At 47.6% G+C, this 134,877-nt stretch overlaps 1 protein-coding gene across 1 annotated transcript; it reads right to left on the bottom strand.

Annotated features, from left to right (window-relative positions):
- Nucleotides 1-30,664: 30,664 nt before the first annotated feature.
- Nucleotides 30,665-116,015, bottom strand: DMBT1 (deleted in malignant brain tumors 1). The gene is made up of 39 exons (XM_073019534.1): nucleotides 115,955-116,015; nucleotides 99,424-99,453; nucleotides 95,109-95,156; nucleotides 93,653-93,700; nucleotides 92,532-92,618; nucleotides 89,530-89,853; nucleotides 88,406-88,435; nucleotides 87,412-87,450; nucleotides 85,980-86,303; nucleotides 82,582-82,925; nucleotides 82,287-82,296; nucleotides 80,850-80,888; nucleotides 79,765-80,088; nucleotides 77,544-77,582; nucleotides 76,462-76,785; nucleotides 75,458-75,487; nucleotides 74,528-74,560; nucleotides 73,520-73,843; nucleotides 73,104-73,221; nucleotides 72,899-73,003; nucleotides 72,532-72,561; nucleotides 70,481-70,843; nucleotides 69,474-69,503; nucleotides 67,429-67,784; nucleotides 66,416-66,445; nucleotides 65,461-65,499; nucleotides 64,358-64,681; nucleotides 57,384-57,410; nucleotides 56,723-56,755; nucleotides 52,695-52,848; nucleotides 52,197-52,399; nucleotides 51,391-51,711; nucleotides 50,800-50,820; nucleotides 49,275-49,304; nucleotides 47,275-47,425; nucleotides 44,618-44,826; nucleotides 43,505-43,689; nucleotides 33,888-34,285; nucleotides 30,665-31,228 (listed from the first exon to the last, which is right to left on the bottom strand). Exons 1-39 carry the CDS (start codon nucleotides 116,013-116,015, stop codon nucleotides 30,952-30,954), a joined length of 5,862 nt encoding a protein of 1,953 aa, XP_072875635.1. The 3' UTR covers nucleotides 30,665-30,951.
- Between the last annotated feature and the right edge of the window lie 18,862 nt (nucleotides 116,016-134,877).

Genomic DNA, 134,877 nt, shown 5'->3' with positions numbered 1-134,877 from the left:
AGCATCCCCGCATGGCTGTGGCTGCCTGAAGGAACAAAGACCTAGTATCTTTTCTGGAGGACCCTGGAAACAAAAGTCTTGGGTACCGCAAGTCATGATGTCCACTTGGAGGAAAGATTTGGGTTAGCACCAGCTCCTCAGGATTTGCATCCCTCAGATCTTTATCCTCCCAGGTCGTCCCTTGCTCCTATGTAGCCCTAAGTGGATTTGTTTATTTCCCTTTGTATGTTCTTCTCTCATAGCCTGCTGCACTCAGACCTGTCCTCTGCTTCTCCAGGAGAGGTTAGTAATTCTCTGCACCTTGTTCAAAGACCCCTGTGACTGACTGCCATCCACAGTGTCAGAACTGTCCAACTGGTCTTCTCTGTTCTAGGTCTGCCATTATCTGCCTCCCCATCACCCTTACTTTTACTTTACCAGGAAGAGTTTTAGGGTCTGATGAGCATTTTGTGTGTTGTCTCCCTAGCATGATTTTCCAGTTGGAAACAAAAAAAAACCCAACTTTTTTCCAGGTTATCTATTTTCACCCAGCATACCCAATGTGTCTTGGGAGCAACCGACCCCAAGCCCAGCTCCAAAAGCTGGCCTGAGTAGAGTAGGAAGGTGGCATGGATGGTGACAAGAAGACTCACCCTCTGTATCAATGATGGATGCAGACTCGAATATGTGACCCAAATTGGTCCAATGGCGTCAAAGGAAGGTGTGACTCAGAGGGAGGCAGACATGGCTGCTCCCCTCTTGCTGCCAGGATGAGGATGAAGCCAACTGGCAGAGCTGCAGAGCAAGGCAATGGTGGGAAGGCCACGTCAGAGCTGCTGGTGACGTCAGTCCCAAAGCCTCTGCATTGTCCAGACACAGGCGTCAATCCCTGTCCTTGTTGTTTAAGCCAATTTGAGGTGGGGTTTCTGTGCATGTAGCTGAAAACATCCTAAGCTCTACAAGGCCCCCTGAACACCAGAAATTAAAGTGCTTGCTCTTTAGAGAGTCTTAGAAGAATGAGAACCATCCATCACCTGCTAAAGTCCCCCAGACTGAGCAGACCTGCCACGGCACCTCATTTTGGAGATTCCAAACGGCTTGGGCAGGTGGTGCCACAGAAACCTCCAAGGTCCCTTTGACAAAATGCTGAATATGTCAACTTCTCAGAGGCCCTGAGGCTCATGTGCATGTGTGTGCTTCTGTTTACTGCCTCACCAAACTCCGGACACCAGCCACAGCCATCAGAAAATACAGCCATCTAAATTACAAGAATAAGCAGAGGGAAATATGCAAAACATTATGCTTGGGAAACACTCATCCTGAAGAGTTACATAAAATGATAGTTACTGAGTAAAGTAACCGTAATCTATTGACTGGGCTTCTGAAAATCAATCATGGAAAACCAGGCTATGGCTAACCTCCAAGCCCTTATGCCGGTAACTACAGGAAAAATTCCATCTTCATTTGGCAGTACCTTTTCCTATGCTTATTTGTTATCTGTCTATCTTCTGTGAAAGAAAAATAAAAACTCCAAACTCCAATTTACTATGTCAAAAGGAAAAATGAAACTAAGCTGAAAGCTGAGGCATGCAAGAAGCTGCCTTTCCTTTTGTTCTTAAGCAGAGAGCTACAGATAAAAGGTTAACTATCTACACAGGTAGTTACTCTATGTTCATCTTATCTTACGTAAAATGCTTATTTACTGAGTGTGAGAAAAACTCATGATTGACTATCTCCTACCTGCTCCTTTTCTTAAGACTTTAAAAATGTTTTGAAAGTAATTGAGTTAAGATTATTGATCGAGAAGGAAACAAAATCAACACAATGAAATGTAGGAACAGAGATGCAAGAGAAGCTGCTTAATCCTATGCCTTCCAGCCCGAGCGACACAGCATAGACATGTGGATGACCATACCCTCCCTCTTTCCCTTCCAGCCATCTTTTCCCCTTTAAGTACTGAAGCCCACAAAATCATCTTGGGACCACAAGCTTTTTCTGTGATTGTGTGTGTGTGCGCGCGCGTGTATGTGTTTGTTTTTTCAATTTCTGGTCATGTTCTTAACCTCGGCAAAATAAACTTTTAAATCAGTTGAGACCTGTCTCAGACACCTTTTGGTTTACAAATTGGTGACCAACTAAAGAGACTCTGAGTGGAGGTGCCCCTGACCTTTGTTGAATCTCCTGTGGGTGCTTGGTCTGGCTTGGGCTATCTTTATTTCTCAAACCAATGGGACAATTTGCTGAGTCTTGGGAGCTTCCCCACTCCAGAGAATCCCTGATCTCCCCCAAAACTGGGTGAGATCTAAGGTTTATTTTGCCATACAACTCCTTTTCTGGAGTTTTACTCGCTTCCAACAAGGAAGGTAAGTTTGTTTTCCTGCTTTCGATGACATTGGAAACAGGAAAGTAAGTCCTTCCTGGAATTTCCACTTACTTGCAACAAGGAAGTTGAGTTTGAGGTTTTTTTCCTGCTTCTAAGATGGTAGAGAGCAATCTTCAGCCTGGGACCCATTCCTAGGTAAGTAGCTGAGTTGGGATACTGTGTTGAAAATTCTCCTTACTGACTAAAAGTTAAGACTGATAACCAGCTGGTCTTAATTTCTCCTTACCATTAGAGCGTTCAGTGGGGCAGGTGGTGACACAGAAACCTTCAAGGTCCCTTTGACTAAATGCAGACTATGTCAACTTCTCAGAGGCCCTGAGGAACACGTACATATTGGCTCCTTCAGTTTACTGCTTCACCAAAATCTCCAAATAGCCATCCTCAGTCATCCAAAAAATACAGCTATATGAATAAGAAGAATAATCATATTGTTTGTTTTTTTGGAGTTTTGTTTTTTTGTTTTTTTGTTTTTGTCTTTCTCCCATTGGATTTGACCAACTGTACTGGGCTTGGTCAAATCTGGATAATAATTCCAAATTACGGAGAATGAGGCCTCTGAATTGGCTAAAATCCCCCACAGCTGCAAAAAGAAAAACAAAAAAAATAGGCTCTTGGTTTCTCTGTTCACTTCCTTTCTTAAAAATTGTCATTTCACTTGCTTTTCTTCCGTCCTGTTGCCATCTTCAGTACCAAGTGAAAGAAAGATCTAGAAAAGGCTTCTAATAATTGGGATCCCTTAAAGAGCTCAGGATAAAGGCACCACTCACTCCTTTTAGGGCTGTTCTTCTTTCTTGTTGGAGTTTCAACAGTCATGGGCAGATTCTTCTCATGTCTAAAGCTCTTCTGTCTTGTATTGCATTACCTGGTTTCTTTGGCTTTGGGGGGTACCAGAGATTACCTTGTACTGTAAGAGGATCAGACTTTTGTGTATGTAATGGCAGACAACAGCTACAATTTTAGGGGTGGCTGAGGATAGTTGACAGGAAATGGTCATTACTACAGGGAGATACTCCTTTCTTCACACATTTGGATAAGAACATTGTGGTTTAGTCCTTAAAAAATGCATGCTTTCTTGGCCTCATTCCCCAAAGAGCTCTACCCTAAAGCCAGTCATCTAATCAAGCTAAGTTAAAAGACCACCTATCATTAGCCGGGCATGGTGTCGGGCCCCTGTAGTCCCAGCTACTCAGGAGGCTGAGGCAGGAGAATGGCGTGAACCTGGGAGGCAGAGGTTGTGATGAGCTGATATCGCGCGACGGCACTCCAGCCTGGGCGACACAGTGAGACTCCGTCTCAAAAAAAACCCCCCAAAAAACCAAAAACAAACAAACAGAAAAACACCTCTCAAATTAAGTCACTTTAATAAAAACATTTTGTAAGGAAAATTTACATCATTAAAGGAAATCTCTGTTTTGTAAGGAATCTCCATCTCTGCATCTGTACTGCTAGGAACCTTAACTGGGGGAAGACAATGGCTTAAAGTTTACATAACAGACCTTGACTTTGTTTAGGTCTAAGTCTGTGCCTTTGAGATGCACATTTTCTACCCTGTTTCACCGAAGCCGTGTCTTTGGAGTTGTACATTTAGAGTTGCTTAGTTAACAATTATTTTGGACGTGGAACAGATCATCAGGAGATTAATAATCTAAAGTAGGGAACAGAAAAATTTTGAAAACACACCAATATCTTCCTCTGTCTGTGTCCATCTATAGAATTATATGTGTCATGTGGAAGTGATATTTCACAACCAAGTTATATGAAAGAGCTCTAATTAATTGTCTTAAAGAAAAGTCTAAAGAACTCTAATTAATTGTCTTAAAGAAAAGTCTAAGTGTTTATTGGACTAACAGAAACTAGTTCAGAGGCTTTTCAGTTCACATGACTCTGGTAATCTTTGGTAAGATTAATTTGGTAAATTTAATTTTCTCTGTTGATTTGAAATCTTAAAGTCATGTTATGTTAAATTAAGTATTCCCAGAATTTTCACCGGGAATTAGAGTTACTAAGAATTAGAGAACTAGGAGAATAAGATGTGGTTTTGGTGAAACAAAAACATAAGGATATGGTTTTTGCTTAAGAAAATGTATTTTTTTTTTTTTGTAGTTTAGAGGACCATTCTACTGGTGTTAAGATAAAAACTACTGCTTGCATCCAACCATTTTTTAATAAACTGGTGAGTTTGTGTTGATATCTCTTGGTTAGAGTTCCAAAGTAAAAGCTATAGGATCTTTGTATGAGTGTGTATGTGTGCTTAGATGTATTTACGTGTGCATACATCTGTTTTATTATGTGTTGTGGCCAGAAGGTACTAAATTGGCTTAGAAATAAAGGAGTACTCATAAATTAAGGAAATATGCCCAAATGTGTGAGATGGCCCCATGCACTGGAGCCCTTTCAGCACTTTCTTGAAGAAAACTACAAAACAAAATAGAGGACCAGTGACTTAGAAGCCCGCCTGAGCAGATGACATCAGCCCCTCACCCATGGCCACAGTTACAGGAGAGCAGGTTGCTGTGGGGGCAGCTCCACAGGAGCAGCCCTGTGCTGAGCAGAGTGTGTCCTCCAGGATGATAGGCCTGTAGCCCTGGCCAGACAAGGCACTTTCCAGGGCCAACATTTCAGCCTGATCTTGCACCCCTCATCTTCACTTAGCCCCCAGTGTATCTCCTGCTCCCAGGAGGGAGCTCAGAGGCTCTGTAGGATAAGAATATAAGAGGGGCACATCCCAGAACAGCAGAAATATGGGAACCTTCTGTACTGGTTTTCCTATTGGCTGAACCTTGAGCCTCTTGGTGACAGGGACAGTCAGAACCAAAAAAACCTCTGAAAAAGGAAAAGGTCAATAGGAAAATGTTCCAAACATCTCACTCCTCTGACCCCTGGAGAAATAGCGACACAAGAAATGCCTGGCTCATTCAGCCCTGTCCTCCCCTCAAGCTCCTTCTCTCTGTTCCCTGAATCACGGCCTTCATGAACATACCATTATTTTCTGTCTTATGAAAACAAAGTTTGTGTAGAGGGTTGTAGCACTGCTTGTGTAAGAGCTGTTTCCCAGGTGTCCTTCATTCTAGAAAGCCTCGAGTAACTTAGTGGGGGTCCTGGCACCACCCCATGTCTGGAGAGGGAGGAGCCCTTAGCCTCTCAGATTTCATCACCTGTCTCATCCACCACTGTGGCCTGTGCTTGGCTTTGTCTGGAGTTGATGGAAATGTGACTCCCACGTTAAAATCCATGATGATGGCCCTGGGATAGCAGGGCAGTAACTTATTGCTATGTTGCTAATGCCTTCCGTGATCTTATCATACTAGTCACAAATTCATTCATTTGGGAAAAATGGCTTGAACCCACAGTTAAGAGTTTCCATAGTGGCAGACAAAAATAAAAATGCAAATAACATTTTATGCTAAAATTCACTATAGATTTTCATGGAGTGACTGATGGGGCAAAAGGAGAGAGAGACACAGTCACCTGAGGAGTTAAAAAAAGTGGCATGGAAGAGGTAGCCTTCAAGATACACCAGGAAACACGAATAGAGGACCCTCAGAGGAGGGCAGATGAGTCAGATGGGGAAGAAAGATGTGTTCCAGGCAGAGGGGATGGCGTGAGCAAAAACATGACTCTGCCAAACAGTTGATGTTTCCAGAAGTCTCCATGCTTCATGCCCAGCACAGAGAGAGGCTTCCAGAGGGGGAGAAAAATGAGAATGGAGAACAGGTGTAGAAGCCAGGCTGGGCAGGACTTTAAGAAGCCATGCTAGGATGAGAAGCTTACCTAGAAGACAGGAAACAAGTAGGGAGTTATTAACAGGGTCTGAAAGTGGATTCAGTTTTATTTTACAGGTCTGCTACTTTACATGAGTGGAAGATGAAGTAGAAGAGGTCAAGGTTGACTCCATCCTAGAAAACTTACAGCGCATTCAGCAAAGACAACTCACATCCTGAGCACTCCCTTGGGTGCAGGAAATGCCAGCAAGGCTTGCTCAGTTGGCTTCACTAGGATGGTCCAGATACAAAGAAAGTTGTTCCAGAGGGAGTTGATGAACCAGCCCTGAAGCTTGCATGAAGAGGCCCCCACATTCCCCAGGCTCTAAAACCAGAAGGAAAGGACGTCAGGGCACCTCAAGGCTGCCCCAGGACATGAGGGGCTATGCCATTCCCAGGGCCCATATCCTTGTTCATCCTCCCGACTTCCCAGCCCTCGGGAACAGCACACAGCAAAGATGCCCGGTGTGTGAGGCTCCCACCAACAGCGTGGGCTTTTCTGTTTTACTCCGAGTTGTTAAAGGGACCCATACCCAGATTCGAAGGGCTGTTTCTTATCAGTCAGTAGGAAACAGAAGAAATGTAACATGAATCCCTAAAACATGCTTTATTTTCACCACATTTGGCAGATGTTTGAGCAGAAAACCAAGGCCAACACCTCATTTATGTTCCCTGGAGTTCTTTTACTACTGCAGGCCAAAGAGACAGCAAATCATCAGTTCTGCTTCAAGACAGACGGCATTAGTCAGAGTTCTCCAGAGAGAGAGAGAACCAATGTGATAGACGATTGATAAAGAGAGATGATAGATAGATGATAGATGATAGATAGATAGATAGATAGATAGATAGATAGATAGATAATAGGTAGATAGATGATAGATAGATAATGGTAGAGAGATGATACATAGATAGATAAAAATAGATAGATAGATCATAGATAGATGATAGGTAGGTAGGTAGGTAGATAGACAGATAGATAGATAGATAGATAGATAGATAGATAGATAGATAGATAGATAGATAATAGATAGGAGGCAATTTATTTATTGGGGGGAATTGGCTCATGCTATTATGGAGGCAGGGAAGTCTCATGAGAGTCCATCTGCAAGCTGGAGCCCCAGGGATGCCAGTTGTGTGGTGCAGTAAAGTCTGAAGGCCTCACCATGGGAGATGATGATGGTGTCACTCTCAATCTGAAGATGAAGCCTGAGAACCTATTAGTGCACTGCTGCAAGTCCTAAAGTGCAAAGACCAGAGAACCAGGAGTTCTGATGTCCAGGGCAGGAGACGAAGGATGTCCCAGCACCAGGAGACAGAGAGCACAACTGCATGGTTCCCTGGTGTTTTTGTTCTCTCTGGGCTCCAATGAATTGAATGGTGACCACTCACAGTGATGGTGAATCTTTCAATTCAGTTCACTGATTCACACCCATCTCCTCCAGAAACACCCTCAGAGACACACCCAGAAATACTGCTTTCCCAGTTATCTGGATCCCTCTTAATCCAGTCAGGTTGACACTTGTAATTAACCATCACAGAGGCTGAACCATTCAGAAAATGAGAATCCACCTGCTTTAAAAAGTGCATCTGAATGGGCTCCCACCACTCTCAGTAATGAGGGTTCAGTTTCCACACTGTCGAACGAGGACAATTATAGCCATTTCCTTGAGGGCGTTCTAGGATCCAATATGTTCCTATTTTAAAAGGTTTGTTCTGTACCTGGCAAGTCCTCTGTACTTGATAAAAAATAAATTAATAAGCTGCCTGAATCACAAGGAAACTGCTCCCGCCTCCAACCCGCATCCTCCGTGCTGAGGTTCTTCCCTCTTCCTTCACAGCTCTCACTTTTGACTCTGAAGATGGAGCAGTCCGTCCGCTCTCCAGACTCTGGGCACTTAGAGGAGGCTCCTGTCCCCCTGAGACACAGGTTCTGTGGAGAGGCAGCTCCTTTCCCTGCCCAGTGAGGCTTCCCAGATGGGAAGGCAGAGGGGACCCTCATGCTGGAAAGGAGTTGACAGAGCTGGGGGGATGTTCCAGGAAGGAGACCCCTGAGAGGTCCAGTCTCATGTCTGAGCCTCTCAAATGCTCCACCCAGCTGTCCTGCCCCAACCCACCCCAGTGCACACATCTCTGGACCAGCAATGCCCACAGGGACCATGAGGAAGTGTCTCTCTCTCTCCTTGTCCTTCAGTTCACTCCACTCAGGTGACTCCACTCCTGGTCATGGCACCTGCCCAGCACATCCTATTGCAGTCTTCCCAGTCCTCCCTATCCTGAAGGCCAGGCCTGAGCTCCACCTCACTGGGAAGCCTAGTGTGATCAGTGCAGGTGGGGCCGACCTCAGACTTCACAGTGTCTGCAGCTTCCACCCATTGCCCGGTGGAGGTGTTGGGGGCCATTGCTTCTTGTGCTGCCACTTGACTCTGTGTGAGCTGGTTTCAGTCCTCAACTGAATACAAGCCTCTGGGGATACAGACTGGGCATTGGTCCACTCGTGTGTCAACATGAGTTGCTCCAGGCTATAACTGTATGTCCCGATGCATTTTTTGTACTACTTGTACTCAATACTGGGCCACTGGAAGGTGGTCTCACCTTTTTTTCTGGCAGTCACAGAAACATCTGTAAATGCAATATGTCACTCTGCTGGCTTCCACAGAGAAGGGGAGAATCAGCACATTCCCCCCTTCCCCACCTACCTTCTGAGTCACTATGGTAATATGCATCGAAGAATGTGGATGGTTGGCTGAAAGTTCTGTTATATATGATGGTCATAATATTGGAAGAGGATTGGTAGGTCAGAGACATGTCTTTACACATTTTGCTCAGGGATCTGGACCGCAGAGATCGATCCAAGACTTCTACCTGTTCACTCCCACAGGTGAGGCTGTGGGCAGAGAACTGACAGGTGTCAGCATTTGGAATCACCCTCCCTCCAGCAGGCAGCCTCCTGTCCAGCAACTGGCACCAGCTTTCATCAGCTCCGCTTCTCAGAAGTGCAAGGCCTGGGGCGAGCAAGGAATGGAAAGTCTAACAGTTCTTCTGTACACAGATTAGTCTCTTTCCATAACCCCTGAATAAAATAAATGTTTTGTTCACCAGGGCTGCAGGCATCTTCCAAGTCCCCTTGAGAGCCCTGCCTGTGGATGGGAATACCACTCAGAAATTTTAATTCCAGGCACCAGCTGTGTTTCAGGCCCCACAAGCTACAAAACCTGCATCTCAGGGACATGGGTTTTCAGTCACAGCCTCTGTGTCAGGATGAGATACTCCAGACATGAGTGTGTGGATGCCACTCCGTGATTCCTGTTTCTCCTTCCCTTGGCAAATAGAGGGGCAACGAGGGTCCCCAGCCCAAGCTTGGCTTCCTTGACTCAAGGCAGGGAGGGGCCTCCATTTCTTACCTACAGTGAGATATTGTGGACGTGGATTGTCACTCTCCTGAGAGGTCTCCCCACTCCTCTCACCCCCTTCCTCTTCAAACCTGACCTCTCATCCTCAATTAGCCCCCAGCAAGCTTTATGTGCCTGGGAGAGTGTTTACAGCTTCTCTGAAGTATGAGAAGACCGTTAAGAGATATCCCATTAGGAAACACACAGGGTTGACTTTATACTAGTTTTGTTCTTGGCCCAGCCTGAGTTCTTCCTTGATGCCAAGGACAGTGAGATCTAAAACCAATCTTTGAAAAGGGCAAAGGAACAATACAGGAAAATGTTCAGAGCTGCCAATCCTTCTGAGCCCAGAAAAATGGTGGCACAGGGAATTCCCAACTCCTTTATCCCAGGTCCTTCTCCAACCTCCTTCTCTCCTTGTTTCCCCATCTTGGTCTCCTGGGGTGCACATCCTTTTTCAGAATCACTGGAGCCCGTGTTGGGCAAATGGCCTAAGTTCTATATCTGAGGCAGCCATCTGAAAGATGTCCTTCATCACACAGAGCACCTGCATAACCTGGAGGTCCAAGCCCAAAAGCCAGTATGGAGGGGAAGGAGGACCTTAGTCACACAGATTCCATCATCTTTCTCATCCGCATCCTGGGTTGTGTTCGGCTTGGTCTGGAATTGATGGAAATGTGGCTGCCATGCTCAATCAGAACAGACTGTCTTGGGTATAAATGCTACAGGGTTTTTTGCCTTCTGGGATCTTATCACTGCTTTCGTTCATTCAATCATTCATTCATGTATTCATTCATTATCAATTTTGCCTTGAACCCCAAAAGAGAGCTTCCGTTGCAGTGGCGTCAAAGAATGAAACAAGTGTCAGTGTCCATTGAAAAGACACCTCGGCCTTTTCTGAAGGTATCTAGTAGGGTGCAAAAGAGAGAGCTCTGCCCATCTGGGAAGGAGTCATGCAGACACTATGGAAGAGCTGGGCCTCCAGCTGAATCATGAAATCCTCGTGGAGGACCCTAAGGAGAGGGCAGATGAGTCTGACAGAGGTAGAAGGAGGCGTTCTCATCAGAGCCCAGTGTGAGCAACGGCAATGAGTTGCTTCACAGATGGTGCCAGGAACCCCAGTGTGGAGGGGGCCGAAGGCACAAGTGGGTGGAGATGAGGAGAGGTCCAGGAGCCATAATGGGAAGTACTTTGCAATGCAGGCTAAGGAGAGAGAACCTGACCTGGAAGACAGGGAGGCACTAAATGCATTTGCAGTGGGAAAGGAAGGCTCCAATTCTATTTAGAGGACTCTGGGTTGGGTAGGGGTAAACTGGCAAGATGACAGGTGGATTTCATCCCAGAAAACTGTACCATCAACAAAGAAAATCGCATCCTGAGCACTCACTTGAGGAGAGGAAATGACAGATGGATTTTCTTTTGGTTTCACCCGGATGACCCAGACACATTCTGTTTTGTTCCTGACTGAGTTGAAAACCTTCCCAGAGAATATGTCAGGACACCCCCCACACTGAGGACACCCCTACACCGAAGACACCTCCACACTGAGGACACACCCACACTGAGGACGCCCCCACCCTTAGGACACCCCCACCCTTAGGACACCCCCACACTGAGGACACCCCCACACTGAGGATGCCCCCACACCAAAGACATCCCCGACACCAAGGATGCCCCCACACTGAGGGCACCCCCACACTAAGAATGCCCCCACATTGAGGAAACCCCCACACTGAGGACACCCCACAGTGAGTGGGTCCTACAACCACAGAATCAGGAACCAGCATGGCTCCAGGGCATCTCCTGAGCTGAGGGACTTTGCTATTTCTGGGGCAAATGGTTGTTGATACTCACCACTTTCAGGAGTTCTCAGAAAAATTGCTGATCAGGCCAGGTGCGGTGGCTCACGCATGTAATCCCAGAACTTTGGGAGGCCGAGGCGGGCAGATCACTTGAGATCAGAAGTTTGAGACCAGTCTAGCCAACAGGGTGAAATGCCGTCTGTACTAAAAAATACAAAAATTAGCTGGGTGTGGTTGTGCATGCCTGTAATCCCATCTACTCAAGAGGCTGAGGCACAAGAATCACTTGAACTCAGCAGGTGGAGGTTGTAGTGAGCCAAGATAGCGCCACTGCCCTCCAGCCTGGGTGACAGAGCCAGACTCGGTCTCAAAAAAACAAAAACAAAAACAAAACAAAACAAAACAAAACAAAAAGAAAAAAGAAAGTTAGTGACCAGATAGCCATTCCGCCAAAACTAATGTGGTTTCTGTTTCATACACTCAGAGATTTTGAGTTCTCACACCCATTTGTAGTATAATTTCTTTTAGATCACTGGGAAATAGAGGAAATTTAGCACTCCTCACCAAATATTCCTTATCCTCTACCCCACTGCCACAATGAAAAACAGAAAGTCAGCACAAATACCTCCTTTCTACCTCTCCGACTGTTCTTTCCTAAGGAGGCCAGGAAAAATAGCAAATAGGCAGTGTTCCTGCCCCCAGAGAGGCATAACCCCTCATATATGAGAATCCATGTCACTGTAAGACCCGAGGGTGCGGCTCCAGAACGCTGTTCAGTGAGATGAAAGTAGCACCTAGCATAAGAGGGCAAACATGTTCGGATGTGTAAAGTGCCCAGCAGGTACCCAGCAACCGGCTAAGCACTAAGTAAATAAATCCATCCATCAACAAGCTGCCTGCAGCAGGAGGAAACCTCTCCTCTCTTCCCTCTGACCCACACTCTCCACGCTGCAGTTCTTCCGTCTTCCTTCAAGGCTTTCATCTCTGACTCTGAGGATACAGCAGCCCCTCAGCTCTCTGGAACTCCAGGTGTTTAGAAGAGGCTCCATTCTCCTGGGACACAGCTGGGTGGAGAGGCGGCTCCTTTCTCTGCACAGTGAGGCTGCAGAGAAGGCAGGAGAAGAGAGGGGGCTCCATGGGGCTTGAAGGAGTTGGGGGGCACACAGAGGAAGACCATATGTGGAGACAGAAGTTTCAGGATTGAGCTGAAGTTGTATCAGTGCTAAAGCTGATATTCAGATACGTGTACCACATTCTTTTGGCCCAGAAAAAGGCTCAGGTCCCACACTTCCTGTTGAGACATATGGTGTCCAACTCAGAAATATATAGTCCTTGTGTCAGGAGAGGGAAAAGGTGAATATATATTGCTCATGTTTACTTCTTGTCATTGTTGGTGAATGGATTATTCCTGAATAACCATGAAAACAGAAAAGTGAAACGAAAAGCCGAAGTTACCAATGAGTCAAGGGAGGAGAATGGAAAATGACCACACTATGAAGAGGAGCTTGAAAGCAAAGGGACAGAGCTGGGCAGGGAGAGGAGGGGACATTGCTGTCCCCATCCCTGGAGCAGCCCTGGGTCACAAGGAAAGAAGGAAGGAATGGCTGTCAGCACTCACGGACCAGCCGACTCACTGCTTTCTCCTTGTTTGGTTCGACTCAAAATGCAATGTCCACATTCTGACACCACAGTCTGAAAAACTGTTCTGATCAAGAGGACTGTCTTGTCCTAGCTTCTGATGATTTTTGTTGCTTTAGCATGGAAGATCACTTGTCCATGAAACCTTTCATCCTGGGCAAAACTGGAGAGTTTTCCACACTAAACCCTTTCTAAACATTTCTTGTTGTAAATTTCATAATAAAATCAATAATCAACTTGAATAAATTTTTAAGTGAAGGGAAATGACACGTTTATTTACGGAAGGCTCACCATTTCAGGGACATGTCACGGACTTGGATAAAGGAGCTCTGGGTGCAGTGGCAGGGCCTCCCTCAGGCAACGTGTTTCTGTGGCCCACACTCAAGACAGACATGGTGGCAGGAGCCCAGCCTCTGCATCACACGGCCCTCATCACAGTCCTAGCTGGCATGAGAGCATGTGCCTCTAGGGAAGCAGTTTTCAACTTATTTACTTTCTCAAACCCTAAAAATTTTGGGAAAACGATTACTATTCAAAAAGTTCTAATCATGATGAAATTAGACAACCTGTGTGAAATCATTAATGTAGTACCTAGAGAATGTTGAGAGCTGAATAAGTGTTTAATGGTCTTCACCATTATTATTTCTTTGTTACCTGTGTCTATCTCCAATTCATAAATGAGAAAATTGTGGTTGACAGAGGTGAAAGGTCTGACCTGGAGCAGCATGTCAGTCAGCAGGAGAATGGACACAGGCACCTTGTTATTTTTATTTCTTTGACTTTTTTGGCCAGAGTTTCCCTGGACCCTTTCCAGTCAAAGACATCAGTGTGCTAAGCAGAAGCTAGAACTCAGTTGGTCCTATTGTATTATTCTATTCCAGGGTGCTCTAGGAACATCGAAGACCTAGATCTGCTCACACTAAATCCCAGGGTATCGTGTGCTATGTGCCAGAGCTAGAGGACAATGCCTGCCTGCAGCGCCTCTGTATCTGTTAATTTAGAAAAAACAGAAAGAGCAAATAAAAGTAGGATTTGCTTTTCTTCTCCACACGTGTCAGTGAGTTTCAGGTGATCCTTCAAGCTCCAAGACAAACATTCAGAACAACTTAGATGACATGACAGAGATGCTCGCTTCATGTGAGGTTTACAGGACCCGCACGCTCCTTCCAGCTTCATGGGTGGAGGGAAACTCTGCAAGGGTAGCTCTGGAAGGTCCCTGACCCTGTATCCTCCTCCCCCGTAATCACATTCATGGAGGACTGTGGGCCTCTCCAAATCCCACCAAATATCTTGGAAAAAACCCAGACCCATCTAGAACCAAGACCAGGAGCCAAGCCCTCTTCTGTCCCCAGAGAGACCTCACACATGGTGAAGCAAGAAGCAGCCACTTCAGCAATGTGCCTGAAATGCACTCACATGTGCTCAAATGTGCCTAACCCAGGCCCCAGTGTGAGTTTTGCCCTTCCTGAAACACTCAGAATATGGAGAGAGCACCTTTCTCTGTGTTCTCTTTGATCCTAAATTCACCCCACTCAGGTGACTCCACCTCTGCTCACGGCACCTGCTCAGCACGTCCTACTCTGGTCTCATCAGACCTCCCCATGCTGGAGGCCAGGCCTGAGCTCCACCTCACTGGGAAGCCTGGCTTGATCAGCATAGCTGGGCAAACCCCAGACCTCACAGGGTCTGCAGCTGCCACCCACTGCTTGGTGGGGGTGTTGGGGGCCATTGCTTCTTGTGCTGCTGTTTGACTGTGTGAGCTGGTTTCAGTCCTCAATTGAATACAAGCCTCTTAGGGATGGGGAATGTGTGCTGTGTGTTTCAGTAGTGATTCACAGGGCACCAGCTGTCATCATGTTCCATGAGTTATGAGTTTCTTTATTTTATATATTTTTTTCTAGGATTATATATCTTATATAGACATTGGGTATTATATATCCTTGATATTATAAAGTTCACATGCTACTTATTTTGCATAAATACATTAGGAAATGCATAGGGCTTATAATAACATCAACGAAGAGGAAGAAGATAGAGTCTAAGAGACACATGCTCCAATATCAAGAGGACAGGAACGATAGAATAGTTTTCACATCTGATCTACTGACCCCAAAGAAGTAGGTGTACAGAAGTGCTGGAACAGAATCCATGTATGTTTCTGGAAGGCTCAGTGGGTCGTACTCCTTCTCTCTCATCCAAGGCTGATCCAGGAAAACTGTGGCTCAACCTTATTTCTGCAGTCACAGGTGCAGCTTCTGCCCAACATGTGCGGAGCCAGGCTCGCCTGGGCCAGGGGAGCATCAGCAGATGCTCACATCACCTGGAACGCCTCCAAAGCAAGACCGTGTCTCATTCTCTCAGCCACTTCTGGGTGAGTCCAGGCTGGCCCACTGAAGAATCTCAGTATAAGTTGCTTAAGGCAAGGAAGAGGCCCATAGATCCAAGAGCTGAGAAATGTTAAAAATCGTGCTGACATCAGCCCAATGACCAGAACAATCCCTGTCTGTCCCTTCCTCCTCCAGTACTAAGGGGAAAGTGACACATTTTGTATGGAGGAGAGTATCTCACAGCCAATCAGCCATGAGCTTCTTCCTATGCAAAAAGCAAGCTACAACACTCTCAGAATGGAACAGGAAAGCAAAGAGAAGCCCAGGACAAAGGGCTTAGGGGCCACACATTACCTGTACTGCACAGCAGTGCCCAAGCGAAGGCTCTGAACAGCCTCATCCTGAGTAAAGCCTGGCACCAGCCTTAGGAGTGAGCACAGCTCTGGTGGCTTGGGGCTATATAGAGCCACTCATGAAATCTGATTTCCTCCCTCCCACCTGGAGCCAGGGCTGTCCAAGCTGCAGGATCTGAGGGTGCTGCAGGATCACCTGCAGCACTGGGTGGTCTAGACAGGGAGGTGTGAGATGTGGCTAGATGCTAATGAACACTGATCTTTCTCAGTCTGGTTCAGAGTCCTCTGTCACCTAGAATGAGATATAATGATCAGATTCTCCTTCTCATTTCCTCTCTGGGTGGTCTCAGAGGAAGAATCACAAGTTGATCACAGACCATCATGACCTCCTAATTGGGCAGCCCGCCTGCCTTAGGTTAGCTCATAGCATTTTCACCTGTGTTACACTGCAAACGCCTCATAACACCTGAGAGTTGAGGCAGGGCAGGAGTCCTTGGACAGGCAAGGAACCAAGAGCCACAAAGACCAGGAGACTTGCCCAAAGTCACAGAGCATGGTGGGTGGAACCAGGGTGAGGTCCCGACCTCCTGACTGCCTGTGGCTCCCACGGCCCTCTCTGTGTCCGTGGAGGACAAAGGCACAGAATCAGGCCCCCAAGTCGCTCAAGGTGTGAGTGGGTCATGGTGGGGCCACTGCAGAGGCAGGTCCACCTGTGTGGGAATGTCCAGGTGGATGGCGTGAGTACCTGCGTCTGTATTTATTACACGTGGGTCATGCTCAGACCCACACAACTCAGTCCCAGGGCAGGGTTGTGGTTAAAATAATGCAGCACAGGCCGGGCGCGGTGGCTCAAGCCTGTAATCCCAGCACTTTTGGTAGGCCGAGACGGGCGGATCACGAGGTCAGGAGATCGAGACCATCCTGGTTAACACGGTGAAACCCCGTCTCTACTAAAAACACAAAAAATTAGCCGGGCGCAGGGGCGGGTGCCTCTAGTCCCAGCTACTCGGGAGGCTGAGGCAGGAGAATGGCGTGAACCCGGGAGGCGGAGCTTGCAGTGAGCCGAGATAGTGCCACTGCACTCCAGCCTGGGCAACAGAGTGAGACTCTGTCTCAAAAAAAAAAAAAACAAAAAAACAAAAAAACAAAAAAACAAAAAAAAACGCAGCACAAGCCTCTGTGGAAACAGCTTGGCAGTTTTCCTTAAGGTTACATAGAGAGTTCCCTTATGGTCCACAAATTTCATCAGCTATATACTTAAGAGAAATGAAAACATAAGCCCACACAAAAATTGGTACATGAATTTCCATAGCAGCATTGCTCATAATAGCTATCTTGTGGAAGCGACCCAAGTGTCCACCAGCTGATGAATAAGTAAGTAAAACGTGGTATGGACTTACGATGGACTGGTCCTCTACCATAAATACGAATGAGAGCTGCAATACCTACCAAGGACTGTTGCCAATTTATACAACAACCAGGACAACAGAAGTATCCACCTTTCTGAACTATTTACCAAATATTTTCATGTGTCTTGCTGATCAATTATGCTAGAAACAATACCTAGCTTTATTAAATATGTGTTTTCCCGAATTCCAGTGGGACTGGCATCTTTTCAATGAGCCCCAGCTGAGGCTCTTTTGGAAATGCCTGTCCATGCCTTCAGAACAGTTTTCTCTTGCATTGCTCTTCTTCTTATGAATTATAGAGGCCACACTTGTCATTTCCTTCCCGTAACTTTGTTTGCACAGGCCCTGATGGGTTCACAGTGTGAAGGAGCTTTCCAACTCAAGTAGAACAGGCCGACCCTGCTGGGCTAGGAGCCCTCTAGACATTCATAGCATCCCGACTGAGGAAGGGAGGCAGAAGCGAAGTTGGTAAGTTTCCTGTCTGCTCAGAATTCAGTGCTAAGGCTGTTTTAGTGTTAAGCTCCCAGGTATTACCAAAGTAAACTGCAACGCTTCCTCACAACTCTCCTTCCTTCTCTTACTCCAGATACCCCGTCCCATTACCCCTCATTCATCTTTCTTCTGGCCCTGGGCTGGGGGAGGACAAAGCTCCCCACCATTGGATGCGAATGCCCAGATGGAGCAAATGCGGGAGCCCATGGAGAGGATATGTCCTTCCTCTGGTAGTCCATGCTGAGGATGCTACCATGGGCTCAGTGTGTCAGGGCAGCTGTGCTCCCCACCCAGCAGCATCCCAGCATGGCTGCAGCTGCCTGGGAAGAAGAAGCAGTTAATCTCTTACTACCTAACTTCTTTTCTGGGGGACCCCAGAAATCAAAGTCTTAGGTACTCCAAACAGTGTCCTCTTGGAGGAAAGACCTGGGTTCACATCAGCTTTTGAGGATTTGTGTCCCTTGGATCTTTGTTCCTTCAGGTCATTCCTAGTTTCCAAATGGTCCTAGGCATACCAGCGTTTCTCCCATTTGTATGTTCCTTCCTCATAGCCTTCTGCACTGCAGTTTTTCTCTCTGCTTCTCCAGGAGAGTTTAGTAATTCTCCGCATCTTGTTCAAAGACCCCCTCTGACTGTCTGCCCCCCACAGATTCAGAACTGTCGCACTGGTCTTCTCACCACTGCCCCAGGGTCTGTCATCATCCACCTCTCCAGCACCCTTGCTTTCATATTACCGGGAAGAGTTTAACGATCTTGTGGGCATTTCATAACTTGCTTCTCCAGCATAGTTTCCCTCCTTTTTTATAGAACCCCAATTTTGTCCATGTATCTATTCTCACCCCATGTGCCCAATGTGCCCATGGGGCAACTGACTTCATACTTAGGTCTGAGAACTGGCCTGAGTTACCACTTCCCACCTGCCCATTATTCACTTAGGAGCCATCTGGGTTACAAGATTGAGTGTGTTGTATAGCCATGCTTGCATCCAAATAACCTTTATTTTATTTAAAAATGGCCTTAAGGTGCAGGACTTGGAATCACGGCAATCCGGATATGGCATAGAGAAGTAATGAAGTGCTTTCTTTAAGTGAAAATGTGAATATTCTCGGCTTAATAAGGAAAAAAGATGTGTATGCTGAAGTTGCTAAGATCTACAGTACAATAAGATGTTTTGAGAGACAAAAGCAGACCACATTTACATAACTTTTATTATAGTGTATTTTTATAACTGTTCTATTTTATTATCATTGTTGTTAATCTCTTACTGTCTAATTTATGAAATAAACTTTGTCATAGGTATGTATGAATACGAAAAAACATAGTATATATAGGGTTCAGTACTACCTGAAATTTCAGGTATTCATTAGGGTCTTGAAATGTATACTTTGTGGATAACTGGGACTACTGTATTTGTCCTTGGTGTTTAAGCCAACTCAAGTGAGCTTCTGTTACATGAAGCTAAAAATATCCTAACCCCTACAATGTCCCATGAATACCAGAAAATAAAACGCCCCTTAAGAGAGTCAACACAAGAACAACACTCCATCACCTGTTAGTCACACCCCTTCCAGAACTAACCAGACATGCTCTGCCTGCTCACATTTAGAGATACCAAACTCCCTGGACAGTTGGTTACAAAGAAATCTTCCAGGTCCCTCTAACAATTGTTAACTTCATCTTCTTAGAGGCATATGTGCATATCTGCGACTTTGGTTCAGTACTTCACCCCAGTCTCCAAAAGCCTGTCAAAGCTGTTCTAGGATACAACCAAATAAAAATCAAAAATCATCAGAAATATGAAAAATACTGTGCTTGGAAAACACCGATCCTGACAGTTTACACAGAATGATTCTTAATGACTTTCCTAATCTTAAACTGTATTGAGAGGGCTTGCAAAAATTAAACCACAGAAAGCCAGGACATAGCTAGAATCAATGGACTATATATTGCTAACTACCGCTATAATTCTGTATTCACAATGCAACAAATAACCCCAGCACCATTGTGAGCAATTATTGCTCATCTTTGGTACAGACTCAGAATGTTTTAAATTAAACAGACCCAGAAAGTTCAAAAGACTTCATTTTCAATGAAAATATAAAAATTCCTATATAGATTAATTGATGCTTTCCTTTAACCTCTCTCTGTTTTTTTTTTTTAATTCTGTGGTAATAGCCATCAGAGAGATGAAGCACTTCAGACTTAAAGTCTACAAAAATACCAAATGCATCACTGAATTTCACTCCATTCCAAATTGGCCCATCACTTGTCATTTGGTAACTGCTCTACTTAAAGAGTTGTATAGCTTTTAGGTCAGCCATTATCTTGAAATCCTTTTCATTCACTGCTTTTGACCATCCAATTCTTCTCACATATCAGAGGCTGTTTCAGCCATTTTTGACATGGAGAGCATAAAATATTCTTTCCTGCTTAGAGGGGAGTTTTTTTATTTAAACATGAAATCCTTTCAAAGAGAAATACCATGGATTTTAAAGAGTTAAAAAGCATTCCTGTTTTTAAAATCACAGTGGTATTTATTGTTTATAATGTGGGGGTTAAATGTTAGCTAATTATATTTACATCCTAATGAGTAACTGGTTCATAGCTACCAAAAGATAAACATTATGACCTTAGTAACTATGTCCCCAATAGAAAAAAGAAAGAAAGAAGAAAGAAAAAGAAGGAAAGAAAGAAAGAAGAAAGAGAAGGAAGAAAAGAAAGAAAGAAAGAAAGAAAGAAAGAAAGAAAGAAAGAAAGAAAGAAAGAAAGAAAGAAAGAAAGAAAGAAGAAAGAAAGAAGGAAGGAAAGAAAGAAAAGAAAAGAAAAAAGAAAAGAAAAGAAAGAAAGGAGGGAAGGAAGGAAGGAAGAGAGGAAGGGAAGGAAAGAAGGAAGGTCAACATCAACCTACTTTCACATTGCTCCTTATATCGAAGGTGATTGTGGACACCCACAAATGTAGGCCTAAGAAACTTTTATTACAGTTATCCAGGCTTATACAGTTCAAGGCTATATGCCAACTGATGAATTTATTTGTTTAAAGTAAAAATGTCCAAGGCAGAGGGGAAGGGTGATGTGAGCAAGATGGCGGAATAGGAATCCCCAGCTCTCACTTCTCCACAGAACAACAATTGGGCAACCATCCACAGACACATATACCTGTATGGAAGCTTCAGGACCCAGGTAGGAGGTTGTGACACACCATTGGAACCTAAGAGCATGGAAATCTGCTTCTAGAAGGTATGCCTGTGTCCCAGGAACAGGTCAGCTACCATAGACTCAGCCCCAGACTCAAAACCAGCCTGCATAGTCAACTCTAGCCCTACTATCCATAGTGTTAAAAGCAGTCTCTTTTCTCTGGGGACCCCACAGAAACTATACTCACCCACACCCAGGATAATAGGACTGCCAACGATGGACCCAGCTGAAGACATGAAAGAAGCCCCATGACCAAGTGTCATCCCACCTTGACTGCAGTCCCAAAGGCAGCATATCTGTCTTGAGACCCAGTAGATCATTTCCTACAAAATCCAGTCTTTAAAGATCAGAAGAGGCGACTGCTCCTTTAGATGCACAGACACCAATGCGAGATTACAAGGACCATTAAGAATCAGGCAAACATGATTCCATCAAAGGAAACTAACAAGCCTCCAGTAACCAACTCTAAAAAAGTGGAAATCCATTAACTACTTGACAAATAATTCAAATAATTGTCTTGAAGTTCATGGAAAAGAACAGACTTAGTACTACATGAAATCTATGAAACAACAATGACCAAAATTATAAGTTCATTTAAAAAATAGAAACCATAAAAAGAAACAAGCAGAAATCCTATCACTGAATAATACAATGACTGAGCTGAAAAACTCAAGAGATCTTCGATAGTAAGCACAATTGGCAGAAGAAAGAATCAGTGAACTCAAACACTGGTTATTTGAAATTATTTGGTTAGATAAACAAAAAGAAGAAAGACGAAAAAGAGAGGGAAAAGACTGGGATTTATGTGACACTGTCAAGTAAACCAATGTAAATATTCTGAGAATTCCAGATGCAGAAAAGAGAGAGAAAAGGGAGAAAAACATATTTAAGAAAATCATAATTGAGAATTTCTGATATCTAGGCAAAGAAATGGACATCCAGATTCATGAAGATCAAAGGTTCCCAATAGGTTGAATCCTAAAAGGTTTACACTGAGACACAATATAATTAAATTTTCAGTAGTCAAAGAGAGAATTTTGAGAGCAACAAGAGAAAAGCAATTTATCATATACAAAGACGTTCCCCTTAAGACTGAATTAATTTCTCAGTGGAAACTTTGCAGGCCAGGAGAGAGTGGGATAATGATATATTCAAAATACTGAAAGAAAAGAGTCATCCAACCAAGAATACTTTAGACGGGAAAACTGTCCTTTTTAAACAAAGGAAATATAAAGATTTTCCCAGAGTACCTATAACCAAGGGAGTTCATTAGTTTATCACCACTAGACCTTCCCTACAAGAAATGCTAAAAGGAATTATTCAAATTGGGTTGAAAAGAGACTAAAAAAGTAAAAGTCTAAATTTCATTGCTAAAGGTTTTCCAGTCTTCTGTGTTTGGTGATTGTTATAGCATCTGGACCTCCTCTTCCCTATAGCCTTGTCCAGAGGCTCTAGAGTGACCAGTTATTCTGGTTTCTCTGGGATTGAAGGGTTCCAGAACTTGAGCTTTTCAGTGCTAAAACTGGAAAAGTCCCAGGGAAATAGTACTGAATTGGTTCCCCTACCAAAGTTCTGGGTGTAATTTAAAGGACAATCCAGTGATCAGAGGAAGGGAGAAGAGACAGAGATTTTATTAACAAAAGTCCCAGGAAAATAGTACTGAATTGCTTCCCCTACCAGAATTCTGGGTGTAATTTAAAGGAAAATCCGGTGATCAGAGGAAGGGAGAAGAGACAGAGATTTTATTAACAAAAGTCCCAGGAAAATAGTACTGAATTGGTTCCCCTACCAGAATTCTGGATGTAATTTAAAGGAAAATCCGGTGATCAGAGAAAGGGAGAAGAGACAACAATTTTATTAACCAGGCAGCCATCCTGACACAATGGGAGCCAACCAGATCCTGGCCAAACCTAACCAGAGAGGCTTCCACAAAGATTTAAGAGTTCCAGCAGTTTCCTGATACCCCCTCACCAACTCCACTCCTCTCCTCATAGCACACAGAAGACAGCCCTCTGGGAGAAGGTGACAAGCTGGGACAGTCACTGTGGGTTTCTATTCTGAGAAGTTCCTGATCCTGTGTCCCCTGTGAGTTTCTTCATCATCTTCCACCCCCACCCACCCCTCCAATACAAAAGTCTGAGTTTGGCACTATCCCTAGGCTCCCCAGGCCAACACTCAGCCCTCCAGTATTTACATACTTGGGAGAAGACAGGTATCAAGAAGCAAAGACTCTCCATCTTTGCCACCTGTAGCCCCCTATATAGAAAGCTGCAGTGGTGAATGGGGTGGAGGTGGGTTGAGGAGAGAGTCTAACTCATCAGAACACAGGAAAGCCAGGGTGGCTGTGCACACATTCCAAGCCTCCGTGACCATGGAGAGCTCCCCAGTAGGCTGTGAATGAGAATGGAGCAGTTCACCCCTCTATGTCCCCTGCCAGCTCTGTACAAATCCTAGATCTCAGTCAGATGAGTCATAACCCAGCATGGTGGCCTCACTCTGCCTTGGCCTCTCCTTTGTCCTGAGCAGCTGTCCCAGACCAAGCCCTTTGGGCCATCAGTGCCCCCACATGACTCCATCACTTAATCTTGGAGCTTAAGCCTCTTGGAAGATGCTGTTGCAGAAACAAATGTTTGTCTCTGATTCAGCAGGGATGCTATTCCTCATTTCAAAGCTTGGACAAACCATATGGGCTCCCAGGCACTTACAGGTACGGAGTTCCAGGGAAAACAGAACTGTCACCTGAAGGTTGGCTCAGGCCAGAGATCCACAGCTGGGGCTGAGGGGTATCAGACTTCCTCATGGCTAAGAGGAACAGGAGAGGGAATTTGGTGCTGGACTCAGGCAGAGGGAGATGAGGCAGTACTCTGACATGTGCCATCCCGTGGCCTCTACCACCTGGCTCCCCATCTTTGGCCTGCCCCTAACCTGCACCTGGACAGCTTTCCCTTTCCCAGGGGCCCACAGTAGGCCAAGCGCCACAATCACTGCTTTCATCAGAGCCTGTGGGAGCTTCCCAAGGTATCTCCTTGCCCAGGTAGCTTTGGATTCCACACTTGCTAATACAGATGCTTTCCAAAAATATGTAATGCCAATGGAGGGAACTTGAACATGGTGGCAGGCCAATGAAGTCTTTTTCCAAGCTTTCCTAGTGTAATTGCCTATTTCTGGGTGAGCTGTAGGCAGTGGGGTGTTGTGAAATCTCTACCAACAGGCTCTGGGAAGGGGGAAGCTTCCTTTGTAGCATGATTTCCACGGTGTGAATCTTCCCCCCATGGCCATTTTATGCCAGCAATAAGATACCAGTGCATGTGGAGCTGGGAGAACTGGGCAGTCACTCCGCAGGAGACAGTATTTCCAGCAGACAGACACGATGTGATGTACATATCCTTGGGCACAGATAATAGTAAAATGGAGTCAAATAACCAGAAAGTGCTGAGTTTTGGTATTTAATACTTTTATTTTTAATATAATTTACTTAATTGTAAGACTCTACAATTTAATTTTTTTAAATGGCCATATAACATCCAGCTTGTATGATTTCTGAAAATGTAGCATTTCACAGACACAGGTTTCCCGAGAGGACTCCTCCCTCCAGTCAGTGCACACTTGAGTGGCCTCGCTAAGCACTTGGAACACTAAAAGTACTCCAGCCAACACAGGCAATGGGGAGAGACGCTGAGGTCAAAAGTTTCATCCCCTACAGGAAACGACCATTGGCTGGGACTGTCCCTGATTCCCACACACCAGAAGCCATTCAGGTGCCATCAAACCTGCAGAGGATAGAGCCCCTGCCCAGGGAAGAACCCCTTACTGGCCACTGCAGGGATCCGGATGCCGGGAACAGGGCTGGAAGGGACAGGATCTCGAGGGGCTGCTGGATGCCACCTTCAGCCTGTGGTAGGGACCAGGCAGAAAGGGGAGCTACCATCCACTCTGCTGTCAGAGAATAGATTGGATTCTGTCCTCTTAAAGTAAGGGAAAGGAGCCAGGACAGGCTTTCACAAGAGTCCTTTATTAGAGCTGAAAACTGTGGAACCCCTTCCTATAATGGACAACCACTGGCACTCACAGTAAACACAGTAACAAGTTCCTCAGAAATAAAATAGTTCCAATGTTACTCTGCAGCACCCTCTGGCACTGGCAGGTGGGCTAACAGGAGGGTGGTGAGAGATGCTGCTGTGGTTCGAAGCAGCTGGAGGGCAGCTTCTGTCCCTACAAGGTCACAGGAGACAGCTCAAAACAGGTGCCATGTGGCCCAGCCTTGTGTTCTCCCAGCGCCTGGTTGTCAGTCACTCTGCTGGGGGTGGAGCCTGGGGCAGGATCACTGGGCTATGAGCAGGTCCTGGAGGTGCAGAGAACTTGGAGGAGCCACCACAGGTCAAGTGAGTAGTCCCGTGGGGCCAGCTGGGGTGTGGCTGTGGTGTAGACATCACAACCCTCCTGTAACCCCTCCTTTTGAACCTGGTACTACATCCCACACAGGAGCTGCAGACAGGAGGGTGTCTGATGCAGTTCTCTGTGCAAACTCAATGTGAGGCCAGGCCTCCTGGGCTCCTGGGCCCCTGGGCCCCTGGTGCCTTGAGGATGATGGAACAGGGAGGAGGGAACCTAGGACCAGGAGTCAGTGACCCTGATTCAGACCCCAGCTCTGCCACTCGCTGCCCAAATCCTGTGCAGTTCTGTGCTGACTCACCTCTCTCAGCCTCAGTTTCCATCCCTGACAGGTGAGAATAATACCTGGTCACACAGAGGATTAGAGGATTATGTCCAACATGCCAGGCTGGCAGAAGATGCTTAATCAGTGTTTCCTCTACAGCATATTCTTATGGATGGCAGAGGCTGGGGCAAATGTGAATCAGCAGAAATGAAGCACTTTAGGTCAGTGGTATTTTGATATGGTCTTTTGGGACTTGGAAAGTAGATCTTTCAGGAACACTCAGGGCAAGCCTGCTGAGACCCCGGCCCCCATGGTTTCCCTCATCCTCACAGCAGGGACCCATAGTCTCCACTGCTCCTTCTTCAGCTCAGGGCACAACCTGGACTCTTTCAGAGGGATTTAAGGAGCCCTAAACCAGCAGCTCTCAATATTGGAACAACCTGAGTCTGGTGGGTCACCAATGTCCAGGCCTACCCTCTGGTTAGATTCTGATCTAACTGGCCTGGGTGCAGCCTGGCAGCAGCAGATTCAAAAGCCCCTGGGCCATTCTCATGTGCAGTAGAGTTGAGCACCCTTGCCTCAAACCACAGTCTCAGTTGCTGGGAATCACAGCCACTTGGTGTGAGCCCAATCCTCCCTGAGTGTGGTGTGGATGCGGGGGACGAGTCCCGGCTCTCAAGCAAGCCTGCTTCTCTGTGTCCCCTGTGACTGGTCCCTCAGTCACACTCTGACAGCTTTAGTCCAGAGCCCCTGTCACCAGTGGCCCTGTCTTCTGCTCCACCTGTCACCTGGATGTTACTGTCTCTTGCTACCAAACTCATCTGTCCCTAATAGCCACTCACCTGGCTGGGCCCTGCTGATAACGGGGCCCTTACCTCCTTCCTTGAGAGGCTGCCAAGTGGCTAAGACTGTGGTGGTTATCTGTGAAGCAGCACTGGCTACTGGGGTTCTTTTTAAGGAGAGAGGACACTTCAGGAGGTGGAAATGTTTCCGGCAGAAATAAATTTCCCCTTTATAATGGTGACCCTTGCATGACCCCTCTTTGTATCCACAGGTTCAAGCACAGAGCCTGGCTTGGGGTTAGAACCCATGGGGACCACTCAGGGCAAGCCTGCTGAGCCCCCAGCCCCAGGGTCCCCCTCATCCTCACAGTGGAGACCCGCAGCCTCCACTGCTCCTTCTCAAGCACAGGGTACAACCTGGACATTCATGAATGAGTGAATGAATGAATGAATGGGGAGTTGGGATTCCATGTTGGGTTCCCAGCCTCTGAACTTTTTTGAATTCTTGGATGTATGACTTGCCACTTCATTACTGTGGTTGATGTGTATCTCAAACCCGCACACCACTCCAGGTTCCTACTTCTTCTGCAACTGCTCAGATCCAGTCCTGGGCTGGTGCCTGCATTCCACTGTATTGACATTGCTTTTCAGGGCAGACTCATGGTCACAGGGTGACCTTCAAGGCTTTCCTTAACTGCCCCAGCCTGGGAGGGTAAGGGTGAGTGTGGGGGGTGATGGCAAGGAGAATGGAAACCAATAAGAGACAGTCCCTGGGGCCCCCTAGCTCCTCAGGACTTACCCTGCATCCCACGGAGGCTCACGGCCTCTCACCACAGCTGTTGGTGGTGGGCAGCTCTTGGGCAGCCCTAGTCAGAGCTGGCAGCTGTGGCCAAGTCTTTGTTGGAATTCTCTGTGCCCTCGTCCTGGGGTTTCCCCTGTAGCCGTTGCCCTGCTGGGATCTCATGCAGCTCAACTCACACATCCAGAGTTAGGTTGTCTGAGCTGTCCCCTCTTGGGACAGGGGTCCTGAGATTTGGCTTCATGGGGCAAACACTGGCACTGCCAGGGCAGTAAACAAAAGCTCCCATTCCTGCCAAGCCTAACCTAGGAGTTCTGAGCCTGATTTCTCTCTGATTTTCTAGGCAAATTCACTGCTTCCTTGGAACTCAGCTCATCCCTTTGTTTCTTCTGAGCTCCTTGGGTCGCCTGTCGATCTCCTTCTCTCTGGAGACCTCATGCAAACAGGACTCTCTTCCTAAGGGCCCTAAGGAGTTTGCTCCTTTCCCTGAACCGCCCCAGTCCACAGTTCTGGAGATGATGTGTCAAAAACTAACAGGCAGATCCCTGGAGAAATGGAGGCAATCATCTTTAATTTTCAATCACAGCCACTGAAACTTATGATGCAGTTAGCATTCTTGTCTTTCTCCAGGCTGCATCCTGCATATCCTGCTTTGGGAAGAACAAAATCACTCCAAGGACACTGGGAAGACACACGAGCTGCCCCTTCTCATTCTGTATGACAACCACTCCACCTGTCTGCTTAATTTGAAGGGATTTAGTTCTTAGGGGAAATAAAGTAAACAGTATCCAAACTGACACTTACTCTGAAAAAGATTCTTCGTTCAGCTGGCTCCACCCTAAGGAAAGGCTGAGACTTATGCTACAAGCCTAAGAAGCAAGCTTATAAAAGGTCAGAAAAGAGGCCAGGTGCAGTGGCTCATGCCTGTAATCCTGGCACTTTGGGAGGCCAAGGCGGGCAGATCACTCGAAGTCAGGAGTTTGAGACCAGCCTGGCCAACATGATGAAACCCTGTCTCTACTAAAAATACAAAACTTAGCTGGGCGTGGTCTATCGTGTCTGTAATCCAAGCTACTAGGGAAGCTGGGCAGAAGAATTGCTTGAACCCGGGAGACGGAGGTTGCAGCCAGTTGAGATTGTGCCACCGCACTCAAGCCTGGGCAACAGAGCAAGAGTCTGTCTCAAAAAAAAAAAAAAAGTGAGACTTTAGACGTTAGCACCTGTTTACCTTTGACATTTTGCCCCAGAACTGAACCTTTGGATCTGGGGAAAACCTGGGTCCCACCTTTCTTCACCCCACCTCCACCCATGCCACCATACACCTGTGCCAAGGTAAATGGAGTTCAGGTGCTGCCGGGCCCCAAGCTCTGCACCCTTGTTTCTTCCATCCTCTCTCGGGTGCCTGGGCTGGCAGAGCCAATATCTAAACACCTTCTCTGCGCTTCACATCTTGGAGCTCAGAGGCCGGCCACTGGTGCTGTGTGTCTTCCTCCCCAGGGTGAAGGCCACCACAGCCAGGACCACAGCCAGGACCACAGCCAGGACCACAGCCAGGAAGACCCCAGCAGAGATGGCAGTGCTGTGATAGTTCCCCTGGGAGCTGGCTGTCTCAGTTTGTGTCAGCCACCAACACGTCTGGGAAGGATAGGAGACCACAATAATAGAGTGGGGACCAGGAGAGAGCCCGGCAGAGGAGGAGAGGAAGACAAGTAAAGGCCGTGGCCCCCTGGACGTGGTAAAGACAATCAGAACTGTTTGGTGGGAAGGGATAAAATACTTGGAGAAGGATGTGCTGAATGGGAAACTGAGGCCACACCCCAATGGGCAGCTGACTGTCAGACTAGAGAGATTTCACGTTTGTCAGCCAAGGAGAGTCAGGGAAGGTTTTCTTAGCAGGAACTGGGAACTGGGCTTCGGCAGAACAAATCTGGCCTGAGGCTCCAGATGGATGGGAGGGGAGAGAATTGGGCATTTTAGACCAGCTGGGAAATGATTACAAGAGTCCCAGGTAACAGGCCTCCAGGACGTGAGCTACTACAGCAGCTGCAGGGAACAGGAGGAAGAGGAGGGAAGTGAGTCTGTGCCCGCAGGTGCCTATCGCCCTACCCTGATGTCCTTTGCTCCTCACTGCAACCCCATTGCATGCACCATTCATGAGACTTATTCTGAATTGTATCTTTTCCTGCAAGACTTTATCTGCCTCCTGGTGCATAACATTCCTTCATTAAACATTTATCAAATGAATGAACAAGTGAGGAAAGAGTCTGGAATCAGCTGGACATAAAGACAGCCTGAATAGGAATAAAGAAGAGAGAGAGCTGTCAAAGATGCCCCATGGACAGCGCCCTGAACAAGGAGAGGGTTTGTGACAACTACTGCTGCCCTACCCATCCCCAATACTACGGCCACCACATCCATTGACCTGGCCCCAGACTGGGCCAGAAATCCTGGGCATCACTCTGCGAACATTCATTCCCTCATCCATGTCCACAACACGGCAACACAACAGCACAGCAACACAGCAACAGAACAACACAACAGCACAGCAACACAGCAGCACAGCAACAGAACAACACAACAGCACAGCAGCTCAGGCAACACAGCAGCACAGCAGCACAGCAACACAGCAACAGAACAACACAGCAGCACAGCAACACAGCAACACAGCAACAGAACAACACAGCAGCACAGCAGCTCAGGCAACACAGCAACATAGCAGCACAGCAGCACAGCAACAGAACAACACAGCAGCACAGCAGCTCAGGCAACACAGCAACACAGCAGCACAGCAGCACAGCAACAGAACAACACAGCAGCACAGCAGCTCAGGCAACACAGCAGCACAGCAGCACAGCAACACAGCAACAGAACAACACAGCAGCACAGCAACAGAACAACACAGCAGCACAGCAGCAGAGCAGCACAGCAACAGAACAACATAGCAGCACAGCAGCACAGCAGCACAGCAGGAGGGTAACACAGCAGCATAGCAGCACAGCAGGAGAGCAACACAGCAGCACAGCAGCACAGCAGGAGAGCAACACAGCAGCACAGCAGCACAGCAGGAGAGCAACACAGCAGCACAGCAGCACAGCAGGAGAGCAACACAGCAGCACAGCAGCACAGCAGGAGGGCAACACAGCAGCACAGCAGCACAGCAGGAGGGCAACACAGCAGCACAGCAGCACAGCAGGAGGGCAACACAGCAGCACAGCAGCACAGCAGGAGGGCAACACAGCAGCACAGCAGCACAGCAGGAGGGCAACACAGCAGCACAGCAGCACAGCAGCACAGCAGGAGAGCAGCACAGCAACAGCGCAGCACAGCAACACAGCAGCACACAATACAGCAACACAACAACAGAGCAACACAGCAGCACAGCAACACAGCAGCGGGTGCACTCCCTGTTCCAGAGGAGAAAAGTGACATGGCTTGTGCTGAGCAGAGCCTGCCAGTGGTCAGGACAAATCGATGCAGCTGGTATCCCCATGGCCCTGTCTAGACCCTGATGTCAACATGTCTGCTGTTATAGTTACTATCATTGTGAGGAATACTGTCATCATTAGTGTTGTTAACATGGGTGACAACAGGAGTAACAAAAACTACCATTTACCAAGCACTCAGTGACTTGCACCAGGAACAGGCTGAGGCAGTTTCACCAAAATTCTTTTATGTAACCCTCTCAACAGTGCTAAGAAGTAAGTATTGACATTTTCATTTCACAGGTGAGAAGCATGGATTCTGGGACGTCAGGTCTATGGGCCATCCAGGTCAGAACTCTCTTGACCTCGCCCTGCAATGGGTCCTCTAAGGACCATGAGCCTTGGGGAAGGCAGGAACCAGGTCTGATTCAACTCTGTATGACCAGGTGCAGCACAGTGTAGAGCTCAATTTGAGTTGGAGTATGACACCAAGAGAAACATCCCAAGTCCCCGAGAGTCAGGGGTCTGTGCCCTGGTGGGCAGTGGGGTCTGAGAGCGACCACCTACTGAGGCTCCTCTTCTAGGCGTGGGGGGGTCTGCAGCTGGATGGGACCCAGGACGACGTCCACCTTTTCCTGGTAGGAGCCCACATCCCTCTTGGACCTCATCACACAGCCTCGGTTGCAGCGGGAAGAGGGGTCATATGCCCTGCACACCACCATTTTACAACGCAGGTACACGGAGGGGAAGCGGTTCAGGAAGTGGAAGGCCCTGAACCGGAAGCGGGCAATGCGAGGAGACGGCTGGGAGTAGGATCCGTAGGTGTCATCCCTCACGCATCTGGAAGAGAACAGTAGCCCTTTAGCTCTCACCAAGGCCCAATTCTTTCTTCATGACTCAGTTATGCCAGGTGAGGAACTCCACAGCCTGTCTTCACTGCCCTTGCCTCCTGCACACCTGACTTTCCTTCTGTCAGAACGTGTGGATCAGACACTCACTGTGGGGCCTGCAGACAAATCCTGGCAGCTCTGGTACCTCACCGCCATCTTTAGGTAGCAAAGCCTGTGGGGGTTTTCCCAATAGACAAGCAGGCCCCATACTGCATAGTGGGTTGCAGCCTAATTCCACAATGACCACACACTCCATGTACCCAGGTAAGCCTGGTGAGTCAGGGAAGTAGCTGGAGTTTGGCGCCCAGGAGCGGGACCCAGAGACAGAGCAGAAAAGGAAATGACCTTCCCTTCTCTCTCCTGGTGTCAGGGCCAGGCAAGGTCTCGTTGGGCTGCACTCTGAGTACAGTGCCCTGGTCCTCCCTCTCCCAGGGCCTCTCTCTCCTGACCCTGGTCAGCCTGCCCTGAGCCCTATGCAACTGTACTTTCCACACTGGCCTGCGAACCCTCTGGTAGCCCCTACCCCAATATCAACCCCTTCCTCATTCCCTTGGGCACCTCCTCTCAGCCACTGTCAGAAGGAAAATAACCTAAGGATATGCTTACAGGAATTTTCCTAAGATATGGAAGAAGCAGCTCACACTAATCCAGTTATTATAGATTGGTGGGATTTTGAAGGGTGCAGCAAACAGAAGAGCTAGGAAAGTTGGCCCACGGGCCTAGGATGGGCATTTCTCATGGGTGGTGGGTGTGGTCTCTAGGGCAGTCTGGCTCAGCCTGGGAACCTGGCCAGGATCTGCTCCCCTCCTTCTGTCTTCTAGAGCCTCCTTCCTTCCTCCATAGGCAACCCAGATTCTCTCAAATACCAAGATTTTTTTTTTTTCCACAGTAGCTCCCTTAGTGGCAAAGGAGGAATCAAAAATAGCTGGAGGCTTGTTCAGAGGTGGGACACTGGGGAAAAAGGTCAGGGTCACTCAGAAGCCCCCGGGCAGTCATTGTATTTGCCATCAAACCCTGCCATTCAGGGCTTCAGGCAGACCAGAATGCCACAGCAAAGCCACAGCCAAGAGTCCACCTCAGAATCACTCAAGATTTTTTAAATGTAACCCAGGCCCCACCAGGCCAAATACAGAGAATATATGGGTGGGGCCTGGGCAGGGTGTGTTTGGAGCCCCGGTCATTCTAATGTACATCCAGGTGCATGATCTTGTTGATGGCCAGGGATAGCCAATAAGTCCCTGTGCTCCAGGTATAGCCAGGGTGCATCTACCCCTGCACACACATCCCCATCTTCCCAGCAAATTGCATTGTCATATATAAATGGCAGGATTTGACCAGAAAGGATCCTTTGGCAGGGAAGAGCTAAGTCGCCCACTCGTTTTCATTAATGTCAATCAATTCACACAAATTTAAATGTCACCTGATGACTCTTCGTACAAAGGGAATCTGGTTAAGCTTTCTCCCCTCCTCTCAGCCACCAAGGGGGCTGCTGTGAATTGAACAAAGTACATAGACTGTGAACAAGATGAGCCTCAACACCTGCTTACTGAACTGACCTATGTTCACACTGTGCCTGGAAAGAGGTGCTATGCTTAGCATATCAAGGGGGTGTTGAATTGAATCCACCCACCTCTAATTCCTAGCAGAACCCTTTACCCTATTGGTATAAATTCTCTTGGAAGGCAATGGCTACTAAAGTGTCCAGGTCTATATTGTAAGCCAAGAACCATGGTACACACCCATCAACAGAGACTTCAGAGGGGGCTGGAGTTGCACATCATGGTGTTGTCGTGAGTGCAGAAGAGTCAAACCCCACCTCATCCACGAGCAGTCATCCCAGGAAGCTGGGCTGGACACCCTGTGAGCAGCCCAGCCTGGATACCCTGTGGCCCCAGCCTGACATTCCTGGCCTGACCTCTGCACCTCCTGAGCTTGACTAGAACCACGGACTCCCAGAGCTTCTATTCCCAGACTGAAGGAGGACAGCAGGGCTCCTGCCATCTTCAGTGCACATTCCTGGTGCACCACCTGCCGCACACCGTCTGTGCTCAGTGCCCCATCCACTCTCTCTCATCTCATCCTCCCAACAGCCTTACGATGTGTGTGTCAGTATCCCTACCTGACAGGCGAGCAGCTGGGCCATAGAGTTGCTTTCACTGGCCCAGAATCATGCAACTGGCACATGGCAGAGCTGACATTTCAACTTGGTCTGCTGCAAATCAATGCTTTTCCCACTATACGTAGGTCTTTTTAACCATATGGCTGGAGTTCAGTCACCTGGAATCTAATCCCAGTTTACAGCTAACCTGCTGAGTGAACACTGCTGAGCTGTTCTATTCTCCAGACACCCACCTCCCCAGACATTAACTGGAGATGATACATGGTCATCCTACCTGATGAGAAATCAGGGATGTGATACAGAACACAGAGTAAAATCACCTTAAGGGTAAAAACTACAGGATGTTACTACATGTAGAAAGGGATCTAGTTAAGCTTGAAGTACTGGGAACTGCAGTCCATCAAAATTTGCATTCTTCAAGCCTTTAGGGCTACTCATGTTTGAGTTATCAAGTAAAGATTTAAGGCCATTGCATAAAGACACTCCTTACCCACTCCGGATTAGATCATAATTCAAAGACGTGAAGTCATTGGAGTATGGTGATGCCACGCAGGTGTCCACAAACAAGGTCAGTGCAGCATCAGAATGGAGGATTTCAGCCTGAACGTACAAGTCCTGGTTCAGCTTCACATAGTAAGGGTGGCTGGTCACAGGATACAAGAAAGAGGAGGAAGTATAAAAGGAAATGTTCACGTCAAAATTGCCATACTGGACTTCCTCGACCTGGATGGTGTCATTAGCAATGTACATGGTGTTGACCCAGGTGTTCTGAAGCATCCTGCAGCTGACGTGAATACGGAAGTTCTTCCTCCTCGTGATGATGCCACGTGATGATGCCACATGAGCTGCTGTGAGGAAGTTGGAATAGTCGATGGTGTCATTGTCTACCTAGGAGAGGCAGGCAAGAGAGCAGAGTCAGGCACATGTCACCTGCTAAGGGAATCCCACAGCTGATTTGGGTGTGAATGAGAGGGACATGATTCAGCAAGACTTCCACCCCTCCCAGAGCCACTCAGAGATGGCGATGGCACATGCCTGTCCTTTAGCTATGAGGCAGCAGAGGATGCCAGAGCCCACGCTCTGGTTCCAGGTCTGGGGAAGACCCACAGGAAGGGGTTCTACGTTACCCACCTGCTCTTAGCTACATTTTCTGACTCTAAACTGTCTTACAAATTTTTTTTTTTGCTTTATATTTCAGTACCAACAGTTGTCACAATAAATCATATGACTTAAACCATATGACCACAATAAACCGTATTGTCAGGCCTCTGAGCCTAAGCCAGCACATAAACATCCAGATGGCCTGAAGTAACTGAAGAATCACAAAAGAAGTGAAAATGGCCAGTTCCTGCCTTAACTGATGACATTACCTTGTGAAATTCCTTCTGGTTCAGAAGCTCCCCCACTGAGCACCTTGTGACTCCTACCCCTGCCCACCAGAGAACAACCCGCTTTGACTGTAATTTTCCACTACCTACCCAAATCCTATAAAATGGCCCCAACCCTATCTCCCTTCACTGACGCTCTTTTGGACTCAGCCCGCCTGCACCCAGGTGATTAAAAAGTTTTATTGTTCACACAAAGCCTGTTTGGTGGTCTTTTCACATGGATACGTGTGACATTTGGTGCCGTGACTCGGATTGGGAGACCTTCCTTGGGAGATCAATCCCCTGTCCTCCTGTTCTTTGTTCCATGAGAAAGATCCACCTATGACCTCTGGTCCTCAGACCGACCAGCCCAATGAACATCTCACCAATTTTAAATCAGGTAAGTGGCCACTTTTTACTCTCTTCCCCAACCTCTCTCACTGTCCCTCAGCCTCTTTCTCCTCTCAATCTTGGCGCCTTCCTTCAATCTCTGCCTTCTCTTAATTTCAGTTCCTTTCCTTTCCTGGTAGAGACAGAGAAGACACGTTTTATCCGTGAACCCAAAACTCCGGCGCCAGTCACAGACTCAGGAAGACAGTCTCCCCTTGGTGTTTAATCACTGTGGGGATGCCTGCTTGATTATTCCACGTTTCAGAGGTGTCTGATCACTGCAGGGATGCCTGCCTTGATCCTTCACCCTTAGTGGCAAGCACCGCTTTTCTGGGGGGCAAGCACCCCCAACCCCTTCTCTCGTGTCTCTATCCTTTCTTTTCTCTGGCCTTGCCTCCTTCACTATGGGCAACTTTCCACCCTCCATTCCTCCTTTTCCTCCCTTAGCCTGTGTTCTCAAGAACTTAAAACCTCTTCAACTCACACCTGACCTAAAACCTAAATGCCTTATTTTCTTCTGCAATGCCATTTAACCCCACTACAAACTCCACAGTGGTTCCAAATAGCCTGAAAATGGCACTTTTGATTTTTCCATCCTACATGATCTAGATAATTCTTGTCGTAAAATGGGCAAATGGTCTGAGGTGCCTGACGTCCAGGCATTCTTTTACACACCATCCGTCACTCCCTAGTCTCTGTTCGCAGTGCGACTCATCCCAAATCCTCCTCCTTTCCCTCCCGCCTGTCCCCTCAGTCCCAACCCCAAGGGTCGCTGAGTCTTTTCAATCTTCCTTTTCTACCTACCCATCTGACCTCTCCCCTCCTACCCAGACTGCTACTTCTCAGGTCACTCCCCACCTGACTAAATCAGGATCCAATTCTTCCTCAGCCTCCACTCCCCCACCCTATAATCCTTCTATCACCTCCCCTCCTCACACCTGGTCCGGTTTACAGTTTCGTTCAGCAACTAGCCCTCCCCCACCCGCCCAACAATTTCCTCTTAAAGAGGAAGCTAAAGGCATAGTCAAGGTTAATGCTCCTTTATCTGACCTCTCCCAAATCAGTTAGCGTTTAGGCTCTTTTTCATCAAATATAAAAACCCAGCCCAGTTCATGGCTTGTTTGGCAGCAACCCTGAGATGCTTTACAGCCCTAGACCCTGAAGGATCAGAAGGCTGTCTTATTCTCAATATGCATTTTATTACCCAATCTGATCCCGACATTAAATAAAGCTCCAAAAATTAGATTCTGGCCCTCAAACCTCACAACAGGACTTAATTAACCTCGCCTTCAAGGTGTACAATAATAGAGGCAACTAAGTAGCAACACATTTTTGAGTTACAATTCCTTGCCTCCACTGTGAGAAAAACCCCAGCCACATCTCCAGCACATAAGAACTTCAAAATGCCTAAGCCGCAGTGGTCAAACATTCCTACAGGACCTCCTCCATCAGGATCTTGCTTCAAGTGCCAGAAATCTGGCTACTGGGCCAAGGAATGCCCGCAGCCTGGGATTCCACCCAAGCTGTGTCCCATGTGTGCAGGACCCCACTGGAAATCGGACTCTCCAGCTCACCTGGCCACCACTCCCAGAGTCCCTGGAACTCTGGCCCAAGGCTGGCTGACTGACTCCTTCCCAGATCTTCTCGGCTTAGTGGCTGAAGACTGACGCTGCCCCATTGCCTCAGAAGCCTCCTGGACCATCATGGACGCTTTAGGTAACTCTCACAGTGGAGGGTAACTCCATCCCCTTCTTAATCAATATGGAGGCTACCTACTCCACATTACCTTCTTTTCAAGGGCCTGTTTCCCTTGCCTCCATATCTGTTGTGGCTATTGATGGCCAGGCTTCTAAACCTCTTAAAGCTCCCCATCTCTGATGTCAACTTGGACAACATTCTCTTATGCACTCCTTTTTAGTTATCCTCACCTGCCCAGCTCCCTTATTAGGTGGAGACATTTTAACTAAATTATCTGCTTCCCTCACTATTCCTAGGTGATAGCCACGCCCGATTGCTGCCCTCTTCCCCAGTTCAAAGCCTTCTTCGCATCCTCCCCTTGTATCTCCCCACCTTAATCCACAGGTATGGGACTCCTCTACTCCCTCCTTGGTGACTGATCATGCATCCTTACCATCCCATTAAAACCTAATCACACTTACCCAGCTCAACGCCAACATCCCATCCCACAGCACGCTTTAAAAGGATTAAAGCCCATTATCACTCGCCTATTACAGCATGGCCTTTTAAAGCCTATAAACGCTCCTTAAAATTCCCCCTTTTACCTGTCCAAAAACTGGACAATTCTTACAGGTTAGTTCAGGATCTGCGCCTTATCAGCCAAATCGTTCTGCCTGTCCACCCTGTGGTGCCCGACCCATATACTCTTTTGTCCTCAATACCTTCCTCCACAACTCACTATTGCATTCTTGATCTTAAAGATGTTTTTTTCACTATTCCCCTGCACCCCTCGTCCCAGCCTCTCTTTGCTTTTACCTGGACTGGCCCTGACGCCCATCAGTCCCAGCAGCTTAACTGGGCTGTACTGCCACAAGGCTTCAGGGACAGCCCTCATTACTTCAGTAAAGCCTTTTCTCATGATTTACTTTCTTTCCATCCATCTGCTTCTCACCGTATTAAATATTTTGACAATCTTCTACTTTATAGCCCCTCCTACAGATCTTCCCAACAGGACACCCTTCTGCTCCTCCAACATCTATTCTCAAAAGAATATCACGTATCCCCCTCCAAAGCCCAAATTTCTTCCTCATTCATTACCTATCTCGGCATAATTCTTCATAAAAACACATGTGCTCTCCCTGCTAATCGTGTCTGGCTAATCTCCAAAACCCCAACCACTTCTACAAAACAACAATTCCTTTCCTTCCTGGGCATGGTTGGATACTTCTGCCTTTAAATACCTAGTTTTACCATCCTGGCTAAACCATTATATAAACTCATAAAAGAAATGCTAGTTGACCCCATAAATCCTAAATCCTTTCCTCACTCCCCTTTCCATCCATAAAAAACAGCCCTAAAAGCTGCTCCCACATGAGCTCTCCCTAACTCATCCCAATGCTTTTCATTACACACAGCCAAAGTACAGGGCTATGCAGTCAGAATTCTTATACAAGAGCTGGGACTGTGCCCGGTAGCCTTTCTTTCCAAACAACTTGACCTTACTGTTTTAGCCTAGCCCTCATGTCTGCGTGTGGCAGCTGCCACTGCCCTAATACTTTTAGAGACCCTCAAAATTACAAACTATGCTCAACTCACTCTCTACAGTTCTCATGACCTCCAAAATCTATTTTCTTCCTCACACCTGATGCATATACTTTCTGCTCCCTGGCTCCTTCAACTATATTCACTCTTTTTTGAGTCTCCCACAATTACCATTGTTCCTGGCCTGGACTTCAATCCAGCCTCCCAAATTATTCCTGATACCACACCTGACCCCATGACTGTATCTCTCTAATCCACCTGGCATTCACGATTTCCCCATGTTTCCTCCTTTCCTGTTCCTCACCCTGATCACACTTGGTTTATTGATGACAGTTCAACCAGGCCTAATCACTACTCACCAGCAAAGGCAGGCTATGCTATAGTATCTTCCACATTTATCCTTGAGGCTACTGCTCTGCCCCCATCCACTACCTCTCAGCAAGCCGATCTCATTGCCTTAACTCAGGCCCTCACTCTTGCAAAAGGACTATACATCAATATTTATACTGACTCTAAATATGCCTTCCATATCCTGCACCACCATGCTGTTATATGGGCAGAAAGAGGTTTCCTCACTACGCAAGGGTCCTCCATCATCCATGCCTCTTTAATCAAAACTCTTCTCAAGGCTGCTTTACTTTGAAAGGAAGCTGGAGTCACTCACTGCAAGGGCTATCAAAAGGAGTCAGATCCCATTGCTCAGGGCAATGCTTATGCTGATAAGGTAGCTAAAGGAGCAGCTAGCGTTCCAACTTCTGTCTCTTATGGCCAGTTTTTCTCCTCATCACTCACTCTCACCTACTCCCCCACTGAAACTGCCACCTATCAATCTCTTCCCACACAAGGTAAATAGTTCTTGGACCAAGGAAAATATCTCCTTCCAGCCTCACAGGCCCATTCTATTCTGTTGTCGTTTCATAACCTCTTCCATGTAAGTTATAAGCTGCTAGCCTGCCTCTTAGAACCTCTCATTTCCTTTCCATCATAAAAATCTATCCTCAAAAAATCACTTCTCAGTGTTCCATCTGCTATTTTACTACTCCTTAGGAATTTCTCAGGCCCCCTCCCTTCCCTACACATCAAGCTTGGGGATTTACCCCCACCCAGAACTGGCAAATTAACTTTACTCACATGCCTGGAGTCAGGAAACTAAAATACCTCTTGGTCTGGGTAGACACTTTCACTGGATGGGTAGAGACCTTTCCTACAGGGTCTGAGAAGGCCACCATGGTCATTTCTTCCCTTCTGTCAGACATAATTTGTCAGTGTGGCCTTCCCACCTCTATACAGTCTGATAACGGACCAGCCTTTACTAGTCAAATCACCCAAGCAGTTTCTCAGGCTCTTGGTATTCAGTGGAACTTTCATACCCCTTACTGTCCTCAATCTTCAGGAAAGGTAAAATGGACTAATAGTCTTTTAAAGACACACCTTGCCAAGTTCAGCCTCCAACTTAAAAAGGACTGGACAGTACTTTTACCTCTTGCCCTTCTCAGAATTAGAGACTGTCCCCGGGATGCTACAAGGTACAGCCCATTTGAGCTCCTGTATGGATGCTCCTTTTTATTAGGCCTCAGTCTCATTCCAGACACCAGACCAACTTGAACTGCACCCCAAAAACTTGTCATCCCTACTGTCTTCTGTCTAGTCATACTCCTATTCACCATTCTCAACTACCCATAAATGCCCTGCGTTTGTTTACACTGCCGGTTTACACTTTTCCTTCAAACCATCATAACTGATATGTCCTGGTTTTATCTCAAACCACCACCCTTAAGTCTCTTTTAAAGTGGATAGATAATCTTTGCTGACAGGAAGTTCGCTCCAATACTTCCACCCTGAAGTCCTATTCTTTACTTTTATACTCAAAATCTTATTCTCGTTCCTATTCTTAAGCCACCCTCTACCTCTCCCCAGCTATCTCCACCACACTATCAATCTCACTCACTCTGTCCTAGCCATTGCTAATCCTTCTTTAACAAACAGTTGCTGGCTTTGCATTTCTCTTTCTTCCAAAATCACTGAAGCCCCGACTTACTCACTACTGAAAAAAGGGGACTCTGTATATTTTTTAATGAAAACTGTTGTTTTTACCTAAATGAATCTGGCCTGGTGTACGACAACATAAAAAAACTCAAGAATAGAGCCCAAAAACTCACCAACCAAGCAAATAATTATGCTGAATCCCCTTGGGCACTCTCTAATGGGATGTCCTGGGTCCTCCCAATTCTTGGTCCTTTAATACCTGTTTTTCTCCCTCTCTTATTCAGATCTTGTGTCTTCCGTTTCATTTCTCGATTCATACAAAACCGCATCCGGGCCATCACCAATCATTCTGTATGACAAATGCCTCCTTCTAACGACCCCACAATGTCGCCCCTGACCCCAAAACCTTCCTTCAGCTTCATCCTTCCCACTCTAGGTTCCCACGCCGCCCCTAATCCTGCTCGAAGCAGCCCTGAGAAACATCGCCCGTTATCTCTCCATACCATCCCCCAAAAAATTTTCGCTGCCCCAACACTTCAATGCTATTTTATGTTATTTTTCTTATAAATATAAGAAGACAGGAATGTCAGGCCTCTGAGCCCAAGCCTGCATGTATACATCCACATGGTCTGAAGTAACTGAAACATCACAAAAAAGTGAAGATGGCCAGTTCCTGCCTTAACTGTCAACATTACCTTGTGAAATTCCTTCTCCTGCCTCAGAAGCTCCCCCACTGAGCACCTTGTGACCCTCACCCCTGCCCGCCGGAGAACAACCCCCTTTGACTGTAATTTTCCACTACCTACTCAAATCCCATAAAATGGCCCCACCCCTATCTCCCTTCGCTGACTCTCTTTTCGGACTCAGCTCGCCTGCCCCCAGGTAATTAAAATGCTTTATTGCTCACACAAAGCTTGTTTGGTGGTCTTTTCACACACATGCACGTGACAGTATGACCTTTCTTAGTCTTTCAAAGATACACTCAGGTGCTTTCCATTGAACCCTGTACATTAACATGATCATTTGCATGGATGTCACCTTTGCCTATGGTGCCTACAATGGAGGTAAATTCTGAATCCACTCCAAACAATGAACGGGGAGTGCAGATTTATTTCTTGGTCAGAAGAAGCAGTTTTAATTTTAGATTAAGATTCATCATCACAGGCCAGCCTGGTGGAGCTGTGGGAAGCTCCAGCCATGGATGGCACAGCCCTACCTCTGTGTCCTAGACACGCAGCTCATGGCCATATGGTCCTGGGCAAGTGGCTTACCTTCTGCAAGCCTCCGTTGCCTCATAATTAAGTGGGAATAAAGTTGTCCTGAGAATTTTAAAAGTTATATAGTACACTTAGTTCAGTGTCTGATACCTGTATGAGCTATTAATAACACTATATCAACTCTCAGGCTCAGGACCAGGGGCACTGGGGGTTTCAAAGAGGAACAAAACATTGGCCCTGCCCCTGAGGCACTCAGTGTGATAGGAAATATGGTTATTTAAAGAAATAGAGGGCCGGGCGCGGTGGCTCACGCCTGTAATCCCAGCACTTTGGGAGGCCGAGACGGGCGGATCACGAGGTCAGAAGATCAAGACCATCCTGGCTAACACGGTGAAACCCCGTCTCTACTAAAAAATAGAAAAACTAGCCGGGAGAGGTGGTGAGCGTCTGTAGTCCCAGCTACTCGGGAGGCTGAGGCAGGAGAATGACGTGAACCCGGGAGGTGGAGCTTGCAGTGAGCTGAGATCCGGCCACTGCACTCCAGCCTGGGCCACAGAGCAAGACTCCGTCTCAAAAAAAAAAAAAAAAAAAAAAAAAAAGAAATAGAGGAGGCCAGGAGCAGTGATTCATGCCCATAATCCCAGCATTTGGGAGACCAAGGCAGGAGGATCACTTGAGCTCAGGAGTTCGAGACCAGCCTGGACACATAGCAAGATCCCACCTCTACAAAAAAAATTTTTTTAATTAGCCGGGTGTGGTGGTGCATGCCTGTAGTCCCAGCTACTCTGAAGGCTGAGGCTGGAAGATCGCTTAAGCCCAGGAGTTCAGGTCTGCTGTGAGCTACGATGCAACCATGCCTGGGCATCCAGCCTGGGCAACAGAATGAGAACCTGTCATTAAAAAATAAAAATAAAAATAAATAAATAAGTGGAGGAATAAGAATGTGGAATGTGCTGTGCATAATCAGCCAAGTTAGAAGAAACAGGGCTGAGAGAATTGTCTGGCTGCTCCAAATGGGTGTGAATGGGTGTGAACAGGTGTGAACAGGTGTGAAGGGCTCTCAGCAGGGCTGCTCAGGTGGCAGTCTCCAGGCTACACACTTGGCACAGGAACAATGGTCACCTTCAGTGAACTGACTTCCACTGACCAAACTCACGACAAGCCAGAACCCAACACGATTAAGGCCGAGCCTTCACTGGGGGAGTATGACAAGGACTAATCACAGCATCTGCCACTTGTAGGGTGACTAACTGTCCTCGTTTGCCTGGGAGTGAGGGGTTTCCTGGAATGTGGGACTTTCTATGCTAAAATCTGCAGAGTCCCAGGCCAATCACAGAAATCTGTCGTAGAGGCTGTTGAAAACTTCAGTATAACCATAGCTGCGGTCACCTTCAAGCCTATAGAGAAGGGACACACCATTTTGGCTTCACTTTCACCCATAATTGGATGCAGGGGGCCATCTTAGATGGTGATAGCTCAACAAATGGCAGCTGCAGAGGCCAACTGACTGTGGAACTAATGAAGCTGAAGCTTTCAGGCCCCTCTTCCCTGCCTGGTGCAATGTGCGGGCCTCGTCCGAGGCCTAGCAATGTGTTTGCACAGCCATACGTTGTCACAAAGTTTATAAAAGTTCATAGATATTGCACTCTTTGACTTAATGAGGCCCCTGCCCCTCTCAACACCTGCCCCTCACCCCCGACCCTAACTGTATAAGCTTCGGGCCCTGCGAAATCTGGAGCTGCTCCAGAAGCTGCTGTTGTTATTGCTGATGGAAAAAAACCAAAAGGTTTTTATCTTCCTTTATTCCAATTATGTCCTGATTATGCCAAAATCATAATTTCTGCATCCCCAGAATTCAAGAAGCACAGCACATACCACTATAAGAAAGCTTGTGCACTGGGAAATGGAATGGGAAGCCCCAGGCTTACCTGCTTGAAGGTGCCGCAGCCTGAGTAGGGAATTGTGAATATCACCAGGTTCGGTGTTATCTGGGGCCGACACTCGTAGTACCCGTTCCAGGTGGAAATGACAAGGTCACTGGCAGAAAAGCCCAAGGATTGGAGGTAGCTCCTGCTCACGCTGGCTTGCATGTGATTTGGCAGACAGAGCAGGTCTGATAGACAAGGACAGATAAGGCACTCAGTCACTGCCCCGGACTCCACAAGTCCTACGGAGTCAGATGCCCTTTCCACTTAAAAAGTGCACAGACCAGGGTGGCTGACAGGGAGGGTGGGCACTTAGGGTGTGGGCACAGACTTCACTGCAATCCCCCAAGGACCCTAGGGTCAAGTCAGCCCCATTCTTATGAAAGCCCAGGGAGAGCACGTGGACTCAGGATTTCTCTGATGGAGAATTGGAGGCAGCATTTTTAAATAAGTGGAATGTTTGGCCAAGTTACCATTTATCTATAAAGGAAAGTAACTGCATGGTCAAATTATGGGAATGTCATAAAACAAAGTCTTTTAGCCTTGAAGCAAGTCAGTCTTTAATCCTGACTGCATAAGAGACCCTAGAGGTCACCTTGCCTGGCCCTTGGCCAATCTATACATCAGTCCATACAGCAACTCAAATCATAGCCATACAGGCTCTGCTGGAAGTGGCTGAGTGACCTTATCTCAGCCACTTCCAGCCACCCAGCTCAGTCTATCTTCAGACAGAAGCCAAATGTGTTAGGTCTCAGGCCATGAACACAGTGTCCCACACTCTGAGAAGGTCACAAGGTTTCAAGCCAAGAGGTCACCTCTGCCTCTGGCACTGACTCATCACTCTCCGCTAAGAGCATCATCTGGGACCCTCTACTCAGTCTCTGCTGACCACAGAAAGGCCAGTCATCACCTGTCAGCCAGTTCTAGTCCTGACTTCATTTCTGGGCAGCCAGAGTCCTGAGGCCCACTACTCCTGGCCCCTTTCAGCTGAAAATCAAGCCCTGGTGACCTGAAAGGGTTCCTTCATTTCTTATTTCACAACCATGGGACAGTTGAGCCACAGATGCTCTCAGGATGTCCCCAGTCCCAACACATCATTCCCACAAGGGGACTTACTGGTGCTGTCATTGGAGGGACTGGAGTAGTACTCAGCCCGGAACCCTTTCCTCGTGATGCTGTGGTCACTGACGAAGCGAATGGACATGAAGTTGGAGGAGGAAGTGAAGGAGCCTCTGGCCCCATCACAAACTCGAGCAATGAGACGGGAACTGTGGTAGGGGCCATCGAAAACTTCAACATAATCATAGTTGCAGCCACCTTCAAGCCTGCAGAGAGAGGAAACACCATTTGGCTTCATTTCCTCCCAGAATTTGACACAGGGGTCAGATCTCAGGGTGGGGTCGCACCTCTGTGCCAGAAACTCTGACAAAGTTCATCAATGAAAGTCATAGGTCTCCTTGGCTGGGCATGGTAGCTCACGCTTATAATCCCACCACTTTGGGAGGCTGAGGTGGGTGGATCATCTGAGGTCATAAGTTCGAGACCAGCCTGGCCAATGTGGTGAAACCCTGTCTCCACTAAAAATACAAAAATTAGCTGGGCTTGGTGGCACAAGCCTGTAGTGTGAGGGAGGCTATTCAGGAGGCTGAGGTAGGAGAATCACTTGAATCCGGGAGGCAGAGGTTGCAGTGAGCCGAGATCGTGCCACTGCACTCCAGTTTGGGTGACAGAGTGAGGCCCTGTCTCAAAAAATAAAAATAAAAATAAAAATTGAAAAAAAAGAAAGTCATAGGTCTCCTTAAATCAAGAGAGTCTCATCTTCCCTTAACCTCCATGCCTGGGTCTTAGTCCTGCCCTTTGTGGTCACAAATATGAAATCTATAGCCCCTCACGTGTCAGCCCTTTACATCAGGAAAGGAAGGGCTCGCATCCTGATCTAGACCATTTTTCTTCTATCGAAAAGTCCCTGGTGCCCCCACAGAATAAAATCAATATGCATGAGTTCGTAGTGAGAGAAATAAATAACTGAATAAATATTGGGCAAGTCAAATAATCTCTCTAAAGCTTTTCCTGTTTACAAAGGCAAAATAATCTGATCCATGCACGCTGAAGAGGGCTATGGTGAAGCTCAAATAAAACAACATACAGAAAAGGGCTTTGTAAAATGTCACAAATGGTGATGGTCATTGCTATCAAGATGCTGGTTAAAGAACCACTCATGGTCAACCTTTTCCCATAGGACTGCATAAATTTTAAGTGCAATCTTTGTATTGTAATGACAAAGAGAATAAAATGATGTATCTTTTGCAAAATCCCATATGAATTACTAAAGGAGAGACTCCAAAATCCACTGCAAACAGAAATCAACAGGGAAAACTATTTTGTTCAATAGTGGTTGTTAGAGAAGAAATTAGTGTAGCCCCTTGTTCAGGACACTAGAAAATACTGGTGCCTCTTCGCGGTCAGCTGGGCCACCCACCTCCTTGGATAAATCATATATTAATGTACTTTTGATGTCAGCCATGGTGGCTCACACCTGTAATCCCAGCACTTTGGGAGGCCGAGGTGGGAGGGTCACCTGAGGTCAGGAGTTGAAGACCAGCCTGGCCAACATGGTGAAACCCCATCTCTAATAAAAATACAAAAATTAGCCAGGCATTGTGGTGTGCGCCTGTAATCTCAGCTACTTGAGAGGCTGAGGCAGGAGAATCGCTTGAACCCAGGAGGCAGAGGTTAGAGTGAGCCAAGACCGTGCCTCTACACTCCAGCCTGGGTGACAGAGTGAGACTCCGTGTCAAAAAAAGAAAAAAAAGAAAGAAAAGAAAAGTGCTTTTAGTAATGTCCCCTCTGCTTAAAACGATGATTTCTACTTGTGATTGGATGCAGAGCAGATACCCTACCCTCTGCAGCAGCAATTCCTCCATCTCTCCCTGATCCCTGGGGAACTCACATGAAGAAAGGAGAGGGTGGAGAAAAAGGGTTCCACAAAACCGATACAATTGTTCTTTTTGTTTTGTTTTGTTTTGTTTTCCTGAGACAGGGTCTCGCTTTGTTCCACCAGTTGGAGTGCACTGGCGCTATCATAGTTCACCACAACTTTGAACTTCCAGGGCTCTGGCGATTCTCCCACTTCAGCCTCCTGGGTAGCTGGGACTACAGGTGCAGGCCACCATGCCCAGCTAATTTTTGTATATATATTTTTTTTCATAGAGATGGGGGTCTCCCTATGTTGCTCAGGTTGGTCTTGAACTCCTGGGCTCAGGTGATCCTCCCGCCTCAGCCTCCCAAACTGTTGGGATTACAAGCCTGAGGCACCATACCTGGCCAGTGTGGTTGCTAATAGGATTATTTGTGCTATTATTGCCCCTAAGTCTATCATTACTACTTAACAACCATCTTTTCCATTGGACAACATTTTGTAAATATTTTCACATCTCTCTCTCTCTCTCTCTCTCTCTGCTTTCGTGTGACCTTCCCAGTAACCAATGAGGTGAGGAGAGCAGGTATTTTATTCCCCTCTTTTGACTGAGGCTCAGGAAAGTTGAGTGACTTCCTGTGGTCACACAGCAAATTGGTGGCAGACCTAGGACTTGAAACCAGAGCTTTTGTCCAGTCCAAGGCTCTTGTGCCCCCTCCCCAGCTCTCCCCAGGATGCCTCTGGGCTAGGTCAAAAATGTATCCCAGTGAACATCTCTCCTGATGTTCTAAGTACCATTTATTCCCTCTTGAAAGGTCTGTGAGGCCCCAAGGCATTCTTCTTGGTGCACACTTACTGGACATCTCTGAAGACCACCGTCACACGGTGGTTGTTTCGCACCTCAATGTCCCACACACACTTGGCATTGTTCGGATAGTTCCTGGGATAGAATGGGCTGGAAAAGTCCCCTGATGGCTGGGACAGGAAGCCTCCACAGGAATAATTTGCTGTCAGGACAAAAAACGGGAATGTCGGGGACCCCCAGAGCACACTGCACAGTCACCTGGGGACTATTTTAAATTTAAATTACTTTAAAAATTTAAAAAATAATTCCCAAGACAGAAACCAAATAAAAGCAAGAGGTGGCCTAGATCTGGACCATCCACTGAGGGCTGGCGGGGCACTCTTGCAGGAGATCACCTTTGGGGAAGCCGTCTCCTCCCCAGCCCCGTTGTCACTGAGGAAATGGGAAGGGGGATTTCCAGGCCACTCTGCCACAGACTCATCAGGGAGCTCAGAACTTACTGTTTGGACGGGTGACGTTGAGAAAAGGAACTGTTGACAAAAAGAAAAGATCAAGATCAGTTTTCCGGCATCCCTGGCACAGCTGTCGACTGCTTGTGAGCTGTGCAGATGCTGTGCCAAGCCTGAGTCCACAGGGAGGAGCTGGACACAGGCCTTGCCCTTGGGGAGCTCACTTGCCCTTGGGGAGGTCTGGAGGAGAGCGAATCCCAGCAGAGTGGGAAGAGGCTGAGATTGACCAAAGCCTGGGGAAGGAGAGGAGCTTGGAAGTCTGGCCCCTGCCCCAGATGGAATGGGGAAAAAAGGGCAGTAATTAGAGGGCAGGCAAAGAGGTAGAAACCAAATAAAAGCAAGAGGTGGCCTAGATCTGGACCATCCACTGAGGGCTGGCGGGGCACTCTTGCAGGGAGATCACCTTTGGGGAAGCCATCTCCTCCCCAGCCCCATTGTCACTGAGGAAATGGGAAGGGGGATTTCCAGGCCACTCTGCCACAGACTCATCAGGGAGCTCAGAACTTACTGTTTGGACGGGTGACGTTGAGAAAAGGAACTGTTGACAAAAAGAAAAGATCAAGATCAGTTTTCCAGCATCCCTGGCACAGCTGTCGACTGCTTGTGAGCTGTGCAGATGCTGTGCCAAGCCTGAGTCCACAGGGAGGAGCTGGACACAGGCCTTGCCCTTGGGGAGCTCACTTGCCCTTGGGGAGGTCTGGAGGAGAGTGAATCCCAGCAGAGTGGGAAGAGGCTGAGATTGACCAAAGCCTGGGGAAAGAGAGGAGCTTGGAAGTCTGGCCCCTGCCCCAGATGGAATGGGGAAAAAAGGGCAGTAATTAGAGGGCAGGCAAAGAGGTAGAAACCAAATAAAAGCAAGAGGTGGCCTAGATCTGGACCATCCACTGAGGGCTGGCGGGGCACTCTTGCAGGGAGATCACCTTTGGGGAAGCCATCTCCTCCCCAGCCCCATTGTCACTGAGGAAATGGGAAGGGGGATTTCCAGGCCACTCTGCCACAGACTCATCAGGGAGCTCAGAACTTACTGTTTGGACGGGTGACGTTGAGAAAAGGAACTGTTGACAAAAAGAAAAGATCAAGATCAGTTTTCCAGCATCCCTGGCACAGCTGTCGACTGCTTGTGAGCTGTGCAGATGCTGTGCCAAGCCTGAGTCCACAGGGAGGAGCTGGACACAGGCCTTGCCCTTGGGGAGCTCACTTGCCCTTGGGGAGGTCTGGAGGAGAGTGAATCCCAGCAGAGTGGGAAGAGGCTGAGATTGACCAAAGCCTGGGGAAAGAGAGGAGCTTGGAAGTCTGGCCCCTGCCCCAGATGGAATGGGGAAAAAAGGGCGGTAATTAGAGGGCAGGCAAAGAGGTAGAAACCAAATAAAAGCAAGAGGTGGCCTAGATCTGGACCATCCACTGAGGGCTGGCGGGGCACTCTTGCAGGGAGATCACCTTTGGGGAAGCCATCTCCTCCCCAGCCCCATTGTCACTGAGGAAATGGGAAGGGGGATTTCCAGGCCACTCTGCCACAGACTCATCAGGGAGCTCAAAACTTACTGTTTGGACGGGTGACGTTGAGAAAAGGAACTGTTGACAAAAAGAAAAGATCAGGATCAGTTTTCCGGCATCCCTGGCACAGCTGTCGACTGCTTGTGAGCTGTGCAGATGCTGTGCCAAGCCTGAGTCCACAGGGAGGAGCTGGACACAGGCCTTACCCTTGGGGAGCTCACTTGCCCTTGGGGAGGTCTGGAGGAGAGCGAATCCCAGCAGAGTGGGAAGAGGCTGAGATTGACCAAAGCCTGGGGAAGGAGAGGAGCCTGGAAGTCTGGCCCCTGCCCCAGATGGAATGGGGAAAAAAGGGCAGTAATTAGAGGGCAGGCAAAGAGGTAGAAACCAAATAAAAGCAAGAGGTGGCCTAGATCTTGACCATCCACTGAGGGCTGGCGGGGCACTCTTGCAGGGAGATCTTCCCCTTTGGGGAAGCCGTCTCCTCCCCAGCCCCATTGTCACTGAGGAAATGGGAAGGGGGATTTCCAGGCCACTCTGCCACAGACTCATCAGGGAGCTCAGAACTTACTGTTTGTACGGGTGACGTTGAGAAAAGGAGCTGTTGACAAAAAGAAAAGATCAAGATCAGTTTTCCGGCATCCCTGGCACAGCTGTCGACTGCTTGTGAGCTATGCAGATGCTGTGCCAAGCCTGAGTCCACAGGGAGGAGCTGGACACAGGCCTTGCCCTTGGGGAGCTCACTTGCCCTTGGGGAGGTCTGGAGGAGAGTGAATCCCAGCAGAGTGGGAAGAGGCTGAGACTGACCAAAGCCTGGGGAAGGAGAGGAGCCTGGAAGTCTGGCCCCTGCTCCAGATGGAATGGGGAAAAAAGGGCAGTAATTAGAGGGCAGGCAAAGAGGTAGAAACAGGGTGTCCCAGGCAGAGGAACAGCAGGTGCAACTGCACCCAGGTGGAAGAGATTTGGGAACCTCCATGTGGATGGAGCAGGCAGCGGAGGGGGAGAGGGCACCAAGCATAGGGAGCCCTGGCAGTCATGCTGTGCTGAGGAGGGGGTCACCACCAGAAGACCCTGAGGAATCACTTGAAGGGGCTGCACAGTGGAGAATGGATGAGAGGGGCAGGCCTGAAGCTGCTGCTGTGGGAGGCCAGAAGGAAATGACAAGGCAAGCAGGGGTGGGAGGTGGTATTGGAAAGGAAAGACCTGAGGTGCCAGGGCCATGCTGGGAACACTCAGAGCAGCTCGGGAGCAGGCAGGGAGAAGCTTAGCGATGCAGTGGGCCCCATTTGGCCAACACTGGTCAGGGTCTGGTGTCTGCGAGGACAGGCAAATCTGACAGATGGCAGGCCTCACCTCGGGACTGACTGGAGATCCTACTCTTAGGTGGGCCAAGCCACTGAAGCACAGAGAGGAGCACACCGTCCTGGTGGCTGGCAGGGGAGGGGACAGGGACTGTAGAGGAGGGCACCACAGATGAACTCCTTGGAGAGTGAGCAACACGCCCTGCACAGTCTAGGCAGCAGCAATGGAGAGACCTGGAGACCAGGGAAGTGGAATGGAAATCGGGGGGACTTACCAGGTGTCGATGGTGGGTTTCCTGAAAAGGAATAGAAGAAAAGCATAGGTCAGAGACGTGTGGCTTTGAGGAGGGGCCAGAATGAGGCAGAGATACACGTACATGGCTCATACCCTGACCCCCTTGTCGAGGACCCCCAGGTCCACCGAGCAATTGCTGTTGAGAAGCCTTCACAGCTTCCCCAGATGCTCCCTAAATCCCGTCATACTTGTGGTCAACAGGATTACAGCTGAGGTCATAACACCCATCACTCTCTCCTTGACCATGACTGTTCTAAAATCATCCCAATTGTCTCTGGTAGCAAGTACTATCATAGCCACCCCGACTCAACAGTCAAGGAAACTGAAGCATAAAGAAGTTGAATCATTGCTAGAGGTCCTTTGGTCAGATGAGTGTTCAGCATAATGGCCCTGGGTCCAGAAACTGGCCAAAGATAAAGCAGCCCCCTGCATGCTCTTCTGGAGTGCACAGGCCACGAGCACCCATGACCAGCTCCTGCCTGGGCCACAGACACCATCAGCCACTGGCCTTAAGCTCTCCCTTTATAGCAGGTTACAGGTGAAATGGGCCTTCCATGGCATTGGGCCATACCTGAGCAGATGACACCAGCATCTTCGTTGTGATGACAGTTGTGGGAGAACCAGCCTCGGTTCCGGCACTGCCAGAGAGTGGATTCTGTCCCTGAGCACTCTACATCATCCAGGGTGATGGGGCCAGAGCCAGCGCCAAAATAGGCGTTTCCAAGGGCCGAAACTGCACGTCCACACCCCAGCTGTCTGCAGACCACCTCAGCTTCGTGAATGGTCCAGGAGTCATCACAAACTGTCCCCCAGGTGCCACCATGGTAAATTTCAACACGCCCGGCACATAGACCGTAGGATGAGTTTAAATTGACCAACCTCAAGGTGGCATCTGAAAGACACATTAACTGGGAAATCATGGCCATTTCCCACAACAAATGTCCCACAACAAACCTCAAAGGCCAAGCATCCCACAGGCCTTTCCCCACCTCCAAAGTCATCAAATAGAAATGTGGAAAAGCTGGAGTGGAGGTACTGGACCACTCCATGCAGAGCTGAAAGGGGCTCCAGACATTGCCAAGCTCAGATCCCCTCACCTCCAGACAGAGAGGGGTGGCTCTGCAAGGAGAGTCACCAGGTCCCCCAGAAAATTGGTGGCAGACCCAAGGCCAGGTGTGACACCCCAGTCTGCACCCTTTGCTGCCTTCACAAGGGCCTGCCCCTCCTTGAGGCTCACACAGTCAGTGCTAACAGAAGGAGAATGGGCAATGCATTGCTGAGGCCTTTCTTTGATTTCCTTGGGGAACCATGATGCCCCCAAAGAGGCAGCTGGGTAAATCCACCAAGCCTCGTAGGCATGGTCTAGTGTGCACTTACCGCTTGGGAAGGAGTTATACCAAGCCAAAAAGCCGGTGTTTTGGAAACTGATGTCACTTCGAAAGTGAATGGTCATTCGGTTGTAAGAAGATGTAAATATTTGCCTGGTATCATTACAGATTTTCCCCAGCAGGTGACTGCTATTTAATGATCCGTCAAAGATTTCAACATAATCAAAACTGCAGTTATAGTGCGCCTCCAATCTGTATGGAGAAAATGTATTCAAGTCAACATCGAAATTCCTATTGGCCCTCCATTTTTTAAATAGTTTGGACTTTACGAGTGATGCCATTGAATACAGGTTTTTCTTCTAGCTCTTCCTCAATTAAGTCAAAGGACATCAGTATTCCCTGATGCTTTAATGATAAGAACCAAAGCCACCAAAAGCTTGTCCACAGCACACGAGAGTGAAAAGCATCCCAGCCCAGGACACAGTCTAAACCACTGGGTGTGCTGCAGAGGGACTCCCCCCTCACCAGATGGCCAGGCATTACTTACTGCAGATTACTGAAGCCCAGGTTTATGCGATAACCAGAATTCACTTCTATTTCCCAAACACACTTAGCATTGTTGGGGTAGTATGCGGGGTAGGATGGGCTGGAGAATGTCCCACTGGCACTGAATAAGAAGCCACCACAATTTGAAGAGGGTCCTAGAGAGGAGAGAGGGGACATCTCCATTGTACCGGGTCTTCAGGTATTTTGTGACAAGCAATCATCCGTGTAAGTCTCATCCAGTTTCATCTTCCACACTTTATAACATGACTTAACTTTCCCTGTAAACAAGTCCCCTCTCTTGGGCTTGGTTCGAGGTGGCCCAGCATTAGGAGCTTTGATTCGAGTCTGCTTTCCCTGTTGGGCCTGGACAGCAATCCTCTGGGAGGAGGTGACCTAAGCTTCAGAGGGAGCATGAGTCACCTCTAGCAAAAATGCCAAGAAAGCAACAAAGTGACTGCTATCATTGTTCAATCAGCTACAGACAGGGACGTGGGATAGTCCCGGCCGAGCACAGCACTGACCCGTGGAGAGCACTCCATAATACAGGGTGTTCCCTAGCGTCTTCCATGAGCACAGGACTCTATCAATTCACAAGTAGCACAACGTTGGGTTAGGAGCAGGGTTTCTGCAACAAGAAGCCTGGGTTTGCATCTTGGCTCTGCCTCTATCAGTTCCATGATCCGGAGCCAGTTACTTAACCTCTCTGCCTCAGTTTCCTCATCAGAAAAATGAGAGTGGTAATGGCATCTGCCTCATCAGACTCTTACGGGGATTAAATAAGATATGTATATATGAACATTTACACATAAACATGAGATATGTTTCTATGTCTATATAAACTCTTAGAGAGTGCCAGGCACATAAGCACCCAGCAATATTAGCTATTGCTATTTATCAGAAAGGGATAAATACTAAATAGTCAAACATTTTGTGGGTGGTTTATAGTAATAAAAATTTTTTCAAAATGTGCACACTCAGTGATATAAATTAAAACGTTTTCTTTTTCTTTTCTTTTTCATAACTCTTTGTTTAGTTTTTCTAAGGAGACAAGTCCCTGGTTTTTAGCATACTCAGAGCTCTGAAATCACCACAGTTTTAGATTATTTTCATCACCCTAAAGAGAAACCTTGTTTAGGAGTGATTAGCAATCACTCCCCATTTCTTCTCAACATCCTCCATTCCTGGCAACCACTGATCTACTTTTCTGTCTCTATAGATTTGACTATTCTGGACATTTCATATAAAACAAATTGTACAATATGATAGTCTTTTTTGACTTACTTCTCAACATGTTTTCAAAGTTCATCATGTTGTAGCATAAATCAGTATTAAATTCTTTTTATTTATTTATTTTTTTTGAGACCGAGTTTCACTCTTGTAGCCCAGGCTGGAGTACAATGGCACGATCTCAGCTCACTGCAACCTCCGCTTCCCAGATTCAAGCGATTCTCCTGCCCCAGCCTCCCAAGTAGCTGGGATTACAGCCGCCCACCATCACGCCCAGCTAATTTTTGTATTTTTAGTAGAGACAGGGTTTCACCATGTTGGCCAGGCTGGTCTCAAAGTCCTGACCTCAGCCAATCCACCCATCTCAGCCTCCCAAAGTGCTGGGATTACAGGTGTGGGCCACCGCGTCCGGCCACTATTAAATTCATTTTTATTGCCAAATAATACTCCACTGCAGGGACGTATCATATTTGTTTCTCGATTCACCATGAGGAACATATGCATTGTGTTCACATTTGGCTACTATGAACGAAGCTGTCCTGAACATTCACATACAAGTTTCTGTGTGGACGTACGTTTTCATGTCTCCTGGGTATATGCCTAGGAGTTCAAGTGGTGGGTCATATGGTGACTCCAGGTCTAACCTTTTGGGGAGCCACCAAACTGCTTCTCAAAGTGGCTGTACCATTTCACATTCCCTGAAGCCATGCATAAGGTTTCCAATTTCTCCACATCCTCATCACTACTTGCTATGATCTGGCTTTTTGACTACGACCCACCTACTGGGTGTTTCATTTGCATGTCCTTGACGGCTAATGACATTGAGCATCTTTCCAATGCCTTCTCTGCCATCTGTGAATCTTCTGTAGAGAAATACCTTTTAGGTCTTTTGCTTATTGTTCAGTTGGGTTATTTGACTTTTTATCATTGACTACAAGAGTCACTTATATATCATAGGTACAAGTCCCTTATGAGATAGAAATGTGTTCTCCCATTTGGTGGGAATACAGTGTTTCTTGAAGATCGTGTGGCCTGCCCACCCATTCTATTTCTACACTGGGAAATAATTAAGGATAAAGTCAAACTTTCAGAGACAAGGATACGAATTACTTATTTCTAAACATTAAATAGAAATGGTTATAAAATATGCTATTATATGTAGTTACTTAACATTATAAAATATAATTGGAAACAATGTTTTTGTCCCACAATTAGTAACTATTTAACTAAATGATGGTATATCTATACAGTGGAAAATTGTGTAGTCATTAAACCTTCTTCTATACAAATAATTTCAATGTTATAAAAATGCTAATTTTAAGGTCATGAAAAAAGTATTATATCCACTTAAATGAAAATGATGGGTTATACAATGGGATATAAAGCATGCCATACCGTGTGTGTGTGTGTGTGTGTGTGTGTGTGTGTGTGTGTAGTGTATGGAATGTATGCCAAAATGCCAACAGTAATTATGTATGTATTCATTAATTTATCCATTCATTCATTTATTCTTTCAATAAATAGTTCTTGAAAGGCAGACACAATGCTGCATAATAAGGATACATTATGGAAAAGGCAGACATGGCCCCTGTCTCCAGGAAATGCAGTTTGGCAGAAAAGATAAACATGATCTTTTGCAAATATATTTCCAATTAGCTAATTCTCCAGATTAAAATCTTTCCACAGCCTCCCTACCTTTAGGATAAAGATGGAAGTCTTAACCCACCCACAAGGCCCTGAATGATCTGGCCTCACCCAACAGATTTCCTGCAGTCCCTCCTTGCCCCCACCCCACTCTCCTTCAAAGAGCCAAGCTCCTTCCCAGCCTAGGGCCTTCAAAGCATTCCTTCTAGTTAGAAGACACTTCAGCAAATGAAGCTGCTCCTCTATTAACTCCCAGCTTAAATGTCACTTCCATAAGGAACTTCCCCTAAGCCCCCAGTCAAGGAAGATCTCTACTAATCCTTCCTCTTTGCACACTGAACTTTTCCTTGGAAACACTTGTCACAGCTGTAATTTTCTAGTTGGTTGTGTATTAAATAATACTGTGAGCTCTGAGGAAGAAGATCACTTTGTCTGTTACATCATTCCATAATTTTACAACCATTCTTGATGGTAGTTGGACCATACACACAGCAAGATCTTAAAATACCTAACACAGTAAAAGTTAGTATGTATGGAGTACATTCTATGTACCAGGCACTATGTTGATGTTGACTTTAGTCCAGTATACCCATTTATATCCTAAAGGAAAAATTAGTGAGGTATGCAAAAAAAATTGTCTATAAAAATATTCTTCACCACAAAATCATTTACAGTAATGAAGAAATACAAACAAATATCTAGTATCTGAGGATTTGTCAAAGAATTCATGGCGTATCTCTATAGTAGAATACAATACAGGCACTTAAAATAATTGTGAGAAAAGATTTAATAACACAGAAAAGTAGTCCTACTATTTTTTAAAAGCAATGAAAATCTATTGAAACATATCCATATAGTGAAATAAAAATGACGTGGAAAAGCATAATTTGTAGTAAAATTATCCATTTACTATTTGTCTCCCTTCTTCTTCCCAAAGCTTTGGAGATACCCCCCAAAATAAAAGCCTTTAAGTCGATTATTTTAAGAATACTTATCTCATTGATTCAAATGAAGAGGTGAAGGGTGTAGTTGGACAGGCCAGGGCTATGTGCAGATTGAGGAAGGCTGGGGTGGGTCCAGAGCATTCACTCATGGATAGCCCAGCTTGAGGATAAGAAATGCATGACCTATGGTTCAGGTGGAAAACGTGATACTTACTTGTAGTGATTGTAGTTGTTGGATGCCACCAATCTAGAAAAAAAAAATGAAGCTGTTTAGGAATTTACTAGATAATTTTTCCATTCCATAGTCATTTGTATGACTGACAAAGTTAAATCCTTTTCCTTAGTATAGGACTTCTCAGAGCCTTGACCATTCCAGTTTACACTGTTCATGGCCAGTAAGGTCTAGAGTATATAGCACCTCCCAACATATTTGGCCCAGGATATTTCCACTGTGGCACAAAAACATGTTGGGGATGGCTCCCTCAAAGTGAAAGAATTCTTCATTTGACAAATACATGCAGAAGTCTCGCTTGGCTATGTTTCTAAAATGAAGGTCCTAATTTTCCATGGGTTAATTTAGACAGTTATTTTCATCTGAAACAATGGGAGGACCAAAGCCTCCTTCTGCAGCAGCATCTCTGCCAGCACTTAGCACTATCAGCAGGCAATAGCAGGAGGCCACAGGGGCCCTCTGCAGTGAGCCAGACATGAGAGTGATGGCAGTGGGAACTCAGCTCCTCACCCTAACAAAGGTCTGAGCCCTCAGAGAGAAATTACCCCTCAGGGGGAACTTACCCTACTCCTCCTACTTCTGGAAACAAGAGAGAGTGGAATTTCCAAGAGAATATTGCTAGGCTGGGGTGGAGCAGACTCACCTGACACAGTAGAATTTATCTGGGTGGCTGCAAGGAAAAGAAGAAAACGTGAGTCAGTCCCAGTGCCCAGGATGATGAGTGAGATAAATGTTGAGTGTCTGTCCCCACCTTGTCACTTAGAAATGCTCCCCCAGAGTCATCCAGGAGAGTGGAACAGTAGACATAAACATTAAGGGTTAGTCTCAAAAAAGGTGTTTGAAGAATTCACTCTTACAGCTGAAAGTGGACTGAACCCTTGTTTGCTATAGGAACCTATGTAAGGAAGAAGCTAGTGCCTACCCATAAAAGTCAAAGACATCGACAACATTTGCTGATGTTCTTGCCCTGTTGAGGTATCAGAGAAACTGGCCATCTAGAAGAGAAGCTCAGGCTGGGAGGAGGCTAGTGCAAAGAGAAGCCTTGTCATGGAGAAAACCATGCACTAAAATAGAGGCCCAAGTCTTGGAGGCCCATCTGAACAGATGACAGTGGCTTCACTATGCTGACAGCTGTGGGAGAGCCAGTCATTGTGGGGGCAGCTCCACAGGTAGGACTCGTTCCCTGAGCAGCGCACATCATCCAGGACAATGGGTCCTGAGCCCTGACCAAACTGGGCATTTCCAGGGGCTGACATGGCCCAGCCACAGCCCAGCTGCCTGCAGACCACATTGGCATCATTGGTGTCCCAGCTGTCATCACACATGGTGCCCCAGGAGCCTTGGTATAGGACCTCCACTCCTGACACCTGTCACCTCCATTCACCAGCCTCAGGGACACACCAGAATTGGATTCTAGAAGAGACAGGAAAATTCACTCTCTCCTGTATCTGCTAAAGGGAGAGGATGTGAGGTCAGAGTGAAGTTCTGAATTCTTCCAGAAGGCCAAGGTTTCTGGGTCTCCAGTCAATGTTCTCCAGCAGCATAGACATTGACAGAAGCCTGTTCTTCAACATGTTATCCTTAAGGGCTGTCTTCTAGAACCTTTGGGCACGGACTGAGCTGTGCATGTTCTCCAATGGAGTTATCTCAGTGCCCAGAAATTCAAGTGCTGAGCCAGGCCTTCAGATTCAGAGGTTAAAGTGCAGAAGCCATCAGCCTGGATCTGCAGGGACCACTGGGCTCAAGCGCCCCTGCAGCAGGATGCAACCGAGACCAGCTCCCACTTGCCTGGCAAAGTGCAGCCCTAGGACCTGGTTCTTGGGAGATTCCACTTCTCCACCTCTGGCTGACTCACTCTGCTCACAGGGACCACCCCATCAGGCCTGAGGCTTGTTCCTGAGTCACTTTCAAACCCACAGCTTGCCTTCAATCTGAAACGAAACCTGGACCCACTGAATACCATGAGCTACAGGGACAGTGGGCAGAAGTGACTATGATAACACTTAGTTGTGCATACCTAGAGGTGCCTATGCCTGAGAGTGGAGGAAAATGGCAGAGTTAGGCCTCCATGAAGGAATGTCACATGCTAGACACAACACTGGGCCAAGTATCCTGATCCCTCTGTGTAACTGAACCCTGTCCGGTGAGCTCAGGAGCTGGGCTAAGATACTGATATTAGTCTAGTTCTTCTGGTCTTCAGCTTAGTATCTATAAAACGAAGCCACTCTTCTCCCAAGAATATATACAAAGGGCCCACCAACACATGAAAAGATGCTCAGCATGATTAGTCATCAGGGCAATGCAAATCAAAACACCATGAAATACCACCTTACACCCACTAGGATGGCCATGATGAAAAAGACATCATAACAAGTGTTGGTGAAGATATAGAGGAATCAGAATTCTCAGGCATTGCTGGGGGGAAAGCAAATTGGTACAGCAGCTATGGCAACTGTTCAGCGTTTCCACAATAAATTAAACATAATTACCCTATTACCCAGCAATCCCACTCCTAGGTATATATCTCCCAAAATTGGAAACACAAGTGCAAACAAAAAATCATACACTAATGTTCATAGCAGCCTTATTCACAACAGCCAAAAGATGGAAGCAATCCAAATGTCCATAAGCTGATAAATGGATAGACAAAAGATGGCATGGCCATACAATGGAATATTAGTTGGCAATTAAAAGTAATGAAGTTCTGACACATGCTAAAACATGAATGAACCTTGGAAACATTATGTTAAGTGAATGAATCCAGACAGAAAAGGCTATGATTCCATTCACAGAAAATGATCAGGGTTCTTAGTAAAATCTGTATACAGAGACAGAAAGCAGATTAGTGGTTGCCAGGAGCTGAGGGAAAGAGGAATGGATTATGAATGGTTAAGGGGTAAGAGCTTTCAGTTGGGGATAATGAAAAAGTCCTGGAACTAGATAGAGATTATGGTAATGAACATGGACAACAGTCAGGGAGAGGGAAGGTTCCATCTTGGGATAGAGGGGTAACGTCAGCCAACAAAGAGCAGAGAGTATCAAAGGAAAGGAAGGGTCCAACTAAGGGACTGTTGACTCTGTCTCAAACATCCTGCCTGTTTTTTATTCTAATAGAAACAGTCATTCCTATTTTAAAAAGTAGCATCCTACAAGGTTCAAGTACAGCCTAGTGCCCCCATCCTTCCCATCGCTCCAAGGGAACACAAAGATGGGTATAGAACTCTGGCTGAGCCATCAGAGCTAATAGAGATGGTTTGGAAGAAAGAACCTGTTGACAAGCAGGTCAATCAGAGTCCTCTCAGGCCTTGTCAGCCAGAGGTACTGGGACAGACTGACTCCTTCTCCTGGTGGGATATAGACTTGGGGCTGCCCTCTGCTGTCTTTCAGCCATATGCAAAAAGCAAGTTAATAGTGACGCCCACACAGATAAAAGAGTAGATGTAAGCAAAGCATAGGGAAAAAAGACTTGGAACTTCCGGAACCAGCTGTACCTGAAGCTCCAGATCCACCACTAAACATTCTGGATACCGGAGCCAATGAATTCCTTTCTAGCTAAAGAGAGTTTGAGTTCAGTTCCTGCCATGTACAAACAAAAGCATCCCTAATAATAAATCCTCTTTAAAGATCAATTGACAACTGGTAAATAAAGGAACCTTCCACATTGAATGAGGTAAGGAGTGGCCAGAGGCTTCAAGCAAGACCCAGGAGTTTCACCCAGACCTGCTGAATGCCAGTGCTTTGGCTGGACTCGAAGAGGCTCCTTAGAAGGGGTCCAAGCAGATTCTGCCCACCATTTCCAGCTCCAAGGCGATTAACTCTGTGTCTGGATGTGATGTCCAAGTTGAACCAAAACCAACCCTTTCCCTTGCAGGTTTTAGCAATTCACCAAGTCATCAAGTCTCAGGATACCACTCCAGCAAAAATCTCTTGTGTGATCTTCCATCCCAAACCACAGGTAATAACAAGGGTTTGCCTGGCAGATCTCATGGGGGCTGCCCTCCCAACACCAGGCTTGCTAGACAGACAATGCACTTCAGTTCTTTGGAAGGAGCTGAAACTGACCAAGAACCAGGTCACACATGCAGGGCTACACATTTACACTCCTAGCCCATATGTCTCCAATCCAAATCCTCCTTACTGGGGCCTTAAGTGAGAATTCCCTACCCCAAAATATATCCTTTCCTTACCATGAGCCTCTCCCAAGGAGAGGATCCCTCCTCTGCCCCACTGTCTGTGCAGTGGCTACCATACCCTCATCCACTGTTACTCAGCAGGGGAGGAATGGAACCCTGGGGAGCCAGTAGTTTTCTCTTCTGCCTCTTCCTTGCACTGCCTCAGGAAGGGGATAAAGTCGGGATTGTTGTCTGAGTTTGGCCCCTTCTCCTAAGTGACCATAGGAACACCAGGCAGTGAATTCATATGGATTCTTAGCAGAGAGCTAACAAGTCTTCAGAAACATAGAAAACATAGAAGAACCTTCGAGTGAGATCAGAATGTATTTACGATTTTCCTCTGGAGCAAACTCCACCCCAAGAGAGGGAGCCCACCCTTGGGTCTGGAAAATCTAGAAGGCCCACCTGAGCAGATGACACCAGCATCTTCATGATGGCCACAGTTGTGGGAGAGCCAGCCTCTGTGGGGACAGTTCCACAGGTAGGACTCGTGTCCTGAGCAGCGCACGTCATCCAGAACTATGGGTCCTGAGCCCTGGCCAAACCAGGCATTTCCTGGGGCTGACGTGGCCCAGCCACAGCCCAGCTGCCTGCAGACCACATTGGCATCATTGGTGTCCCAGTAGTCATCACACACGGTGCCCCAGGAGCCTTGGTATAGGACCTCCACTCGGCCCTGACACCGGTTACCTCCATTCACCAGCCTCAGGGCCAAACTGGATTCAGATCCTACAGGGGAACACAAACACCCTTCATCCATACTGATTATGAGGTCAAGGATTTAAGGAACGTTCTACACTCAGGGCACTTCCTCATGGCCAAAGTCACGTGGGCAGGTAATCACCTTCGAATATGAATACAAACAGAGGTTCAGCTTCATCATAGTGGAAGAAGCAGTGAGGTCCTACTCTGCCCAACACTATGAAAGCTCAAATAATTGGGAAAGCACCTGTGACTCCACTGGAAGTGACAGGAATGGAGGCCTCACTCCTCATTCTGAGCTCCATTCTCACACAGGATGAAGCCCCACAGCTCCAGATAGGAGGCCGAGACCTGCCTCATGTTCAGGAGTTTGGTGGCACCCATAGGGACCTCTCTGGCTTCTAACAAAATGCCAGGAATGGCAGGACTTTGACCAGACGGCGGCAGGGACAGGCGCTTTCCCCTCTCTTCTCAGGTCTGCAGCCTGTGGCGTGAGGGCCAGGAATAAGGTCCCAGTAGGATTAGGGAGCCCTCCAGAGCTTGTCCTGAGCACCTGGATGAGGATCTTTCCTGACTACATAAAACAAAATCCCAGGGGAGACAGGTCACTAGCACCCTCCAGCCTCCAACATTAGACCCAGAACTAGATTCCCAGAGAGTCCACCTTTCTCCCCAGGCAACTTGCAGAAACATGAAAAACAGAGTCACCCACTTGAACCTCATTCTATCATTTTCAAAAGAAACATTTGTCCAGAGGTAGAGAGTGAGCCTCTGGGAGGAGTGAGAGGATGATTTACCTATTGGCGGTGTCAGTAAGTTGGTGGTCAGCCAAGTATCTGTAAATTCCAACAAAGAGAAAGGACAAAATTAGACTTGAAGGTGAAAAGCTACAAAAAGAAAAAAAAGTCTCTGGATCAGGCAAGCATCATGAAAACTATTCAATTTCTGGTTCCTGCCACTTGCTCCAAGTGCTGCCCAAGTCTTCAGCTCAGTGAGCTCAGCCAGGAACAAAAGCCTTGCTGGAGACCAGTCTCACCCCTCCTACCTCTGAAGTGTGAGATGTCCTTTTCTCGGCTACAAAGGGTTAGCCTGCCCCATCCAGTGACACATGGACTGATGGGCATATCTGACACCATTACTGAGACTCTGACAGTTGGAGCTAAAATGTTAGGAAACCAAGGAGCCATCCAAAGGGGTATCAAGTTTCTTGGTAAGTGGAGGCATCAGAAATATTTATTATCCCTCTCCCTGACCAAGCATGGCCTCTGCCTTTTCTGGATGCAGATGTGGCCCTGCAAAATCTGGGCTGTTTGAAGGAGGGAGGGATGGAGGTATCAGGCCTGCACTGACATTGCTTGCCCATGGCAGAAGTCATGTTTAAGGCTCGAACTGACATTGCCTTCCCGGGTCACTGTGGCAATCACTCTCAATTCTCAGAAAGGTTATATCAGCTCTGAATATGAAAGAGCCAAAACTCATTAAACATTAGGCCACTTCCTGAACCTGTAAAGGTTGTCCATTGTACAGTATGAAACTGCTTCATGAAAGCTGAGATAAATTGAACAGAAAACAGAAGCCTCCTGAACCCTAGGTCTGTTGAAGCACTGTGGTGTAGTCTCAGCTACAGAGTGGTGGGGGTGAAAATAACATGCCCCACAGTATCTGCACAGAGAAGCAGGAGAGCTCTGTGGAGTGGGGAAGAGGTAACTGGGCAGAAAGAGAAGGGACATCCTGAGGAAGGATGTTGGGGACTCACCTGGCCTGGTCGTTGACTGGGACTGAGCAGCTGTGGAAAGAGAAGGTCGGATCAGATGCACTATACACAAAATGGCAAAACCGGAACAAAGGTAGAAGGAACTGGACAAGCCTGACACTCAGTCCATCCTAGTCCCTGTCACAGAGGGAGAGGCATTGTCGTGGACATCCCCACAGAGATGCACCATATAAGGGGTCTGGGCAGATCCCAGCCACTATTGTCAGCTCTGAGGTGAGTGACTGTGTCTGCCCAGGGTGACCAGATTGACCCAAAACCAACCCTCTCCCTTGCATTGTTTGGCAGTTCCTGAGTCAGCAAGGCTGAGGAGGCCACTCCAGCCTAAATGCCCTGTGTGATCTTCCAGACCCGACCACCGGCAATAACAAGCCATGCCTGGCTGGCTTCATGGGGGCTGCTCACCGCACTCCAGACCTGGAGCTCAGGCAGTGCTCTGCAACCTTCTGAGAGGACCTGAGGTCAATGACTCCAACCCCATGTGACCCAGGCCTGACACAAACAGACATGCATTTGCACCCCTAACCCTTGAGCCTCTATTTCCAGATGTCCTCGCTAGATCTCAGCTAAGAACCATTTCCAGACAAGCATCTTTAGTTCAGACTTCCTCACAGTGAGAGGATCCCTCCCTGCCCCTGCTGCCTGTGCTGTGTCCACAATACCCTCACCCAGCGCTACTCAGCAGGGGAGAAATGGAGACCTGGGGAGCCAGCACGTTTCTCTTCTGCCTCTTTCTTGCACTACCTCAGGAAGCGGATAAAGTCTGGGTGGTTGTCTCAGTTTGGAGCCCTGGCCTAAGGGACCAGGTACTGCAGCAAAATTCATACAGATTCTTAGCAGAGAGCTAACGAGACTACAGAAATATAGAAAACATAGAAGAAGCTTTGAGTGAGGAGATCACAATGTAATTAGGATTTTCTTCAGGGGCAAACGTCAATCTAAGAGAGGCAGCCCAAGGTCTTGAAGGCCCACCTGAGCAAATGACACCAGCGTCTTCATGATGGCCACAGTTGTGGGAGAGCCAGCCTCTGTGGGGACAGTTCCACAGGTAGGACTCCTGTCCTGAGCAGCGCACGTCATCCAGGACAATGGGTCCTGAGCCCTGGCCAAACCGGGCATTTCCTGGGGCTGACGTGGCCCAGCCACAGCCCAGCTGCCTGCAGACCACATTGGCATCATTGGTGTCCCAGCTGTCATCACACACGGTGCCCCAGGAGCCTCGGTATAGGACCTCCACTCGGCCCTGACACCTGTCACCTCCATTCACCAGCCTCAGGGCCAAACTGGATTCAGATCCTACAGGGGAACACAAGAACCCTTCATCCATACTGATTATGAGTTCAAGGATTTAAGGATTTAAGGAATGTTCTACACTCAGGGCAGTTCCTCATGGCCAAAGTCACGTGGGCAGGTAATCACCTTCGAATATGAATACAAACAGAGGCTCAACTTCATCATAGTGGAAGAAGCAGTGAGGTCCTACTCTGCCCAAGTCTATGGAATCTCAAATAATTGGGAAAGCACCTGTGACTCCACTGGAGGTGACAGGAATGGAGGCCTCACTCCTCATTCTGAGCTCCATTCTCACACAGGATGAAGCCCCACAGCTCCAGATAGGAGGCCGAGACCTGCCTCATGTTCAGGAGTTTGATGGCACCCATAAGGACCTCTCTGGCTTCTAACAAAGTGCCAGGAATGGCAGGACTTTGGCCAGACGGCGGCGGGGACAGGCGCTTTCCCCTCTCTTCTCAGGTCTGCAGCCTGTGGCCTGAGGGCCAGGAACAAGGTCCCAGTAGGATTAGGGAGCCCTCCAGGGCTTGTCCTGAGCACCTGGATGAGGATCTTTCCTGACTACATAACACAGAATCCCGGGGGAGACAGGTCACTAGCACGCTCCACCCACCAATATCAGACCCAGAACTAGATTCCCAGGGAGTCCACCTTTCTCCCCAGGCCATTCGCAGAAACATGAAAAACAGAGGCTCCCACCTTGAGCCTCATTCTATCATTTTCAAAAGAAACACTTGTCCAGAGGTAGAGAGTGAGCCTCTGGGTGGAGTGAGAGGATGATTTACCTATTGGTGGTGTCTGTAAGTCTGTGGTCAGCCAAGTATCTGTAAATTGCAACAAAGAGAAAGGACAAAATTAGACTTGAAGATGAAAAGCTACCAAAAACAAAGTCTCTGGACCAGGCAAGCATCATGAAAACTATTCAATTTCTGGATCCTGCCACTTGCTCCAAGTGCTGCCCAAGTCTTCAGCTCAGTGAGCTCAGCCAGGAACAAAAGCCTTGCTGGAGACCAGTCTCACCCCTCCTACCTCTGAAGTGTGAGATGTCCTTTTCTCGGCTACAAAGGGTTAGCCTGCCCCATCCAGTGACACATGGACTGATGGGCACATCTGACACCATTGCTGAGACTCTGACAGTTGGAGCTAAAATGTTAGGAAACCAAGGAGCCGTCCAAACGGGTATCAAGTTTCTTGGTAAGTGGAGGCATCAGAAATATTTATTATCCCTCTCCCTGACCAAGCATGGCCTCTGCCTTTTCTGGATGCAGATGTGGCCCTGCAAAATCTGGGCTGTTTGAAGGAGAGAGGGGTGGAGGTATCAGGCCTGCACTGACATTGCTTGCCCATGGCAGAAGTCATGTTTAAGGCTCGAACTGACATTGTCCTCCCAGGTGACTGTGGCAATCGCTCTCAATTCTCAGAAAGGTTATATCAGCTCTGAATATGAAAGAGCCAAAACTCATTAAACATGAGGCCACTTTCTGAACCTGTAAGGGTTGTCCATTGTACAGTATGAAACTGCTTCATGAAAGCTGAGATAAATTGAACAGTAAACAGAAGCTTCCTGAACCCTAGGTCTGTTGAAGAACCGTGCTGGGGTCTCAGTTACAGAGTGGTCAGGGTGAAAATAACATGCCCCACAGTATCTACACAGAGAAGCAGGAGAGCTCTGTGGAGTGGGGAAGATGTAACTGGGCAGAAAGAGAAGGGACATCCTGAGAAAGGATGCTGGGGACTCACCTGGCCTGCGCGTTGACTGGGACTGAGCAGCTGTGAGAAAAAGAAGGTCGGATCAGATGTACTATACACAAAATGGCAAAACCCGAACAAAGGTAGAAGGAACTGGGCAAGCCTGACACTCAGTCCATCCTAGTCCCTGTCACAGAGGGAGAGGCATTGCCGTGGACATCCCCACAGAGATGCACCATATAAGGGGTCTGGGCAGATCCCAGCCACTATTGTCAGCTCCGAGGTGAGTAACTGTGTCTGCCCAGAGTGACCAGATTGACCCAAAACCAACCCTTTCCCTTGCATGTTCTGGCAGTTCCTGAGTCAGCAAGGCTGAGGAGGCCACTCCAGCCCAAATGCCTTGTGTGATCTTCTAGACCCGACAATAGGCAATAACAAGCCATGCCTGGAAGGCTTCATGGGGGCTGCCCTCTGCACACTGGACCTGGGGCACAGGCAGTGCTCTGCAGCCTTCTGAGAGGACCTGAGGTCAAGGACTCCAACCCCATGTGACCTAGGCCTGACACAAACGGACATGCATTTGCACCCCTAACCCTTGAGCCGCTATTTCCAGACGTCCTCACTGGGTCTCAGCTGAGAACCCATTTCCAGACAAGCATCTTTAGTTCAGAGTTCCTCGCAGTCAGAGGATCCCTCCCTGCCCCTGCTGTCTGTGCTGTGTCCACGATACCCTCACCCAGCGCTACTCAGCAGGTGAGAAATGGAGCCCTGGGGAGCCAGCTCGTTTCTCTTCTGCCTCTTCCTTGCACTACCTCAGGAAGCAGATAAAGATGGGTGGTTGTTTCAGTTTGGAGCCCAGGCCTAAGTGACCACAGCTACACCAAGTTCTGTAGCAAGATTCATACAGATTCTTAGCAGAGAGCTAACGAGACTACAGAAATATAGAAAACATAGAAGAAGCTTCCAGTGAGGAGATCAGAATGTAATTAGGACTTTCTTCCGGAAAAAATGCTACCCCAAGAGATGGAGCCCACTCTTGGGTCTGGAAGGTCTTTAATGCCCACCTGAGCAGATGACACCAGCGTCTTCATGATGGCCACAGTTGTGGGAGAGCCAGCCTCTGTGGGGACAGTTCCACAGGTAGGACTCCTGTCCTGAGCAGCGCACGTCATCCAGGACAATGGGTCCTGAGCCCTGGCCAAACCGGGCATTTCCTGGGGCTGACGTGGCCCAGCCACAGCCCAGCTGCCTGCAGACCACATTGGCATCATTGGTGTCCCAGCTGTCATCACACACGGTGCCCCAGGAGCCTCGGTATAGGACCTCCACTCGGCCCTGACACCGGTTACCTCCATTCACCAGCCTCAGGGCCAAACTGGATTCAGATCCTACAGAGGAACACAAGAACCCTTCATCCATACTGATTATGAGTTCAAGGATTTAAGGAATGTTCTACACTCAGGGCACTTCCTCATGGCCAAAGTCACGTGGGCAGGTAATCACCTTCGAATATGAATACAAACAGAGGTTCAGCTTCATCATAGTGGAAGAAGCAGTGAGGTCCTACTCTGCCCAAGTCTATGAAAGCTCAAATAATTGGGAAAGCACCTGTGACTCCACTGGAGGTGACAGGAATGGAGGCCTCACTCCTCATTCTGAGCTCCATTCTCACACAGGATGAAGCCCCACAGCTCCAGATAGGATGCTGAGACCTGCCTCATGTTCAGGAGTTTGGTGGCACCCATAAGGACCTCTCTGGCTTCTAGCAAAGTGCCAGGAATGGTAGGACTTTGGCCAGACGGCGGCCGGGACAGGCACTTTCCCCACTCTTCTCAGGTCTGCAGCCTGTGGCCTGAGGGCTAGGAACAAGGTCCCAGTAGGATTAGGGAGCCCTCCCGGGCTTGTCGTGAGCACCTGGATGAGGATCTTTCCTGACTACATAAAACAGAATCCCGGGGGAGACAGGTCAATAGCACCCTCCAACCTCCAACATCAGACCCAGGACTAGGTTCCCAGGATGTCCACCTTTCTCCCCAGGCCATTCGCAGAAACATGAAAAACAGAGGCTCCCACCTTGAGCCTCATTCTATCATTTTCAAAAGAAACACTTGTCCAGAGGTAGAGAGTGAGCCTCTGGGTGGAGTGAGAGGATGATTTACCTATTGGTGGTGTCTGTAAGTCTGTGGTCAGCCAAGTATCTGTAAATTGCAACAAAGAGAAAGGACAAAATTAGACTTGAAGATGAAAAGCTACCAAAAACAAAGTCTCTGGACCAGGCAAGCATCATGAAAACTATTCAATTTCTGGATCCTGCCACTTGCTCCAAGTGCTGCCCAAGTCTTCAGCTCAGTGAGCTCAGCCAGGAACAAAAGCCTTGCTGGAGACCAGTCTCACCCCTCCTACCTCTGAAGTGTGAGATGTCCTTTTCTCGGCTACAAAGGGTTAGCCTGCCCCATCCAGTGACACATGGACTGATGGGCACATCTGACACCATTGCTGAGACTCTGACAGTTGGAGCTAAAATGTTAGGAAACCAAGGAGCCGTCCAAACGGGTATCAAGTTTCTTGGTAAGTGGAGGCATCAGAAATATTTATTATCCCTCTCCCTGCCCAAGCATGGCCTCTGCCTTTTCTGGATGCAGATGTGGCCCTGCAAAATCTGGGCTGTTTGAAGGAGAGAGGGGTGGAGGTATCAGGCCTGCACTGACATTGCTTGCCCATGGCAGAAGTTTAAGGCTCGAACTGACATTGTCCTCCCAGGTGACTGTGGCAATCGCTCTCAATTCTCAGAAAGGTTATATCAGCTCTGAATATGAAAGAGCCAAAACTCATTAAACATGAGGCCACTTTCTGAACCTGTAAGGGTTGTCCATTGTACAGTATGAAACTGCTTCATGAAAGCTGAGATAAATTGAACAGTAAACAGAAGCTTCCTGAACCCTAGGTCTGTTGAAGAACCGTGCTGGGGTCTCAGTTACAGAGTGGTCAGGGTGAAAATAACATGCCCCACAGTATCTACACAGAGAAGCAGGAGAGCTCTGTGGAGTGGGGAAGATGTAACTGGGCAGAAAGAGAAGGGACATCCTGAGAAAGGATGCTGGGGACTCACCTGGCCTGCGCGTTGACTGGGACTGAGCAGCTGTGAGAAAAAGAAGGTCGGATCAGATGTACTATACACAAAATGGCAAAACCCGAACAAAGGTAGAAGGAACTGGGCAAGCCTGACACTCAGTCCATCCTAGTCCCTGTCACAGAGGGAGAGGCATTGCCGTGGACATCCCCACAGAGATGCACCATATAAGGGGTCTGGGCAGATCCCAGCCACTATTGTCAGCTCCGAGGTGAGTAACTGTGTCTGCCCAGAGTGACCAGATTGACCCAAAACCAACCCTTTCCCTTGCATGTTCTGGCAGTTCCTGAGTCAGCAAGGCTGAGGAGGCCACTCCAGCCCAAATGCCTTGTGTGATCTTCTAGACCCGACAATAGGCAATAACAAGCCATGCCTGGAAGGCTTCATGGGGGCTGCCCTCTGCACACTGGACCTGGGGCACAGGCAGTGCTCTGCAGCCTTCTGAGAGGACCTGAGGTCAAGGACTCCAACCCCATGTGACCTAGGCCTGACACAAACGGACATGCATTTGCACCCCTAACCCTTGAGCCGCTATTTCCAGACGTCCTCACTGGGTCTCAGCTGAGAACCCATTTCCAGACAAGCATCTTTAGTTCAGAGTTCCTCGCAGTCAGAGGATCCCTCCCTGCCCCCTGCTGTCTGTGCTGTGTCCACGATACCCTCACCCAGCGCTACTCAGCAGGTGAGAAATGGAGCCCTGGGGAGCCAGCTCGTTTCTCTTCTGCCTCTTCCTTGCACTACCTCAGGAAGCAGATAAAGATGGGTGGTTGTTTCAGTTTGGAGCCCAGGCCTAAGTGACCACAGCTACACCAAGTTCTGTAGCAAGATTCATACAGATTCTTAGCAGAGAGCTAACGAGACTACAGAAATATAGAAAACATAGAAGAAGCTTCCAGTGAGGAGATCAGAATGTAATTAGGACTTTCTTCCAGAAAAAATGCTACCCCAAGAGATGGAGCCCACTCTTGGGTCTGGAAGGTCTTTAATGCCCACCTGAGCAGATGACACCAGCGTCTTCATGATGGCCACAGTTGTGGGAGAGCCAGCCTCTGTGGGGACAGTTCCACAGGTAGGACTCCTGTCCTGAGCAGCGCACGTCATCCAGGACAATGGGTCCTGAGCCCTGGCCAAACCGGGCATTTCCTGGGGCTGACGTGGCCCAGCCACAGCCCAGCTGCCTGCAGACCACATTGGCATCATTGGTGTCCCAGCTGTCATCACACACGGTGCCCCAGGAGCCTCGGTATAGGACCTCCACTCGGCCCTGACACCGGTTACCTCCATTCACCAGCCTCAGGGCCAAACTGGATTCAGATCCTACAGAGGAACACAAGAACCCTTCATCCATACTGATTATGAGTTCAAGGATTTAAGGAATGTTCTACACTCAGGGCACTTCCTCATGGCCAAAGTCACGTGGGCAGGTAATCACCTTCGAATATGAATACAAACAGAGGTTCAGCTTCATCATAGTGGAAGAAGCAGTGAGGTCCTACTCTGCCCAAGTCTATGAAAGCTCAAATAATTGGGAAAGCACCTGTGACTCCACTGGAGGTGACAGGAATGGAGGCCTCACTCCTCATTCTGAGCTCCATTCTCACACAGGATGAAGCCCCACAGCTCCAGATAGGATGCTGAGACCTGCCTCATGTTCAGGAGTTTGATGGCACCCATAAGGACCTCTCTGGCTTCTAGCAAAGTGCCAGGAATGGTAGGACTTTGGCCAGACGGCGGCCGGGACAGGCACTTTCCCCACTCTTCTCAGGTCTGCAGCCTGTGGCCTGAGGGCTAGGAACAAGGTCCCAGTAGGATTAGGGAGCCCTCCCGGGCTTGTCGTGAGCACCTGGATGAGGATCTTTCCTGACTACATAAAACAGAATCCCGGGGGAGACAGGTCAATAGCACCCTCCAACCTCCAACATCAGACCCAGGACTAGGTTCCCAGGATGTCCACCTTTCTCCCCAGGCCATTCGCAGAAACATGAAAAACAGAGGCTCCCACCTTGAGCCTCATTCTATCATTTTCAAAAGAAACACTTGTCCAGAGGTAGAGAGTGAGCCTCTGGGAGGAGTGAGAGGATGATTTACCTATTGGTGGTGTCTGTAAGTCTGTGGTCAGCCAAGTATCTGTAAATTGCAACAAAGAGAAAGGACAAAATTAGACTTGAAGATGAAAAGCTACCAAAAAAAAAGTCTCTGGACCAGGCAAGCATCATGAAAACTATTCAATTTCTGGTTCCTGCCACTTGCTCCAAGTGCTGCCCAAGTCTTCAGCTCAGTGAGCTCAGCCAGGAACAAAAGCCTTGCTGGAGACCAGTCTCATCCCTCCTACCTCTGAAGTGTGAGATGCCCTTTTCTCGGCTACAAAGGGTTAGCCTGCCCCATCCAGTGACACATGGACTGATGGGCACATCTGACACCATTGCTGAGACTCTGACAGTTGGAGCTAAAATGTTAGGAAACCAAGGAGCCGTCCAAACGAGTATCAAGTTTCCTGGTAAGTGGAGGCATCAGAAATATTTATTATCCCTCTCCCTGCCCAAGCATGGCCTCTGCCTTTTCTGGATGCAGATGTGGCCCTGCAAAATCTGGGCTGTTTGAAGGAGAGAGGGATGGAGGTATCAGGCCTGCACTGACATTGCTTGCCCATGGCAGAAGTCATGTTTAAGGCTTGAACTGACATTGTCTTCCCAGGTGACTTTGGCAATCACTCTCAATTCTCAGAAAGGTTATATCAGCTCTGAATATGAAGGAGCCAGAACTCATTAAACACGAGGCCACTTCATGAACCTGTTGTCCATTGTACAATATGAAACTGCTTCATGAAAGCTGAGAGAAATTGAACAGAAAACAGAAGCTTCCTGAACCCTAGGTCTGTTGAAGAACCGTGCTGGGGTCTCAGTTACAGAGTGGTCAGGGTGAAAATAACATGCCCCACAGTATCTGCACAGAGAAGCAGGAGAGCTCTGTGGAGTGGGGAAGAGGTAACTGGGCAGAAAGAGAAGGGACATCCTGAGGAAGGATGCTGGGGACTCACCTGGCCTGCGCGTTGACTGGGACTGAGCAGCTGTGAGAAAGAGAAGGTCGGATCAGATGCACTATACACAAAATGGCGAAACCCGAACAAAGGTAGAAGGAACTGGGCAAGCCTGACACTCAGTCCATTCTAGTCCCTGTCACAGAGGGAGAGGCATTGCCGTGGACATCCCCACAGAGATGCACCATATAAGGGGTCTGGGCAGATCCCAGCCACTATTGTCAGCTCCGAGGTGAGTAACTGTGTCTGCCCAGGGTGACCAGATTGACCCAAAACCAACCCTTTCCCCTGCATGTTTTGGCAGTTCCTGAGTCAGCAAGGCTGAGGAGGCCACTCCAGCCCAAATGCTTTGTGTGATCTTCCAGACCCGACCACCGGCAATAACAAGCCATGCCTGGCTGGCTTCATGGGGGCTGCCCTCCGCACAGCAGACCTGCGGCACAGGTAGTGCTCTGTCGTGTTCTCCAAGGACCTGAGGTCAAGGACTCCAACCCCATGTGACCCGGGCATGACACAAACAGGCATTCATTTGCACTCCTAACCCTTGAGCCAGTATTTCCAGATGTCCTCACTGGGTCTCAGCTGAGAACCATTTCCAGACAAGCATCTTTAGTTCAGAGTTCCTCGCAGTCAGAGGATCCCTCCCTGCCCCTGCTGTCTGTGCTGTGTCCACGATACCCTCACCCAGCGCTACTCAGCAGGGGAGAAATGGAGACCTGGGGAGCCAGCATGTTTCTCTTCTGCCTCTTCCTTACACTACCTCAGGAAGGAGATAAAGTCTGGGTGGTTGTCTCAGTTTGGAGCCCTGGCCTAAGGGACCAGGTACTGTAGCAAAATTCATACAGATTCTTAGCAGAGAGCTAACGAGACTACAGAAATATAGAAAACATAGAAGAAGCTTCGAGTGAGGAGATCACAATGTAATTAGGATTTTCTTCCCGAGCAAACTTGAACTTAAGAGTGGGAGCCCAAGGTCTTGAAGGCCCACCTGAGCAAGTGACACCGGCGTCTTCATGATGGCCACAGTTGTGGGAGAGCCAGCCTCTGTGGGGACAGTTCCACAGGTAGGACTCATGCCCTGAGCAACGCACATCATCCAGGACAATGGGTCCTGAGCCCTGGCCAAACCGGGCATTTCCTGGGGCTGATGTGGCCCAGCCACAGCCCAGCTGCCTGCAGACCACATTGGCATCATTGGTGTCCCAGCTGTCATCACACACGGTGCCCCAGGAGCCTCGGTATAGGACCTCCACTCGGCCCTGACACCTGTCACCTCCATTCACCAGCCTCAGGGCCAAACTGGATTCAGATCCTACAGGGGAACACAAGAACCCTTCATCCATCCCTATCAAGGATTGTATATTACTGCTACCAGACGTTCAGCTTTATCACAGGGGAAGAAGAGGTTATGTACTATGCTGCCCGGGTTTATGGAGGCTCAGAGTTTGGGGAATCATCTGTGACCCCAGTGTAGGTGACAGGAATGGTATCCCCACTCCCTACTCTGGGCACATACAGGATGGAGCTCTACAGCTCCAGAGGGCAGGCCCATGCTGGCCCCATGTTCAAGAGTTTGGTGGTACCCATGCTGTCCTCTCTGGTTTCTGGCAAATTGCCAGGGATAGCGGGGCCATGGCCAGAGGGCTGCACGGATAGAAATTTTCGCCCACTCTTGCAGGTCTGCAGTGCATGGTCAGAAGGCCAGGAATGAGGTCCCTACAAGTATTAGGGAGCCCTCCAGTGCTTGTCCTGAGCACCTGGATGAGGATCATTCCCGAACACTTGGAACAGGGTCCCATGAGAGACAGATCACCAGCAGCCTCCACCCTCCAACATCAGACTCAGGACTGGCTCACCAGAGACTCCACCTTCCTCCCACACAACCCACAGGGACATGAAAAGAGAGGGGCCCACCTTGAGCCGCATCCTATCAGTTTGAAACACAAAATATGTCCAGAGATAGTGACCCCTAGGGAGGGGTGAGAGGATTATTTACCCGCTGTTGATGCACGTGAGGTCGGCCAAGTGTCTGTAAATTGCCACAAAGAAAAAAGACAGAATTAGACTTGAGGAGAAAAGGCCCAGAACAAAAGGTTCCCTGGGAGGGGGAATCAAACTGGAAACAATTCCACTTCCTGTTCCTGCCACTTGCTTCCCATGTGTCTGCCCAGGTCTCCTCTGCTGTGAACTCATCCAGGGACAAAGGTCCTGCTGGAGACCAGACTGAGCCCTCCATTTCTCTAATCTTGGGGTATCTTTCTATGTGTTAGGGGATGCTCCCCACCATGCCATCCCACATCTGCTGATGCATGGACTGACTAGGATATCAGACGCCATTGCTGAGGCTCGGACACTGGAAGCTAAAATGTTAGGGGAACCAGGGGCTTCCCAGGGGACAATCAGGAATCAGGTTTCTGGCTAAGCAGAGACACCACAAACCTTTATTATCCCTTTCCCTGCCCAAGCACAAACCCTGCATCTTCTGGATACAAATGTGGCCCATCAGAATCTTGGAATTTTCCAGCAGCGATGGATGGGGGTATTGAGCCTGCCCTGACGATGCCTTGAACAGTTCAGTAGGTGACACCCTCAATTTTCAGAAACTATATGTGAGTCCTGAATATAAAAGGACCAAAGCTGATTAAACATGGGCCAGTTCCTGAAGCTGTAAGGGTTGTCCACTGGGACAGTTTGAAACTGTTTCATGAAAGCTGAGAGGGGTTGAAAAGAAGACAGAAGCCTCCTGAATCCTATGTGTGTTTAAAAAGCATTGTGCTGGGGTCTCAGTTACACAGCCGGTGTTGGGGGTAGAAATAATACACTCCATAGTATCCACAGACAGAAACAGGAGAGCTCTGTGGAGTGGGGAAGGGGTGATTGGGCAGAAAGAGAAGGGACGTTTTGAGGAAGGACACTGGAAACTTACCTGGACTAGGTGTCGACTGGGAGTGGAAAACTGTGAGAAAGAGAAGAGAAGGTCAGATCAGGCACGTTACACAGAAGTCTGCAAAACTGGAACGAGGAGGGAAAGAAATGGGCAAGTGTGACACTCAGTCCATCCTAGTTCCTATCACACAGGCAGGGACATTGCCATGCCGTCCCCACAGAGATGCACGGTGTAAGGGGTCGAGGCAGATCCTGTCCACTATTGCCAGCTCTGAGGTGATTAACTTTGTGTCTGCCCAGGGTAACCAGGATGACCCCAAACCAACCCTCTCCCTTGCACGTCTTAGGCGTTTCTGAGTCAACAAGGCTGAGGAAGCCACTCCAGCCAAAATCCCTTGTGTGATCTTCCAGCCCGGACCAGAGGCAATAACAAGGCCATGCCTGGCCAGCCTCATGTGGGCTGCCCTCCCCACACCAGACCTGGGACACAGGCAATGCTCAGCAGCGTTCTAAGAGGAGCTGAGGTCAAGAACTTCAACCCCATGCAACCCAGGCCTGACATGAAGAGACACACATTTACATTTCTAACCCTTGAGCCTCTATTTGCAGACGTCCTCACTGGATCTCAGCTGAGAACCCACTTCCAGACAAGCGTTTTTAGTTCAGAATTCCTCGCAGCGAGAGGAATCCTCCCCTGCCTTGCTGTCTGTCCTGCGTCCATGATACCCTCACCCAGTGCTACTCAGCAGGGGAGAAATGGAACCCTGGGGAGCCAGCACTTTTCTCTTCTGCCTCTTCCTTGCACTGCCTCAAGAAAGGGAGAAAGTCTGGGTTGTTTGAGTTTGGTCCCCTGTCCTAAGTGACCACAGGAACACCAGGCCCTATAGCGAAATTCATACAGATTCTTAGCAGAGAGCTAACAAGACTGCATAAATACGGGAAACATAGAAGAAGCTTTGAGTGAGGAGATCAGAATGTAATTAGGATTTTCTTCCTAAGCAAACTCCAGTCTAGGAGAGGGAACCCAAGGTCTTGGAGGCCCACCTGAGCAGATGACACCAGCGTCTTCATGATGGCCACAGTTGTGGGAGAGCCAGCCATTGTGGGGGCAGCTCCACAGGTAGGACTCGTGTCCTGAGCAGCGCACATCATCCAGGACAATGGGTCCTGAGCCCTGGCCAAACCGGGCATTTCCTGGGGCTGATGTGGCCCAGCCACAGCCCAGCTGCCTGCAGACCACATTGGCATCACTGGTGTCCCAGCTGTCATCACACACAGTGCCCCAGGAGCCTCGGTATAGGACCTCTACTCGGCCCTGACACCTGTCACTTCCATTCACCAGCCTCAGGGCCAAACTGGATTCAGGTCCTACAGGGGAACACAAGAACTGTTCATCCATCCCTACCATGAGGTCAAGGATCTAAGGCACATTCCACACTCAGGGCACTTCCTAATGGCCAAGGTCACCTGGACAAGCAGTCATGATTGAGTATGACTGCAACCAGAGGTTCAGCTTCATCACAGTGGAAGGAGAGGTGATACCCTATTCTGCCTGGGTTTGTGGAGTCTCAGGTTTTGGGGAAGCACCTGTGACCCCAGTGGAGGTGACAGGAATGGACGCCCCACTCCCTACTCTGAGCACACACAGGATGGAGCGCCACAGCTCCAGAGTCCAGGCCCGTGCTGTCCCCATGTTGAAGACTTTGGTGGCACCCACGTGGTCCTCTCTGACTTCTGGAAAATTACCAGGGATGGCAAGGCCTTGGCCAGTCAGCTGCAGGGACAGAAATTTTCACCCATCCTTGCAGGTCTGCAATGCATGGCCAGAGGGCCAGGAATGAGGTCCCAGGAGTAGGGAGCCCTCCAGGGCTTGTCCTCAGCACCTGAATGAGGATATTTCCTGATACTTGGAACAGGGTCCCACAGGAGACAGGTCACCAACACCATCCACCCTCCAACACCTGACCCAGGACTGGCTCCCCAGAGACTCCAGCTTCCTCTCACTCAATGCACAGGGACATGAAACAGAGAAGGGCCCACCTTGACCCTCATCCTATCATTTTCATTCAAAACATTTGTCCAGAGGTAGAGAGTGAGCCCTAGGGAGGGGTGAGAGGATTATTTACCTACTGTCGATGCAGGTAAGGTGCTGGTCGACAACGTGTCTGTAAATTGCAACAAAGACAAAGGCTAGAGTTAAACCTGAGGGTGAAAAACTCCAAAATGAAAGGTCTCTGGACAAGGCAAGCATTATGGAAACTACTCGATTTCTGGTTCCTGCCACTTGCTCCCCATGTGTCTGCCCAAGTCTGTAGCTCAGGGAGCACAGCCAGGGACCTAGGCCTCACTGGAGACCAGTCCGATCCCTCCTACCTCTGAAGTGTGGAATATCCTCTTCTCAGCTACAAAGGGTTTACCTGCCCCATCCACAGACAATGGACTGACGGGCACATTGGACACCATTGCTGAGACTCTCACACTTGAAACTAAAATGTTAGAAGGATCGGGGAGCTGCCCAAAGGAGTATAAAGTCTCCTGGCAAGTGGAGGCACCAGAAATATCTAATATATCTCTCCCTGCCCGAGCACGGCCTCTGCCTTTTTTGGAGGTAGACGGGGCCCTGCCGCCTCTGGGGGTGTTTGAAGGAGTGAGGAATGGAGGTATCAGGCCTGCACTGACATTGCTTGCCCACGGACAGTCATGTTTAAGGCTATAGCTGACATTGCCTTCCCAGGAGACTTTGGCAATCACTCTCAATTCTTAGAAAGATCATACCTTCTTAACCATGTCTGGTTAAGAAGCTTCATGCTAGGGTCTCAGTTACAGAGCAGGGAAAATAGTATGACCCACAGTATCCACACGGATAAGGAGGGCTCTGCAGAGTGGGAAAAAGGACAATTGTGCAGAAAGAAAAGGGACATTCCAAGGAAGGACACTGGGGAATCACCTGGCCTGGGCATCAACTGGGACTGGGCGGCTGTGAGAAAGAGGAGGTCAGATTAGATGCACTACACAGAAGCTGGCAAAACTGGAACAAAGGTGGAAGGAACTAAACAGGTCATGCGTTCAGTCTATGCTAGGTCCCCATCAAGAGGGAGGGGCATTGCCATGCATGTCCCCACAAGGATGCTCCTTGGAAGATGTCTGGGCAGATCCTGCCACTACTGCCAGCTCCAAAGTGATTAAGTTTGTGTCTGTCCATAGTAATCAGGTTGACACAAAACCAACCCTCTCCCTTGCATGTCTTAGCAGTCCCTGAGTCAGCAAGCATGAAGAGGCCACTCTAGCAAAAATCCAGCCTGTGGTCTTCCAGCGCAGTCCACAGTCATTCAGAACAAGGCTTTGCTCAGCAGGCCTCATGGGCACTGCCCACCCCACACCTGACCAGTGCACAGGCAGGACACTGCAGTTCTCTGGAGGGAATTGCAGTCAAGCACTCACACTCCCAAAAAACATGGACAGACACAGATCTGCATTCCAAGCCTTGTGTTTCCAGTCTAAGGCCTCCTTACTGGGCCTCACCAGAACACCCTCCCTTCCCAGCATGAGCCTTTGCTTCTGGGCTCCTCCCAGTGAGATTGACCCTCCCCCAATGCCTATATGTGCTGCATCCACCTCACTGTCACCTAAACCTTTCAGTAGGGGAAAGGCAGAACTTTGGAGAGACAGTGTGCTATAGATTGGATGTTTGTCCCATCCAAGACTCATTCTGGGATTGGAAACCCCAAGTATAGAGGTGAGGCCTGATGTCCCATGTCTGGGTCATGGAGGCCAACCCTTTATGAATCACTTAGTGCCTTCTCTGGTCAAGGGTGAGTTCTTCTCTTAGCTCCTAGCAAGAGCTGGTGGTTGAAGAGTCTGGGCCCTCCCTCTTGCCCTCTCTTGCTTCCTTCGCTTGCCATGTGACCTCTGACCAGGACAGCTCCCCATCTCCTTCTGCCAGGAGCTAAAGCAGCCTGAGGCCATCAACAGAAGCCAAGCAGATATCATGCTCCTATGCAGCCTGCAAAGCCACGACCCAAATCAACCTCTATCTTCATGAACAACCTGGCCCCAGCTATTCCTTTCCTGCCACACTAAAAGGCAAACTCCCTCTGCTTGCGCTGCCTCAGTAGATGAATGAAGACGTGACCCTTATTACACTTCGGCCCATTTTTCTCCCTGAACTCCTCAAAACCTGGTAATGTGGCAAAGACTCATGCAGTTTCCTAGGAGAGAGCTAAGGAGATATCAGAAATACAGGAAAGGTTGAAAAAGCTCTGAGTGAGGAGATTAGAACATATTAAGACCTCACTTCCTGAGCAAAATCTACCCCAAGAGAGGAGACCCAAAGTCTTAGAGACTCACCTGAGCAGATGACACCAGCGTCTTCACTATGGCCACAGTTGTGGGAGAGCCAGCCATTGTGGGGGCAGTTCCACAGGTAGGACTCGTAGCCTGAGCAGTGCACGTCATCCAGGACAATGGGTCCTGAGCCCTGGCCAAACTGGGCATTTCCTGGGGCTGATGTGGCCCAGCCACAGCCCAGCTGCCTACAGACCACATTGGCATCATTGGTGTCCCAGTAGTCATCACACACAGTGCCCCAGGAGCCTCGGAATAGGACCTCCACTCGGCCCCGACACCTGTCACCTCCATTCACCAGCCTCAGGGCCAAACTGGATTCAGGTCCTACAAGGGAACACAAGAACCCTTCATCCATCTCTATCAGGAGGTCAAGGATCTAAGGCACATTCCACACTCAGGGCACTTCCTAATGCCAAAGTCACCTGGGCAGGCAGTCACAATTGAGTATGACTGCAACCAGAGGTTCAGCTTCATCATAGTAGAAGGAGAGGTGATACACTATCCTGCCCGGGTTTATGGAGGATCAAGTTTTGGGGAAGCATCTGTGACCCCAGTGGAGGTGACAGGAGTAGGTGCCCTACTCCCTACTCTGGGCACACACAGGATGGAGTGTCACAGCTCCAGAGGGCAGGCCCATGCTGTCCCCATGTTCAAGAGTTAGGTGGCACCCACGTGGTCCTCCCTGGTTTCTGGCAAATTGCCAAGAATGGCAAGGCCTTGGCCAGACAGCTGCAGGGACAGGAACTGTCACCCACCCTTGCAGGTCTGCAATGCATGGCCGGAGGGCCACGAACGAGGTCCCATTAGGATGTAGGGAGACCTCCAGGACTTGTCCTCAGCACGTGGATGAGGATCTTTCCTGATACTTGGAAGAGGATCCCGTGGGAGACAGGTCACCAGCACCCTCTAGCCTCTAACACCAGAACCAGGACTGGCTCCCCAGAGACTCCAACTTCCCCCCACTAATACACAAGGACATGAAAAAGACAGGGGCCCACCTTGACCCTCATCCTATCCTTTCCAGAAAAAAACATTTGTCCAGAGGTAGAGAGTGAGCCCTAGGAAGGGTTGAGAGGATTATTTACCTACTGTCGATGCAGGTAAGGTGGTGATCGGCAACGTGTCTTTAATTGCAACAAAGACAAAGGCTAGAATTAAACTTGAGGGTGAAAAGCTCCAAAAGGAAAAGTCTCCGGACATGGCAAGCATCACGAAAACTACTCAATTTCTGGTTCCTGTCACTTGCTCCCCATGTGTCTGCCCAAGTCTTCAGCCCAGTGAGCTCAGCAAGGGACACAGGCCTCACTGGAGACCAGTCTGATCCCTCCAACCTCTGAGGTGTGGGATATCCTCTTCTCAGATACAAAGGGTTTGCCTGCCCCATCCATTGACACATGGACTAATGGGCATATCTGACACCATTGCTGAGCCTCTGACCTTTGGAGCTAAAGTGTTAGAAGGATCAGGGAGCTGCCCAAAGGAGTATAAAGTCTCCCAGCAAGTGGAGGCACCAGAAATATGTAATATCTCTCTCCCTGCCCGAGCATGGCCTCTGCCTTTCTGGATGTAGATGGGGCCCTGATGCATCTGGGGGGTGTTTGAAGGACTTTGTGTCTGCCCATAGCAATCAGGTTGACATAAAACCAACCCTCACCCTTGCAGGTGTTAGTAGTCCCTGCATCAGCAAGTATGAAGCGGCCACTCCAGCAAAAATCCAGCCTGTCATCTCCTAGCCCAGCCCACAGGCATTCATAACAAGGCTTTGCTCAGCAGGCCTCATGGGCACTGTCTGACCTACACCTGACTGGTACACAGGCAGGACATTGCAGTGCTCTGGAGGGAATTGCAGTCAAGCACTCACACCCCCAAAACCCAGGCCAGACATGGACAGTCACAAAACTGCACTCCCAGCCTTGTGTTTCCAGTCTGATGCCTCCTTATTGGTCCTCAGCAGAAGACCCTCCCTTCCCAGCATGAGCCTTTGCTTCTGGGCTCCTCCCAGTGAGACTGTCCCTCCTCCAATGCCTATATGTGCTGTATCCACCTCACCCTCACCTAAACCTTTCAGTAGGGGAAAGGCAGAACCCTGGAGAGCCAGTGTGCTATAGTTTGGATACTTGTCCCATCCAAGACTCATGTTGGGATTGGATCCCCAAGTATACAGGTGGGTCGTGGAGGCCAACCCTTCATGAATCACTTAGTGACCTCCCTGGTCAGGGATGAGTTCTTCTCTTAGTTCCTAGCAAGAGCTGGTGGTTGAAAAGAGTCTGGGCCCTCCCTCTTGCTCTCTCTTGCTTCCTCCCTCACCATGTGACCTCTGCCCAAGCCACCTCCCCATCTCCTTCTGCCATCTTGCTTCCTCCCTCGCCATGTGACCTCTGCCCAAGCCAGCTCCCCATCCCCTTCTGCCAGGAGTACAAGCAGCCTGAGGCCCGCAGTGGAAGCTGAGCAGATGCCTGCACCATGCTCCTATGCTGCCTGCAAAGCCATGACCCAAATCAACTTCTATCTTCATGAAAAACCTGGCCCCAGCTATTCCTTTCCAGCCACAGTAAAAGGCAAAGACCCAGCCCTTTTGTCTTCTCCCTCTGCTTGTGCTGCCTCGGTGAACAAAGGTGTGACCCTTATTTCACTTTGGCCCATTGTCCTCTCTGACCTCCTCAAAACCTGGCAATGTGGTAAAGACTCATGTGGTTTCCTAGGAGAGAGCTAAGGAGATATCAGAAATATAGGAAAGACTGAAAAAGCTCTGAGTGAGGAGATTAGAATATTTTAAGATCTCGCTTCCTGAGCAAAATCTACCCCAAGAGAGGAGACCCAAAGTCTTGGAGACTCACCTGAGCAGATGACACCAGCGTCTTCACTATGGCCACAGTTGTGGGAGAGCCAGCCATTGTGGGGGCAGTTCCACAGGTAGGACTCATTCCCTGAGCAACGCACATCATCCAGGACAATGGGTCCTGAGCCCTGACCAAACCGGGCATTTCCTGGGGCTGATATGGCCCAGCCACAGCCCAGCTGCCTGCAGACCACATTGGCATCATTGGTGTCCCAGCTGTCATCACACACAGTGCCCCAGGAGCCTCGGTATAGGACCTCCACTCGGCCCTGACACCTGTCACCTCCATTCACCAGCCTCAGGGCCAAACTGGATTCAGATCCTACAGGGGAACACAAGAACCCTTCATCCATCTCTAACAGGAGGTCAAGGATCTAAGGAATGTTCCACACTCAAGGCACATCCTAATGGCTAAAGTCACCTGAGCAGCCAGTCACCTTTGAATATGACTGCAACCAGAGATTCAGCTTCATCAAAGTTGAAGGAGCAGTGACACCCTTTTCTGTCTGGGTTTATGAAGGCTCAAGTTTTGGGGAAGCACCTGTGACCCCACTGGAGTTAAAAGGAATGGATACTCCATTCCCTAACTTGGGCACACCCAGGACAGAACTACACAGCTACAGTTGGCAGGGGAGACCCTCCCCATGCTCAGGAGCTTGGTGGCAATTCTATGGTCCTGTCTGCCTTCTGAAAATTTCACAGGTATGACAAGGCCTTGGTCAGACAGGTGCGGGGACAGTCACTTTCACTGACTCTTCACACCTCTGCAATGCATGGACTGAGGGACAGGAATGAGGTCTTAGTAGGATTAGGGAATCCTCCAGGGCTTTTCCTCAGAACCTGGATGAGGATCTTTCCTGACCAGTTGGAACAGGATTCCACGGGAGACAAGTCACCAGCAACCTCCAGCCTCCAACATCAGACCCAGAGCTGGGTCCCCACAGACTCTACCTTCCTCCCCCGCAATCTACAGGGATATGAAAAAGAGAGGGGCCCTCCTTCACCCTCATCCTATCATTTTCAGACAAAACATTTGTTCAGAGGTAGAGAACGAGCCCTAGGGAGGGGTGAGAGGACTATTTACCTACTGTCGATGCCGGTAAGGTGGTGGTTGGCAACGCGTCTGTAAATTGCAACAAAGACAAAGGCTAGAGTTAAACCTGAGGATGAAAAGCCCCAAAAGGAAAGGTCTCCGGACAAGGCAAGCATCATGAAAACTACCCCACTTCTGGTTCCTGCCACTTGTTCCCTACGTGTCTGCCCAAGTCTTCAGCTCAGCAAGCTCGGCAAGGGACCTAGGCCTCATGGAAGACTAGTTCAATCCCTCCTATCTCTGAAGTGTGGGATGTCCTCTTCTCAGTCACAGAGGGTTAGCCTGTTCCATGCACTGACACATGGACTAACAGGCATATTTGACACCATTGCTGAGACTCTACTAGTTCGAGCTAAAATGTTAGGGGAACCAAGGAGCTAACCAAGGGGTATCAAGTTTCCTGGTATGTGGAATTGCCAGAAATATTTATTATCCCTCTGCCTGCCCGAGCATGGCCTATGCCTCTTCTGGATGTAGATGTGGCCCTGCAGAATCTGGGGTGTTTGAAGGAGTGAGGAATGGAGGTATCAGGCCTGCACTGCCATTGCTTGCCCATGGCAGAAGTCATGTTTATTGACTGATATTGGCTTCCCAGGAGACTTTGGCAATCACTCAATTCTCAGGAAGGTCATATCAGCTCTGAATAGAAAAGGACCAAAGCTAATTAAATATAAGGCCACTTTCTAAACCTCTAAGGGTTGGTCACTGGGACAATATGAAACTGCTTCATGAAAGCCGAGATAAATGGAACAGAAGACAGAAGCCTCCTGAACCGTAGGTCTGGTTTAGAAGTGCCATGCTGGGGTCTCAGTTACAGAGCAAGGGAAAATCATATGCCCTGAAGTATCCACTCTGAGAAGAATGAGGGCTCTGTGGAGTGCAGAAAGGGATAATTGCACAGAAAGAAGAGGGACATCCCAAGGAAGGACACTGGGGAATCACCTGGCTTGGGCGTCAACCAGGACTGGGCAGCTGTGAGAAAGAGGAGGTCAGATCAGATGCACTACGAAGCTGGCAAAACCAGAACAAAGGTGGAAGGAACTAAACAGGTCATGCCTTCAGTCCACCCTAGGTCTCCATCACAGAGGGAGGGGTATTGCCATGCACATCCCCACAGAGATGCTCCTTGGAAGGTGTCTAGGCAGATCCTGTCCACTATTGCCAACTCCAAAGTGATTAACTTTGTGTCTGCCAATAGTAATCAGGTTGACACAAAACCAACACTCTCCCTTGCACGTCTTAGCAGTCCCTGAGTCAAAAAATGTGAGGAGGCCACTCCAGCCAAAGTCCTGCCTGTGATCTTCCAGCCCAGCCCACAGGCATTCATAATAAGGCTTTGCCCAGCAGACCTCATGGGAACTGCACACTCCACACCAGACCGGTGCACAGGCACAACACTGCAGTGCTCTGGAGGGAGTTGTGGTCAAGGACTCACAGTGCCCAAATCCCAGAGCAGACACGGACAGACACAGATCTGCACTCCTAGCCTTGTGTCTCTATTAAAACATCACCTTATTGGGCCTAAGCAGAAGACCGCAGTTCCTAGCAGTAGTCTTTGGTTCTGGGTTCCTTCCAGGAGACAGTCCCTCCCCCACCCCCTATATGTGCTTCATCCACGTAACCCTTATGCAAAATCTTTCAGTAGGGGAAAGTTGGAACCCTGGAGAGCCAGGGTGCTATCCTTTGGAGGCTTGTCACGTCCAAGTGTCATATTGCAATTGGATCCCCAAGTTTAGAGTTGAGGCCTGATGCGCCATGTCTGGGTCATGGAAACTCACCCTTCATGAATAACTTACTGCCCTCCCTGGTCAGGGATGAGGTCTTCTCTTAGTTCCTAGCAAGAGCTGGTGGTTGAAAAGAGCCTGGGCCTTCCCTCTTGCTCTCTCTTGCTTCCTCTCTCACCATGTGACCTCTGCCCAAGCCAGTTCCCCATCCTCTTCTGCCAGGAGTACAAGTAGCCCGAGGCCCTCAGCAGAAGCTGAGCTGAACAAACTGGCCCAAGCTATTCCTTTCCAGCCACACTAAAAGGCAAAGACCTGGCGCTTTCGTCTTCTCCCTCTGCTTGTGCTGCCTCAGTGAACAAAGGTGTGACCCTTATTTCACTTTGGCCATTGTCCTGCCTGACCTGGCAATCACGTTGTTTCCTAGCAGAGAGCTAAGGAGATATTAGAAATACAGGAAAGGTTGAAAAAGCTCTGAGTAAGGAGATCAGAGCATAATGAGATCTCGCTTCCTGAGCAAAATCTACTCCAAGAGAGGGAGCCCAAGGTCTTGGAGACCCACCTGAGCAGATGACACCAGCGTCTTCACTGTGCTGACAGTTGTGGGAGAGCCAGCCATTGTGGGGGCAGCTCCACAGGTAGGACTCATGTCCTGAGCAGCGCACGTCATCCAGGACAATGGGTCCTGAGCCCTGGCCAAACCGGGCATTTCCTGGGGCTGATGTGGCCCAGCCACAGCCCAGCTGCCTGCAGACCACATTGGCGTCACTGGTGTCCCAGTAGTCATCACACACGGTGCCCCAGGAGCCTCGGTATAGGACCTCCACTCGGCCCTGACACCTGTTACCTCCATTCACCAGCCTCAGGGCCAAACTGGATTCAGATCCTACAGGGGAACACAAGAAGCCTTCATCCATCTCTATGATGAGGTCAAGGATAAGGCATGTACAACACTCAGAGCAGTAGGCAAAGTAGTCAAGTTTGAATACAAATGCCAACGTCACCAGGACACGCAGTCACGACTGAAGATTACCGTACCCAGAGGTTAAGCTTTGTCATAGTGGAAAAAGTGATGCCCTATTCTACTCAAGTCTATAAAAGCTCAAGTTATGGGTAGGCATGTATGACATCCAAGAGGAGGGCCAGGAATGGACACCCTACTCCCCACTCTGGGGGCAGACAGGATGGAGCTACACAGCTACAAATGGCAGGCCTAGACCCCTAACAATCTAGGGCAAGTTCCACACTCAGGGCTTTTCCTAATGAACTAAGTCACCCAGGCAGGCAGTCACCTTTGCATAATGAAGCCAGAGATTAGGCTTAATTATAGTGAAAGTAGCACTGACAGCCTACTCTGCCCAGGTCTATGGATGCTCAACTTTTGGGGAAGCACCTGTGACCCCAGTGGAGGTGATAGGAATGGATATCCCACTATCTAGTTGGGTACACAGAGGATGGAGCTGCTCAGCTGCAGATGGCAGGCCCAGACCCCTCCCTTATTCAGGAGCATGGTCCTGTCTGGCTGACTTGGAAAGTACCAGAGATGGCAGGGATGAGATCCCCATAGGATTAGGGAGACCCCCAAGGCTTGTCCTGAGCACACAGATGAGGATCTTTCCTGACCACTTGGAACAGGATCCCACAGGAGACAGGTCGCCAGCACCCTCCACTCTCCAACATCACATCTAGTTCTGGGTCTTCAGAGACTCCAGCTTCCTCCCTAACCAACCCACAGAAACATAAAGAAGCAAGGGCCCACCTTGAGCCTCATCCTATCGTGAGCCTAATGATTCCTAATGATCTTCTGGGAGGTCCTACTCCTGTTCCTAGTGCCCAGCTCACTGTTGAGCCAACTGTTTATCACCTGCTGCCATCCTCCCACCCTTAGCCTAGTTCCCCACCTCTCTTCATGGCAATCATAAGTGAACTATGAACTCCGAAGTGTATGCAGAGGTAGAAAGTGAGCCCCAGGGAGTGTTGAGAGGATTCTTTACCTTCTGTGGGTACAGGTGATATCCTGACAGTCCAACTGTCTGTAAACAGCAACAAAGAGAAAGGACACAATTGGATTTGAAGGGGAAAAGGTAAAGGTAAAAAACAAGCAGTTCTCTGGACCAGACAGCACACATCATCCAGGACAATGGGTCCTGAGCCGTGGCCAAACTGGGCATTTCCTAGGACCCGGTTGTGAAAACAATTCCACTCCTAGGTCCAGCCACTTGCTCCCCATGTGTCTGCCCAGGTCTCCTGCCCACAGAACTCATTCAGGGACAAAGGACACCATGCAGGCCCTTCCATCTCTCTCTGAGACAGGGATGACCTCTTCTCAGTTAGGAAACCTTCACCACCTCCATCCCCCACCATCTGCTGACACACGGACTGTGTAACTCATCTGACACCACTGCCAAGACTTGACACTTACGGCTAAAATACTCGGGGGACTAGCGGGCCCACCCGGGGGAAATCAGGTTTCCTGGTAAGTGAAGGCATCAGAAACATTTCTTAGCCTCTCTCTCCTCTGAGTATGGCCTCTGCCTCTTCTGAATGCAGACATGGCCCTGCAGAATCTGGGGGGTCTTTCAAGGGTCTTTCGAGTAGTGAGAGATGGAGGTATCAGGCCTGTACTGACCTTGCCTTCAACAGAACATTAGAGGGTCTCACCCTCAATTCTCAGAAAGGTTATGTCAGCCCTGAACATAAAGGGGCCAAAGTTCATTAAACAGGTGGCTTCTTTCTGAACCTGTAAGGGTTTCCCATTGGGACAGCATGGAACTATATGATGAAAGCTGAGATGGATTGAAGAGAAGGCAGAAGCTGAATCCTATGTGTGCTTAAGAAGCACCATGCTAGGGTCTCAGTTACAGAGCTAGGGGGAAAACAACATGCCCCAGAGTATCTGCAGAGAAGCAGGAGGGCTCTGTGGATTGGGGAAGGGGTAACCAAGCAGAAAGAGAAGGGGTATCCCGAGGAAGTATTCTGGGGACTCACCTGGCCTGAGCGTCGACTGAGGCTGGGCAGCTGTGAGAAAAAATAGCAACATTAGACACCAAACACTCAGTGACTCCAACTAGAGTTAAGGTTGAAGTGACTTGGGGTAGCCACACCCTCAGCTGATGCCCATCACATGTCCACCAAGTGGGCCCTGCCAGTGCCCACCGTGAAGCCCTCAGTCCCTCAGGGAACCCACAGCCCCCGGCATTGCCTCCGTCTCTGTGCCTGCGGCTCACTCTCCAGGGAAATGAAGGTCACTTCGGTGCCTGGGACTGGCCACAACAACCTCAGTATCAACACCCAGGGAGCAGCAAACAGCCACCCTAAGCAATGAGTGGATGAAGACCCTAACTCTCCACCCTTGAGCGGCAATGACTCTGAGGTTTGACGTGGATTCTTGGTGATCCTCCGGGAGGTCCCTCTGCTCCCCATGCTGAGCTCGCATGTGAGCCCACCATTTGTGACTCACTGCCATCCTCCCACCCTTACCCCACTTCCCTGCCTCTCTTCACAGCAATCATAAGTGAACTATTTACAAATGCATCCTTCCCTCTGGGTCAGTGGCTGACAGCACTCAGGGTAATACGGTGTTCAAGAGGAGGGGAGGTTTCACCAACCAGATCCCTGAAACATGCCATCCCTGAGAAGGAGCATCGGGGAAAACAGGGGTATGAGTTATGCGGACGTTCCTAGAGCAGAATAAAAAGCTCGTTATTTCTGATGTCAGCATGCTGGACCCTGTGTCTGAACACCGGTGCCTCAGTCACCCCCAAACCAATGTTGGGGCACTGCTTGCAGCTTGGGGATCCGTGCTGACCATGGCATTGTACCTACAGGCCAGTTGCCCCAACTAAACTCCAGAGCCACCAGATAACCAGGAAAGTCTTGGGCGGGGGCCCTGGAGTAAGAAACCTGTTTGTCACTATATTCTCTGAATACAGTCTGTCCCAGAATGGGCCCAAGTGATTTTCTTTTTTTAATAGAGACGGGGTTTGCCATCTTGCCCAGAACTGGTCTTGAACACCTGAGCTCAAGCAATCTGCCTGCCTCATCCTCCCAAAGTGCTGGGATTACAGTTGTGACCCACCACACCTGACCCTCCAGAAATCTTTGATGCCTACCTGAGCAGATAACACCAGCATCTTCACTATGGCCACAGTTATGGGAGAGCCAGCCATTGTGGGGGCAGCTCCACAGGTGGTACTCGTACCCTGAGCAGTGCACGTCATCCAGGACAATGGGTCCTGAGCCCTGGCCAAACCGGGCATTTCCTGGGGCTGATATGGCCCAGCCACAGCCCAGCTGCCTGCAGACCACGTTGGCATCATTGGTGTCCCAGCTGTCATCACACACGGTGCCCCAGGAGCCTTGATACAGGACCTCCACCCGGCCCTGACACCTGCCATCTCCATTCACCAGCCTCAGGGCCAAATCATAATCAGATCCTAGAGGAAGGCACAGAATTTCTCTTGTACACTCCTACTGAGAGACAAGGTCTTAGGGCCTGCAGGGCATTCAGGGTCTTTCCCATAGGCAAATATCTTTGAGAGAATCTCTAACTAGGCTGGGCTCTAACATGCCTTAAGGTTAGAGTTCTTCATGGGGAAGAGGACAGTGACTGCTTGGCCCAAACCCAAGTCTTAGAGCTTCTGCTGGAGGAGAATAACAGGCTCCTCCTAATCTGCATCCTGGAAGGGGCCTAGAGATACACAAGACCCGCTGGAGGAGAATAAAAGGCTCCTCCTAATCTGCATCCTGGAAGGGGCCTAGAGATACCTTTCTCTAAGCAGACCATGGGCTCTGTCTGATTCCCTCAGACAGGGGACACACAACACCCCACACTGAAGAGCAGCGTGATGACATCAGGATGTCCTGGAAGGAGCTCTGATGTGTATCTGCAGCTCTAAGGTTGGCCTGGAGCACATTTTGCATGTGATCTTCCTGGCCTTATAGCCTTCCTCAGGGCCAGGAAGGCTGGGGTCAGCACAGAGCTGTGGAGACGGGGGAGCTGGGCTGTCACTCTGAACTGGAGACTGATCCCACTGGTCTCTGCTTCCAAAGCACACAGGCTCTTAGAGACGCCACATTCTGACTGATTTCTCCCTACCCCCAGGAACATGGGCAGTGAAGGAAGCTTCACTCTAGCTGACCTCTGGGATACAGGTCACTGTGTACTCACAACATTCCCTCCCATCCCATTCCCTAAAATTTTTCCTGAATAACAGTAAAGCCCATGGATATAGCTGGCATCATGACATACAGAAACGGACTCAAAATTACTGATTACCTGTCACAACAGTAGACTCGGTATTTGTGGTGGTAGTCTCTGCATTTGCCAATTGTAGAAGATGAAAAACAAAACAAAACAAAACAAAACAAAAAAACAGAAAATATAAAATTAGATCTCTTTTGAGGACACTCATGGGCTGAAAGTAAACTGGGATCTGCTGAGAAGCCATCACTCCTGATTGGATATTGTCTTGCTGTGTAACTTTGGGAAAGTCGAGAAACATGTCTAGCACTGAGTTCTTCAATTCTAAAGGGCTGCTTGTGGAGGATATATTTCTGTACCAACATACTCACTCTGATTCTGATATATAGGTTACATGTAACCTATACAGAACTCCAGGAGAGGGATGCAAAAATAACTTTTCCCATTATTATGCCTCTAATTGATTTCTCTTCTCTAATTGCATTGGCTACTATCTCCAGTATGACACTGAACAGCAGTGGGGATAGAGGGCATACTTGCCTTGTTTTTCACACGGAAATGCTTCTAATATTCCCCTTTAAGTAAGATACTGGCTTGGAATCTCTGTTTTTGAATTGCTCCAGAGCCCTGGAATTTATCCAGGGCACCTACAAGAACTGACTGAGTGCTGGGGCTTGGAGAGGAAGTGACCTGAGAGTTACCCTTAACCCATTGCAGCCACAGCAATCAGCTTCTGTCTGAGCTCTCCACTGGACTTCTACATGAGGTCTCTGGATCTAGAAGAAATGTGACTCCCACCTGACACTAGAGTTCCTGGTAAGAGCAAATCCGAGTAAGTCCTATCTGCAGTCCTGTGTGACAGGCAGATCAGTCAAATCCATCCACCCCCTTGCTCCCATCCCTGGCTGGACCAGTTATACCAAAGGGCTTGTCAGGCCAAGGTGTGGTCCTTAACATGTAACAGGGTCCTCAGGGGAAATCACTCCAGAGGAAGGAGCAGATTCTCCTCTTATAGCTGCTGCAAATAAGAAAACATGGGAATCTTGGTAAGGGACATGGCTAAGTCAGAATAAAGCCAGTCTCACCCTCATTTCTAGTGTCTTCTGTGTCCTTAATCATAGGAAAGAGAAAGAGGTTAAGTCAGGCCTCACCCCATGGGCCAGAGGGAGAGGAAAGGGATGACCTGAGGAATGGGAGGGCCTGATGCGTGTACCATCAGCATTCCCAACTGCTGCATGCCAACCCTGGGCAGGGCAGAGGCTTTGGTGAGAATGTTGTCCTTGAGCTTCTCCTAGGGCCAAGGTTTCCCATGGGAAATGGGAAGTGACTTCCCTTCCCAAAGCCCAGACTGCCAGAATCCCAGGCTGTATTGACTATGTCTCCCAGATTTCTCACTGGAGGTACCCAAGGGGGAAGTACATGACCTCTGATGCCCATGAGTTGAAGGATTGTTATTTCTCTCTGTTAAGAAGAAACAAGGGTGGCCTAACATGGGCTTAAAGAAAGGGCAAAGGCAAGGATGCTGTCCTAGCAATTTGGCTACATTTAGCAGGTAGGCACCTGCCTCTCAAGGCCCTGTAGCCAGATATCCAGCACCACAGGCTGGTCAGAGATGAGCACAGCTGGGTGAGGAACATAGGAGTGAGCAACAAGCAAGGATAACAGAATCTCTAGAAACAAGAGTCCACTGAGAACTCCTTGGAGATGTATCTTCAAGCTGATTCCTCCTCAGTCTCAGACACGATCGATGCAAGAGATACCTGTTCAGACCTAAGGCCTTATGTGGAAGGGCCCCTCTTGGGAGCTAAGCACCCTACTTTCTATGCCCTCTGCACCTCATCTGAATCAGAGATGAACCTAGGGGTGCAGAGTGGTAATGAGCCCACAGGGATCCCTCATAGTAGACGTTACCTTCTGCTGCAGTTGACTCCAGGGGCGCCTCTGAGGGAAACACAGAACCTGCAGGGTGGAGAAAGGAGGAGCTCATTAATGGTAGCCCTCACTTGGGGAGGGTTAGTCCATGGCTTCCTCAGCTCTGAAGCAAGGGCTGGAAACACAGGGCCTAAGGGCACCCTCCATTGCTAAAGGCCAACCATGTGCCAATCGCTCTGTCATTGTACTGGTCCCAGGCTGGCTAGGATGCCACATGAGCATCCTTTACTCTTATTACCCTATCCCCACCTCCTCAAATGACAAAACACACCCTCAAATGACAAATATTCACCATGACTGGAATATTCCTGAGAAGTGGTTCAACTAGAAAAAAGGAAGTTTCGAAAGCAAACCAACCTTTCCAGAATGCAACACTAAGCCACTCACAAAGTGGCTGCATGGAGGACGATGCCCCCTTGGGAAGCCCAGTCCCACTTGGTAGCTGGATTATCAAGGGCACACCCCAGCATGGTAGCCTGGGCTCAGTCCAGCCCACACTCCAAATGCCAGAGTTGCTCTCAAAGTAGACAGTTTAACCAGAAACTCCTCTTTGGGGATCACACCATGGGACAGTGTCCTTGGAAGTTTCTTTGTGGATTAAAAAAACCCTCCATCCTCCTCATCCTTTAAAAGAGGAGAAACTGCCACTCAGGAAGATATTTGGTATCCTAGGCCAGGGGTGGTCGTGATGCTGCTCATCAGAACCAGTCTACGAGGTGATTGTATCAGCAGACTCCGGGGGGCTGAGACTGAAGCCTGCCTCCACCACATTCAGCTTCAGAAAGACAGGCAGATGATCCATTGACCTGCACTATCTATGAAAAGGGGTGGTACCACCTGCCCTCCAACATCAATTAAGACATGACTTACATCAAAGCAAGTAAACTATAGAACACACTCATAAGTATACACATGAGCTCATGTGTGGTGATAATGACTCAGAGTTGCACATACACAGTGTAAGGTGACATCCACACTACCTGAGCACATGACGCCAGCTCACTACTTTCTATGCCCTCTGCACCTCTTCTGGATCAGAGATGAACCTAGGGGTGCAGTGGGGTAATGAGCCCACAGGGATCCCCCGTAGTAGATGTTACCTTCTGCTACAGTTGACTCCAGGGGCGCATCTGAGGGAAACACAGTATCTGCAGGGTGGAGAAAGGAGGAGCTCATTAATGGTTGCCCTTGCTTGGGGAGGGTTGGTCCATGGCTTCCTCAGCTCTGAAGCAAGGGCTGGAAACACAGGGCCTAAGGGCACCCTCCATTGCTAAAAGCCAACCACGTGCCAATCGCTCTGTGATTGATTGTACTGGTCCCAGACTGGGCTAGAATGCCACACGAGCATCCTTGGGCTAGGATGCCACACGAGCATCCTTTACTATTATTACCCTACCCCCACCTCCTCTGCTGCCACAGCCTCTATTCAAGAGGTTACCCAGTCCATTCACAACCCCAGGCTAGTCACAAGATTGAATGTCAAAAGACATCTGACTGTGTTTATGGCTCAAACACACCCTCAAATGACAAATATTCACCATGACTGGAATATTCCTGAGAAAGTGGTTCAACTAGAAGAAAGGTGGTTTTGAAAGCAAACCAACCTTTCCAGAATGCAACACTAAGCCACTCACAAAGCGGCTGCATGGAGGACGATGCCCCCTTGGGGAGCCCAGTCCCACTTGGTAGTTGGATTATCAAGGGCACACCCCAGGCATGGTAGCCTGGGCTCAGTCCAGCCCACACTCCAAACGCCAGAGTTGCTCTCAAAGTAGACAGTTTAACCAGAAACTCCTCTTTGGGGATCACATCATGGGACAGTGTCCTTGGAGGTTTCTTTGTGGATTAAAAATCCCCTTGGTGTCTGCACACATCCTGGCACTGTGTGAACAAAGGAAATCAGAACTGGGATTTGCTGGGTCGGGTCTGGGAGAAGTTCTCTTTTCCATTGAGAATATTAAGTATCTTTTATTTGTCATTTAATTCCCAATAAAGAGAATGCCTTGGGTTATTCCTCAATTTGATGTTGGTATACATTTATGTCTTAAGGACCAGCAGTTCCCCCATCCTCCTTAGCCTTTAAAAGAGGAGAAACTTCCCTCTAGGAAGGTATTTATTTGTATCCGAGGACAGGGGTGGTCCTGATGCTGCTCATCAGAACTAGTCCATGAGGTGATTGCATCAGCAGGCTCTGAGGGGCTGAGACTGAAGCCTGCCTGCACCACATCCAGCTTCAGAAGGACAAGCAGATGATCCCTTGACCTTCATTGTCTACGAAATGGGGGCAGTGCCACCTACCCTCCAACATCAACTAAGACATCACTTACAGCAAAGCAAGTAACTGCAGAGCACACACAAGTGTACAAACACGTGCTCATGTGTGGTGATACTGACTCAGAGTTGCACATACACAGTGCAAGGTGATATCCACACCACCTGAGCACATGGTGCCAGCACCCTACCTTCTATGCCCTCTGCACCTCTTCTGGATCAGAGATGAACCTAGGGGTGCAGTGGGGAAATGAACCCACAGGGATCCCCCATAGTAGACATTACCTTCTACTGATGTTACCTCCAGGGACGCCTTTGAGGGAATGAGAGAATCTGCAGGGTGGAGAAAGGAAGAGCTCATTGATGGTAGCCCTCGCTTGGGAAGGGCTGGTCCATAGCTTCCTCAGCTCTCAAGCAAAGACTGGAAGCACAGGGCCTAAGTGCAGGCTCCATTACTAAGAGCCAATCAACTGCCAATCCCTCTGTCACCGTAATGGCCCCAGGCTGGGCTAGGATGCCGTACGAGCATCCTTTGCTCTTGTTACCCTCCCCCAACCTGCTCTGCTGCCACAGCCTCTATTGAAAAAGTCACCCAGTCCATTCACAGCCCCATCCTAGTCACAAGATTGGATGACAAATAACACCTGGCCGTTTCTATAGCTCAAACACACCCTCAAATGACAAATATTCACCATCACTGAAACATCCCTGAGAACGTGATTCAACCAGAAAAAAGGTAGTTTCCGAAGAAAACTATCCTTTTCAGAATGCAAAACTAAACCACTCACAAAGTGGCTGCATATAGAACCATGCCCCCTTGGGGAGCCCAGTCCTACATGGTGGTTGGATTATCAAGGGCACATCCCATGCACAGAGGCATGGGCTCAGGCCAGTCCACACAGCAAATGCCACGGTTCCTCTAGAAGTGGACAGTTTAACCCGAAACTCCTCTTTGGGGAGCACGCCATTGGCCAGTGTCCTTGGAGGTTTATTTGTGGATCAAAGAACCCCTTGGTCTCTGTGCACATCCTGGCACTATGTGAACAAAGGACATCAGCACTGGGATTTGCTGGGTTGGGTCCAGGAGAAGTTCTCTTTTCCATTGAGGATTTTAAGTATCCTTTATTTAATTCCCAATAAAGATAATGCTTTGGGTTACTCCTCAATTTGATGTTGGTATACATTTATGTTTTAAGTTCCCCCATCCTCCTCAGCCTTTAAAGGAGGAGAAACTGCCACTTAGGAAGATATTTATTTGGTATCCGAGGCCAAGGGTGGTCGTGATGCTGCTCATCAGCACCAGTCCATGAGGTGATTGCATCAGCAGGCTCTGGGGGCCTGAGACTGAAGCCCGCCTACCACATCCAGCTTCAGGACAGGCCGATGATCCCTTGACCTTCACTGTCTATGAAATGGGCCGGTAACCACCTGCCCTCCAATATCAATTAAGACATGACTTGCTGCAAAGCAAGTAAGCTGCAGAGTACACACATACGTACACACACATGCTCACGTGTGTTGATATTGGCTCAGAGTTGCACATACACAGAGCAAGGTGATATCCACACTACCAGAGCACATGACACCGGCATCTTCCCTGTGGCCACATTCGTGGTTATACCATCCGCTGTGGGGACAGCTTGACAGGTAGGGCTCCCTTCCTGAGCAATGCACATCACCCAAGAGAATGTTTCCCAAGCCCTGACCAAAGTGGGCCCAGCCCAGGGCTGACACGGAATAGCCACAGCCGAGCTGCCTGCAGACAACATCGGCATCCTGGGCATCCCAGCTGTCATCACACACAGTGCCCCAGTAGCCTTGGTACAGGACCTCCACCCGGCCCTGACACAGGTCACCTCCATTCACCAGTCTCAGAGGCAGACCTGCAGTGACACAGCGGGAAGCCCTTATCCTGGTGCTCTTGGCCACCTTGACTTGCATCCCTACCCACCTCACTCCCCCTTCTTCCTCTCACCACCCTGCCTATTTATAGTCCTTCTCCCCACAGGATCTTAAATATCCTTGTTCTTCCACGTTCTGTCTTTGCCCTCCTCTCATTCTGTATTTTCCCCCTGGAGAACCTCATGTACTCTGAGAACTTTCCAGAAGACCCCCAAATCCACCTCTCTGATCCTGACTCAGCCCTGACAGCCCAGCCCTGAGCTCTAGACCAGCATTTTCAGTGGCCTCCTGGCCATCCCATCCCCCACATCATACCAAACTCAACACAGCCTCTTCCCTCCATTTAAATTAAGGATGTCATCATGCTCCACATCAACCATGCTGGGAACGAAGGCATCCTATTCAACTCCTCCTTCTCCTCACGTCCTACATCTAACATGACCAAGGTCATTCTTTTCTTGTCATTCCCACTGCCATTTCACTGGGATAAGCCTTCATCCCCTTGAACCTGGCCTCCTCCCAGCTGAATCCTCAGTCTCTGCTCTTCCTTTCTCTAGTCCATCCACATTCATTGATTCAGCCAGCATTGATGGAGTGCTTACTCTGTGCCCATTTCTGTGCTAAGAGGATTCATCAGTCTCCAGGTGGTCTTCAAGTTTTATCTTTACAAAGTACAAATATATTCAATTCAATTCCTGCTCAAAATGCTTCAATATACTCTCCAGTACCATCAGGATCAAGTCCAAGAGCAAGCTTTGACCTACTTTTCCAGACTCCTATCCTGGGAGGCCTGAAACAGCCTGCTTCCCACCGTGGAGCTGGCCATGCTGGGAAGTCAATAAGTACCATGTTCCTGCCTGACACAATGCCACTAGACCACCCACTGGGGTAAGCTGCATTGATGGTGTGAGGAAAAGAGGCACAGGTCCTGAGGGGTGCAGCCCACCATCCTGAGAGTACGAGCCAGATCCTGGGTGTGGCTTTTCAATGGTGAGTTTGAGATTATGAGAAACTTGTGGTCACAGAGTGAGAGGCTGGAATGGGATGCAAGGGAAGGGGGCAGGTTGCTTTTTCTCCCAGAGGGAGGAAAGGCCAGCTGCACCATCTTCAGGGCATCCCCAAAGTACATTCAGGACCTCCCATGCTCTGTCCCTCCCCAGATTCAGGGACATAATCCATGGAGGAGATGCCTGTTCAGACCTGAGGCCTTATTCGGAAGGGCCCCTCCTAGGAGCCAAACACGCTACCTTCTATGCCATCTGCACCTCTTCTGGTACAGAGATGAACCTAGAGGTGCAGCGGGGCAATGCGCCCCCTCCTGGTCACCCTGTGAATGGTCCTTCCAGAAAAGTGCTCAGTCTCCCTGCCTCAGACTCTCCCTTGCTGGGTGTTGGTCAGAAAGCTGCCTTTCCGAGGCCATTTCTGGCTCTCTCAAGTCATGTCTTGAAAAGGGAGGGACTGACCTCAACAGGGCCAAGGGCCCAGGAGCAGAGTCATCCTAAGTGAACACATAGAAGACCCTGAAAAATCAAACTTAGGCACAAAAGTCTGCACACTCTCACTGGAGAGGCGGGGACATTTAGCCAAAGTCAAAGACCAGGACAGGGGTAGGAGGAGGCACCCATCCTAGGCTCAAATCTTTGCCCTGCTACTCACCAGACACATAATCTTAGACATAGAAATATTGACAAATTAGCTAACTGTGCCCTGGTTTTCCCATCTGCAAAATGAGCATAATCATATTTCTTACCTCAAAGTGTTCTTGGGAAGATTTCATGACAATAGTACTCACTATGTGCATTAGTTGGGCACTTACTGTGTGCCAGGTGGTATTTTAAGTATTTTTTAAATATATCAATTCATTTCATACATGAAAATCATTTTACGCATGGTATATAGCAAGTACTTGGTAGAGTTTAGTTATCTTCAAGATACCTGTCATTATTAGTGAAAAGAAAGGTGGGCTGGGTGCAGTGACTCACGCCTGTAATCCCAGCACTTTGGGAATCTGAGGTGGGTGCATCACGAGGTCAAGAGATCGAGACCATCCTGGCCAACATGGTGAAACCTCATCTCTACTAAAAATACAAAAATTAGCTGGGCGTGGTGGCGCGTGCCTGTAGTCCCAGCTACTCTGGAGGCTGAGGCAGGAAAATTGCTTGAACCTGGGAGGTGGAGATTGCAGTGAGCCGAGATTGCACCACTGCACTCCAGTCCGGCGACAGAGCGAGATTCTGTCAAGAGGGGAGGGGAGGGGAGGGGAGGGGAGGGGAGGGGAGGGGAGGGGAGGGGAGGGGAGGGGAGGGGAGGGGAGGGGAGGGGAGAGGAGAGGAGGGGAGAGGAGAGGAGAGGAGAGGAGAGGAGAGGAGAGGAGAGGAGAGGAGAGGAAGGAAGAAAAGGTACTGACCTTTATTTTCAACTATCTCTCCTCAAACCAAACTGAAGCTAACCTCATCTGATAAATGACTGAGAGTCAGAGAGCAAGAGGAAGGGGAACGACAGCTGGGACTGACCCAGTGTGCACTTGGGATACGCCCCAGGTCTTGGCACCCACGTCTCCTGTCTCCCCGGCATTCCTGCAGTCGCAAGGCGGGTGTTTGCTCTGTGACCTGGGCTGTGCTCAGCCTCAACTAGCCAACAGCAGCAGAGGAGAACTGGCCAACCCCACCAGGGAAGACAAGTGAAGAAAAGGTCTTACCGTAGTCTGCAGTACTTGGGATCCACTCACCTGGAAAGAACGCAAATTGGTCTTAGAAACACTGTTTAGAAATGATTTCCCATGAGTCACAGAAATTGGCTTTCGCTTCACCGTACAATCACACCAGAGGGCGCTGTGGCTCAATCTTGGGTTTGTGTGTCTCCGGCGTTCTTGCTAAATGAATTTTGCAATAGCAGATTAAAGCAAGGGGATTGGATATGAGGAGTTCGATCATTTTAGATGTAATGAAGCACATATGTCTCTTTACTAGGCCCCTAACGCTACAGCTTATAGCTACAGGATGTAACCTATGCTTGGAAAGAAGGGCTGGATAAGAAAAGACAGCTTAAGCTGGTTGTCCAGTCTGAAATTTGAGTATAGCTGGCATTGACAACAACCACTCGGATGCCCCCTAAATAAGAAAATGTGTTAGTGTCAGATATTCTGTTCCTTCTGACCCATAACCTGAAAACATTTTATTCTATCTTGAAGCAAATGGAAATCTAGAGATCCCTGGATCTTTATATTCAGTAAGGCCGGACAAGGTCCGTTGGACTCAACTGTAACTTTTGAGTTTCTTTTTGAGCAGTTCTAACTATACTTGTGAGTGTTGATATTTCACAACTTTTATATATTTTAGAGGTCTTTCAAAGATCAGAGACAATATTTATTCATTTTTAAAAAGGATAAAACTCATTCTATCTTGTAATCACCATATGAATCCATTAGATCCTTTTATAAATCCAAGATTCATTATTGGCTCCTGATTTTATTTTTTCTATATCTTGAAACATTTCACTATTTTGTCATCCAATAAATTATTGCATCATTATTCATCAATTATTAAATAGTAAGAAAATGGTAGAATGGTCAAGTTGCCTAGAAGGAAGATGAACAAGTGAAATAAGTCATAATTCTTCCATGCCCAAAGTATTGTATTATCTTTCAAGAAGATTTTTTTAAGACTAGAGATACTTTCTTCATAGTCTGCTTTTAGCTTTCATTGAATGCAGTTCGGAATTAGAATTTTTTCATTTTCTACTTGTGATAGCAAAGAGAAGAAAACTGACAAAGGAAGACGTTTTTGCAATAATTAGATGAACCAGAAGAGGAACATAAAGATACAAGATATAGCACTCCAGATACAAATAATGGTAGAACTGATTGTACAACAAAAATCTCAGACTATGAGTCCTCAGATGATGATATCCTAGATGAATTTCTCAAATTCAAGAATCCAGGAGCCAATGATACAATTCTAAGGACAAAAATAAAATATAGTACTCTTACCCACTTTGATAGGGATTTCATCACATGATATTTTGCAGCAAGAACTTCAATCATCTTATTTTGCTAGGAAAAAGACCTGTGATGGTATTCTTTTGTCTTTTGTGATGTTTATATACCAAAATCTATGTGATACAAAAAGGTCTGCTATGTTTAAATTTTTATTAACAATCCAACATACTTTCTTTCATTATTCCTTTTCTTTTTACTTCCTGGTAAAAGGAGGATTAAGGCATTTGACAGATTATTATTTTATTTTTAGAGACAGAGTCTTGCTCTATTGCCCAGGCTGGATTCAAATTCCTAGGTTCAAGCGAGCCTCCTGCCTCCAGCCCTGGAGTAACTGGAACTATAGGTATGCGCCACCATGCCTGGCTCTTCAGATTCTTTGTAAACGTGGGTCCTGATAGCAGTGACAATCATGGTTCAGAGATTTGAATTTCTCTAATGGAACCAACAGGCCAGTGACAGGACTTGCTGTATGTCAGAGAACCTCTTCACCTGCCTCAACCGTCTGAATGTGAGCTCCATGATGGGCTCAGCTGCCCTGATGGCTTAGGAAGGGGGCCACTGAAACCACGTGGCTACGCATCCCTGAAAATGAAGAAGAAACTCACAGTAGAAACCAGAACATTCATGATGGAATGTATCTCAAAATAATAAGAGCTACTTATGATAAACCCACAGCCAATATCACACTGAATGGGCAAAAACTGGAAACATTCCCTTTGAAAACTGGCAGAAGACAGGGATGCCCTCTCTCACCACTCCTATTCAACATAGTGTTGGAAGTTCTCGCCAGGGCAATCAAGCAGGAGAAAGAAATAAAGGGTATTCAATTAGGAAAAGAGGAAGTCAAATTGTCCCTGTTTGCAGATGACATGATTGTATATTTAGAAAACCCCATCGTCTCAGCCCAAAATCTCCTTAACCTGATAAGCAACTTCAACAAAGTCTCAGGATACAAAATCAATGTGCAAAAATCACAAGCATTCTTACACATCAATAACAGACAGAGAGCCAAATCATGAGTGAATCCCATTCACGATTGCTTCAAATAGAATAAAATAGCTAGGAATCAAACTTACAAGGATGTGAAGGACCTCTTCAAGGAAAACTAGAAACCACTGCTCAATGAAATAAAAGAGGACACAAACAAAGGAAGAACATTCCATGCTCATGGATAGGAAGAATCAATATCATGAAAATGGCCATACTGCCCAAGGTAATTTATAGATTCAATGCCATCCCCATTAAGCTACCAATGACTTTCTTCACAGAATTGAAAAAACTACTTTAAAATTCATATGGAACCAAAAAAGAGCCCACATTGCCAAGACAATCCTAAGCCAAAAGAACAAAGCTGGAAGCATCACGCTACCTGACTTCAAATTATACTACAAGGCTACAGTAACCAAAACAGCATGGTACTTGTACCAAAACAGAGATATAGACCAATGGAACAGAACAGAGCCCTCAGAAATAATACCACACATCAACAATCATCTGATCTTTGACAAATCTGACAAAAACAAGAAATGGGGAAAGGATTCCCTATTTAATAAATGATGCTGGTAAAACTGGCTAGCCATATTTAGAATGCTGAAACTGGATCCCTTCCTTACACCTTATACGAAAAGTAATTCAAGATGGATTAGAGACTTAAATGTTAGACCTAAAACCATAAAAACCCTAGAAGAAAACCTAGGCAATACCATTCAGGACATAGGCATGGACAAGGACTTCATGTCTAAAACACCAAAAGCAATGGCAACAAAAGCCAAATTTGACAAATGGGATCTAATTAAACTAAAGAGCTTCTGCACAGCAAAAGAAACTACCTTCAGAGTGAACAGGCAACCTACAGAATGGGAGAAAATTTTTGCAATCTACTCATCTGACAAAGGGCTAATATCCAGAACCTACAAAGAACTCAAACAAATTTACAAGAAAAAAACAAACAACCCCATCAAAAAGTGGGTGAAGGATATGAACAGATACTTCTCAAAAGAAGACATTTATGTAGCCAACAGACACATGAAAAAATGCTCATCATCACTGGTCATCAGAGAAATGCAAATCAAAACCACAATGAGATACCATCTCACACCAGTTAGAATGGCAATCATTAAAAAGTCAGGAAACAACAGGTGCTGGAGAGGATGTGGAGAAATAGGAACACTTTTACACTGTTGGTGGGACTGTAAACTAGTTCAACCATTGTGGAAGACAGTGTGGCGATTCCTCAAGGATCTAGAACTAGAAATACCATTTGACCCAGCCATATCATTACTGGGTTTATAACCAAAGGATTATAAATCATGCTGCTATAAAGACACATGCACACATGTTTACTGCAGCACTATTCACAATAGCAAAGACTTGGAACCAAATGTCCATCAGTGATAGAGTGGATAAAGAAAATGTAGCACAAATACACCATGGAATACTATGCAGCCATAAGAAAGGATGAGTTCATGTCCTTTGTAGGGACATGAATGCAGCTGGAAACCATCATTCTCAGCAAACTATCGCAAGAACAGAAAACCAAACACCGCATGTTCTAACGCGTAGGTGGGAATTGAACAATGAGAACACCTGGACACAGGAAGGGGAATATCACACAATGGGGCCTGTCGTGGGGTGGGGGCAGCGGGGAGGGATAGCATTAAGAGACAGATCTAATGTAAATGACGAGTTAATGGGTGCAGCACACCAATATAGCACATGTATACATATGTAACAAACCTGCATGTTATGCACATGTACCCTAGAACTTAAAGTATAATAAAAAACTTAAAAACAAAATAAAAAAAGAAACCAGAAACCAGAACATTCTTTCAACAGAGATAGCAAACTAGGGAACATCTGTACCAGAACATCCCCACCTCATTTCTGACATGCCATCCCTGCTCCCACACTCAAGGACAAGCTGACAGATGTGCCTGAGAGAGCCTTCCATTCAACACTCTGTCATTTAAACACAGTCTACATGACACCATGCAATTCCCACTGCCAGGCCCCAGGTATCCTGCTTAATCCCATGGCAGTCTAACTCATCCAGCTCAGAAACTCAGAGCTCCAGAGCCTTGACAAGGCTTATCCACCACATGGAACAGAACATTGAAGTTGTTCCTGGTTCTGCTGTCCACACATTTTGAATAGACCTTTCTGCACATATTGAGACCAATTTGTAGTCTTCCAAGAATCAACCACATAGCTATAGATTACTCCAGCTGCCATTGTAGGAATGGTGGTAAATTGTCTGACGGAAGAAGCTTCCACTTGTTTGTTTTCCAGGAAATGGAGATAGGCTGGTCTCTACCACTGGGGATCAGTGTCCGACATAGCTAAGCCATCAGAATGGCCCAACCAAAAGCCACAAAGAGATCTGTCAAGGTATTTCCCAAAGATCTAAGCATTTTCCAAGAGTTCTGGTGCCTTTCCATTTGGACTTAGTCACTGCCACAAATCTCATGAAGGTGAGAAATGTACCTGCTGATGAAGAGCTTGAACATAAAAATAGGTAAGGTATCATCAAGCCAGCCCATATCTACCAAGTAGGCTACTCCAATGATGCTGGGAGAGAAGCCTAAGGGGAGAAGCACTACGGGAAGAGAACTTAAGCAAACATTCATTGAAGACTTACTGTGTCTTCATAATTTCTTGAAGATAATACCGTTTTACTATTTATATATGTTATCGCTTTTAACCCTCCCATAAACCCTGTCATCTGCACTTACAGATGAGAAACTGAGGCATAGATGTTTACAGAGTAGGCAAGGACACACAGACTGTAACATCCCTGTCCACCATTTTCCCCTGTACTGCCTCCTGCAAAACCACTGTCTGCTACCAACCCACTCCTTGTGGTTCTAGCTGATGCAAGGAAGGTGGTCCATGCCAACCTACTTTCCATAGCCCACCAGAGGTGGGTCTTCAATGGGAAGTCACCCAGCAGCCTTGACCAAAGCTCCACATTGCTTTACTATTGACTTTGCAGCACCATTCAAGATAAGACCATTTTGATCTTCACAGTTTTCATCTTTAAGGAGGTGGTAAGCCCCTCCCCTTCATCCATCACAAGCACACACTCTCAGGCACTATCTTTTCTGCCCTATAGTCTGCCTCTGTCTCAGCACGGTTTAAGGATTTTGTGGATGGGAGCCTCATGTGAGCCCTTGCCATGGAGTCTCATTGTCCCCAAGTGAATGGGGACAGCCCGAGGGGATAGTGTGGAGGTAGAGGATGCCACAAAGTGGATGTAGTGGTGGATTGTTCGTTGCTTAATGTGTCGGTTCGAGAGATGACCAAGAATGAGCTCCCCAGAGATTTCCTCATTGATTATATCTGCAGACTTGCCCCTGCCCTCTCCCTCCAGATTTAGACAAGGACTTAGAAAGCAAATAAGAACCAAGACTGACCACAGCTGTGCACACACCCACTCTTCACCCCTTTATCCCCAAAGACCAATATTTTCCCGCCACCAAAGGCAAGCACCACTTTCAAAACTTCACTGATCAGCAGTCTTTTTCCTTAGAGCTTCAGCAAGTGTATCAAGAACACAGGCAGAGAAATGGGACCTCAGGAGAGCCTCCCATCAGAGCATCACCCTGACTAGATACACATTAGGGTAGCTGAGCAGGGAGGAGAGTATATGGTTGTTGGGGGACAGTGGCTACAGTCAACCTAAGTCCGTGTCTATTTCTTTCAAGTTCCTGACAACAGTGCCGGGGGTAAGAGGCAAACACTCTCCTTCCCCACTCTGCCTGGCTACTCCTGCACCTGCTCCCGACCTCAGCTCCCTGTGACTTCCTCAGGGTTGCTCTCCCAGATGGGCTGCTCACACCTCTCCTGCCATGCACCTCTGGCTCCAGCACTTTTTACACTTTGTCATTGTGCCTGTGTGATCAGTTGATGCGTCATCCCTGAAGGCAGGGAACGTGTTCCCAAGCTGTGGGCTCTCCTGCTTAGAAGGCTCCTAGGAGGACTGGGGTTCGCCAGATGAGGTGGCAAGGATGTCGAGGCCATTTTGAGAAGTCAATGTTAAAGGTTCAGTGTTACCAATCTGCTCATGAAAAAGTCTTTAATATCAACAAGTCAAACTTACGATGTAGCCAAGAACTGTTTGGGAAAATGTTAAAAATTTAAATTCACTTGACAATAAATAAAAGTAGGCAGCACTTAAAGGACACACACACACACACACACACACCCCTTCTGTCACTTTCTTTGTAAATTCTGAGCAAAGTAGTGCTTCCAAAATTACATTGCAGACACCAAAGTTTAATTCAGTATTAGGCCATGCAGGATGGTTTCTCAAAGTGTGGTCTGCAAACCATCCTCGTGTGGTTCTATAAAACTAAGGATTCTTGAGCCTCACCTCAGGCCCTCCAAATCAGGGTCTCTGGAGGGAGGAATTCCAAGGACCTATTCGAACAAATACTCTAGTTGATTCTGACGTGCACTGAAGTTTAAGGCAGAGACAAAATAACATTGAAAAAGAAGACAATTTATAATCCATTTATGCTGTACTGAAAGAAGTTTCTATTGCCTTTGTATTTCAAGAAGGGACACAAATCAAAGTTTTACTCAGTCCTTATACCATTCATTAAAGTTCAGTGCAGCAGCGTTTATTCTTAAGATATAAATAACTATATAGGATTTTTTAAAATCATAGACTAATACAGGATATTCTTTTCAAAGTACTTACTGGGTATTGTGAGATGAGATGATTCAGAAGCTGAAAAGAAATAAAAGAAAAATCAGACACATGTGTTTCACCCACAGGAATCCTGACCAAAACACCCACCTTCAAACCAATACAGTGGGCTGTGAACTAGAGTTGTAGAGGCTACACATAAATCACCATCAACAGATCTATAGTCTGTTTTTGAAATGTAATTCAGATTGATAACAATTTCCTGAGTCTTTAGCATATACAAGGCGAAATACTAAACCAGCCCCAGGAAATGTGGCGATTAAAAAAAAAGGGCTCTCAATATCTTAAAAATAAGTTTAATGAAACACTCGGTAATAACTTGTACATTTGCTCCTGTATATTTCCTGCTGAAGATACTTTGTTATTTTACTAAAAAACAATTAACCCTTCATCACAGTGGAAAAGCAGATTAGGCTTGTGCACAAATGTGGGATTCGTTGCTTTTCTTATTTCTTTGAAAAAATTAGCCCATCCAGCTTGTATTTATAGGCCTGAGGAGTTGAGTTTGAGAGCTTTGAATTAATTTGCTAGCTTTCAATGAACTGAATGAAATTGCTAAAAGTGCAGATTAGCAATTACTTGGTCATTTAATTCTAAAAAGTCAAGTGATGTGTTGACAGAGACCATGGGCGATGAAAATGCCTTTTCTTTCCCATAAAATGACAGAGATAATCATTTATTGAGACTTCCTACTTTCATAAGGTTACTAGGAGAATTAAAGGGGACAACGCAGATGAAATTCTCATCCTACTAACTGGCACAAAGTCAGCACACCACAAGGGTTAGGTACTATAGTAATATCAATGATGATGATGACTGATTGTACAATTTCTGCCACTCAGTGTTTTAAGCATTTCACCTGTATTATCTCATTTTGTCTTTATGGCAACTTGCGATGGTAGGATTTTTCCTCTTGGCTTATAGAGATGTAAACTGAAGCACTTAGAGGTAAAATAAGTTACCCAAGATACTAGTATTATTTCCATTTTCCTTTTGGAGAAACTGAAGTTTAGGGAGGAATAGGTATAATGACTATTATTACTCTGCCCTGTGCTACACATTTGCATTATCTCTTGGAGGCCCAACTGAGCAGATGACACCAGCGTCTTCATTGTGGCCACACTTACGGGAGAGCCAGCCATTGTGGGGGCAACTCCACAGGTAAGACTCATATGCTGAGCAGCGTATGTCATCCAGGACAATCGGCCCTGAGCCTTGGCCAAAACCAGCCACTTCCTGGGGCTGACACAGCCGAGCTGCCTGCAGACCACGTTGGCATCATTGATGTCCCAGAAGTCATCACACATGGTGCCCCAGGAACCATGGTACCTGACCGCCACCCAGCCCTTACACTGGTCACCTCCATTCACCAGCCTCAGGGTCAAATCTATAGGGAGATACAGAGACTTCACTTCTCTGTCCCTTGCCCTACACTGTGAGCAAGGACCCCAAAAAGAACTGACGATCCGAAACCCAGATTTCTCAGCGTGTTTTCCTGTTTGAACTTAAGCTCAACTTTCCTGACTCTTCAGTAGAGTTTGGCCAACCTTGCGTCTTGAGGGGGGCTGTGTGGCATCATCAATTTCGAGTTCCACTGTGCCTCTGGCCTGACCTTTCAAGTAAGGGTCCAATTATGAAGAACCTGTCCTGCCCACGGCAACTCCTTTTCTCGCCAATGGAAGTGCCCCATGTGAGCCCAGCACTGTGATGGGAATTACTCCAGATGGGCTCCCTTCAGAAAACAAAATAGCCCTCCAGGTATCACTGGGAGAGCTAGGCTTGCTTCTAAGGTGCCTGTAACCCTGCGCTTCACACTTACCCACTCCTGACACCTCTTCTCCCCACTCCCTCATGCCCCAAGGTATCAATCTTGAAAGCTTAGTCATGGCCGATGATTTTGGGCATCTGCTAACATGGGAACCTCAGATCATGTACAAGAGCTTCACATATATCATCTTAGCTCATTCTCAACACAACTCCATGGAGAGACTGAGGCTCAAGAAGGTCACCCCCTTGCTCGTCAACTGACTCGCAAGTGACAGAGCAGGACATGTCCTCAAGCTATTGCTCGTAACCATTTCATGCTTCTGCCTTCTGCTATATATTTTTTAACATTTGAAACATTTGACCCAACTCATGGCCTATGCTTTTGTACAAACAGGTCCTCACATACACACACAGGACTATAATAAGATGAGGAAATACTGAGTGGAGGCAGTTATCATTTGAAGTATTAACTAGGGTAGAGGTTTCAAGATGTGTTGCAAATTCTAGAAAAGAAGAGAAAAAATAAGGGATTATATCCAAAGGTCCTCAGTTAGATGCTGCTGTACTCATGTGCCTCTGCTGCCCTGGTGACTGGGTACAATCCCCTGGACACCCAGTGGGGCAGCCTGGGGGCAGAGATCAGAGGCAGGAGGTATGCATAGGCGGGGGTGGGCATGGAGGCCCAGGGCCTTTCAGCTGGAAGGAGGAAGGGGCTGAAGGGCCCAACCTTGGTGACCCCATTAAAGGAGGTTCTCCCTGCCCTACGTCTAAAACCTAGAAGTAGTCGGATGCAGTGGCTCACATGTGTAATCTTAGCACTTTGGGAGGCCAAGGCAGGAGGATTGCTTGAGCCTAGGAGTTGCAGACCAGCCTAGGCAACATGGCAAGAACTTGTCTCTACAAAAGTTAAATAAAATAAAATAAAATAGCCAGGCATAGTGGTGTGCACCTGTGGTCCCAGCTACTCCAGAGGCTGAGGGAGGAGAAAGGCTTGAACCTGGGAGGTCGAGGCTATGGTGAGCCATGTCTAGGCCACTGCACCCCATCCTTGGCAACAGAACAAGACCCTGTCTCAAATATAAATATATATATATATGAGAAAAAGACATATATTTGAGATGTACACATATATGTCTATATATGTATTTTCTTTCAAAACAAAACCCAGCAGGATTTTCTGCAGCAGGCCCTCCTGATTCCTTGGGGGTAGTCTTGGGTAACACCACTCCCCAGCCCAAGAGCTTAGATATAGCATTACCAGTCATCACCCGAGTCTCCTGAAAACCAGTTTCTGTGGCGTGTCTCATGCTTACTGCTGCTGAAATTGCAAAGCAAAAAGGCCAAATGAGAGGTCATCTGAAAACAAGAGTTAGATCTGGCACCCTTCTTAATTCGAGCAGGAGAGGGAGATAACACTACATTTTAGTTTGGGGGTTCATTGGGTTTGTCACTTGTTAATTAAGTCACTCAGTGAATATGGAATAATCTCTGCCTGCTCCATGAAGCATTAAACGTCAGGAAGAAAAGAAGGAATTTGTCCTAAAAGGTAAGACTCAGCCCTCCGGAGCTCACAGGCCACTTGGGCAGACACAGCTTGGTGCCTGATAACTTGGTTTTGGCCTAAGCGGGGCCCAGAGTAGAGGAGAAGTAGAAACATCAGAGGGAGCAATTCACGGGGCCCCTCTGAGCAAGAACTACCCAGAGAAGTGGATATTTCACGTAGGTTTGGAAGGAGACATAGACGTGTCAAGAGAAAAGGGGGTAAAAATAGGATTGTCAGATAAAATACAGGACGTCCAGTTAAACTTGAATGTCAGATAAACAAGAAATACTTTTTAAATGTAAGTATGTCCCAAACATTGCAGGGGACAAACTTATACAAAAAAGTTATTTTGTATCCAAAATTCACATTTAAATGGGTGTCCTGTATTTTTATTTGAGGAATCTGTTAACTCTGGATGAAAGGTACCCCAGAGGCGGCAATAGGCAGGAAGCTCTCTTCACCGACTAGCTAAACCCCAGCCAGGTCAATTGAAGCCCTCCAACCTCTGTAACCTGCTGAGCACTAGCGTGGGTGGGCCAAGCACATTTGGCACACCTGGCAGGTTCCACTCCAACCAACTGCAATGCGTGGTCATCTAGAGTCAGATGTGAGTCCCAAACGTACTTGTGCCAGTGGTACTTGGCATGAAATTAAATTAAATATTAAATACATTAATGAAATATGGGTGCAAAAAGAAAGATGTCTTTCTATAAAGATAAGGCAGTATGCTTTTTAGCAACTTATTCAGTAGAAGAAAGAAAATAAAAATAAGTAGAAGAAAGGTAAATAAAACAATAGAACTTTTGCACTTTTATTTGCTTTGCAAATGTTTTTAATGCCAGGTTCCTCTTTAGAGAAACTAAAATTAGAAATAATAGATGATGCATAATGGGTGTGGTTTATGCCAGAAAAGCATTGCAGAACTACTGAAGATCCCTGCAGAGAGAAATGCCTACATCGACAAATTAGGGAATCAATGTATGGATTATATGTTTTAAGTTAAAACAAAACATCTAAAGTGTGTAGATCCTATTTTCTGATTTCCCGTTTTAAACAACTTTTTTGAATAACCCATCAACTACCTGTCTCAGTTACATTAGAGAAGAGTTCTTCTTAGGCCGGGTGCGGTGGCTCATGCCTGTAATCCCAGCACTTTGGGAGGCCAAGGCAGGTGGATCACGAGGTCAGGAGATCAAGACCTTCCTGGCTAACATGGTGAAACCCCGTCTTTACTAAAAAATACAAAAAATTAGCCGGGCGTGGTGGTAGGCGCCTGTAGTCCCAGTTTCTTGGGAAGTTGAGGCAGGAGAATGGTGTGAACCCGGGAACCAGAGCTTGCAGTGAGCCGAGATTGTGCCATGTCACTCCAGCCTGGGCAACAGAGCAAGACTCCATCTCAAAAAATAAAAAAAGGAAAGGGTTCTTCTTGAGAAATGATTCTCAAAGTGGGTTCCATGAAGCATTAGGCAGCACCTGGGGACTTGTTGAAAATGTAAAGTCTTAGCCTCACCCAGACTTACAAAGTCAGGAACCTCAGAGGTGGCACTCAACACTGTTTTCAGAAGCACTCCCACGATTCTAACACACACAAAGCTTGAAAAATGCTGTTCTGCAGCATGTGTAAAGGGAACGGTAGCAGCAATGTTATTAGTGTGGTAAGGAAGAATTCATTTACAACCACATACTGAGCTGTGGCTATAATAGATGCTCTTCCACCAGGCGGGGAGAATATTGAGATTATACGATGCCTCCACTGCCCTTTGGAATTAGGCTCTAGTGAGTGAAACGTACAGATAAGCAATTAGTAGCTACAGCAAACATGCAGGTAAGCAAGTAGAGCATAGCAAACTAAGGGCTCCAATGGACGGATGTTCAGGAGGACAGCAGAAGGTCACATGTGATTGACCCTCAAGTCAATCACTGAGCTATACCAGGCAGGATGGGCAGAGGAAAGCCAGGCAAAGGGGAAGGTCCAGGTTAAAATTAGCACTAAGGAGGCAGAGACACTATGAATGAACTGCTCCTTCGAAACAACCTCCTAAGAATTAAGCTACAAACTACAAAACTTCTTGAGCGCCTCATGGCAGACAGAGAAGAACCAGGTTTCTGGATGGCGACACTGAGCGTAGAAATGTTGATCATTCAAAACTAATTCATAGGTTTCATATAATTTTTATCAAAGGGTTTTTCTTTGTTTGACTAGTTCTTTCAAAAAATAATTCTAAAGTTCACCAGGACAAACAAATAGCCTAAAAATAACCAATACATTCTTGAAAAATAAAAAATACTGACAGGGCAGGGTGTTAGGAGGATGGAAATGGGATGGGAGAACCTGTGTTCCCCATAGACTTGGGAGGCAGGTGACCGGGGTTCAAGTTCTAGACCTGCCATGTATTTTTTCTCTGAACACAGACGTCATGTGACCTCCTCAGTCTTCGTTTCCTCATTTGTAAAAGGGTGATTATGCTACTTCATAAGGTTATTGTGAAGACAAAATCAGAAAACATAAGTGTTTAGTACAGTGTTTGACACGTAGTGTTCAAAAACATTATTTGCTCAAATTTAGTAAAATAAAGTGAGATAAACTAAACTAAAGCTATGAAAATTAAAATATAGAAAAAAACCTAAGTCAGATATAACTCACACCAGAAAGTAAAATAATTTTCAGAACTCAAGAACTATTTTTTAAAGGCACAAAAATAAGAAACTAGTTACATTTTCATCTGATTCCTGTTAGAAATTTCTAGATTTCAAATCAATAGAAGAAATCTATTGTGTGGTGTGGTGGCTCACGCCTGTAATCCCAGCACTTTGGGAAGCTGGGGTAGGTGGATCACCTGAGCTCAGGAGTTCAAGACCAGCCTAGACAACATGGTGAAACACTATCTCTACTAAAAATACAAAAATTAGCCAGGTGTGGTGGTGGGCGCCTGTGGTCCCAGCTACGTGGGAGGCTGAGATAGGAGAATTGCTTGAACCCGGTAGGCAGAGGTTGCAGTGAGCCAAGATCACACCACTGCACTCCAGCCTGGGCAACAGAGCAAGACTCCATCTCAAAAAAAAAAATCAATTGCAGAAATCACAAAGGAAAACAGCAGTGTATTTAATTACATAAAAATATAAAATATGCGTGCAGAAAAAAATCAAGATTAAAAGGCAAACTACAAACTGGGAAAATATTTGTCATCAATATAATGGCAAAGTATAAGTATCCCAAATATATAGAGTTTATATAAATCAATAAGGAAGACACTAACTTTCCCCAAAATTGGACAAAATACATAAGCAATTCAAAGAAAAGGAGTACAGATGGCTTAAAAATGTTCACTCTCACTATAGACTAAGAAATGCAAACTTAAATGACTCTATGGCATTTTTTCATCCAGCAGTTCAGCCAAGATTTTTGAACAGTAACTTCAGAGCTGGTGAAAGTACAGGAATGGCTACTCTTGTTTTTTACTGGTAGAAGTAAGAATCACTTCTGGAAAACGATTTATCAGGTTTTTTTTGTTTTGTTTTGTTTTGTTTTTTGAGTCTCACTCTGTCACCCAGGCTGGAGTGCAGTGGCACAATCGTGGCTCACTGCAACCTCCGCCTCCTGAGTTCAAGTGATTCTCATGCTAACAAGCGAACACTGGTACCTTCCTACTAAGTTTACTCCAGGCTTTATCTGGATTTCACCAGTTTTTCCTTTTCTGTTCCAGGATCCAATCCAAGAGTTCACATTACTTTAGGAAGTTGCTTTTGGAAAAAACATGAGGAAAATGTCTAGAGTAGCAACACTAAATGGTTCTGAGGCTCTGTCCATGTGCCAGACACTGCATGGGTTGGAACATAACCCCCATTTATAAATGAGTAAACTGAGACTCGCAGAGGCTCCACAGCAGGCAAGTGGCAGAGGAGGGGCATTGCTGGGGCCAGCCAGTGGGTACCACAACCCTTCCTGCCCAGCACAAACCTGGGCATTCTCCAGAGTTTGCATGAAGACCAAAGCTGACAGGTGCTTGACACCTTGGTACTTTCAGCGCAAGGCTCTGTGACCAGGCTCCAAACACTGAGTAAGACGCCACAGTTCAGTTCATCACCTCAGCTACCTGCAAGGAGCAGCAAGGGCCAGTGGGCCAGAGGGCCAGAGCTGTCATCTGAATGCTAATGAATTCGATCCAGATTCAAGCCCTAACACAGTCACTCACCAGTGCTGTCTTTGGACAAGCCAATAACCTTTCTGAGCCTCAGTTCCCCCACCTGAAATGTGGAAATAATTGTTCCTAACTTCAGGGATGTTAGCAAATTTAAATAAGAGAATATGGGTCCATTTCAGAGAGCATGAATTCCCACCTCTGAACGGCAAACACAGGCCTGCTTGCACATGTGTGCGTGTCTGTCCATATGTATGCACATAACATCATGGGCAAACTACAAATTTCCTCAATCCAAGAGCACTGCTGCCTGTTGTTCCTTTGTGGATAAAGACAGGGCAATTCACTCCATCTACAGTGGCTGACGCGAATTCCATGTCACGGTTCAGAGACAATCTGGAGGGCGAACTCGGTACTGACAAGAGCTGGGGCTGAGGATGCAGCCTCCCAGCTTCAGATGCTTCTGATGGAGGCAGGATGAGGATGCCCAGTCTCCACTCCCCTGAGGTCCTGGGTGTGGTGACCCCCAGCCCCTCCACACGCTCATCACAGGGCGTGGGCCTGCTCCCTACCACCCGGATGTGAGGGCTGGATTTTGGGGTGCTGCTTTCATGAAAGCAACCTCCCAAATGAACCTTAATCTTCAAAGCTTCCCCCACTGAGCCTAGGGGGAGAGTGAGAGTCCTGGAAGTTATCTGAAAATTAGGTGATTTTTACCCTGTCTCCTGAAATTCATAAATCTAGCAAAAGGTGACACAAAAGAAAAATAAATGGCAGTAGGAAATATAGAACAAGGAAGAAAGAAATGAATAAAGAGAGGAAGAGAAAGCAAAAGGGATGGAAGGAAGGTAGAAAGAAGATAGAAACAAAGGGAGAGAGAGAGAAATAGGGAGGGAAGGTGGTAATAGCTGCCTGATAGATGAAGAGAAACAGAGAGAGAGAGAAAGAAGGAAGGTGATAATAGTTGCCCAATAGTTGAAGAGAGAGACAGAGAGAAAGGTGATAACAGCTCCCCAATAGATAAAGAGAAAGAGAGATGGAGAGAGAAACAGAGAGAAGGGAGGAAGGAGAGAGGAAAAGTAATAACTGCCTGATAGATGAGAGAGACAGGAAGATATGGTGAGGGGGGCGGGGAGAGAAAGACAGAAACAGAAACAGAGGGAGAAGGAGGGAGAAAAGGTGATAACTGCCCAAAAGATGAGAAAGAGAGAAAGATACAGAGAGAGAGAGAGAGAGAAACATAGAGAGGCAGACAGAAACAGAGAGAGAGGGGAGAGAAAAGGTGATAATAACTACACAATAGATAAGAGAGAAAGATATATATACAGAGAGAGACAGAGGCATAGAGAGAGGAAGAGAGAGAGACAGAATAGGCAAACTGAGAATCACTTGTTCCCCTAGTATCTCTGCAAAATGCCATTGAGATGCGGCAATCAGCATGCTCTGCCGATGGCTCTCTCACGTTCTGACTCTAAGAACATACAGCTATGCTTGAGTGACTGGGCTTCAAGTGTTTGTTTAAAGCTGTGCGTGACAGACAAACTTGGAATTCCAAGACAAACTTGGAATCTTAATGATTTTGTCTGTGCTCAATTACTTGACCTGATTTTGCTCGGCAAATATTAGCCATCAAGCCAGACACACCTGTAGAAAGAAGCCGCATAAAGGGCATTTACAGTGGGAATCCTTTCTGCCCGTTTTCATAGCACACAAATTGTGTGTTTAACCAATTGCTGCAAAGTTTGAGGGCCTCTTTAATAATACACATCCACCTTTCCTGAACTTCAGGGATTTTTCTAAGACCAATCAATCATTCCTTTAGTTGAATGACTTACTGAAAACATTGACATAATGACTGGCTGTTTCTAACTACAACCATTTATATTTCTCAGCCAGAAACAAAACAAAAAAGAGCCATTCCTCCCGAATACCTGCAAACAATTAGAATTATCAGCAAAGGGCTACCCACTCTTTGATATAAAACTTCCCTTGAAATGGAAACCAGTATATATAATTTGCCATGATTGAGTCTGCAAGAGAGAAATTAATGAATATAATAATTAAATGTAATACCTGTAGATAGAACTTGTCCCCATAATAGACATATTTCAAGGATGACCGTGGAGATCCCCATTTTGCTGGGTTCTCAATTGAATAGAAAATCCTTGACATTTATAGGTACCTAGCTAAAAGGAGGTGTGTCCTCTAGGGTGGCATATTTCTACTGCTGCTATAAATCAATATAAGGAAGTGAGGGCTTTTGCTAACAGTCAATGGCTAATCTGTGGGAAAAACTTAGGTGTGTTTGATTGATTGCCATATGAACAATCTGGCTGTTGCCCAACTGCAAACGCACTGACATAAGTGAACAATTTCCAACTTCCTTCTAGGTGAACCTCGAAGACTCCTAAGTGTTTCCTGAATATGGGCTTGATTTTAATCTTGGGGAGTTCAAATTAACCTGTGGAAAGTTTGCCCCAAGGTTTGGGGCAGAACAGGATGTGGGCTGCTGAGCAAATACAAGACACAGTGCCAAGGGGGAAAGAATCTCTTTGGGATGGTTTTTCCTGGCAGGACACTCTCTCATCAGCCCCTGTGCAGTGCAAGTAACCTCACCTTGGAAGAATGAGGATGACATGAGTGTGGATGTGATCGGAGAGCAGAAGGCATGAGGGATGATTCCATGGAGACCATGAGTCCATAATAACTTTGGCCACAGTCTTCTGGGTCTCACACTAATTCCACAACAGGAGCTGAGAAACACATGACCTCAAACTGAACCACCTCCAACCATTTCCACGGCTTTGATTTCTTATATTTGACATGCACATTGTATGACCCTCGGAGCTTGGCAAACCCACAAAACCTGCCCCCAACCTCCACCTACACTGCACACAATCCCCCTCATTGGATTTGCTATGTAAATATCACTTCACTCTTTGAGACCCTCAGAAGTCATCACCAGAGTCTGACAATCCCCCCACACACTCTACTGAGAAGGTTGCCTGACATTTATTTTTTGGAAAAGACACTTGATGGCCAGTAACTCTTGATTAAAGGCAGGCAGTTTCCCAGGACTTGCCTCTGTTTTCCTAGCCTGGGTGAGCTGTGCCCTGCTTCTCAGCTGAGAGGCTGAGGCCATCAAATGACACTTGGCTTCTTTGCCATGCACTGCTCATCAGTAGTCTGTGCTGCATTCTAGAAGGGTACCATGAATCCATGTCCTGTGTCAGCCACCAGTCAGAATTTAGGGCCGGAAGTCTGCCTTTGGCTTCATCCAGATGAAAGTTACATTCAATCTTTGATTTCCTTTTTAATCCTACAACTCTTCCTGTTGTTTCCAGGTGCCTCTTCACCCCTTGAGGAGAACAGGAACACAGAATAGGCTGACTGTGTTTCATCCTCCTACTGCCAGATCAGCAACTGATAAGCATTGAGTGATGAGAGAACGGGGTTACTCACCTACCAGGGAATGCCCAAGACCAGACACACGCTGGATCCCTCTTAGAAGGGGATTGTGATCCCTTGGTTCCTGGAGTGTTGGACTGAGAATGATTATGCAGGGGGTCTGGGATCCTCAGAGTGTCATGAGAGATTAGCATTGTCTGCCGTGAGCACAGCAGGGAAAGGTGATGGTAAGAATACTCAATACCTGTGAACAGGAAGGGGTAATAAGTGTCCTTCTGAGACAAAAGCAGACTGCCTGGTCTTAGACCTGCCTGGTGACAATTTCAACAGGGGGTAGCAAGTATTAGTACAAGCTACTATGAGAACGTAAAGCATCTAAATCAGATGATGGAGGCCGTCCCTCAGAGAGGGTGGCACCAAACAGTCTTGAAATACCAGCAGGGGTCAGCCCAGCAAATGAGAGTGAGAAGACTGGAGGAGGAACAGGAGAGATTCTCCCAGCTGTGCAGGAATGGGGGTGGGGAGCTTTCCCCTCCAGGAAAGCATGATGTCCCAGCTATCTCTCAGCTTGCCAGGGACATCCTTCTTGATAATGTGTGGGATTTTCTGAACTGTGCAACCTCCCTGTTTTTGTTGTTTTGACCGCATCCTTTGTCCACGCTGGTTAGCAGAAAAGATCCTAAGACAACAAGGGCTTGTGAGCTTTTTATTCATGAGACACCAGGAAGAAGGAAATGGTAAAGGCTAGCTGTCATTTCAAAGCCAGCCCAGATAGGCATCCCAGGTGGGAAATGGGTGACATCAGTGGAACAAGAAGGATGTGGTGGTCCCGGGCGTGCAGGCAGAAGACAATGGGGTTGAGGGCCACCTGCCAACACCATGTGGGTCCTCAGGCTTCACCGTCAGGTGCCCCATCTTGTCCCAAGGCCATTTTGTGGCTCCTAAGACACCATTTAGAAAGGTCTTTCCTTGGAGGAAGAGAAGGGTTCCGGGGGGACAACCCCTTCCAGCAGCAGCCCCTCCCAGAGGACCCTCATCTTCCCCTGCCTACTGGTTAGAAGCATCTGCTTAAACAGCATGGGGTGGAAGACCACAACCACAAAGTTCCATTTGATTCATCCCAGAACTGCCATGAAGAACAACAGGAAGCAAGAGAAGCCCATTAAAGCTCAGAGACTCGGCGCCCAGGCCCCATTTGCAAAGCACCTTTCCCAGGCAATTTTAAGTGGCTCCCCACAGCACACTCCGGGAGGTCGGACCAAGCCTCTAAATCCCAGCACCAGAAGACTGGTCTTCATGGGGAAGAGCCCCCTACAAGGGTCATATGTGGCTTTTTATTTATTTGAGTCTCGCTCTGTCGCCAGGCTGGAGTGCAGTGGTATGATCTCAGCTCACTGCAACCTCCACCTCCCGGATTCAAGCGATTCTCCTGCCTCAGCCTCCCGAGTAGCTGGAACTACAGGCATGCATCCCCACACCCAGCTAATTTTTGTATTTTTAGTGGAGACAGTGTCACCATGTTGACCAGGATGGTCTCAATCTCTTGACCTTGTGATCCACCTGCCTCGGCCTCTCAAAGTCCTGGGATTACAGGCGTGAGCCACTGTGCCTGGCCATATATGGCCTTTTTTAAAGCTACAGAATCCTTTCCTAAATTGGAATTCATGGGGAAGCCCCAAAACCTAAAACAAGCCAGTGGAATCTCCTGACCGTGGTGAGGGAGCCCCCTTCCAGGCCCCTCCCCTAGGGCCACCTGCCGTCAGAGCTGAGGATTATCTGTGGGTGGCCAAGCCCTCCCTTCATAAGACAGGGCACTGAGAGGCCCAGCAGGGTCCCTGGGGCTGCCAGGCACACATCGCTGCCACGAAGTTGAGCTGGGGTCCCAGGCAGACTTCCCAAAACAGGCCATTGTTCTCCGTCTTCTAAAGATTCTTTCTACCCACAGACCAGTGCCCTGGGAAGCCAGAGGAAGATGCAGATCAGGAAGGCAGCCCAGGGCCCCTCCCACCTCCCACCTCTGAGGGGTCTCTGATTTCTGAGCCAGGAGCTGGTGACCTGACAGAGAGACGAGGAGGACAGAAGGACGGGAACCTGGTGGGAAGGATCGGGGCTACAGCACCTTCCAGCAGCTGCTGATTGCCTTCCAGTTCCTGCAACCCATAATTTGTGTGACCAGGGCTCCCCTTCAGGTGTCAGTCTGACCCCAAACTCTAATTGTACCCTCATTGAGTAGCACACCATAACTGTACCCTCATTGAGTAGCTCACTGTAATTGCTAGTCATTGTTATCGTTGTAACAATCTTTTGACATTGTATATCTGATATTTATAATGTCACTCATTTTTGTTGCTCAGAGAGCTGGTCTTCCCAATCAGGTTACAAGGGGACCCCTTCCTACCCTCCTTCACCCACTCCCCCTTGCCCCAACCACCCCACACCTCCCTGCTGGACTTTGAGGACCAAGCTGAGACCTGTTGTCTCCTGCTGCCCCTCTGTAATTCCAGTGCCCCAGGCAGAGCAGGTGCTCGGCAGGCAATGACTTTGAAGGTGGGGATGGTGAGCGGCTCACCCATGCTGTCCAGAGGTCCCCAGAAAGAAGTCTTGTGGTTCAATGGGGGCTGGTGATGAGCCAGTTCTCCTTCACCACTCAGCCTCCAGCTGGGGATGATGAGGTCCAGAGAGGGGAAACGACACGCAGAGCTGAGACCGTGTCCAGGACAGCAGTCACAGCAGCTGCTGCCTCCCATCTGAAGGACAGATGAGCTCCACGTTCATCCACACAGAGCTGAGACTGTGTCCAGGAGAGCAGTCACAGCAGCTGCTGCCTCCCATCTGAAGGACAGATGAGTTCCACGTTCATCAGGATGCCATCCAACCACAGAATCTTCCAGCAACAAACAGCCCTTTAGGGACCCCTGACACACACAAATCCCATCGCATGCCTCCCGTCTTGCTCAGAGTAAGGCTCAAAGCCCCCCCATGGTTTGTAAGGCCCTGCACGAGGTACCCCTGCCTCTTTCTCCCCCTTGCCCGCTCTAACCATCATCCAGGCCCACGGCCTTTGCACTTGCTGCTCCCTCTGCCTGAAGACTTTTTCCCCAAAAGGCTGGAGATTCACTCGTTCCTCTCCTCCAGAGTTTTTCTAACATAGCACCTCCTCCACGCAGCCTTACCGACTGCCCCTCCCTAGCACTCCCTAACACTCCCATCCTCTCCCCACAGCACTCCTCACCATCTGGCCTCCTTCTATTTCACTTCTTTATTCTTTTGCCTGTCTGCTCTGACTAAAATGCAAGCTGTACAAGGTGGGATTTTTGTCTGTTTTATCCATTGCTGTATACTCAGAACCTAGAACAATGCTTCACACATAGTAGTAGATGCTCAAGAAATATCTGCATTCAGGCCAAGCACGGTGGCTCACGCCTGTAATCCCAGCACTTTGGGAGGCCAAGGTGGGCAGATCACTTGAGTTTGTGACCAGCCTGGCCAACATGGCGAACCCTGTCTCTACTAAAAATACTAAAAAATTAGCTGGGATTGTGGCACATGCCTGTAGTCCCAGCTACTCAGGAGGCTGAGGCAGAAGAATCGCTTGAACCCAGGAGGTAAGGGTTGCAATGAGCTGAGATCATGGCACTGCACTCCAGCCTAGGCAACAGAGCAAGACTCCATCTCAAAAATAAATAAATAAATAAATATATATATATATATATATATATATATATCTGTAGATTGAATTGACTGGATGAGCGTGGGCAGATCTGGAAGAGGAGGACCAGGCCCCTCTGCACAGATGGTTCAAGTGAGTTCTGTGTTTGCCAAAGGATAATGCTGTTCATTCATCTGCTCATTCAGCAAATACACGCTAATGCCTCCAATGTGCCAGACACTGCTCTAGGGAGTGGGGCTGCAGCCTGATGCCAGATGGACACGCTCCCTGTCCTCACAGGGAAGCAAAACAGACAACAGGCAAGAAATCAATCAGTAGGGAGAAGGATTTCAGATTGTGGTAAGAATGATGGAGGAAATGAACAATGCAATGGCATAAAAAGTAGTTGTGGTAGGGAGGACGACTCTGGACAGGGCATCACATTAACCTACTCACTGCCCCTGGTATAAGAAATCTGAGGCTCAGAGAGGTTAAGTAACTCGCTGAAAGTCACACACCCAGAAACTGGCAGAACCAGAGCTTAAATCGATGTCTGACCCCAAAACCTGGAATTTTTCCAAAAGATGCTGAATCTTTCCCCTTCCCACCAAAAGACTATGTTTCCATTCAAATGATGGGTTTGAGTCCCCTCCATCAAAGGACATCTTGCTATTTGGAACCATTCAAAGGAATAGGTGGAGAAGGAAAACTGGCTCTGAGGTCATCAGGAAGAGTGCAGATTTTTTGACATAAGCCCTACAAAAGGTGGTAAGTGGCCTACTCCCAAAAGAGTGAAGGGAGAATATTTTTAATGGCAACACTAGATCTACACTGACCTGGTTATAATCACAAAGGCAACTAGCAGTTCAGGGGAGGTTTACAGGAAAGGGGGAAAATAAAAGGAGGTTGAAGCTGTGACTCCTGCTCCCGGACCTTCTGTACTACCCTCATTTCTCCACCCCAGATCCCAAGAGCCATTCTGCTTCACCAGCAATCACTGTGCTCCCAAAGTTATTTTGCAACTCTTTCCCATTAAGGCACTTGAGGTTGGTGAAGCACAGTGTGCTGCCTCTCCAAGGGGGTTATTGGAACTGAGCAGAGAAACCCCGGTTACAGGTCCAACGACAAAGTCAACAAAGCACCAGCCAGAGGTAGCCATTTCTGGCGGGACAGCATCACCAAGCCTCAGCCTTTCAGAGTTTGCTCGGCCCAGAGTGATCAGGTTCCAGGAAACCCAGGTACACTAATTGTACTCACCAAAAACTAATTGGTACACCAGGAGGCCAATTCATTCATTTCCAATAGGGTGTATACTTTGGCTCCAGAATTAGTCTGCTTGAGGGACAAAATTATATACCAACAGTTTGCTTGGGGAGCAAAGAATGAGAACAAGGAAACTGGATGGTGTCCAAAAGAAACTCTTATCAAGATAATGGAACCTGTCCGTCCTGCACAAAGAACTGTTCTGGGCTTATCAGCACGACTGCCCTCCCAAATTCCAGACATGAAGCCCTGGTATGGGACACTCTTAAAGACATATGGGATACTCTTAAAAAGGCCACCTCCAAGCCAGAGCACCCATGACCTTAGGCTGCAGTCAATTCAATTCACTTTGTAATTATTCGTGTTCAATTCAAGTTGCTTCAGAAGGGTAGCATTTGTTGATCATTTTGTTGAATTAAGAGACTGGGGCTCAGTTCCTTTAGAGGAAGTCTTGTGGTTCAAAGGGGGCCGATCATGGTCAATGTCTACCCAAAGGATGTTTCCAGCTGTGGGACATTCTCTCATCCCCTTCATGACTTGGAAAGGACATAGATGGAGGGATGAATAGGAAGCCAAAGATATCAGCACTATGCATGTCAATCTAGAAAGACTGAAATGAGTGACCAAACAGACATGATCAAGTGTCCCCTAAATCAGACCTGTCTTTAAGCCTAGCAAACAACTGCACAGTTCCTGAACAATGGGGACAGTGGGGACAGTGGGATGGATTTTACTGAGTTGTGTGAAAACAACTGCAGGGTTGTAATTGGCTGGAATTGCCTGGAAGTCCAGTAGAATAAGGATGCCACAAAAAGCAGATGGTGGCTCAGGCCTGTAATCCCAGCAGTTTGGGAGGCTGAGGCGGGTGGATCACCTGAGGTCAGTAGTTCGAGACCAGCCTGGCCAACATGGTGAAACCTCGTCTCTACCAAAAATACAAAAATTAGTCGGGCATCATGGTGGCCCATAATCCCAGCTACCTGGGAGGCTGAGGCAGGAGAATCGCTGGATCCCAGGAGGCGGAGGTTGTAGTGAACTGAGATCACACCATTGCACTCCAGCCTGGGTCACAGAGAGAGACTCCATCTCAAAAAAAAAAAAAAAAAAAATGCAGATGAATCTAAGGGTATTCTAATTCTTGCATGGACCCCTGAACCACTTCCATCTGAATGGACCAGACCATACCTCGAGTACCAGCATAGTTGGAACCAATCAGTCCATGCACGATAGTACTGGTTCTCAAAGCACAGGCCTTAGGCCACTAGCATCAGCGTCACCTGACAACTTGCTAGAACTGCAAAATCTGAGGCTACAGAGTGGGACCCAGCAATGTGTGTTTTAACACGCCTTCCAGGGGGATTCTGAGGCTTGCACAACACAGAGAACATCTGCACGAAGCAAACTTATAAGGAACACTGGTCTGTTTGCCAGGCCGGCTCCCCATCCAGGCACACGTAGGTGAGTAAGTCATGGACCCTGCACTCCAGGGGTGAAGCAGAGCCAGCAGCCGTGGGGAAGGAAGATATTTCAGAGATGATGGGAATTACAGTGAGAAACATGAGCTAGGGGCTGAATGGATATCAGGGGAGGCAGGACAAAGGGGACCAAGGAGCCCAGAATGACTCCCAGGTCTGATCGGATTCATTGCCACCAAGTGTGGATGCCACCACATGAGACAGGGAACCCAGTGGGAGGGGTGGGCTCTGGAGACAGTGAGTGCATTCCAGGCTCTGCTGCAGCCCTCTTCTCCCTCCCACTCCTGATGGGCTCTGGCTACTCCCACTGAACCTAGCCTTCTCCACCCAGTGCCTGCTTCCTGTCCATCCTCCAACTACTCACTGGTCATCTCCACCTAAATGAAAGCTTAACCTGTACACCGAGGGCATTTAGCCCTGGCGAGGGTAGGACAGGGCCCTGACCTAAGGTACATAGAAGGACTAACAAGAGCCCAGCAGCAGCTGGGGTTGGGCCACAAATAAAAGGAGCCCACGCCCACTCGACTGTGGGGTCTTTGGCAGCCACACTCAGCCCCATGGGTTAGGGTAAAGAAAACAGTCCCAGGTGGTTCCGGGAGTAAGGGTCTGGAAGGCGAGGAAACAGATGGTCATGGGTGTGATATCGGGGCCGGGTAATGGTTGTAAGAGGTATCAGGGAAATGGGATGTGGCTCCATCACCAGCCGTGTGGCTGCCATCAGGGGAGGGAGGGCTGGGGCCCAGGGCCAAGTGGAGACTGGCACATCAGACCACAGTCCTGGAAGCTGCTATGGTCAGTGTGTGGCCATGGGGCTAAGGAGCCAAAGTAGAATAAAGACAAGGCCCCTGGGCACAGAAGCTGAAGAGATCCCTAAAAATCACAAGACAAATCCGATGTTGTCCTGTGAAATAAACCCTTCAGTGGTAACCCCAGTGTGCTCCACATGAAGTCCAAGCTCCATGGCAGAGCCTCTAGCTAGGGCCATAGGTCCCAGTCCCGCTGCTTTTTTTTTTTTTTTTTGAGACGGAGTTTTGCTCTTTTTACCCAAGGTGGAGTGCAATGGCACAATCTCGGCTTACTGCAACTTCTGCCTCCCAGGTCCAAGCAATTCTCCTGTCTCAGCCTCCCAAGTAGCTGGGATTACAGGTATGCACCACCAAGCCCAGCTAATTTTGGATTTTTAGTAGAGACAAGGTTTCTCCATGTTGGTCAGGCTGGTCTTGAACTCCCAACCTCAGGTGATCAGCCTCCCAAAGTGCTGGGGTTACAGGTGTGAGCCACCGTGCCTGGCCCCAGTCCTGCTTCCTTTTTATTTTATTTTATTTTTTTTTTTTTGTGATGGAGTCTCGCTCTGTCACCCAGGCTGGAGGTGCAGTGGCATGATCTTGGCTCACTGCAAGCTCTGCCTCCTGGCTTCACACTGTTCTCCACCTCAGCCTCCTAAGTAGCTGGGACTACAGGCTCCTGTCCTGCTTCTTATCCCAGGGCAGTGATTGCTTCAGCCCCCTTCCCCTTAACCAAGCAAGGGGGGTGGGTTGGGATATTATGTGGTCACCTCCCCTAAAGTCATCCCCTGTGCACATCTGGCCCCTGCTCACGGTCCTCCTGCCCCCTGACCTACAGCCCAACCAGCCTGCCTTCTCCTCGGGGCCCAACATGCTCTACCCACCTCTCTTTCTCACCTTCAGCCAGAAGCACGGGCCTTTCAAGTCAGTGAAACCATAAGGGGGCAGAAGAGGAAGGCAGCGTGATCAACAGGAGGCAGGGGACGCTGGTGACAAATGGTGCTGTGCCTTCACAACTCACTGTGCCCAAGGATTGGAGGGAAGATACACAGGAGCCTGGTTCTGAGCAGAAGCCTAGCAAGGCCCTTGCAGGGCCTCTGGGCAGGGCATCAGCCCAAGTCACCCACGGTCCAGTCATGGAGACGTTGTCATTGCCAGCCTATTATTCCTACACTGAGGATGGTGGTCGTGGCTCTGGACTGCAAGCAAAGCGGGCCAAGTTCAGCGGCTCAGAGGACACCCACCACCCAGAAGGAGAGCCTTAGAAAAGGACGGGGGGGCAAGGATCTGTTGCCCATCTTGGCTGAAGAGCCGACTGTAGTCCCAAAGTGAGCTCAGTGGCAGGTGTGGCCCTGGGGGCCCTGAAGCCCTGGCCATGCCCCTCTGTCCCAGAGAGCTGGTTCACATAGAGTTTAAGGCAGAGGCCCAAATCCACCGCTCACTCATCAACAGCTACCAAGTCAGCCGTGGTTGAGAGCTTGGCAGGTAGTGTTGAAAACCACAACAAATACTCTAAGGAAATGGAACAAAGGAAGAGTTTTAAACACGTATAGGGCAATGACGAGCACACAACACTCAGCCAAACCAAAGGACAAAAGAGCCACTGGTGTCACCAAAGCTAAAGAGGGGCATGGCCACAATGGGGTCCCTATGCCTGATCAGTGAGGAGGGAAACCGCGATGGATGGCCTCCATGAAGCTATCACTGGCACTCAGCTAGTTCCTTGACTGGGAAATATTCCCTTTATATTTCCTTCTTCCTCGTCATAGCACCAGGCCTGGGAGCCAGTGCCTCTGCATGTGTGTGCACGTGTGCTGTGTGTGCAAGTGCTCGAGTGTGGGCAGGTGCGTGTGCACATAGGTATGGGTGCATGGGTGTGCATATATGTGTGTGTGGGCATGAGTGTGTGTGCACATGTATGGGGGCACATGTTTGTATGTAGGGGATGCATGCATACGTGTGTGCATGCAGGCAGGCACATGCTGTGTGGGAGCAACTGTGTGTGTGTGCACATGTGTGAGCGTATGTGTGTGCCCATGCATATGGCAGCAACTCGCAGCAGATGCACAACCAACACCCATTGTGGATGTAATTGAATAAACACATATTTTCATGGCATTCAAGGCCATGGTGGTGGTTTTGATGGGAATGAGGAGTCAGCACCAGGGGAACCAGGAGGTCCAGCACAGCAAAGAGCTCGTCCCAGCAGTTCCGGGAAGGTGGAGTATCAAATCCATGAAAGGAGCTGCCACTCGTACCCCCGGTGGAGTGGAGCAGCTGCATCCTCCATCACCTCTGCAGTCATACCCTCCCCAAGACTGTGGCAACTTGGGCAGTTTGTTTGCCTTGCTCCAAATCATTTGATGCAATTTTCACAATTTTCACAATGCAGCAGCAAAGAATGAAGTGGTTAGGAAGACCACATAAATGGAAAAATAATGGTAGACTAAGGAAACAAAGGCAGGATACATTGAGAACATAAAATTGAGGAATACACAAGGCCTTCCACTAGAGGAACTTGGCTACAATAGATCAACTTGAATTGTGGCTCTAAGGTTCCTAGCAGCCAAAGCAAACAAGGAAACAAGATCAGTGCTTATAAGACATAACCCATTTGCTGTTCTTAGGCATTACTTTTGTTCCCAGGGTCTGGAAAAATGTTTCCCATGTGGCCTCATGGAGGGCTTGCCTGGGAGAAGGGCTGTGGCTTTCAAATCATGTTTCCACATCCCAGAGATGTTGGAAGTGATGAAACAGAGGAGAAGGGATAGGCTCAGATCCTGGGCCTTCTTCCTCCCCACAACCTCAGCTCCTGCAAAGCATCTCTGCTTTTCTGGGTAGTACTTAGAATGCTGCCCAGAGCTGGCAGCTGCTCATTTCAATTCACAGCTGCCAGAAATATCACCTTTGACTTCGTTAAAATTTCTTCTGTCTGTTTTCTAGCATCCAAGACTCCCAGGGGCCTTTCCCCTTTCTAGGCCAACAGAGCTCTCAGTGAGACCCAGGAAGCCTGCATCTGGGTCCCTGTCCCATTCTCGTCCTCCTCCTCTCTCCTACCATCCCCAGGCGATGTTCTCAAGCCTTACCTGGGCTCACAAGCCCCCTGGGAGGGTAGAATTTCTCCTAAAATTGCTGTTCTCTCAAGAATTCTCCTGTAGGGCTTTTTTCTCCTCTCTCCTCAGGCAGCAAAGAGAAGGGAAAAAAGCTAAACACTCAACAGGGAGGGAAAAGCTGTGTCCCCAGCATGAAATATTCCAAGTGTTCTTGATTATAGTGCATCATGAATTATATCTAAAACATGTTAATGACCACAGTGAGAGAGGAAGGGCGAAACAGCACATTAAAAGTACATCTCAATTGCAAGACAATTCCCAATTTCACATTAAAATTGCATAAAAGACATGCCTATTAGAATTAGCAAAATTGATTTATTAGAAAGGGCTGTCTTTTTATATTTTTTCCTAACACAAGAATTTAGAGGTCCCTAATCAATGTCTCTTATTTTTTGAGGAGGAAATTGAGATCTAAAAGGTTACAGACCTTCCCCTACCCCCCAGTTAAAGGTCTCTTGACTCACCTGCTGCCTCTTTATGGGTTTCCAATGGTTTATCACTTTTTGTAACTCCTTGATAAGGCACTGCCTTTCCAGTAGCAGGTGCTAAGAAAGCTAGTAGGTAAGTAGAGATAAGATAGAAAGAGGTAAAGAAAGTCAGATTTTTCTACACTGACTTCCTGGTTAGACTAGGAACCTACTTTCTTCCCATCGCTTTGTGGCCCAAAGGTTAGGAGGTCCTTCCTGAGGATACAGGAGATAAGTTCCAGAACCTTCTGGAAAGTGTCTTAACTGAATCATGGAAACTTAGAGAATAGGAGCCCATTAAAAGCCCTTTTTGTGTTTCTGTGTTGCTAAATGCAGTGGCAGACTAACGAGGTTACTCAGGACTGATTCCAAATTCGGGGCCATGAGCTGTGCTGGGCGGTATATAAGCATCATCAGGTGTGTTGGTTTAAATACGCATGCCTGGGCCTCACACCCCATGGATTCTCATATGCTAAGGTTGATATAAGGCCTAGAGAGGTTGTTCAAGCTTCCCAGATGATTTTAATTGTGATGAAATAGATACAATTCCCAGGCCATGGGGATGCATGGCCAGGTGTGTGAGAACTGAGGACTACAGGTGCTGAGCATGCTCACCTGGCCACAAACCCAGGTAGAGATTCACCTTGATGCAGTCTCATGTTCATTTGGGAACAGAAGAAAGGCAGTTTGAGCTGCAAGGCAGTGATCTCAAAGAACTCACAGAGGACTCTGTATTTAATTCAGTGGGAAATGGGGAACTCTGGCAGGTTCTTGAGGAGGGTAGTGGTAAGAGATTAATTTTATAAAGACAAAAGATAGAACAGTGTGTCTGTATTGAGATGCATGGAGATGTACACATTTCTTGGGCACAACCACACCAAATAGCCTGTGCCAGGGGTCTGGAAAGCTACAATCCCTGCCTGGTAAATATATAATCCAGTTGGGGAGAAAAGTCACTGGTGTGTCGGAAAATAACCGTTGCAAACCACTAAGCCACTTCAAGACCTATGAATCAGAACTGGCACTAGAGATGTGTACTACAAACCTCAGAAGACACTTGACTTTAAGAAACAAGACTTAGGTGAAATCAAAGACCTCTGTAAGCTTGAATTGGGGGAACAGCTAAGAGTTAGATGGATGATAGTGAAAGATTTCTGAGACGGTACCTGGCAGTGCCTAGATATTCATAAGTTCAAATCTTAATTTATGTTATGGATTACTTTTTTAGAAACAGAAGACCAGTGGTTGTTTTGAATTATTACTTTTAGAAATTGTTTTTTAAATGTAAAGGTGAAAATAAAGCCACTAACAGAGACCAGGTTGTCTGTCATGGTGTATCAGGAGGGCAGCACATGCCAGCTGGCTCTGCAGAAGCCGGGACTACATGGATTTGAGGGATTGGACGAGGTTCCCCAGAGCAGTGTAGGGCTTTCTCTGGGTCCCATGGGATGCTGTCACGGCGATCTTTCACATTTCTGGGAAGCATGTCCTCAGATCTTACAAGTGTCTGACCACAAACCACTTCAGAAAATTCTAAGCTGGGTGCAGTGCCTCACACGTGTAATCCCAGCACTTTGGGAGGCCGAGGCAGGTGAATTACTTGAGCCTAGGAGTTTAAGACAACATGACAAAACCTGGGCAACATGGCAAAACCTTGTCTCTACAAAAAAAATTAGCCAGGCGTTGTGGAGCACACCTATAGTCCCGGCTACTTGTTGGGGGCTGAAGCAAGAGATCACTTGAACCTAGGAGGTCAAGGCTGCAAAGAGCCAAGATCGTGCCACTGCACTGCAGACTGGGTAACAAAGTGAGACCCTGTCTCAAAAAAAAAAAAAAAAAAAAAAAAAAAAAAAAAAAAAAGAAGGAAAAAAGAAAAGAAAGAAAGAAAATTCTAATGTCATGACAAGAAAGCAGTTAGCATGAATTTAAAATGAGGTATAATTTGACTCACACTTGGACTGAAAATGGTCTCTTTAACAAATTGCTGCAACAAGTGGTTGAAATTTAATTCCCAAACCATTTTAAAATTTACAATGAAATAACGAAAGAAAGTCTAATTTTTTTAGAAGCAAGGGTCTCGCTATGTTGCCCAGGCTGGTCTTGAATCCCTGGACTCAAGCAATCCTCTCGCCTCAGCCTCCTAAGCAAGAGTCACCATGCCTGGCTCTTTTTTTTGTTTTTGTTTTTGTTTTTTAAGGATAATATGTTTTATTTTAAAGAGCAAAATATATCATCCTTGAGGGTCCTCCTGCCTTGTCGGATCATGCCAGGGTCCCAAGTGTGGTCTCATGTACCTCAGCCCCGACCCAGTCTCTCCCTGTGGTTCTCTGACATTGTATTGAATCCTGGTCCTCTCCACTCCACCCATCACTGCAGCCTTGTAGAAGCAGGTCTTGTGTGACATGCTTCCTGCCCAGGCCAGTTGGCTCAAGCAGTGGTGGGTGACTCTAGTGTCTAAGCATCTGGGTTTAGTGCCCATGCCTTTGCTGGCCCCCAGGTAGCCAGCCCCAAAACTCTGCTCTGTGATTTAAAGTAACCATAGCACTCTATTACTGAAGAAGGACCCACGCAAGTTTTCTTCCTGGAGCAGGGAAAGATACTACCAAGGCAGGAGAACGGCATGAACCCGGGAGGTGGAGCTTGCAGTGAGCCGAGATCGCGCCACTGCGCTCCAGACTGGGCGACAGTGTGAGACTCCATCTCAAAAAAAAAAAAATTAAGATACAAAGATGAAAAGTAAGTTTGCATTTTGATTATACCATGGATTATGTTTATTCAATGTATCAACCATACTAGTGAATTTCTAAAGGACAAATATAACTTTCAAATAAGGCACAAAATAATAAAATGAACAACTTACCATCATACACATCAAACATCACCACCTAATCCCAAAAGATTTATGGGTCACATGTCATCCCTAGAAAGGTTCTTCATTACATTCTTCTTCACATAACAAAACTGTCCCGGAATATGTAGCATTCTGTGAATGAAACTCTATTTTTACGGGAACTTAGGGAGGTTGGCTATTTATAGGAATCTGTGAGGACTCCCTTTGTACATTGAAAAATCATTTCCGAGTTATTTGGGGGTGGAGATTAGTCTGGCTTCCTAAGCATCAGCTTGCTCAAAGAAATCTTTAAAGTTTTCTTTCCATTTTAGCTGAAAAAATAGAAATGAAAGTGGCAGATAGGTTGGCCTTCTAACAGGGGAGGCTGGGTGTGGTGGCTCACGCCTGTAATCCCAGCACTTTAGGAGGCCAGACGCATGAGTTCAAGACCATCCTGGCCACCATAGTGAGACCCTGCCCCTACAAAAACAAACAAACAAACAAACTTAAAAATTAGCCGGGCATGGTGGCATGTGCCTGCAGTCTTAGCTATGCAAGAGGCTGAAGTGAGAGGATCGCTTGAGCCCAGGAGTTCCAGGTTACAATGAGATTGCACCACTGCACTCCAGCCTGGGCGAGAGAGCCAGACCCTGTCTCTAAAACAAAAGAGCAGGAGTACCCAGCCTTAAACCCACAACAGGAGGAAGAAAGGCCCCATTCCTTCATGCACGGGTATTCTCCCTCGGGACCTCTTTCACAGCCTTCCTATGCCACTCCCACTGTTTCTCTTTGCCTCCGGGAGGCATCCAGAATGTTGCAGCCATCTGTCACCATGAGCTCTGAAATAACACCTAAAGCTGCAGGGTGTGCATTCAGATGCTCTTCGTTAGGGCATCTGGCCGGGGCTTGCTGGCTGCAACTGTCTTCATCACAGATAATGTATCTGTAATATCTGAGGATCTCTTGACAAGAAAGGACTTGCTAAGAAGCCAACTTATCCACCTGTCAGTCTTCCAGTTAAAACACCTCTTCAACCACCCCCAGATGGTAAAATCTACATGTTTTCAAACATTTACAACATGAGCTTCTACAACTCTTAGTCACCCTTTTTTATGGGCAACAATGCACAAAAGTCACAAGATAAACGTTAGCCACTGCCCAAAATAAAGAAAGGAAAATGCTCATCTCTCTCTGTCCCAGCCCTGCTGGGGCAATATCCCGTTTGCCTTCCTCTGAGACCTGCAGAAACAGGATTGGGCTGGACTGGCCAATGGTCATGCTCCTTCACCTCTCACCTGGCTAAGCTGCAGCCTCTCCCCTAATTAAGCACATGTGCACGTGTGTGCATGCACAAACACACCCGGAGAACCAAAAGAGATTCAGGTGGAAGCCAAATATGAAATGAAGCCTATCATTTAGGGTTTTTTCCAAAATTCATTTTGAACTTCTTATTTCAGCAGCAGCACGCTCCGGTTCAAATATTCTGAGAATGTGTCTCCCACCACATAACACGCTTCATGTTGCCTTTCCTCATTCTAAATGGGCCACATTCATGGACTTCAAAGAATTACTGTTTTAACATTTCCCTTTTCCTGATTTTATAAACTTTTCTTCAATACCACTGCAGCTCATCTTTCTATTCCTTAGTGTCTTCCTTTGTCTGTCGTCGGATGGTGGCATATCTATATGTATGAGCAGCATTTTAATTCTTTGACCATGCTCACTTCCAGTATTCCTTTAAAAAGTCACGATTATGGGCCTTTGTGCTCACTCACACAGCCTCCAGAGAGTCTCTTGCACTTTCTCCTGGCCCCTCTCCTGAAGAGCCTAGTGACATTCAACCATTTGTCTTTTAGAGGGTTTTTGCTCTTTTCTTCATTCTCTTCCACTGTGGATTAGAGGAATTGTGCTGATAGGGCTGACATCCCATATGCCACAGCATCCATGACTAGAGAGGACAAGCCCTCTTTTTTTTTTTTTTTTTTTTTTGTTCCTATTCAAAAAATTGGGGAAGGATTCTGATTGGGCTAATTTAGGTCATATGCTTACCCTTGAGCCAATCAGCTCAGTAAGGCCAACGGTGCCATCTTCAAGAATATGGCAATGCCCAATCAAATGGATAGAGTAGTTTCCAGAAGCAATCGAAAATCTATTCTCAAGAGAACTGAAGACAAAGTACTCAAAACAATAGACACTCACAATAATTAGCCAGGCATGATGGCAGTCACCTGTAATCCCAGCCACTCAGCAACCTGAGGCAGGAGAATCGCTTGAACCCTGGAGGCAGAGGTCACAGTGAGCTGAGATGGAGCCACTGCACTCCAGCCTGGGTGACAAAGTGAGATCCTGTCACACAAAAAAAAAAAAAAAAAAAAAAAAGACACTCACAATAAAGTATGTGTAAGCCTGCATGTCGGTGTAGTGAACTATGATAACTTTGCTGCCTGAAGACATGTTTATACATAATAAACACATCACAAAGAAGTTATCAAAATGCCAATAACTACTACACTAATTTAATATAGATTCTGAATAACTTTAAGTTTTTCTAGAAAAAGTTAAAGTATTAACTTAAAATTTTAAATTTAAGGATAAGAATTAAAAATAAGAAATACACAATTTACAGCCTCCACACCAGCAAAGGAGAAAAATGGGGAACATTAAGAAACTTCAAAGACAGGCTGGGAAAGAAATGCAAACAACAAGGATGGTAAATAGAAAATACAGAAGATGTTTGAAATGAAGTTTAAATGTATAAGAAATCACACTAAACAGAAATGGATTAAACTAACTTTTTAAAAGAGACTATCCATATTGTATTGTTTTTAATCAGGCTGCATCTGTCCTATCTATAAAAGTTATGCCTAAAACAAAATGACAAGAAAGATTGGGAAAAGATGTACTATGCAAATACTCAACAAAAGTTTGCATGGTGATATTAATTTGTAGTAAAATATAATTATACTAAAAATTATTAATAGACATGAAGAGGATGGCTACATAAGAATAAAAGACACATTGCACCAAAATTTGGCTGCATCTACCAAAATAATCTTGAAACATACTGAGCAAAACCTGACATAATTGCAAGCAGAAATCAATAAAACCACAACCATCATGGAAGATTTTAGCTCAGACACTATACATCAAGTAAGTACAAAATTCGTAAAAATATAGAAGGGTTATATATGAAAGGGAGCTAGTCACCAAATCATGATTGAAATCCAATCTGTGATGCAATTTTAGGCAAGTTATAAAAAACAGAAGCGTCCACACTGTAAGCCCATTGTCAGCGCCCTTTCTCTTATCACGCTGACAATCATTTACCCATGAATAGCATGACTGAAAAGCTATTGCTGCCAGAAAATGATTAAATAATCTGGATTACAACACACATTTTCAAAACTTGCCAAAGGGTGACAGTTTTGTAAAAACAAGAGGAAGGCAGTCCTTGGCTTTTTATCATATCATTCATTGATTTGAAAAAATGGCATCAGGCTTAAAGAGCAAATAAGACAATAACATCTCCCATAGTCTCTGCCCGAAGACTTGCCACCTACTGACTGGGGGGCTGGTCACTCAGGAACTCTTTCTAGGGCAGGGCTTCCTGTCTAGAATTTTTGCAGGAACTTAAAGAATAAAAGACTCAAAACAACATTAAAGATTACAATAGAATTTTCATGCTGCCTATGAAAGCATCCACAGTTAGTGTGACCCTTGACTGCTATTTACGAGAATATCCCTGGTCAGGAATGTTTATTGCCCTGTCTGGACTCTTTTATATACTCATGTTCACATCTGATTCAGGCTCAATTGTACACTAAGCCTCTTAACTCTTCCTCAGAAGAAAGGTCAGGAGAAAAGCTACTTCACTTCAAATGCCCTGCTTCATTCAATGAGCCTGTGATCAACACTATCAGAACAATATATATCATTTATTTTAACAAAAGGTATTTCAAATGTTGATCTAAATCCATTGACCCTCTTGAAAAGAATTCATAACACA

This window comes from Chlorocebus sabaeus, chromosome 9 (genome assembly GCF_047675955.1).
Source record: "Chlorocebus sabaeus isolate Y175 chromosome 9, mChlSab1.0.hap1, whole genome shotgun sequence".
Taxonomy (NCBI): Eukaryota; Metazoa; Chordata; class Mammalia; order Primates; family Cercopithecidae; genus Chlorocebus; species Chlorocebus sabaeus.
The sequence above is the reverse complement of the archived record's forward strand: the minus strand, read 5'-3'. Positions and strand labels throughout refer to the sequence as shown.

Bases quoted from the DNA above. Each gene is read 5' to 3' on its own strand.
- DMBT1 (XM_073019534.1), bottom strand. From the start codon at position 116,015: ATGGGGATCTCCACGGTCATCCTTGAAATATGTCTATTATGGGGACAA. The intron at 93,701-95,108 runs GTAATGTCTACT...TCCACCCTGCAG, and splicing joins GGAGGTAACATCAGTAGAAG to ATACTGTGTTTCCCTCAGAT. The intron at 76,786-77,543 runs GTAAATAATCCT...GTTCCCCTGTAG, and splicing joins CTTACCTGCATCGACAGTAG to GACCTGAATCCAGTTTGGCC.